General features: G+C 38.9%; 1 protein-coding gene across 2 annotated transcripts; it reads right to left on the reverse strand.

The window, feature by feature from the left end:
• Positions 1-4,581: 4,581 nt before the first annotated feature.
• Positions 4,582-102,112, reverse strand: EGFLAM (EGF like, fibronectin type III and laminin G domains). 2 transcript variants are annotated; one of them, XM_083351026.1, is made up of 24 exons: positions 101,783-102,112; positions 66,686-66,795; positions 62,356-62,439; positions 57,820-57,846; positions 49,196-49,313; positions 48,468-48,603; positions 44,180-44,346; positions 41,246-41,361; positions 38,049-38,391; positions 37,230-37,330; positions 34,569-34,669; positions 33,525-33,669; positions 31,426-31,615; positions 24,855-24,980; positions 22,947-23,190; positions 19,969-20,080; positions 17,698-17,814; positions 16,327-16,507; positions 12,869-12,892; positions 10,759-10,837; positions 9,789-9,932; positions 8,372-8,455; positions 7,784-7,887; positions 4,582-6,226 (listed from the first exon to the last, which is right to left on the reverse strand). In XM_083351026.1, the coding sequence occupies exons 1-24, from the start codon at positions 101,892-101,894 to the stop codon at positions 6,072-6,074; spliced, it is 3,120 nt and encodes a 1,039-aa protein (XP_083207152.1). In that variant the 5' UTR covers positions 101,895-102,112; the 3' UTR covers positions 4,582-6,071. The 2 variants fall into 2 exon arrangements, with proteins under 2 accessions (XP_083207152.1, XP_083207151.1); XM_083351025.1 differs by lacking the exon at positions 12,869-12,892.
• Between the last annotated feature and the right edge of the window lie 42,067 nt (positions 102,113-144,179).

Here is a 144,179-nt window from a genome sequence, read left to right on the forward strand (position 1 = left end):
TTATTCACAGGTACATGTGACTGCCTACATTTCTAGATACATTTTTGTCTATATGGAAAAAATGAAAATCTCCTTAAGCTATCTCCATAGTCTTGGACCTATGCTTTAAGAGCAGAGTGGATTTGCCCATCTCCTGTTAGAGCTACTACAATCTGAACCCAAAACAGTGACTTTATTTCCTCTGTAGTTCTGATATTCTGCACAGCATGTGACTGGTCTGTCTACCATTAGCTGCAGCCTTGGCCTCGTGCCAGTTCCTGGATTCAAAGCAATCTCTGGAAAACCTCAGCATCCTATACATTTATAAGGTATAAAATGACATTTTGCATCACCTCAAATCAATAAATGAGAGGTTGCTAAAATATTACATATTGCAACTCATGGATACTGAAATTAGAGATAGCAGTCAGTTTTTCTATATAATATATAACACTATTTTCATTAAAATAAATTAGTTGTAAGAACAATACTATAATAAAATATGAACTTTTTCCTGTATTAAATATTAAATTAAATTATGTCGAATGCAATTTTTAGTATGACTAATCTCATGCTCTCGCACTCTCTTAAGTCAGTCATTGAAAATTTCTGGTTTTTTTCCTGCAATTTTCTTCCAGAAGATCAGCAAATATCCCTTTCAGTTTGGGGATTTGGATGAATGGCGAAGCTTCTGTGACAGTTATTCTGATTTCTTGTTATAGGTTTTTTTTTTTGTACCTCAGCTACTGAATGCTATGTTGTTTTTTATTGTTTTTTAACTGTTATTAGCTGCCAACTCCAACATCACAGCGCCAATTCTGGAAATGAGAGGCTGGTTAAATATCTTCTGAATGATTTAAGAGAATAGAAATAAACAGTAATTTTCTTCTGAGGCCCCAGACGGCACTCTCTATCCCAAGATATGATAAAGCAGCGTCGAGAGTAGCGTTTTCTGGAGAAGCCATCTAAAGGAAGCTGCCAATGCATATTCATCATGTGTGCATAGGGATGCTCAAGTGAGAACCTTGCAAATCTCCCCTACAGGAAAACTGCTCAAGTTACAATCTCTCTAGCTGATGATTCTTTTTCCCCTCTAAGCCTCCAAAGGTCTCCATTATATGGTCTTTCAGGCCCCCTAATACCTTCTCTGCTCTGAATTTGAATAAGCCTTCAGACTGCCAAAAATCTGCAAACCTATTAAAGTTAAAACAGCATGCCCTAAAATCATCCAAATGACTTTATGCCAGTTCTCTTTACAAGGAGGGAGATTAAAACAAAATGAGGATAATGACATTTCCAGTGTAAAAGGGAGCTAATGTTAGTAATAAAGGTTAGATCAGGTTGAAGCATGACCTGATCCTTATGGAAAATGCCTAATTTGGTCTCATATGAAACAGCAGTTAGTTCTGAAATACATTTGGCCACCAATACCTTAGCTATGAGCAATTTTAAATTAGATGTAACCCAAAGCTCAACAGACAAACCCACAAATGCAATTAATACTTAATTTAGATTCCAGAACTGAAACTGCAAACCGAAGGAAGGTTAACTGAGCAAATCCTTGTTTAAAAAAAACATTCTTCTTTCACCTGAAGGACAAAAAGCTACTAAAAGCAAAGGTCCGGTGTTTAACTGTATCGAAAATGAAACTTTTATCCAAACGTTTGTGGAGGAATTTCAAAGTAACATGAAGCTTCTCAAAGTTCTTTAAATTGTACTATAGGATGGGCATTTTGGTAGACGAAAGCCGCCTCTTAAAAGACATTACCTGAACATCTCAATTATTTTAAGTATAATTATTCCAACTTTCAATTTGTCTGTTAGAAGATGTTGGGGTGAAGATGGATTTGGGGTTCCTGAAAGACTTCCCTTCTAGGGAGGGTCTTTGGCAAGTCCATCCAATTGGAAAGCAGTTGGACTTCAACAAGAGCCCAACTACTCTGCTTACTACTTGGAGACAATATGGGAACAGCATATGAAGAAGCATCTGCAGGCCTGCTTAAAACTAATGTATTCAGGAAGTGAATGAGAAAAGTCAATAAGCATCAAAGCTTCCCTTAAAAGCCTACAGGAGCAAATATGAAACTTTCAGAGATTTGGATCTCAAGATATATTTCATATGATTTTGGCTCAGCAAATGCACCCATTAAAATTGTGAAAGCATAATTTATGGCTAAAACAACAGGGTGAGATCATCTCTGACTCATGAAGTTATCATGACATGTTCTCAACATACATCAAAACATCTGACTGGAAGAAGCTCATATTTGCAGAATATACTTTCCTCCTCTATAAGGTGTCCAAAGAATCATATGGTGGTGTCAACATTCGATTGAAACCCCACCATCCTTTTAACGTGTGTCACTTGTAAAAGGCAGACTTCCATTCACACATCCTGATTATATTTGATGCACTCTCTCTACCTCTGTTGGTTTCCCTCGTCTTCTGTAGCAAGCTGATGTTTTGAATGTTCAGTTAGAGAACGAAGGAAAATCTTTCTTAGCTTTCTTTAATGCAAACAAAATAAGCAATTCACAAGTTTAATGTGGTCCCTTCCTTATAATATAATTTCATCTAGAAGACAGGAGACACACTTACTGAGGGAGCAGTAATCCCATCTATATAAACTCACTGCATGAAAATGCTTCAGTCCTTTTAATTCAAGAGAAGAATTTATCTAGTTTTGTTTCTACTTTGAAACCACTTCTGGATTATTATTTTTTGCTTGAAACTGGAAGAAAATGAAACTTTGATTTTAGCATTTGTATTATTACAGAAATGGTCTGAAATGTTGCAAAATGTAAAGCAAAAGGTTGAGGTTGCTTTTTTTTGTATTGAACAGAAAAAGGTCAGAATTCACCACTTTTTTCTCTCTCTCTACACTTTTCTTTCCATTAGTTTTCTACTCTTGTCTTCTGTATTTTTACTTTATAATGAAACGTTATTAAAAAAAATTAAAAGGAAAATACTATACTATCCTCATAACTATGGTCTTAGGGCATAGCAAATATTTTGACCTTCAACCACAAGAAAGGTGTTTAGAATGTTCTGAGTCTGAACAAAACAGAAATATTCCTTACAATTTGCCCAACCTACAGAGAAACTGGATAAGGGATCTGATATCAGAATTTTTAAAAAATGATCAACTTTGAAATCCACTGACCTGCTCTAATTATTTTGTTTCAGAGTAGGTCTAATGTTGTTCACAGTGTGAGACAGATTTTTCTATTTTTCAATCTGATATTGAAAAATCTATTTTTCAGCTTCGATCTGAGTATCTTGAGCCTTCTGAAAGGGTTGCTCCTCGTAGCACACAATTTCTCAAACTTTCCTCAAACTTGTCAATACAGAAGCAGTAACAGTCAGGTTCCTGCTGTTATAAATTTAGGAGGAGCGCAGGATTGTTGAAATGACAGTTGAGAAGCAAAAAGTGAACAATTACATGTCCAAACAGGACATTTCCTAGAGTTGTATGTGTGGCAGGTTACCTGGTAAGATACTTCATATTTTTTTTAAGAATGACTGAAGAACTTCATATGAGTAGATAGGTATCATTGCACCTGAATGGGACAATTCGCCATGGCCAACTTGCCATGGCCAATTTGCTGAGGGACAACTCACATGATCAACTTGCCATAGGACAATTCATTGCAGGACAATTCAATAATTCAATTTAATTATTTAAAATAATTTTTAAAAATGTTTTGATTTTTTAAATTTACATTTCACTTTGTCCCTCCTTTGGCATCCTTTCTTTAATGGTTCTATTCCACTATTTTTTCGATATTAGTATAACTCTTGTCCCACAGCAAGTTCTCCCATGGTCAGTTGGTCCATGGCGAGTTTATTTTGCAGACTGGTAATGCAACAGTGTGTGTGTATGCACTGTTGTGCTTCACACAAAAGTTGCTGAGGCTGTGTAAATATAAACTGCTGGCATAACATTGTTGTAGCTGTTCTAATTATGCTGTTGTGTGCATGTGCCCTATGTTTATAATCTTCTGTCCTGTTTAGAATTTAAGAGTGCATTTAAAATTGCAAAGATTCTATGAAGGTTTGGGCTGACAGGTATGTGTGTACCTTGTCAAGGTTGTTTTTTTTTGTAATGTTAATTTTATCCATGCAAATAGGAAGTAGCAGAGCCTCCTCATTTGCAAATAGAAACATTAACACATTTTCTTTTGGTGGCCCAATGATATGAGTGTCACAGAGAGGGATAATAATAATAATAGTGTTGGAAGGATCCTTGGAAGTCTTCTGGTCAAACTACCTGCTCAGTCAGGAAACCCTATACTATTTCAGACAAATGGTTGTGCAATCTCTTCTTGTGCAGTGTTGGAGCACCCACAACTTCTGGAGGCAAGTTGTTCCATTGATTAATTGTTCTGTCAGGAAATTTCTCCTTAGTTCTAGGTTGCTTCTCTCCTTGAGTAGTTTTCACCCATTGTTTCTTGTCCTGCCTTCAGGTATGCTGGAGAATAGGTTGACCTCCTCTTCTTCATGGCAGCACTTTAGATATTGGACACTACTATCATGGCACCCCTAGTCCTTCTTTTCATTAAGCTAGACATACCCGATTCCTGCAGCTGTTCTTCATATGTTTTAGCCTCCAGTCCCCTAATCATCTTTGTTTCTCTTTTCTGCACTCTTTCTAGAGTCTCAACATCTTTTTTACATCATGGTGACCAAAGGCTAGCAAAGGGTAGAAAGGCTAGTCTATGTGTTTGATTTTGTTAAACAAGTAAGAGTGTCTTTGACTGCAAAAAAAAAAAAAGAAAGAAAAAAAGAAAAAGAAAATAAATGCCAAGGATAAAATGTTTCTCCCAAAATAAATCAAACAATTCAGAAAACATTTTCTGAAAATGGGTTCTAAATCCAAACAAATTTTAATACTTTCAAAACTGTTATTAGAAGCAACTCGTCTAAATTTTCTGAAAGTTGTGTGGCAAATAGCACCCACTACGGAGCACAATCTCATCTAGCTTGTGGGCCTGGGCTGCATAATAAGGGAGAAAGCAATTTCTCATGGTTTCTTGTGGTCAATATACATAGACCCAAAGAACATTTTTCCATTCATGCATAGTCCCAGTGGACTTGCTGTTGAACATAAATTCCATCTTCTCTGCTGGTGGACTTCACTGTCACCCCTTTGTAGGTGACAAGCTGATGGTTCTGACTTTAGCACCACACTCAAAGAAGTAGGCATATATTTGGGGACCAGCTCTTTTAGTCCATGCTACCTTACAACTATGGTTGTTGATAGTATTAAGTTTTAATTACCATTGCTCTACATGCTAAAATGGATAAGTCAACCCATATGCTATTTCTAAAGGAGAAGAACTGAGGAGCAAAAAATCCCCAGCTGTGGGAAACATAAATGGAGACCTTAAAATTTGCTCTGTGCTAAAGCATATGGCAGGAGTTGCTCCCACCCTCAGAAGCCCTGGGCTCTATAACTAGGGCCAGTATGGTGTAATGCTGAAAGTATTGGGCTAAGGCCAGGGTGATTCACACCCCTCCATGGCCAGAGACCTACTGGTGCCTTAGGCTTGTCACTCTTATTAAACCCAACCTATCTTATAGAGTAGGGAAAATTGGAAGGAGGACGCCTGGGCTGTGCCTTCTTGAGCTCTTGAGGAAAGGCAAAATAGAAAACTATCAAATAAACAAAATAGTGCAAATTCCTGCACATCCGAGCCATTTCTTAGTCAGGGGGTAAATTGGCCCTGGTAAATGCCACTCATCTATGAACCAGACATGCCTGATAGATAGATCTGCCAGAGCTGTAGGTTTTATATAGTAGGCATGTGAAGGAAAGCACCAGACGTTTGCAGCGGTGCTAGGATTTGGTGAGATTGTCCTGTAATTGAAGTAGCAAAAATTGTGATGGTCCCTATAAAGCATTTGGTATGACTGAAAGAGCACAACATCCAAAGGAAAAGAGAAATGGCAAACGGTCCCTTTTGTTTTGCTTTCACTTCACTTCCGATTCACTCTTCCAGGTGTTTCGTGGGAGAAGTCTTCACTGTGCAAGATCAGTCATTTTGCTGCTACACAATGTTATCATCTGTGTGATGATGGATTTCTCTCTGTTACTTTCTCCCACAAGTGTTAATGTTCTTCCCATCAGCTGCATCTTCAACTAGTGAAATATGAAAATCTGTAGAAAGTGTGAAGTGTGAAATGCAACCTACAAGACCTCTCATATACTGTCTGTTTGTATGCAGCGCTATTTCTTTCATCCCCCCTGCAAGAGAGAAAAAGACAACTTTGATAAAGTTCTGTATGGCTTTTTTCTGGCCCTGAAAACCCCTTCAGAGAGGCACCCAGATTCATTAAATTGCAGCAAGTTCCATTTAATATGATAAGACCAAAAGCCAAGTGAAGCACAATTCATTCTATTACAGAGACACCTTGAAAGTGATTCTTTTCTGACCTAGACATCCTGCCAATTTGCCCCACTTTCTCTAGGCATTTAAAAGTGAGGATGGAGATCAATGAGAACATGAATGGTCTCTGCCCAACTTTTCATCCCTTCAGTGTCCCCCAGATAAATGGGAAGCTCTGAAAAGGATCAGAAGTTGCCTCTGGATAAACAAGCTTCCATTTTTCAGAGGGCTGGAAAGAAAAAACCTAAAGAGCAGATCATAAATCTTTCCCCTAACAGAAGCCAGTCAATATAGGAGCACCCTGTTGCGAATGCTGTAAAAAAACATCATAAAATGTTACAGGGAACATCTTGTCCTCAAGGGCAGTCAGTTCCAAGACAAGTGTTTTCCCTGTATTTGGTTTTATCAAGCATTGTTTCAAACACACACAGGGAAGGAAAAAGACAATGTGGCAAAAATACAATTCAGAGTGAAACTTGGAAACAATTTTGGAAATAGTTTGCCCTTGCTGGCTTCTTCCCAGGGCTGGGAGAAACTAACTGGCCCACAAACATCAGTTAGTTCTGTGCCTAAGGCAGGACTAGAACTCCTTCTCTCTTCTGCTTTAATCCAGTGCCTTTCACTACTGCACCTAACTTTCTTTCAGCTCCAACATCTATCCAAATCCTTTTCCAGAAAATCCTGAATGCTCTAGGGAAAATATGGGAAACAGAAAGGGGGAGTTGTGGGGAGTTGTTCTTGGGTTCCATCCCATATTCACAGCTGTACTGAACATTGCATGTGGTTTCCATTCTTGTCTCAACCATCAAGTCAACACAACATGGAAACAAACGCAAGGATGACCTGTAGCCAGAACACCACTGTTGGACTCCGAAGAGAAGGGACTAATTTTTAACTTCTTGTTGCTGTTGCAGGGCTGGGAGTATAATCAGAAAGTGGTACCTAGGGCACTCTGGGAAATAATAATTTTAAAAAAATAGGGGTGATTCCCCCCCCCCACACACACACACTATACCTTTAAATGAGGCCAAACTGGCTTTTCCATTCTAGTAATATGGAATGTCACAGGGCACTTATTCAAGTGTTTTAAAAAGTACAGGGTACTTGACAATAAGGAAGGTACATAACTCAACAGTAAAGTAATCCTGTCTATGCCCTTTAGGGATTTCTTTTTCAGGACAGATATTAAACCAAGAAAGAAAAAAAAATCAGCCTTCAGATTACACTGTTTCACTATAACACCAAAACTATTTTCTTGGTTATCAGTGAGGGTTAGGGTTATAAAATATTTAAAAATTATAAGTCATATTAAATACATGATTAAAATATTAAAATATAAAATATGCAATATTAAATAAACTTCTCCATAATTTTTAAATAAAATAAAATAAAAAAAAGAATTTAGCAGGACTTACCAACATATAAATCCCCATTGATATTCAACTGTCTCATCATTCCTGGTGATTTTCCAGTTCTGGCACCATAATCATCAACTGTGATCTTCCCAGATTGTCCATCCCTTACATTGATAAAAAATATATGTTCCCAAATTCAAAGTCTATCATGAAGTATCTTATTTTAACATGTATAAGTGGTTGTACATGTTTCAGATGCCTTCTGCTGATGGGCCAACTGTAGGACGACAGCAGAGCTTGAGAAGGGGAAGAAAGCCCTTTGGGTAAGACTACATGCTTACAAAGCGGTAGCTATGTTTTTGTTGTGTGGCCCCATATGCTGGCAATCACACACTGGAGAAATCAGATTCCCAATGTTATCAGGACGCAAAGCAAAGACATCTCATCATGATATAGCATCATGACATCTGTATGAAAAATTTAGATGTCTAGTCTTCAGACCACCTTGCAAAATATGATGGACACCATGCTGGAAATACAGCTTGTATTTTTATTTTTATTTAAAAAAAAAAGAATATTGAAAGTGGATTTACGCAGTGATGTTTATTGAGGAACAGAACTATTCAAGGATCAAGGGTTACAACTTACCGAACTGCCTTAACTTTATGCCACCTGCCATCATTGAAAGAGCCATTCACTATTATATAAGCAACACCACTGCCCAGATTGTAACTGAAAACAAAGGAAAAGAGTCAACAGATTCTAGAGAACATACAGTCATGTTCATTCCTTTTCACTAAACAACAACCATTGGACAACACTTATTTTTCTTAATTCTGTTCTGATAACTGTGAGTCTCTAGGGAGATTACAAGGATATTAAAAGCAGTAAAATATAACAATTACAAAAACAAAAGCAGTGAAATAAATAACAAAGGAAAGAAAAGAAAAGTGACAAAATATGAATTATAACTGGATAAGTATTCTTTTGAGATTAAGGCTGCACTATTAGATAAAATCTATGGCATTTCCTAACACATATTTGTAGGACTGTGTAGAAAAAGATTGGCAGGAAAAGATCTTGTAACCCACTGATGCCTCCTTCCTTTTCATGACTGAAACACTTTTACTTAATTATAGTTCCTTTGGCAGCAATATTAACTACACAACAGAACTACCAAAATCAAGATGGAGGAGACCTGTTACTGTAATACTATGGTCTTGACTTCTAAATATCTGTTGTGCATCTGGAGCCAAGGGAGAGGAACCACCAAACAAGGTGCACTTGGATAGGAAACAACATTATCATTTTCAAAATAATAATGATACTATTACTAACAAGGGGTATCTTGCAATATGATTATCTCTACAATAGTTTTACTCAACCTTATCTGTTTTAAGCTGTGTGAACTTCAACTCCCAGAATTCCCCAGTCAGCTGGCTGGGCAATTCTGGAAGTTAAAGTCTACACAACTAAAAGAGATCACTGTTGACAAATACTGCTCTACAATTAGGATGTCATATTAATTTATGATAATATTTTGGTACATGACTGAGACGTGAAATGAATTAAATAACTTATACAATTAATCAGGGGTATCTCATCTTCATCTACTTCATTAACAACTTATAAATCCTGGACCTTTTTTCTCCTTTTCATATTTTCTGCTATATGAGATTTGCATGAACAGGATTTTATTTTAACATTTATGTCTATTACCCAGAACCCTACATGCATCCATGCCCATATTATTTTTTTCTCTCTAAAGGATTATACCTTCCAATATACTGGGAAAAGATATCTAGGACTTATTATAACTAATACTTCATCTTTCATTAGACTGAGGAATGAGTCACCATCCCCAAATATTTTCATTGAATGCTGGATCCTGTACGATTCTGAGAGACTAACACTTTTTTAAACTAAAAATTACATTAGGAAATTGCAATTCGTTTCAAGAAATGGGCAACTCTGTTACACAGAAAAAATACTTTCATTCACAACTCAGGGCAGTAATTATGTAAATATCACAGCCATGCCTGTTCCAAGTGAAAAGATAATCTACCTGAAGACCAAGGAACCATCCTGAAGACCAAGGGAGATGAAGTCACTGTTGGATCGCATTGGGCTGTCACCTCTCCATAACAATAGACCATCCATCAATGTAGTCTTAAATCTCATAAACACATTTGTTCTTGATCCTGACACTCTGTGTGGTGTATGAAATAGGATTTCAGTGGCATGGGGGGAAATAAGGTAATCTTGATTGCAATAACTTTTTCCCTCCCCCCTCTGATAATATAACATTTGGATGTTTCTCGTAAAGATCTGATAAGTATACCCTCAAAGTGGCTTTGGGAAATAACAAATCACTAGTTGAGTTGTAAAGTGTCAAATAACATTTTTTTAAAAAAAATATAGCTGGCTTCTTAAAAAAAAGCACTAGGTTTTGTTTGCTTTGTACATATGAGTAAACCTTCTGTGATGTGGTTCATATCCATATCAAAAGTAGTTCTTTTGATATGAGCACAAGTAGAGGCAGTGCTTTTTTTGTAAAAGAAAAAGGTGCCGGAATTCACACGTGTCATATAACCCACCTTGTCTACCCTACAAGGTTCCATGCAAAAAAGGTGCCGGAACTCCGTTCTGAGCGTTCTATGAGAAAAAAAGCCCTGACTAGAGGGCATCAGATTAAAGAAATCTAAGTCAGATTTTGGCTCTCACTGAAGCTTTCTATCTCTCCCTTTTTACCATATTTTCCTACTTAGCAAGATAAAACCCTGGTCCTTTACACACACACACCTGTTGTTGCCAGCATGGCCAATGGCAGCTGGGTAAAAATACACAGAAAGCAGTACATAACACTATATGATATACGTTGGCTGTTTTAAAATACAGCAAAACAGATTTTAATCTAAATCTGAAAAGACAATTCTTATGCTTTTAATATTTGCCATGTACCTGCATAAAACCACAACCACTCACATATCCAAGAGCATCCAAGCAAAACTCAGGCTCTGACTGTATGAATTTACCTTTTAAGAATGGCTGGATTGTCATATGTAAGATAGCTGCGACCTATGAACTGTGGAATTTCAATGGCTTCCATCACAACTAAAATGTTAAGAGAAACTTAATATCAAAATTCAAGTTTTATACATTCAGTGATTTGTATCAACAAACATAAGGGGACATTAAAGACATATATTTTTCAGAAGATCCTTAGTCAATAATTTTTGGCTAACTGTGATTCAAAGTTCCACCTTCACAGTGACACAATAAACTTCTTAATCCTACAGGTCAAACTTAAGAGAAGGATCTTATGGTCTTTCATTGCAATAACAGTAAGTGATAAATATGAATTAAGAAGATGCCATCACACCATTATATGGAAAATAAGACATTATCACCTGTGTAAATAAACACAGAACTGTCTGAATTTCAGCTGAAGGAAGGATATAATAGTGAAGGAAGAAGGAGGATCTGCATATGTTTCATATACTGCATATGCTTCAGATTTATTATTGGCTGTTGTGTTGTTACCCCAAATTCAACATTATGTGGTGGACTACTGTGTCTAAGAAAACTGGAAGCAAATGACTTTTGGAGAAGGTGGCACGAGTAATTTTGATGCCATGTATGTTGCTCCTGTGGTGCCAGATCTCACCCTCTATTTTATTTTAAACAATTATTCTGTAATGTTCTATGGAAAACAACATTTCATCCACTTAAAGTGCTTAGTTCTCCCGTTTGTCTATTTCGGACAAAGGCCTATGTAGAACTGCTTCATTTCTTCCCAGGCCAGGGCAAAGCCAAGCCTGTTTTTTTTTCTTTCCCCAGCCTCCCTCACACCTGTACATCCCAGCAGCAGTGAAAGCTCTCTCTTGCCCTTCACAGTGAAGCTCTTCAGAACCTGTCCTTCAAACGTCTGAGCAACAATTCTTAGAGCACTTATTCAAACATTGTGTAGAACATTTCAGTTATTACTGGATCCTCTCAATCACGTGCAGTTGATCCTGCAATTTTAACTTCAGAATCGTGGTGGGTGATCTTCAGCTGGTAGAACAATCCACGATGGAAAGTACACAGGAATGGCAAAAATGAAACAATCTTAAATAATCTCTGGAAAGAGATGGAAACTTTCTGATCTGGAGCTGTGAATTGCCCAGGCTTTGCTGGACTCTGCTCACTATCAAGATTAATTAAATTAACCTTTTCATTTCCATTCCCCTGGGAGCATTCTCTTCCTCTTTACTTCCACAGAATCCATATGATGCCATGATTTGGATTCTGAATACTTTTGTAAGCATAAACATAAGATGAGAGTTGGGAGGATCTAAATAAAGTTTGAAAAGTAGAAATTATCCGATTTCAAAATCTTTCATTGCAATTCCTCAAGTTCTCAATGCAAGCTTGATCTCTTATTTCTATAAGATTCTACATTGCATTTACCATCACTAACAGTTCATATAAGCACGCCGGGTTTGGCCATCTAATCTTGTGCATTTGGCTCTAAATATTCTGGACCTCTCCAAATATTCTGGACAGCAGTTCTTCAAATCTTTGAACATACTGACTACAGCAAATGAAGGCTTAAGTGCAAAATCTGGATCGAATCATTTCTTGATTTATAAAATTTGGGCTTTTTAATATCTTTTTAGTGTTTTTAATCTGCTGTGCAAGCCCACTCACAAATGGCACTACCCCTTACCCTGTTTTATTAAGTTATTTGCCTACATATAGTTATGTTAATATGCAGGTCATAAATAAGAAAACAAGTAGCTGGATATGAGTCAATTGATAATAATAATAATGTACTAGTCATTACACCTATAATTCAGGATATGATTATGAATTATACTATTTAGAGATGCTGTAAAAAGCAGTTTGAATCATATGGCAAAGTTTCCAAAAGAGGCACATAGAGACATAATCATACATCTAATCACAGGCATGTCCAGGAGATAAGGGAGGCTAGATGATGAAATGTGTCTTGTGATGCAAACAACATTACAACAATACAAAAGATACAATGTGGCAAAGCACTGTGGCGTCAAAGTCAATATTTCATCATTTTGGAGCCATCATAGCCAAAAGTGAACATCTATGCACAGTTCTTCAACACATTTCAGAGATGTTACTTACTGTTCAAGCAGTAATTTCCACATTCTTCAGTGGAACAGCATAAAGCAGAAAAACATTCAGATTTTATTTTTTAGCAGCAAAAAGAAAACCCCATCTACATTCTATTGCAGTTTTATGCATGCAACAGTTAATGAAGATTGGTCCACAAATTTACGACTGTAACATTCCAACCCAGAATTTTTTAAGGAAAAAAAAAAGGCAGTCCGGCTCAGATAAATACTAGCCTTCTCCTGAATGTTACTGCAAGTTGTGGCTTTGTACTCATGCACAGATGTCATTGATAAGAAAGCAAAACCCTGATCTGATGGCTGCTGCTGCTGCTGCAATTGGGGTGATCCGATCTGAATGACGGCCCTGCATTCTTGTAAAAAGGTGCCATACCAGAAGACCAGTCTGAATATTTTTTACCCCTAAATCAGGTCAATGGTCTATAGCTAATACTCTTCAAAATTATTTGTTGGATTAAAATCTTCCACTCTGATTAAGTCATCTTAAATCTCACTTTGGTTTCACACGGCTAATGGATTTTGCACTTCCATTAGTCAAGACACATCATTTTCTCTAAGCAAAATAAGTATGGTGAAGAATTTACTTAGAAGGCAAACTAGAATTTCTTCCTGCAACTCCTTCTTCCTCCTTGGAATTACATCCACTGGCATATTTATTCTCTATCTCTCTTTTTTTTCCTGGATAGAAGGATTTGCCTCCAAACAGAGCACCATGCTACAATCACCCATTCATTTTATTTATCTATTGATTGGCAGGTAAATAAAAAAGAAAATCTGATTCTACATGATTCTGGAGTATAGAAAAGTCTAGGTAGGCTCAGAGTTATGATTACACATAAACATGATCTTGCAGGCTGGGACTCTGTTCTACATCTTTGCCACCTTTCCTTTATTTTTAACAAAATTAGAAACGCATTTAAAAACCAGGGAAACATTAAAGCTGGAGAAACTAGCAAGCATCTAGAGCAGCGTTTCTCAACCACAGCAACTTGGAGATGTGTGGGCTTCAACTCCCATGGCTGGCTGGGGAAATTCTGGACGCTGAAATCTATACATTTTAAAGTTGCTGAGGTTGAGAACCGCTGCACACTAACTGCAAGAACGTTGGTTTCCATGAATATTTGCCTATCCCTGCATTACAGGAATATGTCTTGCCTGACACTCTTGAGAACATTTGTCTAGAAATTACAGGATATCCCCAGTAGACAGGTACTATATAGTTGAGGACCTTCATCCACTGAAAATAATGGGAAAGAGAACAGTCACTTAAAAGTCTGCAGAGCTGAACAAATAATTTACAGCACAAAGAAATATACTGCCATCTACTGGAGCACACCTGCCTTGCATTTTAGTTGTTGGAAAAGCTAGACTTGCTTAACAAGCCTTCCAGTTTAAAAAGAAACCTCTCCATTCACCAGAGTCCAAGGGACAGACTCCTTTTCCCCTTCACTTTTGTAAATAATTCTTCGGTGGTCTCTGAGGTGTGACTAAGACAGGATTTGTTCTAGCTGACAAATTACAAGAGATCCAAAGAGCAGCAAAGGATTAGAAGCTGCATTTTCAGCAAAGGCAGTTAACACAAAGGAGGATAAAGTTACGAGGGTATAAATCCCCTTGTTTAAGAGCATGAGCTGACTCCTGCTGAATAAGACAAGAGGAAGATTTTCCTTCTCATATACTGGCAGCACAGAACTTTTTAATGCTAGCTCAGGAAGCTTCAAAGTAACCTGAGCTGTGAAATTCGTCAGAATTTCAATGGTGGTATTAGTTTAGGAAACTAACAATATAACCATGGGAATTTGTAATGAAATAAATTTAGCTTATCTGAAATTGGAGAAAGATTAGTATAAGTTAAACAAATGGGGGGATGGCACGCCACAGTTACCATTGTGTGTGTATGTGTGTGCGCACAACTGTGCATGCGTGTTTGTGTGCAAAATTCAGAAAATAAACAACATTCTGGTCAGCATACCAGCCCTATGAAATGATAAATTTGGGGATGTGCAAAACAAAGTCAGCAGCAAAAAAAGACATAGATCTTTGGGGTTCTGGATTTTTTTTAATTATCAACTGCAATTTCCTGAACAAATGAATGAATCAAATCAATTTAGATATTTGCAGAATCAAATATAGAGAAAATTACTTTTTTTTATTACGGTTCTGTCTGCCTCTGCAGAAGATGACAGAACAGGCATTCAGCTTGGTACAAATCAAAACAATGAGATTTATTTGCAAATATAAAGTTTCTCAAGTGAACCCTGGTAGCTAGTCAAGAACATATTTCCCCTTTTTAATGCACAAATGCTCTTGGTCTAAAAAACTAAAAAACAGTAAAACTGTAAAACAATCTAGAAGTTGATTTAGGTTAGACATAGAAGGAATTTTGATCCTCTAAATCAGGGGTGTCAAACTCAATTTCATTGAGGGCCACATCAGCATTGCAGTTGCCCTCAGGGGGCCGGGTGGGTATGGCCAGGGTGGGCATTGCTTACTGGGTGGGCGTGGCTAGAGTGTGTATGGCCTACTGGGTGGGCATGACCAGCTCTACATCGTTCGCATCAAGGGTGCCTATGGGGGCCTGGGCAGGAGTGGGACAGATCTGAGGGTCTCTGGGAGAAGGAGGGTTCTGGGCCAGGGCCAAGGTAGTGGGGGCCGTTCCCTCAATCTTTCCAGGATGGCTTCGTGGGCCACATGAAACCACTCCGCGGGCCGGATCCAGCCCCCGAGCCTTGTGTTTGACATGTCTTCTCTAAATCCCTAAATGGAATAGAACTGGATTTTTTTGAGGAACCACCTCTCCCCAATTGTATTAGCCTATCCCATTTGATTCATCAAAGAGGGCAGGCTGCAGCTTTCATCATTTAGAGAGCTACATTTGATGGACCCTAAGTAGTATATCGGCTGTGGCACCTGCTTTGGGAATATCCTCATTCCCTAAGGCAACCTGGCAACTTACCCTTGACTTTACAAAGGTCCTTCAAGACCTGGTTGAGCCATGAGGCCTGGAGACTTCAGGAAAATATCAACTAGTGAAGTGGCTCCGTTATTATTAACATCACCTATTACTTCCTTTTCCATTGTGTTTTATCATTAATGCAATATTTATCAATAATAATTATTATTTCTGAATTATTGTTTTCAAGTTTGTTGTATGCTGCCCAGAATCACTTGTTTTGTGAGATCGGTGACTATATAAATTTGAAAAATAAGTAAGTAAATTAAAAAATGAATGAACTTATCACATAATGTGGCAGCTTTCACAGAAATTTATTTGTGAACCTTATGTCTATCACTGGTTATTAATCCTTCTATGCCTCTTCTGTGGTTCTCTGTTTTTCATAACACAAAGCATACTGTATATGATTAAACAACAACAACAACAAAAACAAATAGTATGAGTGAGAATGCATACATATACATGGAATTGCTATGAATACAGCACTATATTACCTTTCTGGCAGTTTTGCCCTTCAAAGCCCAAAGGGCAATCACATTCATACCCATCTTTCTTGGGCACGCAGGAGCCCCCGTTATGACAGGGGGCACTCACACAAGGATGGACCGTGTTCCCTATGTTGATTGCAGCTGTGAAATCTTGCTTCACATCTATTGTCCGGTCATTCAAAACTATCTTTGTTTAAGAGATAAGAAAGAAGCTTTAAAGTTTAAAGTTTCTGTTTTATTACTTTATTTATTAACTATCAAATTAAATCTTTTAAGTTAAGCTCTTTTTCCCCCAACTAAAACTGGAAGAGGAAAAGAGTATTCAGAGAGGACAGTCTAACATCTGTTTACTTTCATCAATATGTTGCTTGAGAACAATCTTCCAGAGGATTCCACTGTTTATCCTCAAGAGTTTGAAGACAAGAATGTACCATGAATGAGCTCTTTTGGGCTAAAAAATTACTTAATTCCAGGTTGTTGTTGTTGTTGTTTAAAAAACAAAACAAAACATTGAATCAGTCTTAGACATTTAGATATTTGATCCCTGAACTGTAGAAAAGTTTAAGCAAGAGTTCTTGCAGGCGAAATTAATTATGTAAAAGGACCTTCTCGACAAAAAAGTAATTTCAAAACAGGATCGTCCTGATCCAAAACTTATTTAATTTCCCATTTCAAGGGAATGGTGCATTTAAAAGGGACTATAGCAGCCACCTACATAGTTTGCCTCTTTTGGACTTTATACTGGCTTTTGGTACTCTGAAATAATGGATTAAGAATTGTTAGGTTGCAATCATATGTTCCTAAAAGTTTTCACAAAGGATCTTGCCCACTAAATAAATATCTATGGTGTTGCTTTTCTGCCATCAAGAAGACCTAGCAAAGCCCTTGCAGACTCTCTCTCTCTCTCTCCCAAACTGATGATCTGGGATAATCTTGGAAAAGGTATCAAAAAATTCCCTTCCTCTGGCTTCAGTAAAACTGTGTATAATAAAACCAAATGATTCAGAGGTTGGGGTACAATTTTTTAAAAAAGCCATGGCCCTCCTTCCAATCTTCTCAGTTGTATGTTTGTCAGTACATTTTGGGTTTATCAGACACTCTGGCTGCGGATTTAGCAGTATCAAAAATGAATTAAAACTGGAAGATGCACAAATCGTGGCCAGATGCCTTCATTCTTTTCACCCTGAAAATGTGTCCATGCCCAATTCTGAATTCCACTTAATTCTATTAAAAAGTGCGGCCTGATTTCTGCTTACTGATTTTGAGATCTGGATCTCTTACAAGACCTGTATAAGGCAACAGAATAGAACAGACTTGGATCAAATTTGAACTCTAAAAATGTAATTAGCCAATAACATTGTTTTGAAAAGCAGATACCTTCTGAATACTTCCGGAGAATGGCTTGAGAACACAGGAGTTCTTTTTCACGTCATCATAATTTGGTACTCCACCTATGAAGATCTCAGGATTACATTTAATCTGTGTGAAAGCTCCCTGCCAATAAATAACAAATATAAAAATACATGCAAGAGAAGTAATCAAAGCATATCCCTCTAGCTGTACAGTGGATAGTGGTTGCTTCTAGACTACTGAAGTATTGAAAATGCAAAATGAAAACCGGACACTGAGGACACATGTCTGGCTTTACTTTATACAAAATAATAAATTTTTGGACTGAAGATGGCTCCATGAAAATCAGATCCAATGGGCCTATTTGAAAGACCATTCGCAACAACGTTATATTATGGAGTGGAAAAAGTGGATTGATTACATCCAGAACAAATATGGGACTAAAAAGTTTCATTTAGCATTTGTATAAGTTTTGATGTGATGTTAGTATTGCTTGTAGTCATTTTATATGAGCTAGAGTGCGATAGACTTAATAGTTTATTGTTGTTAACATATGGTTGTTTATGATTGTTTTTATCTTTATACCTTGTATTTAGCTCTGGGAAGTTGGGGAGGGGGGAGGGGGGAGGGATTGTTAAAGATAAAATGTATTGTAAAACCTTTCAATAAAAAAAAAAGAAAATCAGATCCAATGATAATAATAGAATGAAGAACCTGCAAGTAGACCGCTCTTTGATAAATCCTCTCTGGACAAGGATTTTCTAACAGATTGCCCAGAAGTGCTCCAGACAGGTACCCCTCATAAGGAGACCACAAGATAACAGTCTCTGGCTGGTGTAAAACTCTGGGAGATGAGGAAATAACTAACTGCTCAAACCAAGATGAGCACTTTCAAAGAACATTAAAGTTGCATACTTCCTTTTCTAATCACTTTGGAAATTGCTTGTTAACTGCTTTTTATTTGTTAGGAAGCTTTGAATCGACAGAGGTTTTTTTAGCTTCAGATGAATTCACTTCATAGCAAAAGAAGTTTTAATTACAACTTAAGAACTTTCTCTTTTTATAAACAGCAAAGGGGTGATTAAAACTTTGATTTTAGAAAAGGGACAAAGGATCCAGAGAAATTTGAAACAAGATTTTGTAATTAATTATAATGAATTCTTCCCATAGGAAAATGCTTTTGTTTTTATTTTTAAAATACACAATAAGATTTTAAAAATTGGAGGGAGCTAGAAGGAAATAAATATTATGATTAAAGGAGAAGAACATTTAAACTTGATTTACAATTATAGAATGAAGTAAAATATTTTAACATTGGATATATTGAAAGAAATTTTTGAATAATGGATCCAGCAGATTTTTTGCCTCTATGGAGTGTGTTGAAATGATAGAGAGCGAGTTCTACCTGACAAGATTAAGATTGGCTTGAAAGCAGATTTCTACAAGAATGATATGGAAACAGATGCTACCCTGAACATACAAAAGAAACTGGTTCATGTCTTAATAATTAAAAGGAATATACAAATAACAAACAAGGAAATGACTTGGGTAATTTTTATATATTGGATTTACAAAAGAGGCTTGTTAAAGTTTTGCAGAATTTTGTGAAAATGGATAAAGAAAAGATGAAAAGAAATAAAGTTCTATAACATTGTTTGAATGGACTAAAGATTAAGGTTGTTGGCTTCTAATTAAAAGGAAGGAATATAAAATTCATTTATTTGATCAAGCTCAAAAGAGACATGTTATATTTCTGGTATCCCTTAATGAACTTTCGCTGTTATCAGGACTGAAATGACAATGATGATAAATTTGTTTACAGATAAGAATGGGATATGGGAAAAAGAGATCATTTGTTCTATTTTAACAGATGATAAGTTACTGAAATTGTTTATGCTCATTGGATTAAGGTAGAAAGTCATTTCTTTGTATATTTATTTTTTTCTTTGTTTCTATTTTATTTTGTTTTCTATTTCTCTATTTTCCCATTTTTTTCTTTTCTGTGCCTTCTACTCATTCTTTTCATTCTTCTATTTTTTCAGTTATATTAGTTTTTTATTGCTGTAATTAGAAACTGTAATAAAATTACTATTAAAAAAGCTATTTTAAAAAAAATTACTGACCCTATTTAGCCATAGCAGAGTATCTCATTAAAATTTATTGAAAGGCTTCTTTTATTTTTGGTATCAAATTAGAAAACATACAGAGCAGTTTAAATCCAAAAACAAAAAAACAAAAAACCCCAAACTTCAAAATTAAATAAATCTCTGTACTTGTGAATATAAGATCTTTTCTTACCTCTGTCATTCCTTCTACTGGAGTTTGCTGATCAACCTGCAAAATGCCATTTTTTGCTGTGCGCGACACTTTGAGTTCATGCCACTGATTCAAACTGATGGGGTCTTTGCTCCTATTTCAAAGATAAAACGAAACAGTGATGTTTGATCCAATGAATGGAATCACAGTGAAAGTGAGAAATTGTTTTTCTAAGATTAATCATGTAAAAGACATTACTTGCATGAGGTGATTACATATTTAAGTCTTGGTATCTGAAGTTTAAGAATTTCATACAGTAGAAATGACTGCTGAGAACTTGAGAGTCCTGTAATCATTAAAAAGGAAAGAATTTCCCCAAACTAATATCTTTCAGATCTGTGGGAGTAAAATCTATCAGACTCAAGCTAGGACATAATGTCAGCTGAATTCCACCATATCTGAAAGATTTTGTATTAGAGAAGCCTAAACAACAATATTGTAATAGTCAGTTTAATGCTTTGATGTAAAAGAAGGCAAATGCATGTCTTATGCAAAGTGCCACAAAGATTGTTCTAGTGAGGAATGAAGCATAATATGGCAAGTTTAATCAAACGATGCATAATACTTTGCAAAACTTTCTTTTTTGATTCCTGGTGCTCTCTACATGTACTATTCAGATCAAGGAAAGGACTCTCTAGAATGCATTCTGAATATTCTGCTACCTGGCTTCACAAAGATGATGTTACAAGCCCCACCAAGAACATGATTAGCACTTGATCAATATATTGGAGACCAGAAATATGCATCACTATCCAATGCCTTATACCATTTGCCAATTTCATAGTTACGATGCCCACAGTGCCACTCTTAGATGAGGCCAAGGCTTCATATGCAAAACAAACAAGGGATGTTAATATTAAAACTGGATGTTTTTAATTTTAGAATATTTATTTTATGGTTGTTTTTATAGTGTATGTCACCCAAATTTTGTGAGATGGGCAGCTTTATAAATACAAATGAATAAATTTGTTTAGCTTGAAATAAAAAAAAACTTCTGAAATTATGGGTCAGTTGTGTACTAGAATTGGATTGCAGCTTGGAAGTTCCAACAAAGAGAAGCTGAAATTGCTTCATTGTAGAGTACAGCACAAGAGTTATTACTTAACCATCACAGCTTGAGATTAGTTTTAGGATCGAGAGAACTGCTTGTTTTAAAATAGAAATTTCAGATGCTCAAATAGATCTATATTCGAGCAAAATACTAAAGTAAATTGTTTTAATAAAAGAAGTATAACAAACCAACTATCAATCTCCCAGAAATCAGCCAAAGTTCCAGAGGAAATAGAGTAGCTGGAGAGCTTCATGTAAGTCATGAAATAAACATACACCATGAGACATGAGGATGAAATTGATTTCATCCTAATTTTAATATGAAACCTGATCAAACCTGAAGTTTCCAAGCGAATATATACATCAGAATGCAATTATCCATTCATTTTTTTTCTTTTTTAAACCTTTCAATGCATTATCTAATTATAAATGCATAAGGAGAATAATAAGGGAAAACTGAAAATGTTATTGCTTAGGTAGGAAGAATTAATTGAAAAGATCTATATATGGGGAAGCGATTACAAAAAATACAAACATTAAAAAATAGATTTTTTTATTTAAAGCGGGGTAGAAACAATGGCTCTTTTATGACTTGTGGACTTCAGCTCCCAGAATTCCTGAGCCAGCCATGTTGAAGTTGAAGTCCCAGCCATGGGAGTTGAAGTCCACAAGTCATAAAAGGACCATCATTTCTCCATCCCTGATTTACACAGAATGTTTGCCTATGTGGACACCAGAACACAAAGTAAAATAAACTTGTGCCTGAAAAAAAAATACTAACTTGATGAAAGTAAAATAAATTTCATCCATCCTTAACTAAATTATACACCAGTTAAAAACTAAGGCAAAGAATGTGGAAAGAGTAAAATAGCTCTGCTATGAAGGATCTCTTAAAATGGGTGGATTGTGACAGATATTTTAAATTACTTGCTTTATTTAAATCAGTATCAGGGCTTTTTGTCCATGTGGTATTCTCTAAGGATATCCAATCACTGCACAATTCTAATTTTGAAAAGAGGCATTGAGAAAGGACTGATATTCACAATTGACATGTGAGGCATCCCACAGGAGCAATGTGAAAAGTATGAAGGTAATCCTTATAAACTGTCACTAATCTGTGAAGAGAAAAACAGCCAATATATAATAGATAGATGTAAATTGAATCCCCCCCAGACGTGTTAAATTTAGTAAATTTTTATAGAAGAGGCAGAAATGTCATGTCAATTCTAACAATACATAAATTTAAATTTTAAATACCTTTCATGCTTTCCTTTTTAACACTGATGAGCTCTTAACATTTCTCCAAGTATAAATACCTTTTTATAATGCTGAGAAAACAATAAACCAAACAATTTCTTTGCTGCCTCTTTTCCACATTATCTACCCATGCCCTTTGCCTCATGTTTGTAAGAACAGTTAAGAGTTTAATTATCCTGGGTAAATCAATAAATATTAGGGTAATCATCACATGGGATCAATATGTAATACAGACCTTGACTAGTAATAAAAAATATGCATGTTATATCCTGCTTATAGTGCAAGTCCTAATTGCTGAATGCTTTCTGCTTTCATTAATTAGGTTACTATTCAATGCCATTTTCCTGTGTGTGAATCCCACTGAAATCAGTGATTCTTTTTCTTTTCTGACGAGCCACGTTTAATTTTATGACCGTAGAAAATTATTTAGATTGCAGATCACTCCATAAGGGTGCCACAAAACTATTGATCACTTATGAAACAAATTATGAAAACCTGATTCGTAATATATCAACCTTAGTAATATTTGGTTTTGGTTTTCATCAAATTACAAATTCTTCACTTTAATTACCTACTGTTTTGGATGATCGTTACGGGAAAGAATTGAAATAAAGAATGCCATGGACAAATACTTTTTTAAAAAGTATGTTTACCTGATAATAGCAGTTCCTGAGCCGCAGTCAAACCTGAATTCCACATAGCTGTCCACAATGCAAATGGACAGGAAGTCTTTGCTGCCTGTATCGTAACTATACAACAGGACACCATTTGCCACATCTGGACGAAATGTGATCTCAAATTCCATGAAAGAAAGATAGCTGACTGGTTCTAATGGCCAGGAGGTAACAGCAAAAGATTTCAATGTCTCATTGAACTGAGGTATGGTGAGGGTGAAAACTGAAAGACCCAAGCAAATAAAAGTACATTAATCCTTAAAATGGCCATTTATAACTTCCATCTCTTTATTTATGGTAAAAAAATTAACATTTCATTGCAGAAATTAGTACTAGAGACTATATCATGTAAAATACATTATGGATGTTTATCAACAAACAACAAACTTAGTGACTGCCTTGTTTAGCAACCAATCGCAGTAAAGACTTTTGGGCCAAATTTTTACAAGTAGCTTTACAATTACGGTAATCCTCACATCCCAGGTCAGTAAAGCAAAGGAAAGCTGAAGTAAGATCTTAAGCACAGTGGTTGTTTCACTTACCAGCTTCTTCATTTATTGCCCTAGCTGCCAGCCTCAAATGTGGTTACTAAAAAAAGAACCCTTTGTAGCTTGATGTATTCACAGAAAACTACTAATCAATTGTTAGGACATGGGCACTTGCGGTGGTGGAAGAGAAGTGAAGAAATATTAGGTATGTGCCTCATAGCTTAAGATGCAGATATGTATCAACAAGATTTGCCTTATGATAGCATTGCACTGGTTATCATTTTGATGTAACATTGGTTTGCTGCAAACGTCTATGCTACAGTGATAAAATGTTTAAATATCTATGGCATTTTAACAGGAAAAAGCAGTTGCATAAGTCCATGATCAAGCTAGTCAAATATTTCAGAAGATTATTTTATGTATTCATTGCCTTTACCATAAAGTAATGTACAACAAAAAAGATACTGTGCATGGTTATGAATGAAACCAGGACTTCCCTACCTTGTGATCACTATAATTGATATGGCTTTTGTCACTATCTAACCACAATAGGAGGAGCTGACAGAAACAAGATGGAAGGAAGTTGCAGGATCCATTCTGGGTCGATTACCAGAGGTTTAGTCTTCTGAGCTTTCAGACTCATGCTGGAGCCCATCCTCAGGGAACTTCTCTCTCACCAGAATGTGGGTTCCAGTATGAGTCCAGAAGCTCAGAAGACCAAACCTCTGGTAACCAACCCAGATTGAATCCTGCAACGTTATCCTGGGACACATATATTTGTTTTCATTCATGGAATGAAGTTTACAATAATGGAGAAGGAACAAAGAAACCACTAAAGAACTTCACACGTGTTGCTAAAACATAGTCTTGGGCTCTCTGACAAATCTCAAATAAGCTAGAGCAGAATTTGGCCTTCCATTCCTCCCCACACCCATCTTCTGCTTCTTCAGAGCCAGGAGAAGATTTTGGCAGAAACAGTTGGACTTTTAAATATTATAGCATCTAAGATTTAAAACAAAGAACCTAATTTTAAACACATTATTGAACCTGTAGTTCTCTTCCCTAGCAACATGTTCCTCAAACCAAGATCCTTGGTTCAAATCACAGAGTTCAGACAGTGAACATCAACTTTTTTCCCCCCTCCTAGCTATGGAAACGGAGGAGGAGAAGCGTATGCCTGATGTTTTCTTCACTCTCATATAGAATCATAGGGTTCTAAGGATCCTTTGAACCAGTATCCAATTCAGCAATAGGATATTATTTGTGGAAGCCACAGAATCACTGATATGCAACAGATATTCTGTAAATATGAATTAAAATGGGTGTCTTCCTGAATCAGGTGCCCTGCAGAAATTCTGGAGTACAGCTCTATTTCTAGATGACATAGACATCTGCTCACCTTCTTCACAGTGGTGGCCTTTAAATCCAAGTGGGCAAAGGCAGATGTATTGATCTGCTTTGCTGGCCATGCAGGTACCACCATTAATGCAAGAAGTTTCATCACAAATCCCACTGCTACATTCACCTAAAGCAGGGAAAAAGCATAAAGCAGTGACTTATCATTCAAGTAAGTCAGATTATATTTGATAGGTGCGACTTTCCGTTGATTGAATGGACAAGTGTGCACTGTCTCAAAAGTTCAATAAAGATTTTTGTTTTCCATTATAATTTCTTGCTCCCTATACAAACATCACAGTAGACATATAAATGTGTTGCCTTCTAGGTAACACCTAAACCAATTAAGAGATTGAATTCCAGGCTATAAAAGGTTTCACAAAATGATAGCAATGAAGCAATAATTGCAACATTTTTCTACAAATGACTTTGCCAGATTTTATGCTCTTCATTAACTTCTTTCTTGTTCTTTAGTCAGCCTACTCCAATCTTTAGATTAAATGCCATTTAACTTCAATTGTCTTATTTTTTTTCTCTGTCTGATAGAACCTACACTAAGAGGTGCTAAGCAGCAGGATCTCAACTTATTAGCTGCAATGCAACTTGTTAAATATTCCATCTGCATGGCAGATAATCCATATTGCCAAAGTATAGCATGGTTATCGGTACATTTCAAGTTGTTGTAATCTACAAAGCTCCGACCTCCTGTCTCCAATTATACCTGTGCATACCAAAAGATCATATGGGATTAGCATGATTTTGCTTATTACTTATTGACCAAATTCACATGGCTGCCTATCTTATAGTACTCTGGGTGGTGAACTAAGAATTGTTTAAAAATACAATTATCCAACTAAAAGGAAAATTGTGTCATATCCCCTATAAAAATATCTCTACCAACATATTGCCCATGCTCATGCCAATGCTCTATTAACATCCTGGTCCCAGTGCCTTGGGAAGGAGGAGAAGCCAGGTTTTCATAATCTTCCAGAAGGCTAACAGGGTTACGTCCATCCATATCTGTGAAATGGGCTGTTCCATAATGAAAGTGTCATGAGAGAGAAGAAAATGTTTCCTCAGACACTGCTTCACTCTGGGGACCCTAAACAAGCCCAATCTGTCAGATCTAGTGGGACAAGCAGAAACCATTGGAAATAGATGTTCCTGCAAGTCACATGGCTCCTGCTATAATAAACAGTGCATCTACCTGTGGAACAGCATCCTCTTTCCTGCATGACACTTATTCTGATGGCCTTTAGAAAGCCCTGAAGATCTGCCCTTTCCCTCTAGCAATGGACCAGGGTACTGCATAAGCATCAATATGTATTAATCTATGTGAAGTATATTTTGATTCCTGCAATAAATGTGTTCTTTCTATTTCTATTTTTGTGGTTGTTTTCTTGCTAGTAGTTGCCCAGAGTTACCTACAGGTGGCCAGCTTTACAAATTGAGTAAATTAAGTAAATGTATAGAACATCTTTTATAATCAGCATAGTCATTATCTTGTTATCTAATGGGAAAGTGGCAATTGTCAATGCTGGCAGATTTGACTCTCTCTCAGATCTGAAGTGCATTTAAATGTCACCATTTTAGTCATTAAAGAGTTAGTGTAATGCAGGATAATGTGGCTTAATGTGCACACTCAAGGGACCATGTCTAGCATAGCAAACCTAATCTTTTACTATACTTGGAGGAAGAAGTTGAAGAAATTGATCGTAGAAAAATTCATGCAGACATTTCAAGTTTAGTTTATATTCACTGATGAATTATTAGATTTCCAATGCCCTGAAAAACATTCAGCAGGACACTCCTTTGAAATGCCTGTGGATCTGCATTGAAAATTGTCTTGGACTCTCTGTGAGTGCACATACCAAACACTTCACTGTGCAATTCCTGCAGGCATTTTGCAGGTGTATCTACACAAATAATAACTGGGATTAGCTGCATGTTTTAGAAGCTACTTTAATGCACTGTTTCACTTACATTAGCAGGCTTGTGTCCAATTTGTAATCACATGAACATGGGGATGCTGCAACAGTCACAACCATGAGTTGTAAGTTCCCTCATTCAGTATTGTAACTTTGAGTGGTTGTTGAATGAGTGGTCACTGAACAAGGACTACATGTAATTATATTATACAGGATTCCAGTTTGTCATCCTGGGAATTCTTAGTAACTTTAAATCTAAACAATGACAGAATTCACTGATTCTTTCTTAGGTGGCAGGGACAGCATTACAAGATTACAACAACAGCTTTTATCAAGACACAGAGTAGAATTTGGCACTATTTTCCTCCTAAGGAAGGATAGTCTTAGCAATATGGCCTTCAAACAGTTCCAAAATGAATCAGCTGAAAATAGTGGATGCCACCCTTGCACTGATATCCCATAAGGTCACCATATAGGAAATAATTACAAATATTTTTTTTTCTAATACTACCCCTCATCAGTGGTTTTTGCCAGAAACCTCCAGTTCAGAATATAAATATGAGTGCTATATTCATTTTATGGCTAATGAATATTCAACAAGCATACTATACAATAATACAATATTTGTATGATTCCCAATCTATCAATCAACCAACTGAAGAAAAAACTGCACGCTAAGCTCTTATGTTCTATAAAGAATATTATGTTCCCCTCTTTTAGATCTTCACAAGCAGAAGACATACAGGCGACATATACAGGGAAGATTCATCTGAAAATTTTATTTCATAAACTCCACCCAAAACGTGGACTCTCTTGAACAATGCCCTGATCCTAGAATTTTCTAGTTTCTTAAATTTTTGGTTGGATATGAGGAGATAGTGATTCCCAAATATCTAGAGACATGATGTCTTAAAACACTAGATCTGTTGAAATGATTTAGTGGTCAAATACATCAAATGGAACACTCTTTTTTTTAAAAAAAAGGTGCAAAAAATACAAAATAAGGTGCAAAATGGGCTTGTACAAAATAGAACAGAGTAAAAAAAACCTGTCAGACAGATGGGACAATGAACAAGAAAATAAAGTAGAACTGCCTCCTTTATTACTTCTGTAATCCCAAATCCAAATGAGAAAATCAAACAATGAATTCATCAGAAACCAGGGGAATTTCGTATAATTCACAGATTACACAGAAAACAGCAGGAACTACTGGTACTGTGGATTAACTGAGTCTACCATCCATTCCACGTGCCTCCAAAACACCTTACATTTAATAGGCTTATTTAGAAGTCCAAGTAAATTCAGTATGTCTTACTTCATGTAAGAATGTACAGTATAGCATTGCAGATAAAATACCTTGACTTTTTTTTAACTTATGAAATCCAAGACACCATTCCACAAAAGATTGATGAGCCAACTTGATATAAAAGCCACAAGCAACAAATCCTATAAAATGAAATACAGCCTTGATCATATGCTGAAAGGGAAATATCAAATGGAGTTCTCAAGCTTCAGGAATAAAAACCCATTCGTCTTATCGACTAGATCACTTCTGCTCCCATCTGTTCATTCAAAACAAGGCAACATAAAGCATAGGTTTACTAAAGATATCCTATATACAAGGACAGTTGGGACAGTTACACAGTCCTAAACATTTCATACAAAGTGAGAAATAGTTTCACAGATGGGTAGAAGGAATCGAACCACTGAAAATGCTAAGTTTCCAAAATTTGGGTTGTCCTTGTTATTAATCTGTTTACAGTTCAATGCTTAACATTCAACTCAACATCGCAAATTGGCCCAAACAAACAAACATCTTTTAAATGTTGTATCTTACATGAATATATATGGTGGGTTTTGATAAGCTGTGTGGTAAAGGCAGCCAACAAGCAGTGCAGATCAGAGAGAATTTTTTTAAAGTTTCAAGTCTTGTAGTATTCTATAGCTTCTCACTCTATCGTGAAATTGCACAGTAGGCTTCCCCAAGACCTTATTTTCTTCAGTGCCTGCTTTCTAGGTCAATTTATTAGCTTTTTTAATGTCCCACAGATACCCGGTATTTCTATCCAGGGGAGAGTTCAACAACTCTGAATGTGGTTGATTGCAGTTACTGCCCTCTTTTGATAGATGTTATAAAAAGAAAAAAGGATGACCTCTTATCTAAGTTACTCTAGACCTGAAAATTAACTTTGTATCTATTTCTATCATTGGTACACCACAGGGACATGAACAATCCTTTAGATTGTTCCTAGAATGTCATCTATATTTTCTACACAAATTCAATGGCTTAGATGGATTTGCAAGTAACTGTGATTCAAGGTTGCTTGTTATTTGTAAGGCATTAGATAGCTCTGGACCAGGTTTTCTGAGGGGCCAGCTTCTTCTATATTTATCTGCCTGTCCAGGCTGATTTAATAGGCTTAACTTCCCCTAGAGCCCATGTATAAGGCATTATCATCTGATAGGACCTCCCATTAATTTCACTCCCTCTGCATGGAAATTTGGTACATTCCTTCCCTACCCAGTTTCGAGAGCAGTTACAAGCTGATTGTTCTACATAGCCAATGGAAAGAGGGCACGATGGGAGTGAACAAAAGAACCTGGCTTGCATATGACTTTATACAGACAGTCCCAGCTGAAGGTAATTGGAACTAGGAACTCCTTTACTAAGCGATGCAGTTGTAAAACACAATGTCATGTGACCACATAAACTTATGATGGCAGTTCTGGCAACCCCAGTTGCCCCAGGCAAAATCTTTGTAGTCCCAGCCTTGTGTGATCATGTGATCACCATTTGTGACTTCCTTCCAGCTTCCCCATTCACTTTGCTTTCAGAAGCCAGCAGTGTACTTAGCAAATGGTAATCACATGACTGCAGGATGCTGCAATGTTGTAACTGTGAGCCGGTTGCCAGGTGCCCGAATCACAATCACGTGATCATGGGGATGTACAGCAGCTGCAACTGTGAGGACTTATCCCTCTCATTCAGTGCTGTAACATCAAATAGTTGCTGAATGAGTAGACAGTGCTGTCTTCCTCTTCCCACTGCTTGTGAAGCAAGTCCAGCCTGGGGATGCTTTGTGAAGGCCATGACATGCAGAGCAATGGAGGTGGCAGGGATGGTGGAGGGCGAGGTGGCAGGGGCATCAGAGGGCATCAGAGGGCAGGGATGCTAAAAGGGCAGAGATGGAAGATACAGTAGGTCAGTGGTGGTGAACCTATGGCACATGTGTCAGAGGTGGCACTCAGAGCCCTCTCTGTGGGCACACATGCCATTGCCTCATCCCCACCTCCCCCCGTGGCTCCCTCCTCACCAGATGCCCCCCCCCAGAGGAAAGTCACCCCCGAGCACACCCTGCGCAGGACAGCACAGCCAATGACATGGCAGCCTGGCAGCAGAGACAAGACTCACCCTTGCAGCCTGGCACGTGCAGATGATGCTGTGGGGCATGGACAGAGGGCATGGCTGCCATGGCACTGTTGGGCTGCCTAGGCAATCTGTAGTGGGCTGTGGAGGCAGTGGGTGGCCCTGCGGGTGGGTGGAGCTCAGAGCAGGGGTGGAGTGGGCAGGGCAGGGTTGGAGTGGGCAGGGGTGGGGAGGCAGGGGTGGGCCTGGGTTTTGGGCACTCGGTCTCTAAAAGGTTCACCATCACTGCTGTAGGTGTTCAAGAGACTTGAAGGGCACCCTGCAATCTTAAACGTGGGCAGGTTGCCAAGTGCCTGGATTTTGATGATGTGTCTGCAAGGATGCTGCATCAGCCTTAACTTCAAGGACTATAACCATCATTCATTCGCATTCATGACTGCACTAGTCATGATGTTGAACAGTTGCTGAATGAATGATCATTAAACTTGGACTATTTGTACCTAAACAAATAAACAAACAGAACACAGAATTATATTTCTAAGAAAACTCATTATCTAGATTCAGTCACATTTAGAGTAGATTCACTAAATTATCCTATTAAACTACTTTAAATGTTGTTATATTGGGATCTAACTTTAGAAAGTGTTGAATAAGTACTGGGATATTCAGATTAGTCCAACTACAACTATAGATGTTCAATATGTGATACTGATTGACTGACATATTTATTCATTCTACTTGTAAAACATTGAATCAATACAGACTCACAGTCATTTACAAAATAATCAATAAAATTATCTACGGTAAATATAAGCAAATTAAATTAAAATGACCAATAACCAATCAATTTTTTTTACTAATAAATCAATCTAAGTAATTCAAAGTGAAATAAATTAAGGACAACAATAAAGTCTTCAACTAACTCTGTAGAAATCTCTTGTAGTTTCCAGAATTTTAAATAGGATAGAGCAAGTCTTAATTTCTTTGGGGAGTCCATTCCACAAGTTTAGAACAGCAACTGATCAACAGCTTTTCCTGGCCTCCACCCCTTTTGGGCAAGTCTATGTCACAGGATTGTTGTGGAAAATAGTGAAGAAAGAAATTTTATATATATACTACTTATTACTGCTGGAGGAAAGGTGGAACCTAAATCTAACAAATAAATAAATTAAAACAAACCTATAACATAGAACAAGGTCAATGCAATAACATTATTAGACTGGATAAGTTGGGTTTTATGAATCAGATAAATGAGTTAATGGTATCTATGTTGAACTTACCAACATCTGCCCCACTAAGGCTTCTTCCCAGAGGCCAGGGCCTCATGTCGATGGGCTTTCCATTAATAATGAGTAATTGAACACACCCTTGGAAGCCATGATTGATTCCTACTGACTTTACAAGCCAGTAGGCTGTGGGAGCACCACCAACATAGAAGGGAGTCCGAAAAGTAATTTTACTATATTGACCCTAGAAGCAGAAGGCAGACAGGAAACATGTAATTAATATTGAGAAAATCATAACTGATAAAGATATTTCAAAGACTGATGGCTAATCAAACTTTAACAAGAGCACAAAAACAGGATATTGATTTATGAATTGATATTATTGTTATTTGTATGATATTAGTAAAGTATGACGAAGATGCTTATATCTAACTTTATTTACATAGTAAAACAGTACCAAAAATTGCAATGGTGTAATGAAGGGAAAATGGAAAAAAATATGGAGAAGAAAGGAGGATCAGGGAAAAATACTGTAGTATTGAACAGATTTATACTGAAAGAGTTAATGTTAAATAGCTGAACCCAGATAACATGTTGTTTACTAAGCAATAAAGACTATAATATTTACAAATTAATAAAACTTTAAAAAAGAAAAGAAAACTGACATATTCTAATATAAAGTTACTCTGTCTAATGTTATCACCCTTATCATCCATCATCACCCTTATCCTCCTAAATGCATGATCACAAATGGCCATCTCGGCTCTCTGGGCAGTTGGCTGGTTAAACGTTGGAAACTGATACTGCTGTAAGGTTTTTCTTTGCTCAAAATAATTAACAGATGTACTCCTCCTTAACTGAGTGGGAAGCACTGGCTAATGATTCTGAGATTTTTTAAAGATATATTTTATTCCCAAGTGACAAAGCAAAAGCAAAAGCACTATCTAGAATTTTTGGATAGTGACATCTGGAAAACAAGGGAAGGAAAGGGAGAGATCCCTAGTAAATTATACTAGGGATAGTACAAGCCAGTGATAGTTTAAATTGAGTTCTGGCTTCCTAAATATACAGTTGGCGATGGTTTAATGTGGTTTGTTCCAGGCAATGAGAATACATTTCCTCTGTCTACATAAAGGTAAAGGTAAAGGTTCCCCCGCACATGCGTGCTAGTCGTTTCTGACTCTAGGGGACGGTGTTCATCTCCGTTTCAAAGCCGAAGAGCCAGCGCTTGTCCGAGGACGTCTCTGTGGTCATGTGGCCAGCATGACTAGATCCAAAAGGTGCATGGAACGCTGTTACCTTCCCGCCATAGTGGTCCCTATTTTTCTACTTGCATTTTTTACGTGCTTTAGAACTGCTAGGTTGGCAGAAGCTGGGACGAGTAACAGGCGCTCGCTCTGTTACATGGCACTCGGGATTCGACCCGCCAAACTGCCGACCTTCTGATCGATAAGCTCAGCATCCTAACCCACTGAGCCACCGCATCCCTTCTGTCTACATAGCAGGTCTCTATTTTGCTTTGTTCATAAGGCCAGCAAGATCAACTATCCTAATAGTTTACAGCATGACAAATGAAGATGTTTCCACTGTGGAAACACCCATCACTTTCCACCTTCTCTTTAACATTGGTTGGTGCTGGAAGGGGGATGTGAGTTGTAGCAGATAGCTAGAGTATCAGCTATCTGCTGATTTTTAGTTAGCTTCAGAAATATCTTGTTATTGCTTAACAGAACAGGACACCAAGAGGTGTGTAAATAGTAGACTAGTCTTTCACTATGTGTTGAATCAGGATCTCTCTAAATACTGAAATCATGGTCCAGCAGCTCCAGGGATTGAAGCACCGATATCCTTACTTAGAGAAAGAAGAAGTCATCCAGCACAGTCATAGTTGAAGTACAACAGTGTGTGGATGTATCAAGAGAAGATGGAAAATACCATTTCTACATGACACCCAAGAAAGTCAATATTAGCCAAGGAAAGAAAGGCTGTAACATGGAGATATATCCTTAAATAATGGTTAAAGCATCTCCAAATTGAAGTTAAGGAAATACATAGAGTGTCCAGTAATTCACAACCCCTGATTTTGAGAATTCTGGTGTTTTTTTTTACTTCAGAACAAACTATATTATTGCCCTTTATCACTAGTAACTCACCTGAGATTTACCAGGAACTTGTGGACTGTTATCCAAACTAAGCCATCCATCTATTCCATCTCTAAATACAGTCACACTGTGCCAACTACCCAGTTTAATTTTGTCCTTGCTTATTATTGTTGCAATTCCAGTTCCACAGTTGAACCTGAGACCAATATAGGATAATGTGAGATAATCAAGCCTGGATATGTGGGAACCTAAATTTCAGGGGATTTTTTTTACAGACTATCACAATGACTTTCTCTATGATCAAAGATTGCATAGTCATTTGACATGTATTAATATTTTTCTATTATACAGAAAATCTTTAAATATAATAATTTGAAGAAATCAGAAACACAGTATTTACCACACCAAACCTACCATATACTTAAAGAGAAAAAGAAATTGCCAAATTTTGAGATTTCGTGACCTTACACCGAAAAATCACACAAAAATTCTGAAAACCCTTGGCATTTTTAATTTTTAACCTTGTACTATATCAACAAAATATTAATTAGTCTTTCTTTTAAGTATTTAAAAATTCCATATTTTCATAGCCTTAGCACTGCTACAGAAACCGGCATTTCAAAAATGTTCTAGCAATGCTTATTTTAATCTGTCCTTTTATGTTTCTTTACTGTGGGCAAAAGGAAAGGTCTTTCTTAATTCTTTTCTTTGACAAAAGGACTTCAAGGATTTTGAATCCTCTAATTGTAGACATAAAAAAGAAAATGTCAGTTATAAAAATAAGAAACTATCAACTTCCTGAAATGATTTGAAGATTCAGAGAGTCTGCCTTGCTGATGGCACAATGCAGCAAGGGAATAATCCCAACTCCCTGATAAGAACTAACACTATAATAATAATTCCAGTACTGCATATATGAAAAGAAGTTGTCAATGAGTTGATTGACAAGGAAGAAGATTATGAGTTATGGTCTCCTGATCCCCTGACTTTGTGCAGAGCACATTATTATAATCATGTGCTTATCACCACTTATTTTTAAGTGAACAAAGTGGAAAGGATAATGAGATCCTATAGCTATTTTTGTTTATTGCTTACCTGAATTGAACGCTTCGCCTGATGATTGCCAGTGACATGAAATCACCACGACCATGCTCATTCTCTCCACAATACAGAAGCAAACCATCCTCTGCTTCTGCCTAGGAATGCAAAAGCAAGGAAAATCTAAAAGCCATTGTCTCTCCAGAAGTACAGTGGTACCTTGATACTGAACTGCTTTGAAACACGTCAAATTTGATACTTAACACATTTTGACGTGAACCTTTTGTCTCGATGCTCTTCATTTGTTTGATATTTGATGGGCAAGCTAGAACTTGTTGGTGTTGGTTGCCTTGTGACTAATACATTATTCCTGAAGGAGGAAATTTGTTTGGTACTGGACATTCTTGGTACTCATCATGCCTCCCAGAACCAATTAACAATGAGTACCAAGGTACCATTGTATATTGTAAAGCTGAAAAAGGTGTAGAAAGAGGCATATGAAAAAGGGGACAGTTCTCCTTTAAAGGGATTGTAGCATGGAGTGGGAGTCTTTAGTTCTGAACAAATAAAATAATATGACTAAAGTTATGCATCATGTGAAAAATGTAGACAAAGAAATGTAGACAAAGAACCAGTGGAACAACCTGCCTCCAGAGGTGGTGAATGCTCCAACACTGGAGGTTTTTAAGAAGAGACTGGACAGCCATTTGCCTGAAATGGTATAGGGTTTCCTGCCTGAGCAGGGGGTTGGACTAGATGACCTTCAAGGTCCCTTCCAACTTATAATGATTATGATTATGATTATTAAATGTTCCTCTACTTTTATCATTTAGAACTTAGGGTCATGGACTCAAATTAAATGTAGTGTTTTAAAACCATAAAAAGAATTGGGGCAGAAGTTTCTGCACAAAACATGGAATTAACTGTTATCAGATGGAGTGATGATCACCAATACAGATTGTTTTTAAAAGAAAACCAGACAAACTCATGGACTGGACTGTCAGTCTTGATTACCATAAATACCCCAGGATCAAAGGTGGCAATTTATGTGTGTATACTTTTGAGTCAGTTTTTGACTCCTGGATCAGTCTCTGCCATTGCCTACTTCCTATGAGTGAAAGAGAATCAGAGTAAGCACAGTCACAGTTTCACTTAGGGGCCACTTTATTTAATGACCAAGTTGCTGTTCCCAATTGTGGTCACTAAATGAAGACTACTTGCATGTTCTTCATTTGATACTGTTTGAAGTGAAGCTTTACCTCTACTTTACTACTTTGCTACCCTTTACAAAAGTAGCTGCACAGGATAGGAAGAACTTGTGTCTCTGTGTGCCTGCCTTGAAGTAGCTTTGTGACTCCTGGCAACTGCCTGAACTAGTCACTACAGTTTTCTTGGCAAGATTATTGGAGGTAGTTTTCCATTGCCTTCTTCCTAGGGCTGAGAGAATGACAGGCCCAAAATCACCCATCTGGCTTTGTGCCTGAAGTGGGACTAGAACTCAGGGGCTCCAGGTTTCTAGCCTATTGCCTTAACTACTATACCAAGTTGTCTTCTTATGAAGAACATTATACTGTAGTACCTTTCACTACTTTCTGATTCATCAGACATGGACATTTCTGATAGCTATGATTGATTGATTGATCTCAAGATTCATGTCTTATCTTTCTCTAATTAAAAAAAAACCATAGCCTACATGTTTGTCATTCCCAATGAAAATCAAAACCTAAATAGTTGTCTTATCTATTGTATACATTTTGCTTCAGTTCACTCCGAAACAAACAGAATATGAGGTTATATCATTTTGCATTTGCAACTAAGCACAAGTCACAAAACAGTAGTCTCTAAAAGAAAAATCTAAATCCCAGATTTCTCTATATTAAATCAAATATTCTATTTTCTACAGTGCACCTGTTTCTACACTGCCCCCAAAGTACATAATCTGTGGGTAGGGTTGCTATATTCCTTTGTAATACATTAAGTTCCCATATCATTATGGGAAGATGTCTAACCTGTCATTTACCAACATCTCCAATCAACATGTTTAGTCACTAGGGAGCATGGAAAAGATCAATGATTGTTAATAGCAATTTCAGCCAGGTCTAGCAAACGCCACCAAATTAACATATTTACAGGATGAAATGAATGGCATTTTCTTCCATATAGATCCATACTAGCATAATACATTTGCTTGGGGAAAAAAGTATGGGATTTTGTGAACAATTTGGACAGGGGTGTTCATAGAACACAATAAAAAAAGAAGGGCACATGACATAATTGAAGCTGTACCCATTTTTAATGTGTGACACAAAAACAGATGAAACTTCAATCAATCTTGATTGCTATCTTGATTTTTTTTATTATATTTAATGGGTTTTTTTTTACCAATTTCTATTCCAGTGTTAAAGGGCCAGTGATATATGGTAGCAAATGGGAAACTCAAATGAGCCTTTCAGAACCAGATTCTATCTACTTTTGTGTTGCATAATTTCTCTGTAATAATCATGTTCTGATTTAGCTACATTTTTGTGATTCTGCTAAAAACTTTGGCATATTCTGTATATCACTATTTTAAGTTGCTCTCATACAGAATGGCAAGATACTCACATTTACTTTTGGTATAGATGTATTAACAGATTTTCTTTGACTCATTTAGTTGTTAGTTCAAATGTTGCATAGGTTTTGCAAAAGCTTTTTAAGTTCAAGACTGCATTCACTTACCATAAATTCAACAGTAATTTGGAATGTCTGATAGGAATTCTTAAGAGGCTCAAAGGAGATATAGGAATATCCAAAAAATTGAGGATACTGAATATTAATATCTGAAAATCAATAACAAAAATATTGCTTAGCAGTTAAGCATGAAATAACAATCATTTTTAAAAATTAGATCAATATAATCTTGGCATTACATTTTAACAGTCACTGCCAACTTCTTAAATTTTCCTAACTGGTCCCTTCATTTCAAAAGTTTGAAGAATCACATATTTTCCCTATCTTTCTGTTCTAAGTGTGGTTTTAATAACAACAGCTTCAGTATGTTCCTCATTCTAATGTCAAAGCTTCAGTGCAATGCTTTGCTTTAAGGGAAAAAAGTGCATGGCCAAATTATAATGTATGAAAAAGTTATGGGAATTCAGAAACAAAGCCAAGTCTGGGACACCCCAAAACTGTAATGCTGACTTTGAACATTCTTAAAATAGAGGCCCTTAGGAAACTCACAATCAAAGTACAATTAAAATAAGCCAATTCTTGTTATTCGACCTAAGCAGCTGGTCATTAAAGTTATATTGCTTCTCAAAAGGTATGCTGTTTACTCAACCTAGATGGTAGATATGAATTAAGTTCCCTCTAGATTTTTGTGAAACTCACCATCTGCCCAAAAGCCAGCTGTGTCTTTTCCAGTTATGGTTCTTCTATGCTTGTAAATGCACTAAAGTGTCAAATCAAATATATGAAATGCTGCTCTGCAAATCTGTCCTAAACCAAGAAATCTTTAGAATGTACAGATAGTTACCAAAGCTTTCCAAGTAAACCAACCTTCTGAACAACTCTCTCCTCCTTTGCCAAGGTTGCAATGGCAACGAGAGCCACTCCGCTCATAATCATTGATGCAAAAGCTGTTGGTAGAGCAGATGGTTTCATCACAGGACTGATCAGATTGTCGTACAACTGAAGTCCCGCTGTTCCTCCTGATGGCCTTAGCAGTAATGCTGGAAGGGGTAGTAGCACGTGGTAGGAATGTAGTTGTTGCCATAGAACTGACAGGATATGTAGTAGGTGAGAGCAGCCCAGAAAGGAGTTCTGCATTAGATCCTTGTATTATGTTGGTTTCAACCAAAAAATTTGTATTGCCTCCTTTGATAGCAGGAAGTGGTTTGAGCTAATGAAAAATTTATTTAAGAAATGTGTTTAGTAAGGCCAAAGCTTAATACTACAGTTCTTAGAGCTAAATGTTAATCATGGGTAGGATAATGATATTCAATAATTACTCAATCTGATACGATAGCAGTAGAATGATTTGCTGGCAAACTTCTCGGATAGGAGTGTTCTACTGCGCCATCTCTTAAGGAGAAGAAAGCTTTACTTAATCTGAGCCAGAATACCGATTAAGTGTTTGTCTTCACATCCTCCTAACCATAACTGAAATAGGTCTTGGTAATTATTTTTATATGGCATGGCTCATGACATTGCTTTTATCTCATCTTTACTCTCCTCCAATCACTGGGACGCTGGCTTTCATAGCTATCTTAGCTGGGACAGCAGAAGAGAGAAAACACTTGGCTTTCATAGACATATCTGCCTGATCAGTGTTTTCTCAAAAACTTATGAAGATACACTTTATATACACCAGTTTAGCATTCTTTTGAAATAACATTTTTTAAAAAGTACAGGGCTTTTGAGAGAGCATTAGACCTGTGTTAAACCTGGGAAAGAGATCAAGGTTCTACTAAGTATGCATTGCTGGTTTTGCCCCCAATGAGTATGTTTTCCATTATTTTGCATGGTTTCATGTGGTTGTGGTTTTTACTTTTACTTTTTCCTCTTTTAAATATTTTTAGAAGGTGTTGCAAGAAGAGAACTGAATTCATTACCAGCATGACCGTTCTCATCTGTTGTCCATCCTTTGCCACTTTATTTTCTATGCCTATCAGTTGGCTATTTTGGAGGCATTAAACCCATAGAAGAGCATTAAACCCATATTCAGAATAATCTAAATAGATTGGATCAGATAACTTGACAGGTATATAAATATTTCATTCCTGGCATATATCCACATTTGTCTTCCATTAGGAAGGGTCACTGGTGGGTTTTTTTCTATCTCACTAGTTCCTTGGGTATGAAAATTCAACTGTGAGATCTGCACCTGTTTTCCTGACTTTTTCTGTGTTAAAATTTAAGGACAGTATAACTTACCAGTCTAATTATTGTGACATAATAGATTTCAGCAACTTGGGCTACATATTTCTGTCAGTTAAAGAACTGATGGATAGCACTTCAATGTGGTCTACTGACTGTGACTTAAAAGGCTAGTTATTGCAGTTTTTATTCCCATGGAACATAAGGAATAGCAATAAGGAAAGGTATATCTTTTCTTATAAAGCACAATAACTTTGAATCATCTATTGATCTGACTGAAGAGATATAGCTCAGGAAAACACATGCCTGTAAAAAGCTGTATCTTCAGCCATAATATCTCTATTCAAAGCATCTCATACAGCAAGCAGCATAGGAATTATTTTTGTCCAAGATTGTGAAATGACAGTGCCAACAGAACATTTCTTTTTCACTCAGTGTAAAGCAGCGTCTCGCATCTCTCTTATCCTATCATGAACCACCTCCCATGGCTGCGGAAGTTTGGCCTGTCCTTCAGGATTATTAAGATAAGATAACAGTCTATTCATATTTTCTCTGAATGAATAGGGAGAGCAGAAATCAGGATGCTGTCTGCAGTCCCTAACTTTGGAGAGCAAATTTTTTGGAATGCAAAGCTAACCTGAATTGTTTCAAAAGACGTTTTTTTCTGATAGTCTTCCTTTTTCTTACAAACCCTATCCCCACAAACGAAAGGCACTTGGTAGACTTTTCTTTACATACTTTCCTTTATACAGATAGCCCTCAACCTACAACTACAACTGAGCACAAATTTTCTGTTGCTAAGTAAGACATTGGTTAAGTGCATTTTGTCCCATTTTACGACTTTTCTTGCCACAGTTGTTAAATGAGTCCCTGCGTTTGTTAAGTTAGTCACACAGTTGTCTTTCCCATTGACTTTGCTTGTCAGAAGGTCACCAAAGATGATCACATGACTCTGGGACACTGCAACAGTCATAAATATGAGCCACTTGCCCAGCAAATACGATTTTTGATCACATGACCCTGGGGATGCTACAACAGTGTGAAAGTGTGAAAACCGGTCATTAGCCACTTTTTCAGTGGTGTTGTAACTTTGAACGCTCATTAAATGAAGTATTATACATCAAGGACTAGTTGTATTTAAATGATGGCCACTATCTAATTTCCCAGAAAGATGGCCTTTGATGCAAATAACAAAAGCCTTTGGTGCAAAGGATTAAATCTGCTTCTAGAGTCCAAGTAGGTTAACAATTGAGCTGACTATTCAACAGTGCCAATAGAAAAGCATCCTCTACTACACTTGAAGGTAATATACTAGCTTAAGGTGTCACACATCAGACTGTTCTTGCCTCCAGAGCTTTGCTATTGCTCCTGCCCCACAGCATCCATCACCTGAGTCTACCGCCTCATTCTGTCTAATGACAAAGGTGGCCTGGGTAGCTGCCACATACTGCACTACCGCAATTTAAAAAATATGGAAAAAAAAGAATAATGTATTTCTTCCTCTACTAATGGTGAGCTTCTTCAGCTACTAGAAGGGGGAGGAGAATTTTGAGGTACTTTTGACTGAAATAAAGTTAGTACAGTATAAATGAAACGGAGGTTATGCAAAAGGTAGACTTCAGTGGCTCTGAAGCAATTACTCTCTTCCCCCTCATTCAATTTGTTTCAGTGAAAACAAATACGTCTGGGGGAAAAAAATCAAAGGCTTCAGAGGATCAGAAAAGGAAGAAAATGTTCATACTGAGTCAAATGCAAACGAATACTTAATATAGCACCAGAGTGTATATTTGTCGATAGACTTGTATTTGATCTCTATTTAAATCCTGCACTAAAAATGTTAAGCAAACAAAATGCCAGAGGGACACGTATGGATGTACCTCATCGATATAAATGTCAGAGTCTGAATCATCAATGTCAATTCCATCATCATCACCATTTCCAGATTCAGTCATGTATGGATGTCCGTAGCTTCCACTCCCTAACTCTTCCGGATCTGAGAAGATAAAACTGGCATAGTCACAAATGTATGTTTTTGACATAGTCTCATTTCATATAAGGTAAATGCGCTAAAACTGGCTGGAGTTTGTTTGTTTGTTTTTTGGTTTTTTGGGGGTTTTTTTTGGGGGGGGGAGAAATTTCTTTGGGAAATAAGGCATATTTCTCCCTTTATAATACCAAACATTGGCAAGATTAACCTTAATTTAGTTGTGTGAACAAAGAAGTTCCAGATATGATTCCAGAAAACAATAATTATTCTAGGCTGTAACAAATAAGAGATTTACACAGTGTAAATCAGGGGTGTCAAACTCAATTTCATTAAGGGCCGCATTAGCATTGTGGTTGCCCTCAGGGGGCCGGGTGGGTATGGCCTGGATGGGTGTGGCCTACTGGGTGGGTGTGGCTAGAGTGCGTATGGCCTACTGGGTGGGCGTGGCCAGCTCTACACCGTTCGCATCAAGGGTGCCTATGGGGGCCTGGGCAGGAGTGGGACAGATCTGAGGGTCTCTGGCAGAAGGAGGGTCTCTGGGCCAGGGCCAAGACAATGGGGGCCGTTCCCTCACTTTTTCCAGGATGGCTTCGTGGGCCGCATGAAACCACTTCGGGCCTTGTGTTTGACATGTTTGGTGTAAATGAAAGTCAGTTCAATATATCCTTTGGGGCATTGATGAAACAGTTGTACATTAAAATTCTGATTTATTTTTTTGTTGCTTAATATGAACATAATTTATAAATCATGAAAATCATTTCATAAATCACTTCATTTTACAATAGCTTAGAGCAGGGGTCCCCAACCCCTGGGGGCTCCTGTTAGGAACTGGGCTGCACAGCTGGAGGTGAGCGGTGGATAAGCAAGTGCAACCAAAATCATTCCCCACCCCCACCCCCGTTCACGAAAAAATTGTCTTCCAAGAAACCAGTCCCTGATGTCAAAAAGGTTCAGAGCCGCTGGCTTCGGGTTTATGTACTGATTATTTGTAAAGATTTGGCCCTTTGCCCTTATCCAGATTTTGGATAAAGCCAAAGTTTGTATTAATTTTGTGCAAGTAATATATATAAAATGCAAGTTTTTATCTGTTTTGCTTCCTTTATGTTATTATTACTTTTAAAACGGCTTTTTGATTTTTCCTTTCCTATTTTAGTTCTGCTGCTTTGTGGTTTTCTTTAAAGCTGATTATTTAAAATGGATAATAGATATTGCATTCCCAATAGTAGAAATGCTTTATGAGCCTAACAGAGCAGTGCTAGGGAAGTATATTTCATTCTTGAATTATCCAATGTTTTAAAAGTGCCATGAAGGACATCCCATAGCCCATCAGAACTTATTTTTGTACAGATCTTTAGTGTGCAATGATCATTAGCCCTCTTAAGGCACACTCCCATTTGTGTAGCCATAATTAAAAAAAAGCATCCATTCTAACAACTAATAAGGGTTATGTTAATCAATTCAATTCTAACAAGTAAGAACCTGGTTAAGCCTTTTTCCTGTTGCTAACTTAGGTGGCAATTCAGTTCAAGAACTTCAAAACGTTCTGAAGCCATCTTATTAAGGACCCAGATTGTTGGGGGCAATATGCTGACTCTGTAAACCGCTTAAAGAGGGCTGTAAAGCACTGTGAAGCAGTATATAAGTCTAAGTGTTTTACTTTCATTGCTATTATTATTTGCAAAATGCCATTATGATGGAATGATACAGAGAGACTGAAATGCTCACATTGTAAATATTAAGGACATTTTTATTGAAGACAAATAACTTTATGCACTCAAGTTCTCCTTATGCTAAAGATTAAATGAGACAGTATAACTGGTGAATGGCAGTTTTTTCCTTCTTTGTTAGCCATGTTTCCAAACGTGATTGTTACTATTCTTCCTAGGCATAAATGGGAATTAATAATCTCTTTAAGAAGGATTGCACTAGAGATGTCACTAGTGCAGGTTAAACTTGTTAGTTGCCCAGTGTTGTGCATAATACCAGTGAATCAAATCTGCTTTTTTATCCCTCAAGTGGATTGGTTCAAGCAAAGGGTGATGAAGGTTACACTGGATTTCTCAGTAACACATCAATATTGTGGGAGCCATCAACCATTATTCCCTTGCTTTAGAAAATAGCCTACTCAATTGTAGTAAATCAAATTTCTCATCCTTGGTTGTGAAAGTTCTGAAAATATTTTCATGTACAGATAAACAGGATGTCAGAAAAAATGTGCACCCAGTAACAAGGATTTATGACCTTCTTGGCAAAGATATAAATGATGATTATATCTTCAGGAGGTTTCCATAAACATTCTCTTTGGAAGTTAAATTTAAACACAAGAAATCAAAATAATCAGGACAATTCATATGAAACCTAGTCTAATGAAACCAGAATAAAGAGCTACGAAAATAAATAAAAAAAGGAAAAGATAAAGAATCTAATGCAAAGGTTTGGATTAAAAATAGTATAGGTGATAAGACAGAAAAAAATAACAGATTCTTAATATTACAGATCTAAACATTTTGGATCTTACTTTTATTTTTATCTTTTATTTCTAAAGAATCATTATTCTGATGAATGCTCTGCAGCCTTTAATCTGCCCCAGCAAACTGTTATTCTTCCCCACATGTGCCATGCTTAACTATGAAATATAGTTATGAAAGAAGAAGGGGGGGCTTGGTTTTCTTGAATTATACCTATGTTTGGCATTTTCATAAGTCATATGTTGAGGAAATGAAGGCAGCAGGGAAAGTTGACTATTTTTAAAATAGTCAGTAGCCAGGGAAAGTTACCGGCCACAACATTTTCAATGCTCAGCAATATAACGTTGTCTACTCACGGAACATGCTGATTATATCACTGGCAATGCTTGGCAGGCTGGACCCATATGAATTTGTAGCTCGGATGGCAAACCGATACTTGTCATTTGGAGTTAGCCCCTTCAGGATCATAGAGTCCATCTGGATCTGCTCTCTAATTGCTGTCCAATTGGTATCAAAATCGGGTCTGATTGGTATGAACAAAGAGCCCAAAATGTAATTAAAGTGAGCTTAGTCAATTAGCAAGAGCCAAACATTTGCCAATATTGAACATTTGCTAAATTTGCTGTTCTAACAGGAATAGTGAATGTGAAATTTAATTACATGATTTGAGAGTTTTACACTGGTTGGTGTCTCCTGATTGTTTTGATTTTGGTAAGCATAAACCTCAGATCCCATTCTCATGCTAAACAACAACAACAACCACAACCACAGAAGAGTTATTTATTTAAAACATTGATAACCCATTCACCATCTGAAAAGACTCTCAGAGCAATTTGCATGCAACCAGTACAATAAGGTGGTTCCTGCCCACAGACTTAAAACTTAAATGGGCCAACAGAAAAAGGAAAAGGAACAGGAAGAAGAAAAGAGACGGACCCTGGGCATCAGTGCTTATTATAACACAGACATCAGTCCCAAGGGGTTTTTAAATACATTTCTAAAAACCCTTAAATAAATCATCACATTTTTATGTAACAGAAGAAGAAAAAACAGATGTATGTGGCAAAATCACTTTTAACTCTATTGAATTAATTTGAATTAAATTACATTTGAAAGTTAATTAAATTAAATATTTTTTTTAATGTCCCCAGCCAGTAATCTCTTTTTGCTGGTCCCACCTACTGCTGGGAGCAAAGTACCACTCAAAGGCCAAGTCGAGGTTGGTCAGCTGGAATGGAAACATATCAAGAAAAGGACTCTGCCATTCTCCACCAAGCTGATGGAATGGCCTTGCTTTTCAACTTCTGCTGCTGCAGCCTAATAGAATGATTGTTGGCTAATGAGAGAAAGGTCCAATGAGCTACCAAATATGACAGCTATCATAGACATGTATATGCCAACAAAGTGATACACTGATATTAATATTCTCTGGAATGTTTCAGATCAAAGCAAGTCAATACAATTTGAGACCTACTAAGCTAATCACATATCATGTACTGTAAACTAGATGATTGATAGGATTTGGTTAGGAAACTTAAGCATGTTTATATAGCCATTCAGGAGAAGATTGTGTTTATTTAAATTATAGCCATTATTTTTAAACTTATCATTAAAATAGCTCTGCTTCAATACAGGCAACAATGTAATTACAATAATATGGAAGAGAATAAAAACCCTAAAACTGCATTATCATGGTTATTTTCATATGAGGATTTTTAATTAGTTTTTTTTAGTGTAATATTTTTATTCTCCAGTGATGAATTAGTGGCCATCTTTTCTCCAGTCACTTTTATGTCAGGGCATCTTTCGTTCCCTGGCTATATTCTCACTCCAATAAGAAGCTCTCCTACAGCTTTCCTTGGCTTGCTCAACCCTATATTTTAAATTGTTGGTGTCCAGCAAGGAGGCTAAATCAAAAGCAGGTCCAAAGGATATAAGAGTCAAACTTGCTAGAAGCTTGCAGAGAAAAAACAAAATTATTGACATGTGAACATCATAGCTGTGCTGAGCGCTCAGTATTACAGGGATAAATAGGAGGAAGAGGCTATCCTTTTTCCCATGGGATCATTCCTACCCTGTTCGATATAAATGACAAAACTGCAATTTTTACTCCCATGAGCTTGCTAAAGTTCCTACGGAAATGACTGAACATAACAGACTGAAAGACTTTGACACATAAGACTAAATTGCTGTCCCATTTAGTCTGGCATCCTTGAAATTTTTACTGCAGGAAATAACTTTTCAAGTTTTAAATGTACTACTGTTTACATAAGAAACCAGCTGCAAACATTTTTTGGAAGCATTCTAATAAAAACTGTAGCACAAGAGAGATATTTTGTGTGGGCTTTTTTTTCTTGTTTGTTTTATTTGTAGCCCAGAGATGCTGTCAAAATAGACTCATCTGGCTTTTTCTAATCAGTCAATATAAAAATGATTTAATAATCTGAAGGTCATTTTTATTGAGCAAGAAGGGCGTACTCTGAAATAAAAAAAGAGAGCAATTTGGAACTGTTTGTTTCAGCTTTGTCCAGTTCTATGAACTTGAGAAACCAATTTTTCCAGCTACAGGAGACAACAAAAAAGCTTTTTTTTTAAAAATAAAAATAAAACCTAAATCTCTGTAAAACAGACTAAGAAAAAGTGACTCAACTGTAAAATATTGTCTTCTTTTTCTTAAAGGAATTTCTCCTAACAAATTCCCTTGATCCACTAAGGGCCACTTAGTTATTTGACTACTCCGTTTTTCATGTGGATCCAAACCCCAAGGGACTCCTCTGTTTCTTGTAATTAAGAATGTCTGTTCCCCTTTCTTTAAACTTTCTGAATAGTTCTCTTCATTTTATAATAATTGTGATTCATTTACCCTCATTGCTGAAAACCCTCTACTTCTTAAAATGACATCGGGCATATGAAGAATCCTGCCCAGTTTGAAAAGAATAAGCAAATATTTCCAATTCTAAATCCTTGCTTGACTCCCAAGGAACCAGCAATCCTAGAGGATTCCAGTTTGGACAAGTCACCAAACAAGCTACAGAAATTCCCTACTGGCAAGAGTAACCCACAGTGGCAATTGCACAATACTGCTCATTTACAATACTTTGCCATTCATTTGAATTGCTCTGCTACAGCAAAACATGAAAAAGAGAAGGACAACATATGCAACAATTCTTTACAGGCTTCTTATTTTCCCTCCTCATACTTGATCCTAACAGAGTTACATGGAAAACCTTCCATGGAACTATTGGAAATTCCAGTATGCTCTTGGGCAGGACTGTGCAACTTTCTCTAGTCCAAGGGCCACATGTAGCCTTGAGTGATATGCCAAAGGATAGCAATACACGTATCCCTTGGAGTTCAACTGGTCACTGAGCGACTGTTTGAAATTATGATGGGCCTACCTTGGGGCTACATACAACCTGGATTCGAAGTTCCAATGTTTGGCTCACTTCTGCAGTCACATGATTAAACTTCTGGTGCTTGGCAACATAGCCACATTTATGGCCATTTGACACACCCCATGGTCACATGACCATGATTTACAATGGTTTTGCTAAAAACTGACTCTTCAGGTTTTTAGCAAAACCATCCCCGTAGTGAACCACTGGTTTGCTTAATAATCACAGTGCATAACGATTGCAGTCCAACAAAGGCTCAGAACCATGCATGAAATAAATATATATTTTTAAAAATCAGTCTTTTTGGCTTCCAAATCATACTGTCTTCTTGTGTCATGGGAAAAGGCAAGTTTCAGAATAGATTACATGAACAAAAAACTGAAAACCACTCAGCTAAATTCACCTGCACAATATACAGCCATCTGAAGAGCATAGAACTGAAGAAGACCACATAACCACACCAACTTTCCCCACCAAACAAAATGAAACAACCTCTGAATTAGACTAGGAATGAGTCACTAACATTTTTGTTTAATAAATCTAATAAACACATTTAATAAAAAAAATTGGATGAAACCAGGCATTCTTAATTTTAAAAAATCTGCCTACATTTTAAAAATTTATTTGCCAATAAAGGAATGGGACTGAATGGCTGAGACTGGTATTAAAACAGGACTTCCTACAATGATCAGAAAATTGAAATTTGCTCAAGACAAAAGATCTCATCCACCACTGTTACAGAGAACGCTCCATCAGTGGAACAAGCCAATATAAACATAAAATACAGGTATGAGTTTACATGGGAATTTTCTATATACCTAACTGATATCTCCTTAAGTGGAGTCTACCAGTTGGGATGCCAACAAATTTAAATAAATAAATAAAATGGAAGAGAAAAAAAATGCTATAGTAATAGCCAGGAGATAGTTCAGAGATGAGTTAGGATTAAATAGAATATTACATTAAATTTCCATATTGCATTGTAACATGTGGAGCTTCGGAGACCTCTGCATGAGCTACTGTGGAGATCCAGAATCTGTATGTATGTATCATAAACAACAAAGAAAAAGCAGGACTGACTCGGTCCAAAACCCAAAAGGAACTCTGAAGTTGTGCTGAATCAAAGCCATTTAAACTAATAAATAAATAAGAACCAGTTTCACTTACATTAATGACATCAGACTGAAACAAATATAAACCCACATATATGGAAAAAGTGCTTACATGCTAATACCATAGTCAAGATTACCTGATAAATTCCACTGTGTAGTACTCAATTGGAGAACTTCCTTCACTTGGCCCTGGTTTCCATGATAAAGCAACCTCTGAGTCTGAAACAACAATGACTTGAGGCTGACTAGGTGGAGCTGGAGGCATACATTTATCTAAAAGGGGGAAAAAGCAATTATATACATTGTTGGACACTTTGGAAAACTCAGAAATACTTGTAGGAGCAAAACCTTTCATAAAACTGTAATGTTAAAGAAAATCAAACACTGGACTTTCTTCTCATCCTTGCTTCAATTTCAGGAAAGTTGCTGCTATTCAATATAGAAAATACCACCATTTTTTCCCCTTCATAGGGGGAAATACTTAAAAGATGGAAGTATTGCTCTGAATGAATAAATATAATTATGGCCCAGAAGAAGCCTATGATTTAAAATAAGCTAATTTCCAAATGCCTTTGTGTAGACTTTTGAAAAGAACCACACTGGCAGCTAGAAAGCATACTAAGTCATATCATACTAAATTTATTTGACACCTTAATAATCCTCGTCATTCTTTTCGCAATTACAATTGCATCCTGTCTCCTGATCAGAGGCTCCTTTGAAATTGCCATAACTCTCTCATTCCTGTTTCTGCACTGTACTGAAACCTTCCTGACGTCACATGTACCTTTCTGAAATACCTTTACATTGTCTACAGTGAATTCTGTCTCAATCAGCACACTTAATAGAAAGCTATTCAAATATTTACCTTGTGATAGAGTTGTCACATTTCTAGGCATGCTGGCTTTGCCTCTTCCTGCCCAGCCATAAGCTCCTATGCTGACACTATGGAGAGTCCCTGGCTTCAGATCTCCAATAACAACTTCCTGCTTGGCATAAAAATACAGAAAGGGGATGAAGAGCTTCTTTTTTTAATGAAAAGCTAAAATTAAATTTTAGCTAATCATAACAATTTATAAACAATGTTAGACCACACTAAGATGTTCACTACACTAAACTAGATCTTCACAAGGAATGGAATAAGGAACTGAAGTGTCTATCACACAACTGTCAATGGAATTCCATTTAGTGTCTATAAAATGGTGCAGCATTAGAGTGTATCAGGCAACACCTTACCAGAATTGAATCATTAGGTCTGGATATCTAGAAAAGTTTCTGTTGAGAATCTCTTCTTGTCACAAGACCAATGAGCCAGTAAACAAGCTGTCAAGGTTCTGACTGATTAACCCAACCAAGCAAACTCCATCGAGACAATCCAATCTCTTAATGAAAAACTTTATTGAGTACATCATTTTGGCACAGTTTAAAGCAAAATCAACTCTGGTTATTGTCTGCAGAAACCACTATAATTCAAGTATAGAATTCTCCCTCCCCTTATTACTGCAGGTAACATGGTCCAATCAAGTGTCAAAATATTGTTATGAGAAAGTGTCTCTCTGTGTTTGAAAACATCTGCTGAAACGTCCTTGGTTCACATGAGCTGACTTCTTGTTGTCTGGAGTCTGTATTCTATTTTCCCCTCTCCTTCCCCCTATGCATTGGCAAGCTGAGAAGCAATAGTGGCAGCAACATCATACATATGCTTTGAGCTTGACACAAGCCTTCTCAGTGATGGCTGAGGACACTCTAAGAGTGAGATGGATGGTACCTAAATTTAATGGATGGATGGATGGATCTTCTCATTTAAAAGTATAGAGGGCCACAATCTTGCCTACACTTTGCAATCAAGTTTAATTTATTCAAACATGTCTTCCTCCCTTAATTGCTTTTGGCATCCTGATAGAGGTAATTGAATTTAAGATTTATTTTTCTTCATATTGTTTGTCTTGTCTTGTTGCCTCCACATCCAGAGTTAGTCAAGATTGGAGCAATCCGAAGATTAAAATATGATCATCAGTATAAAGGTAAAGGTTTCCCCTATCCAGTCATATATGATTCTAGGAGTCAGTGCTTAATCTAGGGAGCCAGCATTGTCTGAAGACATTTCCATGGTCATGTGGCCAGCATGACTATACACTGAGGCACATGAAATGCTGTTACCTTCTCACTGAAGTGGTACCTGTTTATCTACTCACATTTGCATGCTTTCGAACTACTAGGTTACTTGCTGGGGCAAGTAACAAGAATTCAACCCATTGTGTAGCATTTGGTTCTCAAACCCCAGCTGTCAGCTTTCCAGCTGATAAGCTCAATGTCTTTAACTACTGAGCCATCACACCTAATTATCAATATAATTAAATAAATAAGTAAAATATATTTCTATAGATCTAAAATTACAACTAGTTGACCAAAATATTATTGCATATCTGTTGAAATGCCTTATAAGGAGGAAATTACCAGGTTGAAATAAACTGCTGAAGGGGGAATGTCCAAAATTCAATTCTGATTCATATGTCTAGAAGTATGATATACTATCTCCCTTCTGAACAGAAGTTATTTTATATATTAATTTTGTTCTAGAAAGGTTCATAGAATTTGTAGTTGATCAGATTCTTTTGAATTATATACTAATTATTTGGAAATTAATTGGAGGACAACAGAATGAGTGACTGTAATGCTTGGCTCATATTCAATCAACCGTCTGAAAGGTCCTCCTTTATGGAAAAAAAACCACATAAAAATTGATTAGAGATTGGGGGGAAAAATCCCTAACCTAATTATTGAGGGATAAATAGGTTCTAAACTAGAAACAATTCCATTGTTAAAATTCTTGTAATTCTATCCTTTCATCTCACTTCTATTTTGCTAACGAAGATTCTGAGAATTTTGCTTGGGAGAATTACTTTCAATGAATTGGTTGCCAAGAGACTAACAGATACTGTGTATGACTGCAAACAAACAACTAGAGCAAACAAAGCAACAATGCAATGGTCTGAGGAGCATCACTTTTTCTATATATGAAAAATATTTTATCACTGAATATCACAGTTGGAAGAACAACTCAGAAGCCTGGGGTGCATATACTGTACTTCTGAGTTCCCTTTTCATCATTATTGTTAAGTAAATACTGTAAACCTAAATATGAATAATTTATGACAAGACATGAATATATCTGAAATTACTTTTAACTAGCATGAGAGGGATATGCTGTGTGGGTTTATTATTTTACTCAACTGGCAAACTGAAGAAAATAGAGAAGAAATATTGTTTTAAGCTTATTAGAAGTACCTGTTTTGCTCTGCTGTGTATTAGTCAGAATGCATCTAAAATATTGTTTTAGTTCTGGCCTCTGCATTTTAAGAAATAAATAAACTTTCACAGAAAGGAAAAAGTAAACAAGTCCTATGAAAAGCAAATGAAAAAGACGGGCATATTTCAGAGAAAAGAAGATATGGATGACAGTAGTTTTCAAAATTCGCTGGTACTTCTGTATAAAATACAGAGCAGACAGTTCCATGTTGCCCAAAAGGTTAAAAAAAAAGTAATGTTATTAATTTAGACTTACAGGCAGTGCTCATTTAATGACCATAGATGGGACTGGCAACTCCATCACTAAGTGATATGGTGATTAAGCAAGAGATCGTATGACTGTGATGGACTTATGACTTCATTTCCACCATGGTTGTTAAGCAAATCATTCACAGGCATTAAGCAAGATATCACATGGCTGCAACTTGCTATTTCACTGTTGACTTCTCCACTGACTCTACTTGGCAGAAGCTGGCTGTGAAGTGCACAAATGGCAATTGTGTGACTGCAGGACAATGTGCTGGTTATAAATACCCACTACATAGTTTGGAAGCCCCCCAAATCTCAGTTATGTGACAATCACTAAATGCAAGGACTGGTTGTGAAGTTATTTTTTTCAGCCTAGGGAATCGACAAATAAGAGATAGCATAACCCACAGCTGAATAGTGAATGGGGCAATCTGCTCAGAATGGATCCTTCCTAGTTTCTCAAGCTGTAATGGAGATGGGGATGGGGGTAGGATTGAAATTTCAGACTTTCAATATTCTATCAATGTATCTCTCTAACAAAGTAGAATTACTGTGTCTTATCTGGTCATGTGTCCTGTCTGGTTTACCTGGTAAAGCTGACATCAACCTTGCAAGTCTGAATGTAGAATTCTCCTGCCATCTCCTTTACAGCTCAAGAAGCTAGACAGGGTTTCTCCTGAGCCTCTTGCTCTGCCTGCTATTCATCTGCAGACTATGCTGTCCCTTCCCCTGATTTTTACCCTTCTACTGATACAACTCAAAATTTGTATCTTTAGGAACCACGTTAACTCCTATAGCTTTTTGCTAGCAAACAACTACCATTCCATGATTTCTTTTTCACAAATACCATGGATTCACTGTCCTACATCTAGGCCTTATACTTCTATGTCCTAAGTTCAAAACTTTACATTTATCTTTATTCAGTTGTCTTCTCAGCCCACTTCTCCCACTATAATATCTCCCACAAAAATTTTTAATTTTATTTCTGCCTTCTAGGTTATTAACTCTCCTATCAAATGTTGTGTCTCTGCCAATCTCATAAAGAAAAATAAACATTCTATCCATGTCCTCCTCCTCCAAGTAATAAATAAAAAAGTTGAAGAACGCAGGGTCAAAGATTGAAAATTGTGGCAAATCATTCTTCTTCTAGTTTAATGAGGACACATCATTTCATTAATCTATCAAGATTATTTTGAATTTTGTTTCTCTTTTCTAGAGCACTAACTAGCCTGTTCTAAAATAATATGTGCGGACATTTCAGTTACGACAGCTCCTTCTACAAACCTTTTTTCCCTTAATCTTCTTCCCCTCCCTTCCCCTTTACAAATATTTATAATCTTAGTCATAGTACATGGAAAATTATACAAAATTTAGAACAACTTGAAATAGAATTTCCAGGTGCAGAAAGCTGGTGAATTGTCTGCCAAATCTCATTGTGCTGGTCTTTTTTTTCCTCCCCATTAACTCCCTTGACAAAATCATATGAATACAGACCTAGCCACTGCTTTTTTATTTATGCTTCCAAGACAAATAATAGCAAAAAAAATAAATAAAAGACAGTTGTCTTTCTTCACTAAGACCAGGATTTGCACTCCCAAGTTCAAGTTTGCTATTCCACATGCTATTGCTGGAGTACCACTCACTTTAAAATAATATGATCTCTCATGAAGGGAAAAACAGAAAAACAACAAACATTTTGTCCTGCTAGGCATTCACCAGAGATAGAGGTAGCTGTGAGACATAAGTGTTGCTCACAGGATTATAAGGGATGAAGAATGAGGGGAAAGCTGCCACATTCTCACACATGACCTCTACTCCCTTATGTATACACCTTTTTATATGAATTATACCCTGCCAGACTCTTAGGTCTTGCAACAAGTTAAACTAAAACTTTATGTTTTTTGGCCATACAGCCCCACACAGACAAAACTGGAAAAGAATGTTTCTTAATGGCTTTGAATGCAATAAAATAAAATAAAATCTACCAGTGTTGCTTTCCCTGTAGATGTTATTGAATAACGAATGCAATATTAATATCTTGGTTAGAGTTCAGATTAGTTTTTCTCAGCAACGGTGCATTTCGTATCAAAGGCTCATATGACATAAATGGTTTAGTCTAATCATTTCTCTTCACAGGTTCTTTGGTTCAAAAATTAAATGTTTACAAGGAAACCGGGAAAGCTCTGTATGAAAGACATGACAAACTCTGAAGTTTCAATCAGTCATAAAATATACTTTTCCTTACTGAATAAAGAATCACTGATATGTTTTTCCCCATAATTTTGCTTATGAATTTTTATTTAGACTGTTTTCAGATTTATTTTTTTGAACGGTTTTCTAGGCTGGTTTTAAAAAAATATATATTAAACTGCATATATTATTATGATCCCCTTCATGGATTACTGCCTTGTCATGGTGAACGGGGCTTGTGTAATTCAATGAAGCTATGAGCTATGCCGTGCAGGGCCACCCAAGACGGAAAGGTCATAGCAGAGAGTTCTGACAAAACGTGATCCACTGGAGAAGAAAATGGCAAACCACTCCAGTATCTTTGCCATGAAAACCCTATGGACAGTACCAAAAGGCAAAACGATATGACGCTGGAAGATGAGCCCCTCAGGTCGGAAGGCATCCAATATGCTACTGGGGAAGAGAACAGGGCTAGTACTAGTAGCGCCAGAAAGAATGAAGCGACTGGGCCAAAAGGACGCTCAGCTGTGGATGTGTCTGGTGGTGAAAGGAAAGTCTGATGCTGTAAAGATTCTTTCTCCATAGGAACCTGGAATGTAAGATCCATGAATCAAGGAAAGCCAGACGTGGTCAAACAAGAGATGACAAGACTGAACATCGACATCTTAGGTATCAGCAAACTAAAATGGACATGAATGGGTGAATTTAATTCAGATGACCATCATGTATACTATTGCGGGCAAGAATCCCTCAGAAGAAATGGAGTAGCCTTCAAGTCAATAAAAGAGTAGGAAAAGCAATACTGGGATACAATCCTCAAAATGATAGAATGATCTCAGTTCGAATCCAAGGCAAACCATTCAATATCACAGTAGTCCAAGTCTATGCCCCAAACCACCGGTGCTGAAGAGGATGAAATTAACCGGTTCTATGAAGCCCTACAGCACCTTATAGAACTAACACCAAAAATGATGTCCTTATCATCATGGGGGATTGGAATGCTAAAGTAGGAAGCCAAAAGATAACCAGAATAACAGGCAAATTTGGCCTTGGAGTACAAAATGAAGCAGGGCACAGGCTGATAGAATTTTGTCAAGAGAATACAATGGTCATAGCAAACATTCTTTTCCAACAACCCAAGAGACGGCTCTACACATGGACATCACCAGACGGTCAACACAGAAATCAGATTGACTATATGCTCTGCAGCCAAAGATGGAGAAGCTCTATACAGTCAGTAAAAACAAGACCAGGAGCTGACTGTGGCTCAGACCATGAGCTTCTCGTTGCAAAGTTTAGGCTTAAACTGAAGAAAATAGGGAAAAGCACTAGGCCAGTCAGGTATGAATTAAATCATATCCCTGTTGAATATACAGTAGAGGTGACAAATAGATTTAAGGAATTAGATCTGATAGACAGAGTGCCTGAAGAACTATGGACAGAGGTTTGCAACACTGTACAACAGGTAGCAACCAAAACCATCCCAAAGAAAAAGAAATGCAAGAAAGCAAAATGGCTGTCTGAGGAAGCTTTGCAAATAGCTGAGGAAAGGCGCGAAGCAAAAGGCAAAGGAGAAAAAGAAAGATATGCCCAATTGAATGCAGAATTCCAGAGAATAGCTAGAAGAGATAAGAATGCCTTCTTAAATGAACAGTGCAAAGAAATAGAAGAAAACAATAGAATAGGGAGGACCAGAGATCTTTTCAAAAAAATTAGAGAGATGAAGGGAACGTTTCATGCAAAAATGGGCATGATAAAAGACCAAAATGGCAGGGACCTAACAGAGGCAGAAGAGATTAAGAAGAGGTGGCAAAATTACACAGAAGAACTATAAAAGAATGAGCTTCATGTCCCTGATAATCACAATGAGGTGGTCACTGACCTCGAGCCAGACATCCTAGAATGAAGTGAAGTGGGCCTTAGAAAAGCTGAGCAACAACAAAGCTAGTGGAGGTGACAGTATTCCAGATGAGTTATTCAAAATCTTAAAAGACGATGCAGTAAAACTGCTACACTCAATTTGCCAGCAAATTTGGAAAACTCAACAGTGTCCACAGGATTGGAAAAGATCAGTTTACATTCCAATTCCAAAGAAAGGCAGTGCCAAAGAATGTTCAAACTATCGCACCATTGCACTCATTTCTCATGCTAGTAAAGTTATGCTTAAAATCCTACAAGGTAGACTCCAGCAGTATGTGGATCGAGAACTACCAGAAGTACAGGCAGGATTTCGAAGAGGCAGAGGAACTAGAGATCAAATTGCCAACATACGCTGGATCATGGAGAAAGCTAGAGAGTTCCAGAAAAACATCGACTTCTGCTTCATTTACTATGCTAAAGCCTTTAATTGTGTGGATCATAACAAACTCTGTCAAGTTCTTAAAGAGATGGGCATACCAGACCATCTTATTTGTCTCTTGAGATATCTGGGCCAAGAAGCAACAGTGAGAACTGGACACGGAACCACTGATTGGTTCAAAATTGGGAAAGGAGTCCGGCAAGGCTGTATACTGTCGCCCTGCCTATTTTTTCCCCATCCCATTTATATCCCGCCCTTCTCTGACGACTCAGGGCGGCTTACAAATCAATGTGCTTAGCAATAGCTTTCATATTTAACTTATATGCAGAGCGCAACATGAGATTAGGATTAACAGACAGAAGTCAGACATAGTTTCTTTGCCCCATCACTACATATGCAGTTCCTGTATGGATGAAATAGTTGTGTGTCTTCATTATAATTCATTCATAGTTCTCTTCATTGGAAGAGGAGAACAATGAGTCAAAAAAAAAAAAACCTGAAGGAGATGGTATCACCTTTTCACACTAGCTAATTTTATTGAAAGATATCAACTTATTTAAGCTTAGTGCATCTGATGAAGGAAGCTACAGCTCACAAAAGCTGCTGCATTTTAAAAATGTTGTTAGTCAGGAAATTTGCTACTCCTTCTTGCTGTTGCTTTATCTCTAAATGGCTGAAAATTGTTGTTTTGCTGCTAAATTCTGGTGTGTCAGCTTGGGGATATATTCTGTAAATGATCTCTTCCAACTGACAATTTCTTTTGCAGTTTTGGGTAAATATCTTTTCTAACCTTCAAATCATAAGGGCATGAACAAAAAATAAAAAATGTTGAGAGATACCAGATATTGAATCTGAAGCCTTCAATGCATACATGTAACACTTTCTTCCTGATCTATTAAAAACTGTACGAATTGATAACCTGTTTTGTAAAAATAAAAATCTGGGAACATCACAAGTCTGTTTTAAATGAACTGGACTGTGACTGGATGTGTCACAAGTGAAGCTAAATATAGCAATAAAAGAAGATTGAAAATCTCTGCAATGAACAACAAATTCAGTACAATTTGATCATCAGTTATTGATTTTATCACTAATATTTTAATACTGACTATCCGTGCCCATACAAGTTTCACTTTTAATGAAATACTGAACATAATTGTTTAAGTTGTGTTTCTCTACGATCTCCCAATCAGTATACCATAGAAACCTTTATTTTGTTGTGATTTTATCTCAAGTTAAGTTACTTTTCATCTCTGCATCATCATCTAGTTTTGTGACTAAAACCAAGCATATCCATTCCTTGTTACCCATCCAAAGTTTGGTATTTGGCAACCAAATCCTCACAAAAATTAATTTACATTTAAATAAACAAACTTTGTTTACATTTAAATAAACATTGTTTACATTTATACAAACAAAACACATACATGAACTGTAGTACTTACAAAAATTGCTTGCCCATCCATCTGACCCTAGTGGGGAAAAAAGATTCTTGAGAAACAGGATGATGAAAAACATGCTGATTTAATAATGAAGTTAAGAGCTACTTTGTTTATTCAAATTATAAGCCATCTTAGTGCCAACATTCCCTTTATGATGCACTCAAATGAATGAAACCAAAATATATTAGGCAGATGACTTAAACATCCACTAGATTTTACACTAGGATGTACACCATTAATTTTCATTAGACAATCGTAAATATATCCTTTCAAAAGAAAACACACAAGCCCATTTATGCCATTTAAAGCCCTATAAAATCCACACAGAACAATTATGTGAAGATCAAATGGAAGAAACAACTATGAGGCAGTTTAGTGATAAGATTCAAACCCTTCTGTTTATCTAATCATAATTGATTAGTTTATTAGCAGGCACTCAACATGATGTCTGTCAAGATTTAAGGAGATGAAAAAAATAAGCTTTTCTTCAAGCCAAGCTTGATTCCAGGTGACTTCACAAATACATCCATTAGTTTGCAATAGTGGTGAATATCTGTAGCTCTGGTGTAGGATGACGGTGATGGTTTGTTCTCCGAGTTTGTGGGTTGGTTTCTGAACATTTCGTTATCAGGCTAAGTAACATCTTCCGCAGAATTTAGGGGATAACAGTGTGTTTTTTCTGTTTATAAGGGCTTTGGGTGTGGGTGTGTCAAGTGAGGCTCTTGTGATGGGTCAGGTATGAGTCATCAGTGAGTCTTATGATAGGTCTTGTCATTGGGATGTCACAAGACCCATCACAACACCTTCACTCAACACACCCACACCTGAAGCCCTTATAAACAGAAAAACACTGATGCTAACATCCCCTAAACGCCACTGAAGATGTTACCTAGCCTGGTAATGAAAACTTTTGGAAACCAACCCACAAGCTCAGAAAACGAACCTTTATACATACATACACACACACACACACACACACACACACACACACACACACCAAATCTATTAGTTTTCTTGCAACCATGAAAGATGCTTTTTCATGTCTCACCTATAGGTCTGGTGGATCTCCCATCCAAATGTTAAGACGCTTCTTAGATCCACCAAGATCAACTATAGACAAACAGCAGTAGAAACCTCATCACAATCCCAGTTGTCCTATTTAAAACTGCTCCCCATAAAAAATGGAGTAGCAGCCACTTGATCATTAAGATCAAAGGGGCTAAGGCCTATATCCCAGCTGCATGTCAGTCTCCTGGAGACTACTGTTTTTCCACAGATATAAGTAGAACAACTAATTATTGATAATACTTCATCCAATACTTTGGAGCAGCAACCAACCATTGAATAGAGGGTGCCATTCTTCTATAAAAGCAGCTTATACCATAACAAATTTTACATTTAACTCTATCCTATTAAAGTTTCATATTCAGATTTTTACATAGTAACCCTCTTTGATGCACCTATGCAGCTGCTAACTAGAAAGGAATCATTAACATATCACTGGTAGCACAGTGGTTAGAAGGCAGTACTGCAGGCTACTTCTGCTGACTGCCAGCTGATAGCAGTTTGGCAGTTCGAGTCTCACCGGGCTCAAGGTTGACACAGCCTTCCATCCTTCTGAGGTCAGTAAAATGAGGACCCAGATTGTAACTTCAAAAACAGGTCATAAATAGCTCTGAGAAGGTCTGCTGTAACTTCAAATGGTTGTTAAGTGATTGATCCTTAAGTGAAGATTACCTATAACCCCCTTTTCTGTTTTCACAGAGCATGTGGTATTATTCCATCTTTCTCAATCTTTTCCTTTCCTTTCCTTTCCTTTCCTTTCCTTTCCTTTCCTTTCCTTTCCTTTTTTTTTTTTTTTTTGCAAACCTAAATCTGAGCCGGAGAACATTGAAGATGAGAATGAAGCAAATACCTTTTCCTTCTGGTTTGAGGAGAACAGAACAGAGCACCCACACAAAGTAGAAAAAACAGAACAAAAGAGAGCCCAGAGAGAGAAACTAAAAATTGTGGCTAATACAAACCTAACTGCAAATTCACTTGCAGCCCTTTTCTGAGATTTAAAAACATATCAACCCAAACTATTCTGTTGGAAAAGGAACTCAGAGCCTGCTTTTTAGCACACAGGCCCTCTTCTCTTGTATAAAAATTGCATGTTTGCACTTTAAATAAGATCTTGCACACAGAAGGCCTCTGATGGGTTCCACATGTCACAGCTCACTCTGAATGAAAGATGTCACTGTTAGACGTTTCCCCGCCTGTATCCAAATTTCTCCTTAATTGAAACATCATGCTCAGAGTCAGTATGAAAACAGGCACATGTGTTTTTTGGGCAGACAGCAACATTTCCTGAATTTCCATTTCTCAAATCCAAAAGGGAAGAAACATTTTCTGCCATGATTTCAAAAGTTTGCTGTTTGTTGTGTCAGGTTGGCTTAACAGCTGGATGATACCTAGGGTTGCAACAGGTGCAATCCCAATATAGAAAGAAAGGCCATGATTGGAAATATTCCACCTGCTGAACTTCTCCCTAGGCAGCATTACAGGCACACTGCCAGGAGAAAAAAATAGCAACTCCAACCTTGCATCTGCTGACAACGAGATAGATAAGATTTAGAGAAATACAGAGATTAAATATATTGCTACATTTTAGTTCCAAAGTGATTGAGATAAAATATTCAAGTTTAAGTCCTATTTCTACTTGATATTGCAACTTCCATTTGATATTTCAATGTCAAATCAATTGCAGGCTGACTCTGTTCACTGCCCAGAGTTCGATCCTGACTGGCTCAAGTTTGACTCAGCCTTTTGAGCTCAGTAAAATGAGAACCCAGATTGTTGGGGGCAATTTGCTGACTCTGTGAACCTTAGAATTGGCTGTAAAGTGCTGTGGAGCAGTATATAAGCCTAAGTGCTATTGTTACTGTTATTAACTCAATTCCTCGTAATTTCATGAGCAGGCCCTTGAAGTTTTCTTGGCAACAATATGCTATCAAATCTGGGCTGTAAAAGCATGGGCAAAACTGGACAACAAGCTATGTCTGTCACTTTGTTGTCATCCTGTGGTCACCTAGAGTTGTAGTTTAACTCAGGTAGCCTTTTGGTGGAGGGAGGAGATGTTTGAGTCTGCATTGACTCCGCAGCTATCTGGACTGCAGTTTTCTCACAATATTTTCAGAAATGTTTCCCTTTGCCTTCTTTCTACGTCTGAGAAAGGTCCAAGATCACCTAGCTGGCTTCATGCCTAAAATAGAAGTCACTTTCTCCTTGTTTTTCTAGCCTGTGCCTTAACCGTTAATTAAACTAGTTAGTTCAAGTAGCCATAGCACTAGAGAAATTTGTAATAGCAATAGCACTTAGATTTATATACTGCTTCACAGTGCTTTACAGCCTTTTCTAAGCAGTTTACAGAGTCAGCATATTGCCCCCAACAATCTGGGTCTTTGTTGTCATCTTCTGGGTTTTTCTTGCAATCTCCACGTCATAATCAGAACTGGTGTCCTTGGTTAACTTTGTGAAATCAACCATGGAGCTAGATTCTCTAAAAGGTTTAGGACCGGGCTATATGAAGGACACTTTCCTCTATATCAGCTTGCTAAGAATTGTGTCATTCTATGCCAGGCTTCCTAAACATACGCCACCAGACATAAGTCCCATTATTGCCAAAGCTGATATGAAATCTGGGAGTTGCAGTCTTAACGATAGGATAGCACTTTAAGAAAGAATGGAATAGATTCTGGTACACTTTGGGTGAAAATCCTATATGTTTCAAGGTGACTATGCTGACATAGCACATTGCACCATATTTGTTTGTTTGCTTTCAATAGCCTGGTGTGGTATATAAATATAGTCTGTGCAATTTGTACATCATTCAAAATTTCAGGCAAACCTATCAGAGTTAATTCAGTAAATTATGTGGTTCATAATGGGTAAGCTTATTGTGTAATTTTTGATAGATAGGGCAGAAAATCATATTAGCTTTTAATGAGAAGTTCTTATAAGAATTATGATATATCTGACTGGACTACCAAATCAGGGCTGCAAAATTCCACTTAATCAATAAGTGGAACAAAGATGCCTGAGGTTGTGCTTTGATCATATGGATTTTTGTAGCCCTGATCTGGTGGCCCTAATATATAAGCTGATCCTTATTTTTTATCTCTGCATGTGCTGGATCATGTCAAATGAGAGGTCATTTGTTGGTCTTCTTAGTTATATAAAAAAGAGGTTTCAACACTTCACATGCATAACTGAGAGCTGGTAGGGTAGGGCTTGGAAATGGCCTTCTCAGTAGTAGCCTGCCCAGGATGGACCCCACTCTATTAATGTTTAGGAAAGTAAGGTATTTCCACCAGCTTTTTGCTGAGGAGAACAGCAATGAGATGGAAAATCACAGGGCAGCACATTGAAATTCTGTGCCTTTTTAATCAATTTATATCTTTATTTACATGATTATGGTTGCTGTCTAAAATCCAGAGAATAGACAGTATATGAATGTTTGCATAATAAACATAAAAATAATGCCAGGCTGATACTCACCATACCAAGCATATCCATGATGAGAGGTACATCATGAGACTGTTGTCTAATGGGTTCATCAGCCTTGACCTCAGTATAGAACACCTTGAGCAGAAGTTAAAGCAATAAAAATGCAAATAATTCAATACAATAAGTGTATAAGCATATTATATTTGTTAATAGTACTAATACCCCACCCAAAAAAACCCCACATCCTGCTATGCTGCCCCACTGTGGTCAGGGGATATGGTGGGTGTATGTATGTATCAACCTACTTTTGATAGTTACTGAAATATTTTCAAGAAGTCAATAGGTTTTTATAAAGTTAAAGCCAATATTAAATTTATCACATCACTTAGAATGGCAACCAAAGCCCACAATGATACATTCTGTGTTTGACTCCATCAAAATGGCTGAATGGTAAAGATACAAAACGAATAAAAATAATTAAAATATAACATAACAAGAAAGTTTCGACATCTTTTATTAAGTTGTGAATAACTATCCTTCAAACGCAACAAGTACGGTAAGTTTCTACCCTCAAATAAGTAAATAGTTGTTTCTTTCACTGATATGTACACAAAAGGTTCTGTTAACTGTACAGTTAGCTGCTGTCAAATCATGTCTGACTCCAAGTGACTGCATGGAATAATAGTCCTCACTCATCCTGTCTCATCTCTTGTGATCACCCAAGGATAGCCCTATATCACTTTGTTACTATCCACCAACTTATTGTGCTTCTACCTCCCACACAAGTGGCATGCAGTCAGTTTTTTCTAGTCCATCATCTACTCATGCCACATGCTCAAAGTATGCAAGCTTCTATTTGTTGATCTTTGTTCAAGGAAAGAATAAGTTTTTATTTGTTCCAAGATCAATTGAAAGGATTTTTAAAAACTTTCTAGTTTTATTTTAATAATTAGCTAAATCTTTTTTACTTTTGGCTAATAAAGGGACATCATCTGCATATCTCAAAGGATTAGCACTTCAGTCTCTAAATTTGAGTCCAGCTGTAATTTTGTCTACTCCTACCCTTCTTATAATATATTCACTATATAAATTAAACATATGGGGACTGTATGTATTCTTATCTCACTCCCTTTCTTATTCTGAACCACTTCATTATTTCCAAATTCATTTGTTACAGCAGCTCATTGTAAAGTCCCTCTGAAGAATAATCTGATGCTCTGGCATGCCAATTACCCTTAATGTATTCCATCCTCTGGCATGATCTACAATCAAAGGCCCAGTTGTGGTTAATAAAGAAAAAGGTATATCTCCTTCTTATATTCTCTTGCTCTTTCCATTATTCTTTACGCGACAGGTATAAGATCCTGTGTACTTCGGCCTTTTGTGAATCCTACTAGTTAATTTACCATTTATTTTTCCATGCATCGGACTTTTTTCTTTTTTTAACAACCTTAAAAATGTTACTTGCAAGAAGAATTTTTTCATACCTCGCTTCTTCAGTTTCAGATATTCGCAAATATAATTGAGAAGAGCTAGACGATACAGCCTTGTTCCATATTTGTTAATCAAGAGCTGTTGGCACTTTATCTGCAATTTTAAATAATCCACACCTGGTGCTTCTCTATCAGTGAAATAAATAAATTCCTCTATGAAATAAATTCTGGGGAAAAAATTTCTGCTTTGGATTTATACTATCCAATATATTGTCTCAATGTCTTTGTATACTCTTTCCATGTAAGTTAAGCAAATACCTTTCATAGATGTTTTTAGATCCTTCAAGTCAAATTTTGATGACACTGGTAGTCTTTTTAATGTTACAATTCTAACTGATATATTTGATACCAATAATTCATGGCCTATTCTGATTCTATGTGGTTTACAACAATCCACAAAAACATGTCTAAAGACAAAAGTACCCTTTCTCTCACCAACAGACCAAACCTCCTCCCAGTCCACCCCATCCTAGCCAAGCCAGTGCTTGGGAAAAGAGTCAGGTCTTCACAGCCCTCCTGTCAGGTGCAAAATATGAGGTCCACATGTGAAGATCCAATTAAGCTGATTTGTTGCTAGTCATGCCTATGCACAGGAATATTCACAACTGATGATTAGCAACTGCTAGGAGTTAGCAACAGAATTTAAGGTGACTTGGATTTGATATGCTTCTGGTTATGTAGAAACTCTAGGCTTATCTCTCTTTTATCTCCACCTCCAGGTTCTGCCACTCCTTCCCTTACATCTGTAGAGAGCTAAAAGTGTAGGGATATCACTGATTTCAGGTGGAAGCTATTGCAAGGTGCTTCTCAGCTACTGAGAAGGCATGCCTCTGAGATCTCATCAGGTGGCTTTTAAAGGTGATAACCAGTATCTTGAATTGCACCCTGAAAGCAAGTGGAAGCCAATGCAGCTCACCAGCTCATGCAGCAGTGGAGTTACTCAGGTGAACCATGAGGCATCCAAAACTGTACATGCCACTGCATTCTGAATCAGTTTCAGCTTTCAAGTGCATACATGTCATCTTGCTATTACATTTAGCACCTATTGCAATTTACTATAAATTACCTTGTTGACTTTTACTGTCATATTTGTAGTGGTTGCAGCCCTAGATTAACCATTCAGCAAAATATTATTAAGGCACCAGGGGAAGGGGGGCATTGGATTGTTTTCCCTCCCAGCTATCACACCCTTAACTCTTTTATTGTCACATTGGTCTGTTGTTGGTTGTTGTTTTTTGCAATTGTCCTCATCTGCTGTGTTTCACTTTAATCTGCATTGTTTTAAAAAACTTTATCTTTGTCAAGGTGAATGACTAAAGTTAAAAGTTTGGTTTGAAGATGCTATCAGATACCACATTTGTTTTGCTTCCATGGTATGAGAATTTCATTGTCACTGAGGGGGCACCATTGTTGAGTTGTGCTTAGGGCACCAGTTGGTCTTATCTAGTCTGAGCAGTTACATACTTGTTTGAAGCTGATATCCACTGAAAGCCACCTATTACACTATATACCATCTTCTAATTTATACAATAGAGCAGTCTCCCAAAATTTGCACAAATTCATGTTCATTGCATCAATGACACTGTCTAAACAACTCATCCTTTGCTGTCACTTTCTCCTTTTGCCTTCAGTCTTTCCCAACATCAGTGTCTTTTCCAGTGAGTCCTCTCTTCTGATTAGGTGGCCAAAGTATTTGAGTTTCAGCTTCAGTATCTGTCTTTCCAAAGAACAGTCAGAATTGATTTCCTTTAGGATTGACAGATTTGATCTCCTTGAAGTCTAAGAGACTCTCCAGAGCAGGGGTCTTCAAACTTGGCCCTTTTATGACTTGTGGACTTCTAGAATTTCTCAGCCAGCATGCCTGGCTAAGGAATTCAGGGAGTTGAAGTCCACAAGTCATAAAAGGGCCAAGTTTGAAGACCCCTGCTCCAGAATCTTCTCCAACAGCAATATCTTTTCTGAAGGTGTTTTACACTAAATTGTATACCATTTTTTTCTGAGACCTTCTAAAGCTAAAACAAATGAAAAATAAAGCTTTCTTCAAGTCAATTTCAATACCTGAAGCTTCCATGGACCTGCATATTGTTGTCTTGGCAACAGTATAGAAATGGGTTGTTACTGCTTTCTTTCCAGATATTTTTTCAACTTCCTGTCATCCTTATGGGCTTGGGATTCTTTAATGAATCCCAAGTATTAACTAGGCCGCATCCACTTAATTTCAAAGTTCAGGCAAGGTTATCTAGGGGTTGCCAGCAATCCTCAAAACTGAGTATATTTCCTTCTCTAGTACCAATACAGCAACTCTGATACTAATAGTCACCTTTCTCATATGCCTTTCTTTTAAAATATTCATTTAAACATTTATTCTATGATTTAAAATAACTAGTATGAATCTCAGGTGACAGCACTGAGTAACTTGTTAACTGGTTTTGTACAGATATATATTCTTAAAGAGGGAACACTTTGGGTGAGTGAACCAATGAGCCCTGTGAACAGGTAGACTAGGAAGCAGAATTTGGTTTCATAATTTATCACAAAATCCAGAGGAAAGTATTCATTTTCTTCACAAGGGAAGCACAGCCAGCTTCTTCTGGAAAGAAGAAAAGTTGTTCACCTCTCTTGAGCAAAATTCAACTTAGAACTTTAGATGTCTGGTCTAAAGCAATCTAAGGCATGTACTACTAGGGGTATCTAAGGGGTGGTCAAAAAAATGAAGAAGGTGACCAAAACCATTGGGATTTCAATTGCATGGGTCAAAGCACCATCTTGACTTGTTGAGACACTCCGTCTCTTCCCAGTGGATGCTCCTGACTTTGCCCATCTGATTAAAAGTGCTTTTTAATTACCTACTTATGTCTGGCAAAAAAATAAAATCAACAGATACTTACAGTATACCCTGTGATGGTATCTGCATGCTGCTGAGGCATTCTCCATTGAATACTAAGTGCAGTGCAGTTCAAAGAATCCAGTGTTATGTCCACAGGAGGCCCCAACCTATCTGTTTCAAAAAATGACAAAGTATTAAGACGTTGCAAGAAACAAAAACATTTTCAGTAATAGAAAGTGACTAGAGATGCACACATAGCTTTTGTTTTTTCCTATGAATAACTTCAAAGGATCAAGCATTATAGTGTATTAAAACCACACTATGCTGTTCTATTTTCTTCTTTCTTTTATTTAAAAATAAAGGCATATCCCACCTGGATTGGGACTGCAGTGTATAGGGAAGGAAGCTTAATTGCTCCTCCCCATGTCCTCCTTACCCAAAGATGACCTAACTACAACCTATAAAATGGGAAAAATCGTGAGAACCAGTGAGAAGTGGGATAGGTGTTGACGATAGACAAATGTATATGGTGTCATGGGAAGAAGGTTATGATTTTGAAAAGATTCATGACCAGAGAGAGAAAAATTAAATCTTTCTTTTTCATGCATTGTCATATTAACCCAATTAGAATTGCCATTCTTTTAAGAAAAAGCAATAAAAACTTGAAATATACTTTATTTATTATATTTTTATGTCACCCAGTTCAACTGTTCAAACAACAAAAAGCACAAGAGAAGCAGAATAAAAATTGGGCAACCTACTAAATCCCAGATGTCTGTTTAAACAAGACCGTTTTCACCAGCTTGCAGAAAGCTAGGAGGGAGGGTACCAAACAATCTTCTGGGGGCATGGTCTGTAAAGCATGGAGCCACTACCTTTGAGCTCATGTCCCCTCAATTCTTGTAAAGTATCACTTCCATGAACAGAACAGAAAGACTCCCCCAGGAGAAGACGCTCAGAATGGAGTTCTGGCACCTTTTTTGGATGGAACCTTGTAGGGTAGGCAAGGCGGGTTGTATGACATGTGTGAGTTCCGGCACCTTTTTCTTTTACAAAAAAAGCACTGCCTAGAACCAATCTATGCAATGTCAAATCAGCACTTTGAATGGGGCCCAAAAATTTAATGACCTCATTTGCAGTGACTGGAAAATAGATCAGATCATGTATATAACAAACTTACTTGACCATTAGTTGAAACTCTACTCCCCATTGAAGAAATCAGTGGGACCCAGTGGAAACTAAAAATGGTCTGCTTTCTAAGAAGCTAATTCTTTGGTTGGGATTTATTCTCAAACGAGTCTTCCCTCTCCATGAACATTACAGTATAAGACCACAATGCAAAGCTAAGAGAAACCTGGTTCATTCTGTCAAAACGCTCTTTGGACTGATTTTTAAAGTTCCTCAAAAGGTACATTTATAAAGAAATGGGGAAGTGACAGATGGGTAAGGAATGAGTACAACAATGTTCTACCACTTTATCATTCATCTGTCTCTGTATGTGCACAGAAATGAAATGAGTTGTTCATCCTTGCCATGCCCAAAGTATCAGTATGATAAGGACTATCCCACCGTCCTTGTTTAGGCCTTCTCAACATGTCTTATGAGACAACATAATTGTTCCACGCCATTTCCCTGAAATGTTATCGATTCCACAGAGTTTCCAAGAATTTGCAGCTAGACAGGCCAGCTTTTTCAATAACTGTCAGTGACTGATTTTTTTTAAAGCCCCCAATGTCTACTGACTTACTCCATGCAAAAAACACCAGCACAAATGGCTTTTTAATTCAGAGAGAGAACCTGTTATATGTGAACAGTAACAGAGGTTTGAATTAACATCTTTCACTAAAACTGCCTGGGTTCATTCACTGTACAAAGTTATAATGTGGAGTATTTGGTTCTGGTTCAGTATATGTTGTGAATCTAGCGAATTCTGATTTATTCAGCAGAACATGGATAATCAAGCCCTGGCTTAATGTAATCTATGCATTGCTATTTAGGCAACCATTGGAAGTGTCTTCCAGATAACAATAAAACATAAAGCCACCGTTAAAACCAAATATATTAAAAGCAACATTAAAAAAGCAACTATTAAAATCTTTAACAACAGGAAAAGGACTGTTTTTCAAAAATTGTGTTTTCATAGTTAAGAAAGAGATGAATTCCTCAAATCAATAGGGAGTACATTCCAGAGACCTGGGCCAGCTATCTAGAGGCTGAACTACGAGTGACCACAAGATGGGCTTGCAATAACAATAGGCAAATGATTACTGATGAACTCAGGGATGAGGGTAATTATACAGGTAGAAACATTCTCTCAAATACCCAGAGCATAAACCATGTAAGACATTAAAAGTTAATAACTAATCCTTTGCATTTCTCCCAAAATCAATTGGCAGCCAATAAAGTGCAGTTAGCTTACTGCACATATAATAGGATCAGTCTGAGTTTTTCCCAAACCCAACTTGTCTGATGTGTTTTGCTTCAACTGAAATTTTGGGATGATACAGAAAGTCCCATGCAATAGCCAAGTCTCAAGGTTACAAGTACAGGAACTATGATTAAGACTAATATATTATCTTCTTGGGAGGGACAAACTTGGCTTATCAACTAAAAATAATACGATCCTTCATCCAATCAGTTATCAGTTGCAGAGATATATTTTAGAGGAGCCATGCCATTACTACAAAATCCTACAAAAATAGATTTGGCTGTTTTTGCATACTCCTTGCATTTAGCTCCAGGATCTCCCAAAATTTCACACCATTATTAAAATGCATTGGAGACAAGATGGATCCAAAAGGGATATCACATCATAGCTTCAAAAGACACCAACTGAAATCTACCTGAGCTATAGGAATGGACTACTGCAAAACAATGTCACCTATTCCCAGATTGCTAGTCCCAGAAACCCTCTGAGAGATAGAAACAACAAAGTTACCAAACAAAGACTGGGAAATCTTCATCTTGCATTTTAAACAGTATCATTGCAATTCTATATATGACAACTATAGAGAGATCATGCCTACGGAGGGGAAGCCAGTGTTATGAACTATAGTGAAGGGACAGTTTACCAGGAAGGAAGGAGCCCATTCCAGAAAGAGGGTCAAGACAAGAGGTAGCACAGCCAGAGGCAGATGATGGATAGGAAATGGGGAAGAGAATTAAGAGTAGTAACAGTTTAATCTGACAAGATTCTGTCTATTGTGTGTCAGCAATTAGAGAACTAAACTGCCTGAATTTTTCTATGTCATTTTTGGCCTTAGCCTCACACATCTTACAAATAAACCCCACTGATTTCCATTATGCTGAAAAACATGTGTGCATATATAATATCGAAACCTAATGCTGGATTACAAATTGCTTTAACTATGACTTTTTTTGAATAAATAGCAGTGGCTGTGATTACACATCACATAAATCATAGGTTTTCAAAAGCAGTGGCTGGATTCATACAACATATTAAAACCAAAACCAAACAAATATGCTGGGGGTTTAATACAAAGTGAGAACCCAACTACAAGCTTTTTCATTTAAGGAGATCTTGAACCTTACAAAAGCCTGTTGAGGACATGAGCTACCCTAAGGTACACTATCTCCCCTTCAGGCTTCTCTAACCCACAGTGAACTGAAAATTATCTCTCTGACTCTGACTGTTTTCTGGAAAACATAAGGGGAATGGGAGGCAGCTGGCAGGAAGCTGTTCCTCCAACTGACAGACAAAGGTCAAAAGAAACACACAAACAGATGGGGCTTCCAACTGTGAGGCAGCGGGACTGAAGAAAAACTTGACTACAATGGCCCATGACCTGTTGCCCAATTTCACTACTGCTCCTGTCAAGGGAGCTACCAATACAATGTTTTGACATGTTTAGCAGTAAACATTTATCATAAACATTCAATTAGCTAACACAAAAAACTTTATATATATATATATATATATATATATATATATATATATATATATATATATATATATATATATATATATATATATATATCAAATACTTGTTAACTATAACTATTTAGATTACCTTGCTAGGCCCCAAACATGGGGCAAATCTTTATTTCCTGTTTCAGCCTATCTTGAAGGCCATCGAACAGGCAGTAGTCACACCGGTGACAGCTCATATATTTATGTAAATTACTAACAAAGAATTAAGGGAGACTGATATGCATTTCAAACTTATTAGTTTTCATCAGTCAGCCATACCCTTCTGAGATTCGAACCTGGGCTGATTGCACATTAGGCAGTTGTTTTTACCTCTTGAGCCACAGGATCTCTCTCGCTTTGTTAGCTTTAGAAGCAAGGGGAGATATGTGTCAAATACTTGTTAACATTGGCTAGTTACTCTTGATAACTGCAATGACTCCAATTTCTTGAGACCTCCATAACACAATTGTTTTAGCTAGGGCCCTAAGAGCTGCTGAGATCAAAGGATATATAGAGGAGAGCTCATCAGGGCTAGCTAAAACCTCAATCTATTCATGCTTACTGTTCTGATGGACTCTTAAGGATTTGAAAATCTTTTGTACATCTTTTTTTGGATTTGGGTTAATCCTTACCATCTCACAGGCATGCGATCAGCCAATTAATCCTATACATCAATTACACTTGCAAGAGTAGCTTCTCCAGATGGAGGTTGCCCTTCAGTTTGATTCAGTTGCCCAATGGTAATTATTTAATTATTGCCATGGATGTTCACCTGTTATGTTATAATATTTCATCTTAGGGCACCTGTGTTGCTGAAGCTAATTTATTTTCTTGGTTAATTGCTAGCTATCCTTGCCAAGATCCTCAAAGAAATAATATGGAAAGGAGAAAAAAAACTGGGCAGTATCTGAAAGTTTTTTATACGCTCCACTAGCACAGAATCAATGGAGCTTGTCCTATATTTTCCACCTAGGAGGAAGACTAAAGCTGTTCACATCACCGGTTCAAGGGATTGATTGCTACATTCAGTATTTTATACCTAGTTCAGAGATAGTTTGGTGATCAACAAAACTATTATTTTGTTTTGTAAAACTATTGCTTTACAAAACTAGTTGTTTTTAATCAACTATGACAAATTCATAGGCAAAAAGAAAACAGTTCCTTTTTAAAACAAATTAAGAAAAAGTTAAAACTACAAAAAGAATATATTTTCTTTATATAACCTTAGTGAAGTGGATTCAGAATACAGAATAACAGAGCTGGAAGTGACCTTGGAGGTCTTCTAGTCCAACCCTTACTCAAGCAAGAGACGCTGTACCATTTCAGACAAATGGCTATCCAATCTCTTCTTAAAAACCTCCTGGGATGGAGCACCCACAATTTCTTTTTTTTTAATTGAAAAGTTTTTCAATACATTTTATCTTTAACAAAACAAAACCCCTCCCAACCCACCCACCCCCTTCCCACCCCAGCCCAACCCTCCCTCCCTCCCCTTCCCCCCTCCCCGACTTCCCAGAGCTAAATACAAGGTATAAAAGTAGAAACAATCATAATCTACCATATGCTAACAACAATGAGTTATTAAGTCTATCGCACTTTAACTCCTGTAAGCACCCACAATTTCTTGATTATCATTCCAGATTGTTCTCACTGGCAGGATATTTCTCCTTAATTCTAGGTTGGCTCTTTCTTTGTTAAACTTCCATCCATTTTTTCTTGTGTTGCCTTCAGGTGCTTTGGAGAATAGGTTGACACCACCACCCTCTCTGTGACAGCCCCTCAGTTATCAGACTATCATATCAACCCTAGTCATTCTCTTCATTAAACTAGACATTTCCAGTTCCCCAATTGTTCATCACACCGTTTAGCCTTTAGTCCCCTAATCATCTTTGTTGCTCTTCTTTGTTGCTCTTCTCAGTGATGTCTGAGCAGGGGGTTGGACTAGATGACCTCCAAGGTCCCTTCCATCATCATCATCATCATCATTATATTATTATTATTATTATTATTATTATTATTATTATTATTATTATTATTATTATTAAATGGAAATATTCATAAACATAGAGATTCAATTACATCTCTCAGCAAATCCACCAATCCTGCAGAATGAAAGAAATATATGCTTGTTTGTCTCCTGCCATCATCACAGTGAACAGAAGAGTACAAACAAATAAAAATGTTGCATTCATACTACATTTCCTCCTGAAATTAAGATGACATAGTATTTCCTCAAATTTATACTTTATATCCTGTATGGTAGACTGAGTAAAGCAATTGCAAGTTACTCAGGGAGCTTTGTCTCGACTCTAAATCTAATAAGCTTACTACAAAATTATGTTATTCATTACCAGTGGAATCAGCTGCACAGTATTGGCCTACATGGACTGAATTTTGCATGGATAAGTGCTATTTAGGTAGCCTATTCAAGTGAAGACTGTGAGTGTGAACTTATTTCCCTCTTCAAATTAAGGAACATACATTTTCCCTCAAAGTGTTTTTCCCAGTATAAAATTAAAGGGTCCAGTTCTCCTCCAAATTCAGCATAAAGATTTCTCTAGAAAATCTTCTTACAAAATTTGACCTTTGGGACTATCTCTAACATTTTTATTAGCTATTCCAGCACATTCTTGTTCCCTGGTATATCTTGGAATTAAAGAATCAAGAGCAGAACTTACTGTTAGATTGGAAGAATTTCTATCATTTCTTCCCAGACAAAAAAAGACAAGTGAAAGTGTGACTATCTCTAACATTTTTATTAGCTATTCCAGCACATTCTTGTTCCCTGGTATATCTTGGAATTAAAGAATCAAGAGCAGAACTTACTGTTAGATTGTAAGAATTTCTATCATTTCTTCCCAGACAAAAAAAGACAAGTGAAAGATGTGTATTTTCAATAAAGGAACTTAAACCAAAGTTATATAATATGTAATCGGGGTGCAATAACAATTTCCAAAGTAAACAGATTTGTGCATACATTGATGTTTATATATGTGCACATTCACTTTTATTTTGTGCAAGCAAATGATGGTGCTGACCTTAGTTGTTGTGATGGAGGTTGAAAGCTATATTAAAAAAAGAGGGCTTTTCAGCCAATTCTGACAAAAATGCCAGGTGAGAGGAAGTTATCTTAAAGGTCATTTCAGAAAATGCAAGACAAGCTTCCATCAAGTTTGCTCTTGTCATTTTCACAAATATTTGATCTGCAGCTAAACACAACTTAACAGCATAAAATACTTGCCAGTATTGATCAGCAACAAGATGTTAGGAGGTTAGAAAAAAGCAAACAGGGAAATGTCATTCAGGATTTCCAAACAATTCATTTGACTGTTTTCTGCTACGGAAAAAATGGGAGAGAGGTACTAATAGACATGAAAGTATTATTTGGGAGAAGGACAACAAAAATGCAATTGCTTGGTTGGATTCAAACTTCACAAAATTGTATGCAAATATTACGAAATCAATTCACACTGGGGGGGGGAAGTATCCATATAAAACAGTGCAGGCAACCCCACAACCCACAATGGCCTTCTGCACAATCCATTATGTGAACTGCAACCCAATATGCACACACACATCCCGCAATCTGCCAATCATCTGAATAACAAACTGCCATCATTGCTTTCAATACTGAGGAATGAAGCACAGCAGCCCCATGAAAAAGCAGTGATTTGAAGCAGGATGGTTGCTATAGAAAATGAGAGTTTCCCTGTTCCAATAAGCCTGTAGTGAATAAGGATATGAATGATTCATGTGTAATAAAGTGTACATAAATGCATATATCCCAGTTCCCCAGCATGGATCTGGCATGACTAAGAAACAGCATTGAGGGCCAAAACAACTGACTGACTCTCTGTAGAGACACAATAAAAGATCCTTCATATAGAAAGATTTACACATTCCTTTGGTCTGCTAAAGAGGACAACGAGGCATCTTGCTTTTCCAGACAATGGTCTTCTATTCCCTAATAATTTGCCTAACTCTAGAGCAGCCTACTTCAGTGAGTGTCTCTCCAGATGTCTTGGAGAAAAATAAATGGATCATAGAATCAGACAAACCTTGACTTACAACCATTCATTTAGTGACTGTTCAAAGTTACCACAGCACTGAAAAAGGTATTTTATAAGCAGTTTTCACACTCATGACCACTGCAGCATCCCCATGGTCGCGTGATCAAAATTTGGGCGTTTGGCAACTTGCATATAGTTGCACTGTCCCCTATCTTTATCTAGTCATCAGTCATAGACAATGTTTCTGAAAGCATCTTATTGGGGTAGGCTAAATTTATCCCAGGTATCAACATCAACAAAAAAATAAAAATAAAAACAGTCTTTTTCTCTAAATTTGATTTAATAACAGAAACAGGTTTTAAAAGAAGCAACTGAAAAATTAAAATCTTACTTAAGGGTGGGTTTTTTTCCAATTAGAGCTATCTTGAAAACTCAGATTGCTCAATACCTAAAAGTGTAGCTGCCTAATTGGAAGATCAAAGGATCCTATTCACAGAAATAATTATAAAATTGCCATTTTTATTAATGACAGATTTCCAAATTATTCAGTTAAGAAATATGGGGATCAACACACATGATTTACTTTTAAAGAATGCCTCATCTTAGATCCTAAAATTCAAGCAAGTTAGAGCAGAATACCTATGTTTCAAATGCATTCCTAAAAGTAAAAGAAAAAAGCAAACATGGAAGTTTTCATTCTTAAATCTGAAGAAAAATCTGTTAATTCATGGGAAAGCCTTGGAAATATGAAAGAACAAACAGCATGCAGGCAGACTTGTTGACTGACATATTTCACTTATGCAACACTTGATATACAAAAAGCAAAATACAGTATTGTTGCAAGTATGCATTGTAGTTCACAAACCATGATTTATAGCCGTTAACCTTGACAACTTTAAGATGTTGGACTTCAACTTCCAGAATTCAGCTGGCCAAAACACTAGCTGGGAAATTCTAGGAGTTGAAGTCCACACTTCTTAAAATTGTCAAGGTTGAGAAACACTGGCTTATAAAGTAGTATGCTTTCTGAATATAGCCTACCATGATTTATTAAACCATGATTGTGCTTAGTACCATACATGGATCCAGCCACCAATTCCCCTAGGCTCTAAAGTGCTTTTCACATTTCCAACCCCAAATGCTAATATGATATTTTCATCGAGAGATGGATGAAAGGAACAGTCAGCTGAGACAAAGATGACAATGAGAACAGAGGGATTAAAAAAGAAGAGAGACCAAAATGAGGGGAAAGGATGATATCTTTATCCTATTTGTGAAATCTATACTGTCTCAATCCAGTAAGTCAATCTCCTTTCCCTGCCAACCAAAGTATCTCAGAGCCAGTTATTGCAGAAATGATGGTGACCAGCCAGGGTGAAATTGTTGACTTGAAAAGCTGATTGGATAATTTTATTCTGTGTTCAGCTAGAAAGTGCGCAACACAAAATAAACAATATAAGCTTTAACCTTTCACACAACTTGAAGCTCTTTAATTATATTGCTATCCTTGAAAAGGTGCTGTAGCAAATGTCAAATGTCATAAGCTTTGAGCAGAACAATCCAACCTCCATATTAAATCCAGAAAGTATCTCTATGTAACAGTCTCTGAGAACCTGAATACAATGACATCAAACATACAAAACAGAGTATCCTACTCAAATATCTAAATTCTAGGATTTGCCATTGCTGTATTTTCTGTTTCATTACTAAATTCCAAGAGTTTTCTCCATCACCTTTTTGTGTTTATAAATGCATATTTATCCAACAATATTTCTGATAAGTTTTGGATAAAAAAGATAACTGGATGTTTTACTATTAAGAGTCTTGGCTATCTGTCTTTGGTGGATCATTGTTTTTATTGAATATGAAAAGAAGCCACTGAACATTCAGTGTGTTTTTCTTGCCTAAAAGTAGAACCTTACTTTTTTCACCAATGAATTTCATTTTGTTAGATAGCGCCCAATGTTCAAGTCTGTCAAGATCCTTCTGTATCTTAAGCCTATCTTCTGGAGTGTTGGCTATTCCTGCCAGCTAGGTGTCATCTGCAAATTTGATGAGTTCCCCATCTATCTCCTCATCCAAATCATTGATGAAGATGTTGAAGAGCACTGGGTCCAGACCAGAGCCCTGGGGCACCCCACTATACACTTCCCTCCATTGAGGACCACATGCCAAGTACGGCTGGTCAGCCAGCTATGAATTCATCTGGTGGTGATGCTGTCTAACCCACATTTTTTTATCTTATCAAATAGTAGGTTTTGGTTTATCAAATGCCTTATTGAAGTCCAAGTAAATTATATCCACAGCATTCCTCTGGTCCACTAATTTTGTCACCTGGTCAAAGAATGCAATATTTGTCTGACATGATCTGTTTTTGACAAACCCATGTTGGCCTTTGGTAATGGCGTTGTTTGCCTCTAGGTGTTCACTGATTCGTTCCTTGATTATCTTTTCCAGAATCTTCCCAGATATTGAGGTCAGGCTGATAGGTCTGTAGTTTCCTGGATCCATTTTCCCCCTTTTTTTAAAGATGGGAACTACATCAGCTCTTTTCCAGTCCTCTGATAGTTCCCTGGTGCTCTGGGATCTTTGAAAGATATAGTTCAGTGGTTCTGAGATCACATCTGCCAGTTCCTTCAGAACCTTGGGGTGGAATCCATCTGGTCATGGTGACTTGAACTCATCTAGGGTGGACAGGTGCTCACTTACCATTTTCTTGCCTATCTTAACTTTTGTTTCTAATCTGTTTTTATGGTACTGTTTTTGATAGGTTGGACTGTTTCCCTTTGTGTGAAGGCAGATTCAAAAAATGAGTTAAATAATTCTGCTTTCTTCCTGTTGCTTGTTACCTTCTTGACACTTTCTCCCACTAACGGACCAATCATTCCTTAACTTTTTTCTTGTTTTTTACATGTTTAAAGAAGCTTTTTTTTGTTATTTTGGACTTTTGTCGCAAGTCTTAGTTCATTTTGAGCCTTAGCTTTCCTCATTTCATCTTTGCAGGATCGGGCTATTTGCTGCCTTCCTTATGTGCCCCTCTTTCCACTTTTTATACTTGTCCTTTTTGTTTTTCAATTTATCAGAGAGCTCTTTATGCCATTTTCTTTTGAGAGCTGTTATTTTTATTCTTCGTCAGTATTGTGCTAGACTGGGCTTTCATAATCTCATTTTTCAAAATTTCCCAAGCTTCTTGAGTTACTTTCCCCTTGAGGATTCTCATCCAAGCTCTCTCTAAGTTTATTGAAATTAGGTTTTTTAAAGTCCAAGACTCTAGTTTGACAGTATTCTATTGCTTGTGCTTGCATAATGTTGAATTCCAATATTGCTTGATCACTCCCAACTAAGGTTCCTGTGGCTTCAAAGCCTTCTATCATTTTATCTCTGTTAGTGAGAATTAGGTCCAATATGGCTGGTACCCTAGTTCCCTTCTCTACTTTTTGGTAGACAAAGTTGTCTGCTAGGTTTGTCAGGAATCTGTTTGATCTTTCACTTTGTGTAGTGTTTGTCTCCCACTTGATGTCAGGGTAATTAAAGTCCCTCATTACTATTGTAATGTGCTTTCTACATACCTTAGTTAGCTGACTAGCAAAAAGTTTATTTCCCGTTTGGTTGGGTGACCTATAGTATACACCTATGGCAATGTCATTTTTCCCCTTTTATATTGACCCAAATGCATTCAAGTTTACAGTTTTCATCACTGTTGTGCTCTATTTCTGTAGAGATGTAGTTATTTCTTATATAGAGAGCAACTCCACCTCCTCTTTTATTTGATCTGTTTCTTTTAAATAATTTAAATCCCTCCAGCTGTGTGTTACATTTGTGGGTTTCATCCTACCAAGTTTCTGTAATGGCAACAATATCATATCTGCCCTGATAACTAAAATTATCAGATAATGAACTGGATAAAATTAAAGACTTGGGCCATGTTTTTTTTCTTTTCTTCCTTTCACAGTGGAAATGTTCAAACCCCTACTTACGAAGCAATTTTACCTAGCCCCAGCAGCTTGAGTAAACTCTAATTAAGTCATCATAAAAGAATGTTGTCTATGGATTTACTGTAGGGGGAAAAAACCCTACCTTTTAAACTGTTGAAAAACATGGAGAGCCTACATTATGAATGTGACATCTCTCTTTCGGGATTTTGTATAAAAAGCTACAGCTCCACCACAGCAAAGCCCTTTTTTGCCAGAGATAAAGAATTTATTACAAAACTTTCCAGGAGGGAGTGCATTGTGAAAGTTAAGCGTCCTTATGACTTCCAATATGCCATCTAAAGTTCAGAACATGTCCTAATAATTTAGACATGGGCTCTCCTAGTGTGCTGTCCCACTCACACATACAGGCATAACAATGGTTTAGTGGGTTCATTAATATTTGCCAGCAATTCCTTTCACCAAAACCCCAAAACTGTCCAATTAAGTCCAGCAAAAGCAGACCAATGTTAGTCTATAGAGCAATGGCCAATCAGTGCACTAGGCACTTGAAAGTTTTTTAAATAATATAAATCCACTACCCAAAAGGATTTATGAGGCAGGATCCAAAGTCAAGGCACAGTGTCAATACAAAGCAAGGCAGGAAGCAAAACAACCAAGAAATATGCAGCTAGGAAAATGAACACGTTCCCAGCATCACCTCAGTCTGACTGCTGTGCTAAACAGCCAGCTTCTGATGCAGCCTATCAAGACAGACAAGGCTGCTTCCCCTGAGTAGTTGGGCTGACTTTGCTGCTTTTACTTTTTCTTTCCCCTGCATTTCTTGGATTGGGTGCAGGCTGTTCCTCATCAATGACTGACCAGATACAGCTGTGTGCTTTCCCACCTGAAGCCTCAGGGCTGACATGCTGTGACTGTACTTCAGCCAAATTACTCTCAGCTAGTTGCTCATCTACTTTCTCTCCCATCAACCACTCCCTCTCACTTGGACTTGCAGCCTCTGTCTCAGAGCCATTGACCAACTCCCCTCCTGATGTGCCTGGTTCATCCTCCTCTGAACTGACATCCAGAGAGACATTTGGGTAAGCTTCTGGGTGAGTCATCCCATCTAGTTCAGGACTGAATCCACTGACATTACCTACTTCAGGGGTAGGCAACCTCGGCTCTTTTATGACTCATGGACTTCAACTCCCAGAATTCCTGAGCCAGCTTGTCTGGCTCAGGAATTCTGGGAGTTGAAGTCCATGAGTCATAAAAGAGCCGAGGTTGCCTACCCCTGACCTACTTGTTTAGGGAGTTTTCCCCCTCCCCCTTCAGCCTCTTCTAGAGCAGGAATAGGCAGCCTTATATCCTCTAGATGTTTTCAACTACAGTCCCAATAAGCCCCAACTACTGGTCATGGGAACTATGATTTTAGGATGTTGTACTCTGAAAGAACTGAGAGACTAATAAAGCTGTGACATTCAGAGGTGGTTTTGTGGCATGCTTTAGTGTGGTTTTCCATACTAAATCATAGCATAATCACTGTCAGGCCAAGGATTATATCCCAAAGGCTGGAAAGGGTATATGGTGAAATTAAACAGACAAATAGGGCAAGGGAAAATGAAGAGGAAGCTATGGAGTCAGGTAATGCACAAGAATCTGCAAACAGAACATGAGGTAGAACAAGCATGCAGTTGTGTCATTTTGGCATAATCATGGTTAGCTACAGATACGGCTGAGTTGCTGAGAGAAACAAAACTTGGAACAATAGTAATAGAGCCAGGCAAACCCCCATTGGCTTCCTGAGTCATCTATTCCAGCTGTAGGTCAACCAAATTTGCAGTTGAACTTCAATGTTGTCAAAGGTGGAATTCTCCAGGTACTTTCCTGCATGCAGGCTAGATCAAGGGGCACCCATGATTGCAACTTCCAAGAAGGCATCTCAGTAGCTTCCTTTTCCACCCAGATGCTGGAATGCAGCACCAATCACAACACCAGGTGAAAACATGAGCAGGAGCATATACTCTAAAGTAGTATTAATTCATCTAAATGGATGAGTAAAATAATCCAGACATAAATCCCCCATACCAACAGAGACAACAAGGACAGACTGAAAACTAAGGAGCAGGTAGCAAGATGCCCAAACTTTGCTAAGGAGCAAAAATATTCAAATTATCCATGGAGGGGCACATTCAAGCAAAATTGGATTGAAGTGGTTTTGAATCTAGGTCTACTTTCCAATGTGTAGACTTCAACAGTCATAATCCTCAGAGACAGATACAAGAGATTTGACTCGCCCTACCAGTTGGACTATGACGTGAATAAACATTTGTTTGAATATGGCTAAAAGAACAGAGAATTTTGAACAAAAAGGGGCCTTATAACAAGAAGGATAATGAGATTTAAGTAATATAGTATGTTTTATAATATATTAAATGTTAAAATAGGTTGGTGTAACTTTTATTAATATAGCTCAAAAAATAAAGGGAACACAAAATAAGACATCCTACTATTAAATACAGTACATTGTGTTGTTTAAGTGTTCCCTTTATTTTTTTGAGCAATATATATATATATATATATATATATATATATATATATATATATATATATATATATATATATATATATATATATTATAAACTGATTAAAAAGGATGTTATATCTAGATACTATAAGACAGATAAAAAGTATAGTATTTTTATGATGCATGACATAAAATATTGGGATGATATACCTAAATGGGAAAATTTAGATAATGAGATGACTAATATGAAGAAATTATGACTGATAAGAATTGGATTGAATATAAGGGAATCTAAGCAAACAAAAATTATAAAAATAGGATGAGATGATGGTTATGAGAATAATATAAGCTGAACAAAATGTTATATAGATTATTATTTATATAAATATTTGTATAAATTTGTATAAAATACAAATGGGAGGAGGAAAGATTGAAAAAATGCATTATTAATATATTATGAAATTATCAAAGGTAATCATTATTGACTGTTAATTATTACAGTCCTTTTTTCTTGTTAAAATATAAACCAAGATAACACGCTGTACACCAGGCACTGGAGATTGTTATAGTTAAAAACCAATAAAATATCTATTAAAAAAAGAAAAAGAAATTTCCTATGTTGGGAAAAATGGGATAATGAGTTTCAGGAACTAATATGCAAACCTTTGAGTTTCCTGGTAAGATAGTTAATATACACACCAATGGGTGAGGGATAGCTATCAGGTCACAGTACTAGGTGGAGTATAGGGTAGACTATAGACTTCCACCTTAATTCGTGAGGAACAAAAATGACATTAGATTGCACTGAGGGACAAAGAAACTTAGGGGAAAACACCCAGAAAAGGGAGAGATAGAAACTGTCCTTGTGAATCTAAAAGCTTCACAGTTTTCTCCTCAATTCCAATAATTCCCATTTATGCTATTGTTAGGAGATACCTTTGGTGTGGTTTCCATTATAATTAGCAGTAGTAATATATTAGCATCATATTCTAAATGATCCTTGGGGCAGCCAAATAACATACATATTAAAACAAACTCCCCAAATAAACCACAGAATAGTTAAACTGATTGGGTAGCAGCTACAATTAGAAATCTTAATGAAGAAAGCAATTTGAAGACAAGAAAAATTAGAAGGCATGAACAATGCTGGAGAATGTGTGCTCTTTAACTTTTAACTTACTGCCTTAATGGGGAAGCTTAGAATCTTTTTCCAGCAGACTGTTTTCCATCTTGGATTTTCTGCCATGCAGCTCTATCACCTTTGCCTATTGTTTTGAATGGTCCTACATTTAAAAATAAGTAAAGCACCAGAGGAACAAGTAAATTCTTCTTCAATTTTACAGGTACAATTTAGACAAAGACAGACTGTGGGCCTTTTGAATTTTACAATTCTTTCTCACATAGCCTATTGGAAGACCATATTCCAGAGATGTCTGAACTTTTATTTCTGACGTACTTTAAGATAGATTGTATTTATTCTACCCTGATATGTTTTTCTAAATACAGCATTTTATTAGGGAAGAAATGGCAATGAGCTGCTAGGTAAAACTAGCATTCAGGTAAAGTTATCCAAAGGGAACTCTGCTCTCTCGGCTGCCTGCTTTCAGTTATGGCACAATTAAGCCTCATTATTAGGATTATTATGATTATTTTTGCACGTGGTGTATGCTGTGTTGCTGAGCCATTTCAGCAACCAACCCAACCTGTCTTGGAATGAAAGTGAATAATGGTACTGTGGTACAAAGCTAGGGTGAAGAAGAAGCATGAATGTTAAGCAAAGAGTCCTCCCAGCAATTACAGAAAGAAATGGCAGAAATAAGATAGAAATAGTCAAGTCTCTGGGGAGCCATTTATTGATACAGCTAGATTCTTGACAGCTACCGTTTAATTCTGCCCTTTTCAAAATTGGGCTTGACTTTCCTTTTTCTCATCCATAATGCATTTCAAAGGCAACTATAAATAAATGTTCTAAATGAGCCCAACGGTCATCAAGAGGTTTCGAAACGGACCCACAAGGGGCTTTGATCATAGTGTTTAATTATAGCAATGCGTTTTGTAGCATTTCGTTTTACAGTTGATTCCACCACCAGACCAGCTTCAGAAATAGATTTCTCCCTCAGTTATTTCTTTCATAGGAGAAGCAGGATTGATCCGTTTAGGCCCATGGTGGTGAACCTATGGCACGTGTGCCACAGGTGGTATGCAGAGCCCTCTCTGTGGGCACGCGTGCCCTCACCCCAGTCCTAGGCCTTCAGCTGGGTTTTATAAAACCTTTTCACTTTAGGCCTCCACTGCCATGTGCAAAAAAAAAAGGTTCAATCAATCAATCAATTTCAACTTCTCGTGGGGAAAAAAAAAGATCTCGCAAAGTTGGAATTGATTGAACTTTTTAGTCCCACCCAGTCTGCCATTACCACCGCAGCCACACCCACCCAATGGGCCACGCCCACCCGGCACCTGACGATACATAAGTGGGTTTGGGGTTGCAGTTTGAGCACTCGGTCTCTAAAAGGTTCGCCATCACTGGTTTAGGCTGAGAAGATTCTCAGCAAAAGGAATGGATTTGAGAGAGAGAAACAAGGTGAGTTTGGCCACCATTTCATTCTTAATTCCTTCAAGATTCTTCTAGTTCTCTTCTCATCATTGAAAAGGGATAAGATGGACCATTGTTCTCTCATGATGACCAGCTGCAATTCTTGAATTATGCTCAGGAATAGAGCCTTGTTTATTGTCTTATGTTCTCTACCACTCTCTTTGCATTGACTGAAGAAATGATAAAAAAGGTGGAGAATGGGGCTAGCAGGCAACAGCTTCTGCTCAAAAGCAATTCACAATATTTATTTTATTTTATTTTTATTTATTCATATCCCATATTTATTATCCCTACAGTACACAAGAACAAAATCAAATTAAAAGATGGAGGAAGGAGACCATCAAGCAAGGACTAGCATTAAAGGAGGATATGGCTGAAGGATCTGACTTGGAGGACCCTGAATAGGTTGAGACTTGGAGTGCCTAATGTATGCTCAAGTGGAGGTTCTTAGCAGAAAACAACACGCTTTGTGAATGTGGAGAGACACAGAACCCTGCCCTTCTGCTGATATATCGGCTACTACCAGAAATATGTACCGATAATGACTTATTTTTAGACAACGACAAAGCCAAGAAGGTGGCTTCATTTTAGCAGTTTAAAGTTTGATCTAAACATGGAAGAAAAAGAAGTATTTTTATAAATAACTTTTTTTTTTTCCTGCCCAAGATGGCGACGGCCGCAACTTAGGCTTCGGGCGCTCTTTGAGGGCTTCAAAGGATTTAGCTCGGGGAAGCCCACGGTATGTCGAGGCGATTCTGGGGGTGGGGGGTCTAAAAACAGTTGCTGGGCGCTGTTTCTCTACGGCGCTGATCCCCCCCCTTCGAGCTAGCAGCTTTTGATATCTGCCGCCTGTCAACCTGCCGGCCCATGATGGCGCCGAACGCTGCTACGCTGTGAAACCCGAGATGTCAGCCCTGCTTTTTCATCTGCTGCTGGCCGAGGCGACTTCGTGCTGCTGTTGGTTGTGGCTACTCCGGGACTCGGGGGTTTTTAAAACAGCTGCTAAGCGCTGCTCCCTGTGGCGCTGAGCCCCCCCCTCCGAAATAGCGGCTTGTGGATTCTAGCGAGCGGTGCCGAGAACTGTCTGTCGACTGTTTGTCGACTTGCTGAGCCTCATCATGGTGCTGAGCGCTGCCATGTCGTGAAGCTCGGGACGTCTGCTTTGTTTCCATCTGCTCGCGGGCTGAGGCAGCTTTGGGGATTGGGGATTGTTGGAACAGCTGCTGGGCGCTGCTTTTCGTGACGCCGAGCCCCCCCCAACCAGCGGCCTGCTGATTTGAACGAGCAGCGCTGAGAATTTCCTGCCGACCTGCTGAGCTCCGTTATGGCGCCGAGCACTATTACAGCGCCGAGAAGCCCGGGACGCCTTGCCTGTCTTCCTTCCTCTGCTTGTTCGCCGTGGATACCCTCTGTTGTTGGAGGGGCAGCGGCGATGATCCCACCGGACGGAGATTCTTCCACTACCATCGGCTGGCTGGCACCGTTTTCTGCGGTGCGGAGCCTCCTCCTCCTCCCGGATGGTGGTTGCAGACTGTGGGCCTGGTCATCGGCCTCGGCGGACATGCTAGCGATCTTTCTGATTCAATATAGCTGCTGGGACTATCTCTTTCCTCCGTTGGAGATGGTTTGGACTGGCGGACGGGCATTGACTGACGGCGCTGATTGGCGGTGTGAGGATCAACAGAGGCCTGGCCTCCCTGTCCTTTACTTTTTGTTGCCAGGCAGGCGTTATGACTGGCTCCGTACCTGATGGGAATTAAGATCTCCCTATTGATAGTCCAGTGTGGACGGGACCGAACCGTGGTGGGAGGACAGTTTTGGACCGGTCAGCGTCCACCTCACTGGTGTGAGAGACCAGTTGGGGTGGGCCTGGCTTAGGATCCCCTTTTTCTCTCTCTGCTCCAGTCAGATGCCTCAGCCGGAGTGAGAGGACGGCTGAGGTTGTCTTTTGGATTTCCATCTCAGGTGAGAGCTGAGATGGCTTTGGCTTTGCAGATTGAGAGATACGCCCACTGGACTTTTTCTTTCTCCATCTATGTACCATCAACGAGCGATCCTCTGGATATATTTGCAACATCGGCCCTGAGAGACTATTCGAGCGCAATATGATCTATCGTTATTCCGAAGCGGACTTGTATGCCCTTAGGGCGGTTCCTGCCTCATGGGCGCGACCTGTCGCCTGTTTCCATACTCCCCTTAATGACGGGTCCAAGCTTTGGGACTCCGAGAGGTGGTTGGGCTTGGACAGGGGCCTCGAGTTAAGACGCGCTAAGAGGCCCCTGATAAGATTCTTAGCCGGTTATTTTAAGAGGTTAGGGAGGGGGAGGAAGGGGAGGGTGGGGAAGGAATTTGTAACCGGCACTCAGTCTGGACCTGTTAGAGGTCCCGACGGGACGGGGTCGGGGGAGGTGGCTGCTGGCGCTGGGAATGTGGTGGTGGGGCATCGAATCCCCACGGCGATAGGGTATGGCAGCAGGTGTTTGCGCGGAGGGCCATATCAACATCTGGGATCGCGCCCCCGCTATCTCCGAGCGGTGGCGCGCTCCGACCCTCCGGTTAGCACCCTCCTACCCGGGGATGAGGGTGATCAGGCCCCTGAGCTCAGGTTGGTCTATTTTAACGCTAGATCCGTAGTTAACAAAGCTCCCCTCATCCGTGATCTGATCGAGGAGGAATGTGCGGATCTAGCGTGCATCACGGAAACTTGGTTGGGTTCGGAGGGAGGGGTGCCTCTCACCGAGTTATGCCCGCCAGGTTTCCGGGTGCTGCACCAGCCACGGGCTCAGGGCAGGGGTGGTGGGGTGGCAGTGGTTATTCGGGAGACTTTGTGTCCCCGGGAGGCCACCATTGTCCAGATGGCCGGGAGTGAATCCCTCCTCTTGAGATGTGGTCCTCGGGTTCAGTTGGGCTTGTTGCTCACATACCTGGCGCCCAGCTGTGTGGCAACAGCCCTGCCTGAGCTGCTCGACACCCTCTCAGGGTTGGCGGTGGAGTTCCCCAGGCTTATTGTCCTGGGTGACTTCAACCTGCCATCACTGGGGGGGTCGTCGGAGTTAGCTCGGGAGTTCATGGCTTCCATGACAGCCATGGGCCTGACCCAGGTTATTGAGGGCCCTACTCACGAGGGGGATCATACTCTCGACCTGGTGTTCCTGTCTGGACAGTGGTTGGATGATCTGGGAGGGGGTTCTCCGTCCATCACCCCTCTGTCGTGGTCAGATCATCACCTCCTGAGGCTGGTTTTCCGTCATGCCATCCCCCGCCGCTGGGCGGCGGAACCGACCAGGTGGTTCCGCCCCAGGCGCCTAATGGACCCGGACCGGTTCCAGAGGGCGCTTGGGCCGATACCTATCACCCTTACCCACAGCCCAGTCGATGCTCTGGTGGAGGCCTGGGAAACGGCTGCCACCAGGGCACTCGACTGTGTTGTACCCATGCGACCTCTGACTCGGCGCAGATCCCGTTGGGCTCCATGGTTCTCTGTGGAGCTCCGGGAGATGAAGCGTCGGAGACGAGGTCTAGAGAGCGGTTGGAGATCCAGCCGATCCGAATCCGACCGATTGCAGTTAAGAACCTTCATAAGGTCTTATCTTGCGGCGATAAGGACGGCGAAGTCTAACTACTTTGCCGCCCTTATCGCGTCCGCAGATAATCGCCCGGCCGCCCTGTTTAGGGTGACTCGCTCCCTCCTTAACCAGGAGGTGAGGGAGGATCCCTTGCAGGGACGAGCCGAGGAGTTTAGTCATCATCTGACGGACAAAATCGCTCGGATCCGGACCGGCTTGGACTCTGACTGGGCAGAGTCTGATGTGGAGGAATCAGGCGGTCTTGAGCACGTTATCTGGACTGAGTTCGACCCTGTTTCCCCTGATGATGTGGACAGGATCATGGGGAGACTGAGCTCCACCACCTGTTTGTTGGATCCGTGCCCCTCCTGGCTAGCTTATGCGGCTCGGGAGGGAACACGAGGCTGGTTCCATGCAGTAATAACTGCTTCTTTGAAGGAGGGTGTCTTCCCTGCCGCCTTGAAGGAGGCGGTGGTGAGACCCCTCCTCAAGAAGCCTGCTTTGGACCCGGCTGTTTTAAACAACTATCGTCCAGTCTCCAACCTTCGCTTCCTGGCGAAGGTTGTTGAGAGTGTGGTGGCGCATCAGCTCCCTCTGTTCCTGGAGGAAACTGATTATCTGGACCCGTACCAATCGGGCTTCAGGCCCGGACACAGCACGGAGACGGCATTGGTCGCGCTGGTGAATGATCTCTGGAGGGCTAGGGACAGGGGTTGCTCCTCTGTCCTGGTCCTATTAGATCTCTCAGCGGCCTTCGATACCATCGACCATGGTATCCTGCTGCGGCGTCTCAGGGGGTTGGGAGTGGGAGGCACCGTCCTACGGTGGTTCTCCTCCTACCTCCAGGGCCGCTCGCAGTCGGTGTTGACAGGAGGGCAGAGATCCGCCCCGAGGTCTCTCATTTGTGGAGTCCCTCAGGGGTCGGTTCTCTCGCCCCTCCTGTTCAACATCTACATGAAGCCGCTGGGCGAGATCATTCGTGGTTTTGGGGTGGGGTATCACCAGTACGCTGATGATACCCAACTTTTTCTTTCCACCCCGAACCAACCCAGTGATGCCCTCTCCGTGATGTCCCGGTGCCTGGAGGCGGTTCAGGTCTGGATGGGGAGAAACAGGCTTCGTCTCAATCCCGCCAAGACTGAGTGGCTGTGCATATCGGCATCTCGGGTTAACCAAGTTATTCCACCTTTAACGATGGGGGGTGAGGTGTTACCCCCCGTTGATAGAGCTCGCAACTTGGGCGTCCTCCTGGATTCACGGCTCAATTTTGAAGATCACATAGGAGCCGTGACCAGGGGGGCTTTTGCACAGGTTCGCCTGGTGCGCCAGTTGCGTCCCTATCTGGACCGAGACGCCCTACGCACAGTCACTCATGCGCTTGTGACCTCCCGTTTGGACTACTGTAACGCTCTCTACATGGGGCTGCCCTTGAAGACCACTCGGAGGCTTCAACTGGTGCAGAATGCGGCCGCGCGAGTTGTAATGGGGGTCTCCCGATACTCCCATGTAACACCTCTACTCCGCGAGCTGCATTGGCTTCCGGTTGCCCTCCGGGTGAAATTCAAGGTGCTGGTTATCACCTATAAAGCCCTACATGGCCTGGGTCCGGGTTATTTGAGGGAACACCTGCTGCCGGCATCAAACGCCCTTCGCCCAGTGCGCTCTCACAGGGAGGGTCTGCTCAGGGTTCCGCCGGTGAGAGATTGCCGGCGGGTGACACCCAGGGATAGGGCCTTCTCAGTGGGAGCGCCTGCCCTCTGGAACCAGCTGCCGGTAGAGCTGAGGACTGCTCCCGACCTCCGATCATTCCGCCGGGGCCTGAAGACCTGGCTCTTTGAGCTCTCGGGCCCAGGCTGAGGAGAAAATTTTAACTGGGGTTTTAATGTACAGGGTGATTTAATGCTTTTTAATTGGTTTTAACTTTTGTATGTTTTGATTTTTAATTCCCTGTAAACCGCCCTGAGTCCTCAGGGAAAGGGCGGTATACAAATGCAAATATTAAATTAAATTAAATTAAGGTGGCAAACATATCCAACATGCCTTTCTCCACCTATTTTTCCCACGACAACAACCCTGTGAGGTAAGTTGGAATGTGAGAGAGTGACCGGCACAAAGTCATCTAGCCAGCTTTCATGGCTAAGGTAGAACTAGAACTCTCAGTCTCCTATGTTTCTAGCCTGGTGCCTTAAGCACTAGACCAGGAATGGGGAACCATGGCCCTTTATGACTTGCTGGCTCAGGAATTCATAAAAGGGTCATGGTTCCCGCCCTTGCACTAGACCAAACTTGTTTTCAATAGATTTAAGAGGAATGTAAAGGGTTTTTTTAAAAAAAAAAACAATCAGTGTCTAATTTTACCCCTTTTCAAATGCAATGTTTATTTACAGGGCCTGTGAGAAAACGTCTCTTCACTCATTTTCAGCTTTCAAGCATTGCCTTTCCTGTTCTTTTGTCAGAGAAGATCATAGCGGCCTTTCATCTTTAACTGTTCAAGCTCTAATGAACAGCTGGACCAAAACAGAGATATATGCTACCTACAATAATACCACAGGGTACTGGGGTTTAAATTGCAAATGACTACAAACTGACTCCCGGGCCCCATTTGCCTTCTCTGAATCTTGCTGCAACTGGGAGCTGCACAGAAGCTTCTAAATATTTCCTTCCCACTAGCTGTCTCTTGAATGGGCTTCAGCCAAGATACAGCCCAGCTGCAAAAAAGCAACCATATCAAATGCTGATTCTGGAAAAACAGTGTGCTATAAACATTAATCAATATACACAGGGTGCTTCAGAGTTAAATGCAGAGTACAAAAGGAAATACCTCTGGAAGAAATTGACATATTCTTCCTATTTTGAAATTTGGAAGTTGATTTGGCAGACTTCAGTACTATCATGGATTTGGGACGCCAACATTTGAAATGTGCCTAGTTGCCTCTTTCAGATGTTTATTGTTAGGAACAGAACTGGGCACAAGCTGGAGACAAACAATTTGCTAAGGAGATTGACAATATTTCTATACTCCATAAAATAAGAGAGAAGCCCATCCCAAAAGTTAAGGAGGAGATTACTGCAGAATTTTTTTTTTGGGGGGGGGGGTTCTCAGATACAATAAGAAACAGGTGACCCCTCAAATAACCAACCCTATGCCATGTTTTTATCTTTGGATAATGTATAAAACCCAGTATTAAGGTTGCAAACCATGGTTTGTTCCTTAGAAGTACCACAGTTGAAGGAAACATTAGTTCAGTGTGATGGGTAAACTCAGTTACTAAGAAAGAGATCAGCTTTTATTTGAAAATTTCAATTGTTTAATTCATCTAAGATGTATCAGGAAATGAAATATGGCCTATTGTTTATATGGAGATATTATGCAAAACATGCTACATGCAGTGTGCTGTCTGAGATTTATGGAGGACCAGAATTGGGAAATACTGTGCTGTTTTAATCCAATTCAAGGGGAAAAAAACTCTTATCCATAAACAATTAGAAAATGCTGAAGGAATCATATGTGGTAAGTTGATCTAGTATGTATAAGGATCTTGCATACCATTTTCCCAGAATTAGCCATGTTCAGGATGAGCTGAGATTGACCAATGATGGTACGAATAGTAGAAAGGTCTTTTTCAGATTAGTTCAAATGAACAGAAAGAGGACAATTAATAAAGATGTCATAAGTATGCAAAGCAATTTTGCTTCAGTGTTCTCCATCATGAAGTAAAGGCTCTACTGGGAAATTGTGAACCCTGAGACTGATAGAAACCTAGTCAGGGAAAACCTATCCCTCTGAATTAAGTCTCTCTAAATTTCTAGGGCCAGAAAAATTGCATCTTTGGCAATGGAAGGAATTAGCAGAACTTTTACGTATTATGTAGAGAATGGATAAAGTGTTAGAAGACTGGAGTATCTGAAACTCCAAGAGTGAAGGTAGGTTGCTCTAAAAATTGAAAGATTTTTCAGCAAAGCAGAAAAGGATTTATCTTGAGTGCCAGAAAACTAATTGCCAGAAGTTACCATGGAATTATAAAAAAATAGGTTTGATCATAATAATCTCTAAAATCAGATTACTTCTTTAGATTATGCAAATGCTGTTGATGTAGACGTAGTTCAGTTCCAAACAAAGCATTTGACAAAGTATCCCATCCCATAACATTCTGATTAACAAGCTGGTTAAGTACCTGCTGGATGGCATGACAGTAAGATCAATATAGAGCAGGGGTGTCAAACTCGCAACGTCACCTGACATGTCATGACGTATCGTGACTTTTTTTCCATTGCCAGCAATGGGGTGGGCAGGGTTTCGCTATGATGCATCTGGCCCGCAGGCTGACAGTTTGACACCTTTAATATAGAGCTACCACCAAACTCATATTTAAAGTGATTATCAGTAGTTCTTCATCAGGTTGACCCTGAATTGGGGTGCCGCAAGGTTTGATCCTGGACTGTGTATTCTGCAACTGCTTTATTACCAGGAGATGGAGGAGGAGATGAAGGGAATGCTTCTCAGTGTTCATCAAGCTGACAGAACACACAACATTGAGTGGAAGAGCTACTACCCTAGAAGATACAATAACATCAAAATTATATGAATGATTCAGTGAGATGCTCTGGAAAATATCAGAAATGAACATTTAATAGAGGCAAATGGAAAGTTCTTGACTTGGAAAACAGAAATTAAAGATGCAGGTATAGAATGAGGGATATTTGGCTTGGCAATAATACTGGTGAATAGCTGTTGATTGCAGATTGTCTATCAGCCACCTCTGCACAAACAAAAAGTAAGTGTAATTTTAGGCTACATCAAGAGAAGAGTTAATTTCTAAATCGTAGGAAATAGAGATTCCTTGTTATTCTGCATTGGCCAGACCTAACCTAGGGCTTGGTTAACTACTTGCAGGCACCACATTTTGAAGATTCAGATCAACAGAAACAAGTATATAGAAGGGCAACAAGGATGATCAGAGAAATAGAAGCTAAGTATGTATTTGCAGGGCTCTGTAGTCCTTTGATTTCAAAGGGGAAAAGGTGTTTGGGAACATTCAGGGGCTTTCTTACACTGCCTAGCCTGCAGCAGCTCTTTAAAGGAGCTGCTACTTTATTTTTTGCCAACATTGTGCCGTTGCCCTCTGCATTTGTATCACGATGCCAGAAAATAGGGGTTTGTTTAATGAGTTGCTGACACCCATAGGCACTCTGAAATACCCTTTTCCTTTCATATCCATAGTGTCACATAGCCCGTTCATTTTAATGAGTGGCTTACTTAAAGAACACCTAGCAGTCTGGAAAATGCTGGGATACTTTAATGAATAGCAGACTGGTGTTGAGTTCATGCAAGGTCCTTTTTTTTTTCTTTTGCAAATCAGTTTCGAATTGTACGCAGCCCTACTAACGTAAATGGCCCCTTTCAGCAATATGATTATGCAGTAAAGCTAAACTCATCTATCTGGCCATAAAATGTAGATGGTAGAAGTTTTTTCCCCTAGGGGCCACCAATAAGTTTCTACTATACATATTTGTTCCTAAACTCTTTAGTAGGATACAGTAACGTTCCATAAAAATTTGCATGTTTTACTCATTTTTAAATGTTACACACTATCTTTCAGAACTGTATAAGATTCTGTAAGATTGTCATAGTAATTACATGTTAAACCAATTGTAAAATAACATATGCATGAATAAAAAACAAAAGTCATGTTCACAGCTACTATTTTTATGATGTATTTGGAATAATAAGTATTTGAAGATCTAGGTCTCCTTACAGTTAATCAGGAAAATAAGTGATAGCATGGAAGTCTGGAGAATCCATTTCAAATTTCACCAGAAGAAAGCTAACACTAAGTAGATTTCCTATGAGATAAAATTTTAAAGAGAGGGGAACACCTATGAAAAGTCACTGCTTTTTACAATTGCCAGCTCAATAAACCTTACTAGTGGTTGAGAATCTAGCAGGAACACAGACATAGATGACTAGAAGGTGGCCCCTAAACTTCAGGTGCTTCACACAACCTTTTGAATTAGCTTCAGAAGCAACAAGGCAGCCAATTTGAATGATACGGAATCAGTAGTCTATGTTCTAATTTCTCTGTACATACAAATCATTCCGCCCCAGTGGAAAATTCCAAATCAATTTCAGGCATTCCACCCTAGTGGGAAATTCCAAATCAATTTCAAATGTAACCTTACATAGTATCTTCCAATCTATAACTAGGGTCATCAGACCCTGCTGCAAAAATCAGAATGACCACTAGAAGGCAGACAAAAACTTTTAACTTTTTGTTGTTAGTCCTTTGGAAGATGGCCAGTTATGGTAAGATATGTCTCTCAAGATAGAAACTGAGCCACAGAATCAGCCACAGCTGATAAAAAACACATTTTGTCATTTATTCATTTGCCTTCCTGACCAGAAACAGCTGGTGGTCATTTAATTCAAATACATATGTCCATCATAATTATCTTAGAATTTATTGGCAGCTACTGAGCTAAACTGGGATCACTTAGATAGATCCTTGAGGTCAGGCCAACAAAATTAGCCATCTGTCTAATAAAAGCTTTAATCTCTGTCCATTCTTAAGCATTATATCCCCAACTGTGCTGTCTGTAGCAACAGTAACTTATCAAAAATAAAATCCAGGTGTTACTCTGAAAACTGTATTCTGACCAAATGAAATAATCTGACATTTGCAAGGGACAAGTTTTAATACACTGGATCATCTAAATTATGACGAGTTCAATTAATAAACTCTCCAAATGAACAAAGCATCTAACCCTGTTCCTCTGTAAAATATTTCCTCTGGAATAATTCCATAGCCTTTAACTGGAACCACAATTTTCTTACTTCATATATAATTATTATTATTATTATTATTATTATTATTATTATTATTATTATTATTATTATTTAATTTGTATACCGCCCTTCTCCCGAAGGACTCAGGGCGGTGAACAGGGCAATACATAATAAAAACCAGGATACAAAAATTAAAAAGTAATTAACTACAATGCCCGTAATAAATTAATATATATTAAAAGTTAAAACTGATTATAAAACCCAGCCCCAACCCATCAGACCAGGCCAGCTTATTCAAAAAGAAAAGTTTTGAGATCACGCCGAAAGGAGCGAAGGTCGGGGGCCGTTCGGAGCTCAACCGGCAAGCGGTTCCAAAGGTCTGGCGCACCCACAGAGAACACCCTCCCCCTGGGGGCCACCAATCGACATTCCTTGATCGGAGGCACCCTGAGGAGGCCCTCTCTGTGGGAGCGCACTGGACGGAGGGAAGTTGACGCCAGCCGCAGGTGTTGCCGTAGGTAATCCGGACCCATGCCATGTAGGGCTTTGTAAGTCATCACTAACACCTTGAACCTCACCCGGAGAGCAACCGGCAGCCAATGCAGCTCGCGGAGCAAAGGTGCAGCATGGGAGTATCGGGAAGCTCCCAGCACAACTCGCGCGGCTGCATTCTGCACCAGTTGGAGTCTCCGAGTGGACTTCAAGGGCAACCCCATGTAGAGAGCATTACAGTAGTCTAGACGAGAAGTCACGAGCGCATGAGTGACTGTACACAAGGCATCCTGGTCTAGATAGGGTCGCAACTGGTGCACCAGGCGAACCTGGGCAAAGGCCCCCCTAGTCACAGCTCCAATATGCTCTTCTAAAGAGAGTTGTGAATCTAGAAGGACCCCCAAGTTGCGCACCCTATCTACGGGGGGTAATAGCTCACCCCCCATGGCCAGAGATGGAATAATCGGAATTTCCCGGGATGCCGGCACGAACAGCCACTCAGTCTTGTCAGGGTTGAGTCGAAGCCTGTTCTTCCCCATCCAGACCCGGACCGCCTCCAGGCAACGGGACATCACATCGAGGGCATCACTGGGGTGGTTTGGGGTCGAAATAAAAAGCTGGGTATCATCAGCGTAATCTGGTGGTGATGCTGTCTATCCCTCATTTTTCTAGCTTACAAAAAAGTAGGTTGTGGTCTGCTTTATCAAATGCTTTAAAGGTAAAGGTAAAGGTTCCCCCGCACATGCATGCTAGTCGTTTCTGACTCTAGGGGCCGGTGCTCATCTCCGTTTCAAACCCACTGAACTCTAAGTATACTACGTCTACAGCATTTCAGCTTGCAATTGCTTTATTGTCCAGTGTTATGCAAACATAGGAAATTGAATTTACTCTATAAACCACTCTTCTGTTAAACCTGGGTTTGCATGTTGAACTGGCACCACCCACATTAGTTTTCAATCTCCTATTTGGATACATAAAAGCCAAGAAGACAAGGGAGAGACCAGCACTCATCCTGATTTCTTTTCTCAATAGGAATATTTCAGCTTAGTTCTTAGGAAAAGCGTTTGCTACAACCAGGAATTTTTAAAAGGTGCATGTCTAGGTATTACACTGACATTTCATCTTGCCTACCACCATTCCTTATGTAGTCACTGAAGAGAGAACAATGTGCCCCATATCTAAAAAATGCTATTCACCCAAATTAGAGAATGATTCATTCTTCTTCACTATCGTGAAACATTAATGCACAATCATCGGGTTTGCACATTTGACTATAGCTTGTTGAACATGCCACAATAGCCTTGTTCATATCTTAATTTTGTAAACCACAGTAGCTGAATGAAGTGCATCAGAAACTTTTAATGTATTCTCTGCTGGTAGAGAACAGTTTGAGAACAGATACAAAAAGAAACGTTGATGACCTCTCATTTGGTATATAAATCTAAACTCATAATCAATGTGCATTTTAGAACTCCTTAGCCCCCATACATTTAAGTTTAGTTTGCAAAAGTATGCCAGTAATTTTGCCCCTTGCATTATGACTTAAAATAGTGAGTGTTCCCACTGCCATTTTGGACTCTGCATTTTCTATACAGATTTATTCTGGAAAAGCAGCCAGTGGGGAGGGGGGCAGGAGGAGAACTATACAAAATACAAAGATCATTTTAATCACTTCCTCAAACATTTCAGTATCAAGACTCTAATGTTGCCCTTGATACTTATGCAAAAACCTCAGTGACGTAAGGGGGATTCAGCTTCAGATCAAATATAGCAAAAGACTCTGAGGGGCTTTTATGCACTTTTAAGTGCCCTCTTTCAGAACCTTGGTCTTCACAAAACCACCATTTCATGAAAGGCCCATCATTACTTTTCAATAGAATTGCTGCCTGACTCCTTCCGTCTGCTACCATTCATGAGCATGAAAAATCTCCATTGTTTAAAATCCCAGCTGCTCCCAATCCTGCACTCATCAAGACATGTGCCACTGGGCACTTAGACCAAAGTGCCTGCATGCCTTCCAAACTGAAGGTTCATAATGATCACACTGGCTTATATACAAGTGATTGATTGATTATTGCGGCATCAAGTCATTTTTTACTCCTAGTGACCACATGGATAGATTTTTGACCATCATAAAAAAATGTGTTGAGCTTTCCTGTGTTCATGTGACTTACATTCTATGCTCCTATTGTAATTCTATCTTTGCATCTTCTGATGTTTTCCTGGTACGGCAACATCAGCAAATAGATATCCTGAAGGGTTTAATCTAGCCGCATCATAAACAACATTAGTATTCCAAAAGATCCTCAGCTCTTCCCCAGTAGCATGTTGAATGGCCTCCAGCCTAAGGGGCCCATTCTTGAGCATTTCTATCCATGTGGATAAATATACAGAAGTGGTTTATCATTGCTTTCTTCTGAGTAGTATAAATTGATGCCTTTGCCACTGTCACTAAAGTCATCACCTTACTATATTTCTGTTTCCCAATATAGGTGCCTATTTGCTTTACATGGGCATCTGGGATGACTGCCACACGTATATGTCTGGGAATATATACTTTTGGCATACTGTATACTCTCAACATTCTTCACTCATCCCTCCCAGGAGTAGCCACCATCATAAGGCAGCATAGCAGGACTTGTGGAGATAGATACAAGTACTGAGACTTGTTTAAGACCTGCCTATGTAAATACACTTTTCTTGTTACAATTGTACAGCTATTATGATGTACAGAAGAATTCTTTGAGAAGATGCCCAGATCTATTTTTCTGGCATGGAGGTTAGGGTCCTCTCCTCAAGTGGAAAGGAATTCAGTGTTTGGTCTCCCATCTCTCAGGATTTTTTTTAATACAAAGCTACATTCCTTTCACTGTGCTTTTAATTGTTAATTTGTTTTAATATTAATTTAAGTGTTCATAATTTATGTTAACTTTTCATACCAATTCTATTTTTTCAGTGTGGAAAAGTATCTTCAGAGAAAAGTATCTTAAAGAGAACTCGGGACACATATCACCTTTTTTAAAAAAATGTTATAAGGCCTTTTCCAATTCAATGCATTGAAATAGTAGTACTCAGAATTCCCATATTCAGTCTTCCAATTTCTAAAAGATGGATTGAATCTGACTCACCCTGCCTCAGCCCACAAGAAGATGCATGTGAAATAATATGGGAAGCTATGCTTCTGGATAACAAAAATGCATGTTTGCTTGCTTCCCTAACTGCTAACTAGACTCATCCCAGATTAAGGTCCAGGCTTCAAGACAAAACAGCAGTCCTTAAAAATAAGCAAATAACAAACACATTAAACCTATCCAAAGGATTGCAATCATTACTCCAAATGGAGTCCCCATCCATCTACAAGCTGTATGTGTTATTTATTGATTCCTTCAATTGTGTTTTGATTCTTGGCAATTACAAAGACAAGTCCACACGGTTTTCTTGGTGACCTTTTTCAAAACAGATCTGCCATTATCTTCTAGGACTGAAATGGAATAGCTGGCCCAAAGTCATCCAGCTGTTTTTGTGTTTAAAGCAGGACTAGAACTCATAATCTCCTGGGTTCTACTCCCACATCTTTTACCGCTGTAACAAACCCCAGACTTATTTTCCTATGGAAAACAGGATGCATGAGTGTTCTTGTCATGATCAGGTAATTGAATGCTTTATTCCTATAGAGCAACATTCCACCCAATTCTTTCCATATAGGGAGAATGCATGTACTCAGTGACCACACAAAGAGAGCTATGAAGCCATGTGTGTTTGGTGTGCCTTAGAATGGAATGCAAATGATATTTTAAAAAATAATAATGATTGCAGAATTTTTCTGCACAATAATGTCCATGGATGGACATATAGATCCTTCCAACACATTCTGGATGTTATATGTAGTTGCCCAATACTGTGGGCAACCCCACCCATTGGTTGACACTGTCCTCCAGCATCCATATTATAAGTACCTTCTTTCAGCACAGGGTTCATTTAAAACTCCCTTCTGTTTTCTTAATCTGAGCCTGCAGTCCCAGTTTTACCGTAAGGTGCTTAAAGATTCCCTCACTTTGTGGGATTTCAGGAGATTGAATCAATGAATGAAGGGTAGAATAGGATTGCATCTAACAAATGTACATGCTGAAATTCAAAAGCCACCCCACCCCACCCCCTTGTCAGTCACTTGTTTGATAGAAGCAACAAGACTGCAAAACTTTGTAGTAGTGGAAAAAAATAGCTCTTCCGCATTTAGAGCATGGTCATAACCAGACTAAGATCCCATCTCTTCCTCACTCAAATCACATGAACTTTCCTTTTAGGAACTATAAAGAAATATCATTGCTTGCGACTACTTTTAAGAAAACTCAGGTACTCTCTTGGGCTTCACAAATATTACTTCTTCACTCTCCTCTCATACCTATTTCCATGTCAAACAACAAATCCACTTTACTTTGCGGAAAATAAACAAACCAAAGCTTGCCATATTGAACAACACTAAAAGATAAAGTCAAGTGCATGTTGAGTCACCGGAGAACATTAACCATCAATTAGCACCTCCAAGTATTGTCCAAAAGCTTGAATGCCACTGCAGGGTTTAAACATAAATGAAAATTATTGGTCAGTGGTTTAACATTTCCAAACATGACTTACAGTAGTTTGCATTTCACAAGGAATAGTACAATTAAATTATGGGGGAAATATTTTTATGTTTAGCAGTTTCTAAAAAGTATAACACAAATTTTAAAAGAATGTATTGTGATCTGGGAAATTATATCATACCTATTCTGGGTAAATTGATGGAAGACATTGTTAAATATTTTAAAAATCTAGAATATTGAAAGCCAAATATCACTGAGGAAGGGTCAACACAGGTCTTACAAAGGTACATCCGGTTTTATTAACAGCTTTCTTGAAGGAAGAGTCTGCTGTTTGGCCTTCCTTCCTTTTGGAAGTCCTTCATTAGCTTTCACAGATCCCTCCCTTAAGAATTGCTTATGGGTATTTAAAGTATTTTTCATATGCAAGACTGACCTAAAGAAAAGGAAGAAAAGTGAATGAAAGACATGTTATTGGGGAGGGGGGACTATTTTGAGCCAGTATTGACTCTTGTCAACTACCTGGACAAATCTCTGGTTTTTTTGGCAAGATTTTTCTGAAGTTTTTGCCATTGTCTCCTTCCTAGGAGTGAGAAAAAGTGACTTTACTACTACACCAAACTGGTTCCCATGATAACCAAGCACAATTACTGTTTATATATAATGGTGTTATATATTCATTCACTCTGAATGAAGCTAATTCCAAAACAGAGATGCAGAACCTGTAGCCTTCCAAATATTACTGTCATGGTTCCAACAGATGAAACTGTTCAAAAGAACTTCGAGGCATTGTTTACCTTAAAGAATCCATTATTCAAAAAACAAAGTATTGGCACTACATAGTTGAAACCAAAAACTAAATTCTCCTCCCCTGGATACAAAGTAACAAAGCACAATTCCCTCCTCCAATAAACAGTCATAAATCACATTCCTCAATTAGCTTGAAGCAAGGGCTTTCTCCCCAGCTCTCCAGCCAGCCAAAACTCTATCAACACTGGGCCCAATGACCTTGGGTTCCCAAGGCTGAGTTATTATTGTTATGACTAGCTGGACTCTCATCCACATTCCCCCTCCCAGCATCAACCAACTCTAAAAACAATAGAGGAAAATGGCTGCATTTCCATCTGTTGTCAAAGCAAGAATATCCGATGTTAGCAGCATTGACAATTACTGAACACAACTTCCATAACTCTTGACTAGTGATCATGGTGGCTGATATGCACTGGTTCCCAACTCCTGCCTTGCATGGAATGAATGAGGGGCAATGCAGATTTGAGCTGGATGATCTGGTTTTCCAGCATCAACCTGTCTGGTCACTAGGTACGGTGCAGGGGAAAATAGAGTTTGTTTGGGAGCAGTGAGACAGTATACAAACAGATCCCTTTCTCACTCATGCTAGATGCACATTGGGAGATTTTGCACATTTCTTTCAATATATGCAGGTTGTCTAGAACCTAACTTGGCTGAGTGAATAAGGCAGATTTGCACAACTCTCTCTTTTGGGAAGGTGTCTTTCCCACTTGATCCAAAGATACTGGTTTTGAAGTGTAGGCCTGCATACACTATTTTGTTCACACTGCACTGCTTGAATGTAAAGATCAGCTTCTGTCAAGAAAGTCTTTTGCTGGAATTAATGGGGTTACAGGGGTGAATGATTCTAGTTTACTATTTTAGAATTCAGATTGCAATAACATCCCTGCAAACAGTCTTTTCCAATCTTGGTTTTTACAAATAGATATTTTGCAGTAATTCAGAAAGACTGACCTTTTTTCCAGCATGAGGAGACACTGATGGGTAAATTAACACTTGTTGAATTTCTGCTTTCAAAGCCCAGGGAGAGAAACACATGTCTTTTTAACTCTTCCCACCCCCTAAAAAACAGTCAAATTACTTTGGAGGCAGTCTGATTTTTCCCCCTTTTCTCTCAAAGAATCGAGGATCAATTTACCCCAGTGCTTGGATCAATCCTAAACACCACAAAACATATATGTTCACGGAAGCCCTTTGGGTTGTTAAAAAAAAAAGTCATCAGAGTTAAAACTAGAGATGTAGTCTTGAGGCAAATGTCAGAAGCTTCCCTAGAAGTGGCATCTCTAAGCAATGTGTCTGGACTCTTTAATTGGCTTTGTACATAATGAACCCTGGCTGGTGTCCACCACAGGGGCGGGGAGGTGGGAGAAGAAAGCAAAGCAAAACAAAACTCCTCCAATTGTGCCTGGCGTAACAGGAAACTAGCAGCCATTCTGTCAATATGGATTAAATAAATCTTGTTTTCAAAAAGCTTCTCCCCTTTTTAAGCATTCTCTCCTTCTCCTCCTCCGCCCCCGTGTCTTTTTTCCCCCCTCTTTCCTAGCGTCCAGTAATTGAGATCACATGGAATCGGCTCCAGCGGATTTCAGTAGCCGCTGAGATTTTACCCAGCAGGAAATATATAGTAGCGGAGGTGTGCAAGGATAACGGATGGAAGAAGCGAGGCTCGGGTAAACGCCAGGGCGTCCTTCCACGCGCGTGTGAGAGTGTGTGTGTGTGTGTGTGTGTGTTTGCACACACACACACACGCAAACGCTGCTTGAAGGAAAGCTTTTATTTTGCCCTTCCTTTTTTCCCAACCACTTGCGGCTCCTTTGCTCTTCCACCGGCCCGAGGAAGGCCAGCTGCTATACACACAAACACACACACACACACACACACTTTCCATCGGGCACTTTCAGGGGACACGCAGCCCGAGTTTTGTTAAGGCATCCCATCTTCCGTCTCTTACCTTGTCGCCGCGGGATATTTCTCCGGTTGGCAGCGAGAGGTCCGACGCAACAAACCAAGACAAGGAGCACCAGGCGGGGGCAGCTGCGACCACCTCGGTTGTTTAAACCCATTTTCTTTTCTTTTCTTTTTTTTTCTTTCTTTTTTGGCTCAGGTCGGACGGCCCTCTCGAGCCTTCCCCCAAATATTGTTTGAATCAAAGTTTGGGCAAGTTGACTTGAAAGCGTGTTAAAGGTTGGATCTGCAATCCGAGGCGACGCCACTAAATATTTTTTTTAAAAAAAAATATATATATAGATATATATAGATATATATAAGGATGATCTGGGAGGAGTTTCCAAGTGGGGAAAAGGGGGAAACGAGAAGAGAGCCCGCCGCGCGCAAGTCCCGAGTCCGCAGAAGCCAGACGGCGCTAAGGGAAGCCGACGCGGGCTAAGCAGAAGGTTTCCACACACGCAAACGGGGCGGAGACTGCCTTTGGATGGGATTTAGGCGAAGCTCCCGTAATGAAATGGCGCGCGCGGCGATTAGGAGAAAAAACCGGCGCCCTTCTAATCGAGAAGGAAAGAGCCGGCAGGACGCCCCGTCTCCCCTGCGGCGCGATCGACGGACGCCCTCCTGAGGAAATGCTGGGACTGCGCGTCGTTGGCAAGGCGGCGAGCAGGTCTCCGCGCGCCGGAGCGCAAAGCGCAAAAGCGCGGGCTGAGCGCGCGAACCCCAGGGTGGGACGAAGCTCCTTTGAGTAACGCGCTCTTCCGATCCCGAGGGCTTTTCTGCCCCTTCCCTCCGCTCTCGGCCGCTCGTCCGGTTTTCTCTCCTTCGCCTAAATGGCAAGTGGCCCGGTTTGAACGCTTCAGACGTGCAATCGCCTCTTTAGAAGCCCTCTGGATTTTTCCCTTGAAACTTTCCCGTTACGGATTGCCATTTTCAAATGCCTTTCGCGCTAGCCTTTCCTAATCCTTGTTTAGCAACTTTTTTTTTTCTTCTTCTTCTAAGGCAGCGTTTCCCAACCTTAGGAACTTGAAGATGCGTGGACTTCAACTCCCAGAGTTCCCCAGCCAGCATAGCTATGCTGGCTGGGGAATTCTGGGAGTTGAAGTCCACGCATCTTCAAGTTCCTAAGGTTGGGAAACGCTGTTCTAAGGGACCTGGGGAAGGTTTATCTTCGGAAGGAATAACCCTCTACCTGGAATCGGTGGCAAATAGATTTTGATCAGTATCCTATCTTGATTGTTATCACGTTCTGTTTTAGTTTCCCCTAGCAAAGTAGTGATTTTTTTTTCAGGTGACACATACTTTATCTAAAAAATATGCTTATTATATGCGAGGGCTTACATTATTTCTATAACAAGCAGAAAAAACAAACACTAGTTCAAATGTGGTTTATGCATTCAGAAATTCCAAAGACCGATATTTTTTTTTGTTCTTGAGTGAAAAAACAAAAATCCTTAATTTTAGCTTACTCTGACCAATGAATCAGACTACATAATATAGATGCCTTATGGAGGAGACCTATCTTCCAACTAGATAGGTTTATTTAAACTAAGGGGCATCAAACAACCTTGCTTGAAAGTAGCTTATTGCTCTGTGTATGGAACGGAAGTTGTGTAATTTTTATTAAGAACTTCCAAACTCATGCAACAAAACCAGTTCACTTCCCAGAGGACACTATTAGAAACATGAGTTTGCAACTAGTCTACATTTGTATCTCTACAGAAGATCTGATATATTTCCAGTAAAAAAAAAATGCACCATCAGTCCCCATCTCCCCTGGGTTTAATTTGAGGCCTGATCTGTCAAAGCAGCAGAAAGGTCCTTGTAGACCCCATGAGACATAAGCACATTTTACTTTCCTGAAAAGGATCTGCAGGTAGATGCCTAACGTGACAAAATGTAAACAAGGCAAACAAATTTCTGACTAATGGAAAGGATTTTATTCTTTTATTTATTCTTCTCTAGGACAGAATTTTTAAAAGTTGTAGCTCATGACAAATAATAATAATAATAATAATAATAATAATAATAATAATAATAATAATAATAATAATAATAATAATAAAGGTTATCTAGCCCAACCCCCTGCTCAGACAGGAAACTCTATACCATTTCGGACAAATGGCTGTCCAGTCTTTTCTTAAAAACTTCCAGTGTTGGAGCATTCACTGCTTCTGGAGGCAGGTTGTTCCACTAGTTAATTGTTCTAACTGTCAGGAAGTTTCTCCTTAGTTCTAGGTTGCTTCTCTCCTTGACTAGTTTCCATCCGTTGCTTCTTGTCGTGCCCTCAGGTGCTTTGGAAAATAGCTTGACTCCCTCTTCTTTGTGGCAGCCCCTGAGATCACGAACACTGCTATTATGTCCCCTCTCATCCTTCTCTTCATTAAACTGTTGTTGTTGTTAGTTGCGAAGTCGTGTCCGACCCATCGCGACCCTATGGACAATGTTCCTCCAGGCCTTCCTGTCCTCTACCATCTTCTGGAGTCCATTTAAGCTCACACCTACTGCTTCAGTGACTCCATCCAGCCACCTCATTCTCTGCCGTCCCCTTCTTCTCTTGCCCTCAATCTTTCCCAGCATTAGGCTCTTCTCCAGTGAATCCTTCCTTCTCATTAGGTGGCCAAAGTATTTGAGTTTTAGCTTCAGGATCTGGCCTTCTAAAGAGCAGTCAGGATTGATCTCCTCTAGGACTGACCGGTTTCATCGCCTTGCAGTCCAAGGGACTCGCAGGAGTCTTCTCCAGCACCATAGTTCAAATGCTTCAATTCTTTGGCGCTCAGCCTTTCTTATGGTCCAGCTTTCACTGCCATACACTGCAACTGGAAAGACCATCGCCTTGACTATACGCACTTTTGTTGACAGGGTGATGTCTCTGCTTTTTATTGAAAAGTTTTAAAATACAATTTTCCTTTAAAAAACCCCCTTCCCCCTCCCTCCTCCCCCCCCTACCTCCCCCCCTCCCCCCCTCCCCCCCCCGACTTCCCAGAGCTGAATACAAGGTATATATATAAAAAGAAAAAAAAGAAAGGCAAACATAAGCAACCATGTACTAACAACTATAAATTCTAAAATCCATCACTCTCTAGCTTATATAGGATAAAACAAACCTTGGCAATATTAAATATATATAAAAAACTAAAATAAAAAAGAAACACTATCTAGCTTATATAGAATAAAACAAACCTTAATAATATTAAATATACATTAAAAACAAGAAAAAAACCCCAAAATAGAAAGAGAAAAAAAAACAGAAAAAAAGGAAAAAAGAATTATTCAAATACTATATAATACTTCTCAACCTATACTTGTCCTAAATAGACTCCATCCATTTTGTCCATTCCATGATATAACGTTCTTACAAATAATCTTCTCCAGCACCATAGCTCAAAGGCCTCAATTCTTTGGCGCTCGGCCTTTCTTATGGTCCACCTTTCACTGCCATACATTGCAACTGGGAAGACCATAGCCTTGACTATATGCACTTTTGTTGACAGGGTGATATCTCTGCTTTTTAGTGTGCTGTCTAGATTTGCCATGGCTTTCCTCCCAAGGAGCAAGCGTCTTTTAATTTCTTGGCTACAGTCCCCATCTGCAGTGATCTTGGAGCCGAGGAAAATGAAATCTGTCACTACCTCCATTTCTTCCCCATCTATTTGCCAAGAATTGAGAGGGCTGGATGCCATGATCTTGGTTTTCTTAATGTTTAGTTTCAACCCAAGTTTTGCACTCTCCTTCTTCACTCGCAACAAGAGGCTCTTTAGTTCCTCTTCACTTTCTGCCATTAAAGTGGTATCATCTGCATATCTTAGGTTGTTGATGTTTCTTCCGGCAATCTTAATTCCAACTTTTGATTCATCTAGCCCTGCCTTTCTCATGATGTGCTCTGCATATAAGTTAAAAAGGCAAGGCGACAGTATACAGCCTTGTCGGACTCCTTTCCCAACTTTGAACTAATCAGTGGTTCCATGTCCAGTTCTCACTGTTGCTTCTTGGCCCGCATATAGGTTTCTCAAGAGACAAATAAGATGGTCTGGTATGCCCATCTCTTTAAGGACTTGCCACAGTTTGTTATGATCCACACAATCAAAGGCTTTAGCATAGTCAATGAAGCAGAAGTAGATGTTTTTCTGGAACTCTCTAGCTTTCTCCATGATCCAGCGTATGTTAGCAATTTGATCTCTTGTTCCTCTGCCTCTTCGAAATCCTGCCTGTACTTCTGGTAGTTCTCGATCCACATACTGCTGGAGTCTAGCTTGTAGAATTTTAAGCATAACTTTACTAGCATGAGAAATGAGTGCAATGGTGCGATAGTTTGAACATTCTTTGGCACTGCCTTTCTTTGGAATTGGAATGTAAACTGATCTTTTCCAATCCTGTGGCCACTCTTGAGTTTTCCAAATTTGCTGGCAAATTGAGTGTAGCACTTTTGCTGCATCGTCTTTTAAGATTTTGAATAGCTCATCTGGAATACTGTCACCTCCACTAGCTTTGTTGTTGCTCAGCTTTTCTAAGGCCCACTTCACTTCACATTCTAGGATGTCTGGCTCGAGGTCAGTAACCACCTCATTGTGATTATCAGGGGTGTTAAGCTCATTCTTGTATAGTTCTTCTGTGTAATTTTGCCACCTCTTCTTAATCTCTTCTGCCTCTGTTAGGTCCCTGCCATTTTGGTCCTTTATCATGCCCATTTTTGCATGAAACGTTCCTTTCATCTCTCCAATTTTCTTGAAAAGATCTCTGGTCCTCCCTATTCTATTGTTTTCTTCTATTTCTTTGCACTGTTCATTTAAGAAGGCATTCTTATCTCTTCTAGCTATTCTTTGGAATTCTGCATTTAATTGGGCATATCTTTCTTTTTCTCCCTTGCCTTTCGCTTCCCTCCTTTCCTCAGCTATTTGCAAAGCTTCCTCAGACAGCCATTTTGCTTTCTTGCATTTCTTTTTCTTTGGGATGGTTTTAGTTGCTACCTCTTGTACAATGTTGCGAACCTCTGTCCATAGTTCTTCAGGCACTCTGTCTGTCAGATCTAATTCCTTAAATCTATTTGTCACCTCTACTGTATATTCAACAGGGATATGATTTAATTCATACCTGAGTGGCTTAGTGCTTTTCCCTACTTTCTTCAGTTTAAGCCTAAACTTTGCAATGAGAAGCTCATGGTCTGAGCCACAGTCAGCTCCTGGTCTTGTTTTTACTGACTGTATAGAGCTTCTCCATCTTTGGCTGCAGAGCATATAGTCAATCTGATTTCTGTGTTGACCGTCTGGTGATGTCCATGTGTAAAGCCGTCTCTTGGGTTGTTGGAAAAGAGTGTTTGCTATGACCATCGTATTCTCTTGACAAAATTCTATCAGCCTGTGCCCTGCTTCATTTTGTACTCCAAGGCCAAACTTGCCTGTTATTCCAGTTATCTTTTGGCTTCCTACTTTAGCATTCCAATCCCCCATGATGATAAGGACATCATTTTTTGGTGTTACTTCTATAAGGTGCTGTAGGGCTTCATAGAACCGGTCAATTTCATCCTCTTCAGCACTGGTGGTTGCACTGGTGGCATAGACTTGGACTACTGTGATATTGAATGGTTTGCCTTGGATTCGAACTGAGATCATTCTGTCATTTTGAGGATTGTATCCTAGTATTGCTTTTCCTACTTTTTTATTGACTATGAAGGCTACTCCATTTCTTCTGAGGGATTCTTGCCCGCAGTAGTATACCTGATGGTCATCTGAATTAAATTCACCCATTCCTGTCCATTTTAGTTCGCTGATACCTAAGATGTCGATGTTTAGTCTTGTCATCTCTTGTTTGACCACGTCCAGCTTTCCTTGATTCATGGATCTTACATTCCAGGTTCCTATGGAGAAAAAATCTTTACAGCATCGGACTTTCCTTTCACCACCAGACATATCCACAACTGAGCGTCCTTTCTGCTTTGGCCCAGTCGCTTCATTCTTTCTGGCGCTACTAGTACTAGCCCTCTGCTCTTCCCCAGTAGCATATTGGACGCCTTCCGACCTGAGGGGCTCATCTTCCAGCGTCATATCATTTTGCCTTTTGGTACTGTCCATAGGGTTTTCATGGCAAAGATACTGGAGTGGTTTGCCATTTCCTTCTCCAGTGGATCACGTTTTGTCAGAACTCTCTGCTATGACCTTTCCGTCTTGGGTGGCCCTGCACGGTATAGCTCATAGCTTCATTGAATTATGCAAGCCCCTTCGCCACGACAAGGCAGTAATCCATGAAGGGGCCATTAAACTAAACATACCCAATTCCAGCAGCCTACAATTCCCTGATCATCTTTGTTTCTCTTCTCTGTACCCTTTCTAGAGTCTCAACATCTTTTTTACATCGTGGTGACCAAAACTGGATGCAGTATTCCAAGTGTGGCCTTATCATGTCATGAAATGACATGATTCCATCCCACGTTTTTGGTGGAGGTTTAGCTGAGGCCAGAGTTTATATCCTAGAATTAGTGCATGAATTTCATTCCCAGTCAACCAGGGAACATTATAAGTAAAGGTAAAGGTTCCCCCACACATGTGTGCTACTTGTTTACAACTCTAGGGGCCGGTGCTCTTCTCCGTTTCAAAGCCGAAGAGCCAGCACTTGTCCAAGAACGTCTCCATGGTCATGTGGCTGGCATGACTATACGCCAAAGGTGCACGGAACGCTGTTACCTTCCCACTGCAGTGGTCCCTATTTTTCTACTTGCATTTTTACGTACTTCCAAACTGCTAGGTTGGCAGAAGCTGGGACGAGTAACAGGCGCTCACTCTGCTACGCGGCACTTGGGATTCGACCCACCAAACTGCCGACCTTCTGATCGACAAGCTCAGCGTCCTAACCTACCGCGTCCCTTAGGGAACATTATAGCCTGATGCTAAATTGTTCTTGCTTGAAAACAACTCCTAAGCAGCTAAAAAGGACTGAAGGAAATATACTTAGCCATGAAATAACAATAAATGAAAAGTGTTTAGTTATTCCAGTCTGTAGTAAATGTCTACAGGTGGTCTTTGACTTACAATAGTTCATTTAGTGACCGTTTGAAGTTACATCACTGAAAAAAGTGACTTATGACTGCTTTTCACACTTTTATTTGTCGCAGCATCGACATGTTTATATGATCAAAATTCAGATGATTGGCAACTGGTTCGTATTTATGATGGTTGCAGTGCCCCAGGATGATGTGATCACCTTTTGCGACCTTCTAACAAGCAAAGTCAGTGGGGAAGCCAAATTCACTTAACAACCATGCTACTAACGTAATAGCTGCAGCAATTCACTTTACAGCTGGGGCAAGGTCATAAAATGGAGCAAATTCACTTAGCAACATAAATTTTGGGTTCAATTGTGGTTGTAAGTTGAGAACTATCTGTATTTTACTTTTATTTATCATTTGTCTTACCCTTCACATAAGAAAACTTTTCACAGACTCACGAACCTACTGTGTTTCCCTGAAAACAAGACCTATCCTGAAAATAAGACCTGGCTTTATTTTTATGCATGTGTCTAATATAAGCCCTGCTCCCCCCCAAAAAATAAGCGCTAATTTGGGGGCAAGGCGCATGTATAAAAATCAAGCTATGGCAGAGGTGGAGAGATGGAGCTGCCCCATGTGCCCTGCACCTGCTTACCTTAGAACCGCTGCAGCTAGGCCTCCCACACCCCGACACCTGTCATGCCACTGCCCGAGTTCTTCTGTGGCTGCTTGCATCGGCACACCACGTGGCGCATCATGGTGTTGCCGCCACTTACACCAGCTCAATTTGTGCTACGAGCCACAGAGTCTCCTGCTGTGAGCGGCACCAGTGGTGCAATGCACCACGTGGCATGTGGCCGCAAGTGGCCACAGGACAGCTCAAGCAGCATCACAACAGGTGTTGAGGTGTGGGAGGCCTGGCTGTGGCGGTCCTAAGGTAAGCAGGTAAAACATCCCCCCAAAATAAGACCTTGTGCCTTTTTTGGAGGCATATATATATATATAAGACCGGGTCTTATTTTTGGGGAAACATGGTTTATGTCATGAAAGCACTACTTTGCATTTTTATAGATTCTGGTTTGGTTTGGTTTTTAAAGCTACCTTGTCTTCTTTACCAGTAAATTCATTCATTCTCTTGCTGGCGACTAAGTGTCTCTCTATAGTCCTGTAAACAACTTCCTCTTATATCTGAACTGTCTTACTGGTAGGTATTGGATGGACCAAGAGGCAGAGGGCCAAATCCCCCATGGACTTCATGAATGGATCACACAAAAAAAAGTTTAAGAAGCAAAAACCGGTTAGGAAACAGCAGGCTGACCAGCTACCAGTTTCTTATTTAATTGGATAAAAGAAAATGTGTTTTGGATTTCTCCTTTTCCAGAAAAGAATTTTGGAGAGATCCTCTCATGTTGGTTTGTGGTGTTCTTTCACTAATTTAACTCCCAGATGGCTGCAAGTGAGTGCATAAATGTCCTTATTTAATTGGATAAAAGAAAATGTGTTTTGGATTTCTCTTTTTCCAGAAAAGAATTTTGGAGAGATCCTCACATGCTGGTTTGTGGTGTTCTTTCACTAGTTTAACTCCCAGATGGCTGCAAGTGAGCGCATAAATGTCCTGATTGCCATCATCTACTTTTCTCATCAGTGGCAGTACCTGGGGATTAGGTTCAAATATGGTAGACACTGTTGTGATGGAAGGCCATCCCCTTGGGAATGCAGGTATGATGTTAATGCAATACAAAAGTGGCAGGGCTTGTATTGTGACACTGTTTCCCCATCTTGCTGATTTTAATTCTCCTCTCCCCCAAGTGCAGCTGTCCAGTGGCCTGCATGCTCCCTGACTTCCCGTGCTTCAATTATATCTAAAGGGAAAACTTGCCACATAGGGATTTCTGCTGGGGGGGGGACATTATTCCTATCATGTAATGGAATGTGGAAGTGATCTTGGGAGACAGGAGGAATTGCCACAGACTGGACAACCAGCATGTAAAAGATTTAACAGAATAGCAGAGTTGGAAGGGACCTTGGAGATCTTCTGGTTCAACCCTCAGCTCAGGCAGGAAACCCTTTATCATTTCAGAAAAAATGGTTGTCCAATCTCTTCTTTAAAACCTCTGGTGTTGGAGCACCCACAATTTCTGGAGGCAGGTTATTCCACTGATTAGTTGTTCTCACTGTCAGGAAATTTCTCCTTAGTTCTAGGTTGCTTCTCTCCTTGATTAGTTTCCATCTGTTGCTTCTTATTCTGCCTTCAGGTGCTTTGGAGAATAGGTTACTCAGCCCACAGGAGACAGGGCACAGGAAGTGTAATGTATTGGCCTTTTGTATATGTTGTAAGTGTTTGCTCTTGTTGCACTGCTTGCTAATTGCTTGCATTCAATTGCTAGTTCACCTGTATGTTGTAACAGTTGCTAGCTGGCCCAGACTGGTTGTCTCCAGGTGGCTAAGTAGGTCTTTGGGCGGGAAACCAATGCTTCAAACCTATTGGTCGCCGCCTATCGGCCAACCATATAAATAGCTGCACAGCAGCTCTCTTGTTGCTTCTGTTCTCTTTGATCTTCAATAAAGCATGTTGCTGTTTTGAGCTTTCCATCTCGCTCAATGCCTGCAAAGAACCGGCTACACAACAGGAAGCATTTTAGAAGGGACCCTCCCTAGTTTTCTAGAAAGAAAAGGGGAGAGAGAGGTAAATACTTCAGGCTTTCTGTTATAATGTATTTCAAAAGATACATTTTGTGTACATTGTTGTACCCTTTCCCTATACAACCTTGAAGGACTACCATACCACTGAGGAAAAGTCCTACCTTTCCATCTTCTACTCAAGGAATTTGAAGAAATCATCCAGCTTAGTTCTCTGGCCAAAATTTGATAAATGATAGTTAGATAAATAAATTTGTAGGTTTATATTCTTTTGAAAAGCCATTTCTCCTTAGCTATAAAATAAATTCAAAGAAACCTGAGTACAGCTACGTTTGGAATGCAAATACTTGTAACTGATGAAACCAATGACTCCGTTATGTTTCTTTTCCATATAAAACCTTTTTACATCTAGAAGACAGAAGACAGAAGCATGTGCTTTGCCAGTGGGTGACAACCCAGATCACAGTGTTGGTATTTAAAATAGCCTGGTTTTGTGTAGGAGTATTGGTCTTTCCAATTTTTTGTTTTCCTTTTGAATTTTTGACTTTCTGTGTTTTGGCAAGCATGTACAATTTTTACAAAAGAACTGGTATATAAATTAAATACACACTTACTGTTATACAAATCACAGACCCATCCACAAAAAAGAAACCCTCTGCAAGTATTGATTTTCCTAAGTCAATACTTTTAGGATTGAAGAGAGTAAGAAGCTTAAATTAATAGATATTCTGTCTTTAAAATCCTATAATGGGATAGTGTGCTTTTGACTGGACTGAACAGCCTCTTCCCTCCCCTTGTAAAATATACAAAAGCACAGCATAAAAATGATTGAAGGGGAGAATAGATATCAACACATTTATCCATCTGGATTCATTATGGTTTGGAAATTCTGGCAACTAATCTAGCAGTCTCTTTCTGAGAAAGACCAAGAGCAGAAGAAGACCACACTTGCCACCCTAAACACATTCTCTTGAAATATAAGTCTTGTTGAAAATGGATGTGTATGTATCTTTATGTCCAAGTAAACATGGTTAGAGAACAGAATGCAAGTGTCCTAGAGGATACTAAGTTAAGCAGATAAATGTGGTCTAATCTTCCCAGATGGTTGACGTTTATAGCAATCTTTCTAAGGATTAGTGGTGAAGAGGACAGGATGATCTGGAAAATGGGGGAAGGGAATGGCTGTCCATTGAGAAGGAAGAAGAGAGTGCTTGTCTTACCCATAAGTATAAGCAATGCCATTGAAATAAAGGAGGGAAGCAGCAAAAGTTAATTCATACAGTATAAACGCTTGAATAAAGTCCATTCCATCCTCTCACATTCAATTTCTCAAGCTTGACTTTGATTTTGTAAAGTTTGCATTAAGATTTATATGCACTTGGGTGCCCATTTATCAATGCAGGTTTGTGTGTGTGTGTGTGTGTGTGTGTGTGTGTGATTCTGCCCAGCTTTTGCAAAGAATTTAATTATAAGTGACAAAGGCCTGATGATTGCCTACTACCAAATTCCAGATTCCTAAATAATCTAATTAAAGTTATATACATATTATTTCTATATTCCCCTGTATTGTTAACTGTTAGTACGTTTAAATAAAAGGAGAAACAAGAATTTCTCAAATGCAATTCATTTTGTACATTTGCACAATTTAAATTGAATTTTAGTTAAAGTAAACATCAATGAATTTATGTAAACAGGTGAATTGTAATTTTAGAGAAATGAATTTTGAATTATATGTTTCAGTTTGTATATTGATTCAAAAATGTAAAATGGTTCATGTTTGCATTCACTTTCCTATCATACATTTATTAAAAATCCCTGAGAAATCTTAGTAATTGATATTATAAGTTTAATAAATACAAATAATGCTTTAATTAAAATTAAGCTAATTTGTCTGCCATTTCTATTCCACCATTGACCAGATATACAGAATGCAATTATCTTATAGATACAAATGTAAAATGAATCAGATTAATTAGGACCAGATTTATAGATTCCTCCAAAACAGAGTCAATTATAAAAAAAATTGTCATAATAATGCTAAACAATATCATTAAATAAAGTCTATGATTTTCTGATTAAAAAAATTAAAATAAAATGCCTTTTATGCCTTTGTGAATGAGGTGTTTAAAAAGAACATTTTCTGGAAAAGGTTTCTGGAAAATATAGCTATATTAAGGAAAATACCTTGAAATCTGGAAAATCTATCAGCAGAAGATTGCTATTAGGCAAATTTTGATATAGAACAAAAAGTTCATCAGAGAATTTATATTAAACTTGATATGATTGCAAAGTTGCATACAAAAGCCTTGTGATAGAAAGTTGCAAACCAAAACAGGGATAATACAGCTGATTTCCTAGAAATGGATCAACTGGACTGCCATACTAATACAGAATAAAAACAAGAGATTTATACATATACAGCACGCACATCCATGGGTATATACTGTAGACCAAAACATTTTGGGGATGGGAGAAAAATCTACACAAATTATTACCCCAGGAAGAACTCTTGTTAACATTTACTTTTCCTCCTGACATTTAATTTTTTACATGCCACGAGTTTTGTATATAGAGATAATTCAATCACATCGCTCCCTCCTGCCTTATTTGGAGCAGTCTGCCACTTTGAAAGAAGTAAAAAGGAAGGTGGCCCTTTAACGAGAGAATGATATTATGGCAAGTAGATCTCAGCTGGACCACCACCATAGTTTACCGAAGTTAAAATTTAATCTATAAATCTTTCAATATGTGGTTCAGGTTGAGAGTGGCAAGGCAAGAAGAAACAGTTCCCAGACTAGCTTTGGCAGTCATTGTAATTATGTCTCTACTCTCAACCTGCCCCCGCCCCCCCAAAAACCTATGTTGTGTATGCGTAGACCTTCCTGTCTACAACAAAGATTCTAATCTAGTGGAGTTGTGCCTAAATCTTATATCAAATCAAGATGAGAAGTTGAACCAAGGATTAAGTGTCTGCAGATTGGTGATTTACTGCCAAGACTTGGTATGAAGCTTGACAGACATGGCAGCACTGTAAACATCTCCATACAATATCTGGTGTATTAAACACCCTTTCTTGTGATCCATTATTCAAGACCTATCAAGCCACAACTGAGTGATAAAAGTGAAGAAAATGGAAAAATCTTGGGGGATCGGTACATTCTCTTGTTGAAAAACATGGCACCATTATTGCTGAATGAATGAATATTGATCATTCTAGCTAGGTACAAAATCTGACAATTAAAGGACATCTCAAAATGTTTCCAGTTCATCAGGGTACTTTCTAGCTGAAATCACTAGACCAGGGGTCTTCAAACTTGGCCCTTTTATGACTTGTGGACTTCAACTCCCAGAATTCCTCAGCCAGGCATGCTGGCTGAGGAATTCTGGGAGTTGAAGTCCACAAGTCATAAAAGGGCCAAGTTTGAAGACTACCTGCACTAGACTGACATGGACTGAAGGGGATTCAGTGCAGTCCAGAGGGGGAACTAAATTTTCCAGCATTTTTTTACAATTTCTTAATTGTTTTCAAGAAATTTCCATTCTTTAATCACTGAATTTCATACACTCCTAATTCCTTCCTTCCCATGAATGAAAAAAATCAATGGATTAAAAGGGTAGGACTGGAATCAAAGCAAGCAAGCACAAGGGCTTATCGCATGATCACTAAAGCAATATTAAATAGCTGATCATAACTTGATCCTAATATAGAAATTCTCCATTTTAAGTGGATAAACCAGAGAAATCTTTCATTACAATTTACCTGGATGAGTTGAAATGCTTAAACAATTTCAGAACAGAGATATCTCTGAAAACAATTTGGCTACAGGGGACTTTTTCCGGCCTGAAATCTTTCCTTGAGCGATAAAAGCTATCTGGATAATGAAGTTCTATATTGCTCATTTCAACATGATTTAGGTGTACTGTTGAAAGGGTTAGCAAAAAGCCAGCTGGGTGACCTTGAGCCAGTCACTTTCTCTCAGCTCTGGGAAGGAAGCAATGGCAAACTACTTCTGAAAAACCTTGTCAAGCAAAGTGCAGGGATTTGTTCAGGCAATCTCCAAGAATCAAATATGATTGAAAGGGGGGGGGAACCCCTCTGACTTATGTATTTCCATGAATGAACTGATGAACCAAGTATCCTTTTCAGGAGCTAAATTTGTTTCCCATATATTTTTATTTAACAAGAAAGAACAGAAAGATAGGGTAGATTTCTTCTCAGCAGATATTGCTACATGCTGACAATAACAGCAGTTCTTTTAACCCCCAAGTAAATGGCCATTTGTAAACAGAAAAGAAGCAGAGTATTTCAGCCCCGAAGATAACATGGGAATAAACTCCTGGAGCTTGAAAAGTACTGTTTCCTGTGGAGAACTGCAGAGCAACATCCTAAGGAATCAATGTACACAGCATTACCGAGCAAGAGATCCAGCTGGTGGCCAGATGTAAACTTTGTAATAATTATTCTACACAGAAAGCTGAATGTCGTTGTAATGAAGGCTTCCTCTGTCTCATTTTCTTTCCAGTGTGAGCATCTAAAGGCTCTTCTTCTTACTTTAGTAAAGACAGATGTAAAACAGTGACGGAGGACATTTTACTGTCATGGAAATGGGTTTCCATTTTCTTCTTCCAGAACGTATCTTTTAAATAGTATCAGGGAATTCTTTAAACATATCTTCTGTTTGTTTGGTAACAACACCTACCCTCACCACAGCCCCTTGATCTCCTATAATAATTTCTTTTTTTTTTAAAAAAAAGAAAAGGTCCCCAAAGTCCTGCCATTTTTGGGGGGGGGAGGGAGGCTGAAAACTACATGTGTTCATCCATTGCAAATCCATTATGATTCATTACCTTTGTATCAAAATTAGATTGTTACATTTGTCATATTGGCTGGAATTCTGAAAGTTTTACACAGCAACATTTGGAACACCATACATTTCCCATGAATGGAAGATGCTGTCAAATAGCAACAGCAATAGCACTTAGACTTATATACTGCTTCACAGTGCTCTACAACCCTCTCTAACCAGTTTACAGAGTCAGCATATGCTGGCTTGCTTGAATTCAATCATTGTGTCTAACCAATATTGCAAGAGGTACAGTCAAGCTGTTAACTATGTGAGAGAGGACATCTGTTTCACTTTCAACATTTATTTCTAAATGTTCAGTGAAATATATAGACAGGGAGGCTGGGTGGGTGATTTCCATAGGGATCTGAAGGTGAGTAGAAAAATGGTAAAATGGTGCAGGGTATTTGGGGGGAAAAACAGGTGGAAAAATATCTAATCTGGGCAAAGAGCAGCACTAACAAACTAGTGGTATTCAATCACAGTCTTGTATAAAGTTATGCAAGGTTCACAAACACTATGCTATTTCTGCATTAATGGGAAGAAAGGGAGAAATGATTAGAAAGCACGTTAAGTATTGGTGATTGAAGAGGTGCTTCTTCCTCTGCAAAATAGCCAATGTATAGCTATGGTTAAGAGGGTCCTTGATGCTCTCTGAGCTTGCTTGTTTTCTTGCAGATGTTTCATTACCCAAACTAGGTAACATCATCACTGCTAGTAAGGAGTGCTGTTTACTGTCAGTTTATATTCTGGTGGCTTGTCTGTCAGTGTGGGTGTGGGTGATTTTAGAGATTCTTTGGTTGGGCTGTTTACTGTCCGCTTCTTTGGCAGTTTCTTGATTCGGGTATTGTTTACTTGATTGTTGGTCTGATGTTAATCCTGGAGTTAATTTATGTTGATCTGGGTGCTGGGTCTTTTTGTTCCCTTGTGGGCTGGTTGATTGTTTCTTTTGCAAAGTCTATAGATGTTGTTAATGTCTATGTGTCTATTGATGGCTAATTTGTCAGAGTGCCAGGCTTCTAGAAATTCCCTGACATTTTTGGATTTGGCTTGGTCTAGGAAGGTCACATTTTGCCAATTGAAACTATGGTTAATCTGTCTAGAGCTATGGCTAACTTGCAACAAACAGAAGTGCATTATCTGATATTATAGCCTTGGCATAATGTAACACAAAAACTACTTTGGATATGGAGAAGAAAAATACCCCGAGATCATTTAGATAGTGAGGGGTGGATTAATAGAGGGTGATGGACATCCATTTCTGCCCTCCAGAAAAAAGTTGCTTGCTTATGCTGATGATGGGGCAGTTGGGTAGTATAGATAAGCAATCCTTTGAAAACCAAAATCTAATAGTCTTTTTCACTAATTGAATAAGAACTAGTAGGGGGAAAAATGCAGGAGCATTCAGTATTGCTAAGCACATTGGTTTGTGCTTAAATTGTAAGCCGCCCTGAGTCTTCGGAGAAGGGCGGGATATAAATGGAATAAAAATAAAAATAAAATAAAATAAAATAAAATAAAATAAATATGCTGGTAGATTTCTGAGTACTCCTGCTCTAGGCTCAACGTCCAATTGCATTAGGAGCATAATACTTTATCTATTGTGCAAGAATAGAATTGAATAGAATAGAAGTTGGAAGGGACCTTGGAAGTCTTCTACTCCAACCCCCTGCTCAGGCAGGAAACCTTATACCACTTCAGACAAACGGTTGTCCAATAAAAACTTCCAGTGTTGGAGCATTCACAACTTCTGAAGGCAGGCTGTTCCACTGATTAATTGTTCTGTTAGGAAATTTCTTCTTAGTTCGAGGTTGCTTCTGTCCTTGATTAGTTTCTATCCATTGCTTCTTGTCCTGCCTTCAGGTACTTTGGAGAATAGACTGACTTTCTTTTCTTTGTGGCAACCCCTGAGATATTGGAACACTACTATCATGCCACCCCTAGTCCTTCTCTTTATTAAACTAAACTAGAAGAAGATGTTGCACCATTCAAAAACATCAATGCAGAGTTGTTTCCACAGTGCCATTGAAAAAAAGAATAAAAATAAAAACCCTTGCAAAAATGTGTATGTTTCCAGACCTATGTTCTTCAAAAGAAGCCAAGTGCCAAGTACCCACAATTTCTTCTTCAGATCTATGTATAAACATAGTGCCTTCCATAAAGTCAGGGTGGTTGAACTATAATCTGTTTGCCACTTGGTTGTTTTATTTAAATTTCTTTACACCTGGTCTTATTCCCCACCATTCCAAAAACTATTATGTGTTAATCCCACACAATAGGATATTTAGTTGAAATTTGTCTGTTGAAATCAGGAAGTATTTTTCTGTGGGTGGATAAGTAAAGCAGCCTGTGGCTTAAAAAGAACAGCAATTGGTCCTGTGGGCTTAGCAGAATTTTTCTTTATGATGGATGAACAGCTCTGTCTTGAGAATGGACTTGAGGAAAGAGATATTTGACAAGATTTAATTCCTTTTATGTTATTCATAAAGTATGGGGAGTAAGGAAACTAGTCTAAGGGATATTGTGTTGCAACAATCAAACTAAAAAGCAAAATGAGCAATGGTCTTTAGATTTACTAGGTTCAGGACATATAGAAAAGATCCCTTAATTTTGCAAATAATTGGGTATAATATTGTAGAATAAGGTTCACAAAAATTGAACAGGCCTCCTGAGCTTCATAATGAGTCTATCATTGGTGGGTAACCTGTGGGTCATATCCAATCTATGGGCAAGTCTAGTAAAACCACTGAAGCTTTCCAAAGAACGCTGATCTATTTTGATCCCCATTCCTTATAATTCCTTCTTTTCTGAAGTATAAAACCGAGTGTTATAGTCTATGTAGCCAAACCCAGAGAGGCCTCCAAATTCAACATTGCCCCAAGCAAGACCATGGGTTAATCCAGGCTGCCACAGTAATGTACTTTTCTGTCATCCTTGAGTGAACAAAAAATAAGTCAGTATAAATTGTGCTGCCCCACTAGCTAAGCTCTACTGTGTCTCAGGAACAAAGCCATGCAGGGTTTGCTCTTTTTCCAGTGTTTAATGTAAAACAGATTTGGGGCAGCAGCTGGTGAATCCTCTGCCATTCTTTGGTCAGGCCTCCCAGGTAACACAACTAGATGAGCTAAATCTACTTTATTGTAAGGCTAGAGTAACGGAATCTTGCAAGTCTGAAATACAAACTTCCTGCCGCCACTTTTAACCATCTGATCAATCAGGGCAGGTTCTTCCTAAGTTTCTTTTCCTGACCATTAAGTGACTCCTTCCTCTCTTGTCTGATCATTTCCTAGGCAGCATCTCTTTCTTTTGTCCCCCAAGGTCAGCCACACATTCCATTACATCGTCCTCCCACACAATACCTCCTCCCACCAGGAAAAATAACTATCTGTTCTGTTCTAGCCTACAACCGGCCCTGTTTGAATGTCAGGGACAACCCCTTTTTATAGTCAACAGGCTGGAAAAACCCAACCAAATTTATTTACAAAGAAATCAAAAGTTCAAACAAGAGTTAAACCAAAAGTTCAAACAAGAGTTAAACAGGAATAACAGACCAGGACTCTAGCAGAAGATCTTCAAATGGTTGCCTTCAGCAACCAGCACCTCCCACACCTTCCCCTTTTATCAGCAGTCCCAAGTCGTGGCTTCTCATTGCCTTCTTCTCCTCTCACCGAGTTGCCTCATTGCCTTTCTTTGTTCTACTCTGCAGGATTGCCTCCTGCTCCTAGCGTTCCTGAATAGATCCAGCTGTTAATCATCTACGTCCAATACCTTGTGCTCACACGGCTGAGTCTGATGAGGAACATGACAGGAGGGGCCAGGCTGAGAGTCCTGCAGTGCATCAGAGCCTCCCTCTCACACCAAAGGCTCTCCAAACCCCTCCTCCTCCTCCTCTTCAGAATCATCAGACTCAGTTCCCAGTACCACAGGCTGACGCTGAATCACAACACTATCAACAGCTTTATAGAATCCTTTGTGTGAAAGAGTTTGGTGGAGCCTGGATGCTCCTTCTAAGAATGTTTCTTTTTTAACCATTTGGGTTTTTTTTACATCAATATTGTGTGGGGGGGGGCAAAATACAAGTGCAACCCAAAACATCATCTGATGAGGTAGTGCCATTTTGATGGTGGCAAACTGCTGGCTGTGTTCTACATGGGAAGCTGGAACTGGTCCTAGATCTGCCCAGATGTGATGAGTGAAGAAGCGGTGGAGGAAAATCTCTGATTTCCTCTGAGGACATTGCAGGCCAGCTAGTGTGAAGCTAGATCTCCCTCTAGTGGTGCACTAGAGACTGTCAGCTGCCAAGACTTCTACTGTGGGCATTACTTTGTAGCCTCCCTAGCGGCATATGTCATACACTAAATAAACAAACGCACCAGGAAGAAAATGTCTATGGGATTCTCAGTCATCCGGGTCATGGTTGTCTCAAAGGTACTTTTTCAAAAGGAAATTGGATTTTGCTTGAAGACATTTTGCTTCTTATCCAAGAAGATTTTTCAGTTCTGAATGATGGTGGAGAATGGAAGGATTTATATTCCTTAATAAAAAGAATAATAAAAGACTGCTAATGACCAGATGACTGCAAGGAATATAAATCCTTCCATTCTCCACTACCATTCAGAACTTAAGAAGATTCTTGGATGAGAAACGAAATTTCTTCAAGCAAAAAAACAAAGTCCAGTTGCCTTTTGAAAAAAGCACTTTTGGCTCCGGAAGGAAAAAAAGGGTTTTTCCCCCCACAGAATTATCAATCTCCTTTGGGATCAGTAGTTCTTTGGGGACAAGAATATTTTTGACAAGGATTATTTTTGACATTCCATTCCTTCCATAAGCTGCCTTTCTCCACTTTCTCTATACATCTTACTGCAATAGAGAGCAAAGATTTCTCTGGCTGTTAATTTTTCAATGTGTAGCAGTGTAATACCACTCCCTTCCCATCTCTGAGAGCCTCAGAGATTACCTTGGAGGAAAAAATGCAAAACCAGTTTCAAAACAAATGTGCCCTTCTTGAACCCGGACCGTGTGATTTAGTTGTATTGGGACTATGCTCAAAATGGCAGCATTCATTAGAAATTTGCAAAGCCTTAATGTTTGGAAAAGAACTAAAGAGCCTCTTGTTGCGGGTGAAGAAGGAGAGAGCAAAAGTTGGGTTGAAACTGAACATTAAGAAAACCAAGATCATGGCATCCGGCCCTCTCAATTCCTGGCAAATAGATGGGGAAGAAATAGAGGTAGTGACAGATTTTATTTTCCTGGGCTCCAAGATCACCGCAGATGGGGACTGTAGTCAAGAAATTAAAAGACGCTTGCTCCTCGGGAGGAAAGCCAAGGCAAATCTAGACAGCACACTAAAAAGCAGAGATATCACCCTGTCAACAAAAGTGCATATAATCAAGGCTATGGTCTTCCCAGTTGCAATGTATGGCAGTGAAAGGTGGACCATAAGAAAGGCCAAGCGCCAAAGAATTGAGGCCTTTGAGCTATGGTGCTGGAGAAGACTCCTGCGAGTCCCTTGGACTGCAAGGCGATCAAACCAGTCAGTCCTAGAGGAGATCAACCCTGATTGCTCTTTAGAAGGCCAGATCCTGAAGCTGAAACTCAAATACTTTGGCCACCTAATGAGAAGGAAGGACTCACTGGAGAAGAGCCTAATGCTGGGAAAGATTGAGGGCAATAGAAGAAGGGGACGACAGAGAATGAGGTGGCTGGATGGAGTCACTGAAGCAGTAAGCGTGAGCTTAAATGGACTCCAGAAGATGGTAGAGGACAGGAAGGCCTGGAGGAACATTGTCCATAGGGTCGCGATGGGTCAGACACGACTTCGCAGCTAACAACAACAACGTTTGGAAGTAAAATACCACAGATATAAAAATAGGGAGAAAATCTAAGGGGAACAAAACAATTGAATGGGTGAACTCAGTAGCTATGGAATTGTTGGAAGAAAAATCAGGTTGAGTTCCAAGCCGGGAATAAAATAGAGGTTGCTTAAGAAAGAAGGTCTGTTTATCGATGAGCAGAACTAGCAACAGCATGCAGTTCTGGGTCAGCTGACAAATTGATTTGATGAGTACAAGGATTTTTATACAGTGTTACAGCATTTCATAATTTGGAGGCCTCCTTTGTGTGCTTTTGTTATTAGATTTGTTTACCTTGTTTTGAAAGGCTAGCAATGGGTCAAAAATACTGACTTCCTTGGGTTTTAATCCTGTCAAACAAATGTAATTAATTTTACCCCTTTATCTTTAGTCTGTCTATTATCGCTATTGAGCTCTCTTCGTAAATCAACAGGCCTTATTCAATGTTTCTGCTTTTTGCCATAGCCAGGGGTTTCATGAGTGAAACATTGTTTCTGTATTTCTTTTCCTGAGTTTTATTTTTGCGATTTGGGTGGCATAGTAACAAGGATTTGGGGGGGGTGCATTCTTACCACAGAATGATGTCTGTAGGGATTGGAAAACTCAAGTCAGGTAGGTACATGAGATGGAGTATACTGGAAATGGCCTGATTGAACCAATCATTTCTTACTATCCTTTTGCTCCAGGTCTCACCTTTCTCTGTTCCCACTCCCTATTTTCTATAAAGGCTAACTCGCACAATATATGGGTTCTTCCAAGCCCTGTAAGCACCCTGAAATATCTTTAAAATAAAATTTGACTTATGAAGGGACAGCGTATTTTTTCCTATCAATTTCAATAAAATCAGAAGCGCAGTTTAAAACTACCTGGATTACTGCTGAAAAATAGGCATGTAAAATGAGAGATTTCCTTTTATACTTCAAATTCAGATAAAGTCTGTATTGATGCCAGTAGCAGTTAAAACGATCTCCCTTGACATCACATCCATTCTCCTGTAAATCATTTGTTTTGATTCTGTTTGCTTAAAAGTCAAGCCACACAGAGCACAAAATAACAGCAGACTGGAGAATTTTATAAATTTAAGATAATGTTAATATGTGCATTCATGCTGGGCAGAAGTATTCTGCTAATGTATTTTTTTTTCCTCCTAGCTGTTCTCCCTCCTTCTGATGAGAAGAATTGGCTTTAGAAAGTGGTTTGAAGGAGAAGAGAACTTTGGGGAAAAGCTCAGGAGTCGAATATGATGTTCTAGCACTTACTTAATAACCAGCTGGCTGAGGAGTGTTTGTGAATCTTCCATCTTAAACTCCACACCCTCCCTGGTTTTTTCCTGCATCAATTACATCTCAAGAGACAATATCAGGAGGATACTGCTCCTATGGATTTTTTTCAGGAAGGCAGGTAAGCGCAGTCCAGAGGTTGCAGAATGATGCAGATATGCAGAGCAGTACACAATAACACCAGAAATACCTGTGCCACTTGTGCCCTGTGCCACCTAAAAAAATAAAATCCATTGAAGGATGCCGCCAAAATCAGTTATAAATAACTTGTTAAGCATTCTGTGCAGAAGATCAAAGAGCAAGGAAAGAAAAGATCTGAGAAACTGCAAGGCAGATCCCAGCACAAAATTAATCTAATTACAGTTATCAAAATGAGTTTGTTTAATTATTCAAATTCATGTGGCCACGCATCTTATGTATACGACTCTGGGCAGCATACAAATTCCTGGCTCATTTCCAAAATTAGTATATTCACTATTAAAACATTAAATGCACCATCATTTAACTGAACAAAGTACTCTTTAGGAGACAAATGCTCGCTCAAAATGGCTATTGACATCATTTTCCCCATTCCCAAATGGAAAAATTTGTATCTTAAGCATTCTTGGCTTCCTCGCATTATCCAAGTAACAGAGGGAAAAAACAGCCTTGCAGAAATTCCCAAATATCCAGATGAATGTGAGAAGAGAGACTGAGAATAAAAAAAATGCATTTGAAAGTCCTGATATTTGTAAATGTCTTCAGATGCTGTAAAATTCAATTGTCATTTATAACAAAAGTACAAAACTGGTTGGATTAAAAGGAGCTGTCAGTTGGGACTGCATGAGGAGAAGTAAGAACAAAGAAGGACGATTCCTTGGAAGAGATAGACTATTGGGTCTATAGGGCCTGTGCTTAGATGTACCAACAGAAATGAAAATAAAACTTTCAATAAGTTTCATATTATTTCATCCAAAGCACAGCGTGACATCTCAGCAATGTAAGACTCAAAAAAACTTCTGTGTTATTTCTTTTCAACATGGATTTGAAAGCAGCTAAGGATCTTGTTTTCTATTGGTGCTATTGTCTATTGTTGGTGCTCCATCTTTATTTTTTCTTCCTTAGATCTATATAACATACTGGTGTTGTACAAGAAATTTCCTGGAAGACAATCAATATGGTGTTTTGAATGTACGATGATTATGGAGATAATGTATGCTGCATGTAATGAGTTAGCAAAAATTTAACTTCTCTCCCTTCCTCCCTCCCTTCCTCCCTCCCTCCCTCCCTCCCTCCCTTCCTTCCTTCCTTCCTTCCGTCCTTGGATGACTGAAGAAAAGACTGCTGAGAAAATTTCAAGATTTTCTCATGAAAAAATAACAGGTTTATTACAGCCACTTTATCCTCTCCTTCCCTATTTTCTTAAAACAATGGCGGTTTAGGCATTTCCACATTTACCTCTACTTTCTAGGTTTACATCTGGAGTTGAAGTTGAAAGTTTATTTATAGCATTTGAAGATTAGCCTCTGGTTAATTTCCTTTGAATAAAGTCAGTGAAGAAACCTATTTGCAATTTTTGCATCTATCTGCAAATAAAAAATCACATGCTTAACATACAAAAGTTCACTGTTTCCCATTAGATTTCTATAACACCTGCTCTAAATCTTTGATGCTGCAAACCAAGAAACTATTATTATTACAATGTCCCACTTTAAAAAAATGCAAAGAAGGGAAACCCTTGTTATATGTACATGGGCCATGCACAGTGACTTGATGGACAATAATCTTATACAGTATATAGAGATTCTTTTCCCCCTAACATTTTTTCCACAAGTACAGGGCCCACTTTTTTGGATCAACTGAGTATTGATACATTAATTGTGACAGGAATTGATGTCCACCTTGTTCTCCAAATCTGATGTCAAGGCCTGAGGGAGACTGATTAGCCCAAAGTCAGCCAGCTGTCTTTCATGCCTAAGCCAGAACTAGAATTCACAGTCTACTGGTTTCTACCACTAGACCAGAGGTCTCCAGACTTGGCAACTTTAAGACTTGTGCTAGCTGAGGAATTCTGGGAGTTAAAGTCCTCAAGACTTAAAGTTGCCAAGTTTGGAAGCCCCCATACTAGACCAAACTGGTTCTCTGGTTCTTTCCAAACCACTAGGACCATTAACCCAAAGCTGATTGTGATAACTTGCTTTATATCAAGAATCAACATACACTGGAAAGGGTCTAAAATCATCCATCTCAAGCTATAGTATAATACCCTTCTCTGTTAAAACCTTTGAATTAATTTATGTTTATTCAAGAAGGATAAATTGAAGTAAGTTTGGTTCCTGGTACCTTTTATTTATTTAACTTACCAACTGCAAACAATTTTGAGCATCTTTATACAGTTTTAAAAAGCCACACAGAAATTCCATTTTAAAAAACTAAACAGCCAACTGAATAATTCTTTTTTCCTAAACATCAAAAAACCATATCTCTTTCTATGACTCTGTATAACAATCCATGCTATTTTGCAAAATGGAAGGACAGATTTCAGCTAGGTGCTTTTAAGAACTTAGATTACTTTGAGTGGTAGATATAAAGTTGAAGAATATACACAACTAAAACTTTTCAAAATTATTTTTTCTTGCCGAAAACAGGAAAAGTAAGTGGTTTCATAATTTCTTACCTACATGATCTTATCTAAGTAATCTCTCGGTAACTTAATGGTGTATTGATTAGAACTTGCAACCAACTTTTTCTTGCACTATTACTCTTTCCAAGCAAACATGAAAAACAATGTTTTTCCTAAAAGCCGTTTCTTGGTCTCATGATATTTCAAAAGCTTCTTGGAGACTTTATTGAATTCTAGAGATGTTCAGAATTAACTCTACTGCATTCATTTTCTGTTTTGAAATAACAGAATAATAGAGTTGGAAGGTACCTTAGAGGTCTACTAGTCCAACCCACTGCTCAAGCAGGAGACCATATACCATTTCAGACAAATGGCTGTCCAATTTCTGCTTAAAAACCTTCAGTGATGGAACACCCATAACTTCTGAAGCCAAGCTATTCCCCTGGTTAATTGTTCTCACTGCCGGGAAATTTATTCTTAGTTCTAGATTGGATCTCTTTGACAAATTTCCATCTGCTACTTCTTCTCTTGCCTTCAAGTGCTTTGGGCAATAGATTGTCCCCCTCTTCTTTGTGACAGCCCCTCAAATATTGGAACCCTGCTATCATATCACCCCTACTCCTTCTCTTGGTTATTCTAGACATACTCAGTTCCTGCAATGTTCATCATATGTCTTAGCCACCAGGACATCTTTGTTGCTCTTCTCTGCACTCTTTCTAGAGGCTCAATATCTTTTGTATAGCCCAGTGACCAAAATTGGATGCAGTATTTTAAAAAATGGAAATTAATTTTGCATGGGAGGAATGAAAAGATAATGTGGATGTGGGTATAGTGGATATATTATTCCCAATGGTTACTTCAAGGTGACTATAATTAAACATAAAGAAATGGTGACATGAATATCTTTGTTTAGTCCATGGTGGACAGGATACAGCAGAATGTACTATCTCTTGGAGCAGTTTTGAAACGGTTAATTTTATTGGGAGGAACGAAAACTTCTACTCTCTTCCCTTTTTGAAGATCCATGGCTTCACTTACAGCATTTTGCACTGACAAATGTTTTAGCGTTTCCAGTCAGCGGGTACTCAGAGCAAGGTAATAGATGTTATCAGAAGATGCAGTTGAGATATAAGAATGGTAGCCAAGGCAATGAAACTGCAGCACTTTGATTTTCAAAGAATATGGGCAGAGTCCTGAAGCTCATTATCCAGGATGAAGTGCTGCCTCTTCATAGGAACAATGCATTGGCAAATGGCATTCAATTACCCTATATTTGTCCATCTAATAGTTTTTCATTTCTGGTAAGCATTGCTCTCCAAAGTTTGAGAAAGATGTCTTTCTGTGATAAACTAAGCTGCCGTCCTTGAGAACAAGGTTCTTTTTTGAAGCATTGTAGATGGGATGGTTTGATAGCTCAGTGGTTGGACACTCAGATTGTCAGCTGGAAAGTTGACAGCCTGGGTTCAAGACTCAAGAGCTGTACAATGTGTACATGCCCCAACTCCTGCCCGCCTAGAAGTTTGAAAACAAGCAAATGCAAATAGATAAATAGGTACCACTTTGGTGAGAAGGTAATCATGTTCTGTGTGCCTTAACGTACAGTCATGCTGGCCACATGACCATGAAAATGTCTTCGGACAATGCTGGCTCCCTCAGATAAGAAATGGAGATGAGCACCACCTCCTAGAGTTAGATGTGACTGGACAAGGGAAACCTTTACTTTTTATCTTTATAGATGGGATAAAGGATAACCGTTCTTTCTTCATTTGGATGATATACCACTAATAACTTGATTATCCCCGACTTGGAGGGCAAGAAAGCACTTTGCTCCACTGCAATCAGCAAAAAGCTTCTAACATATGTAAAGAGTGGAGAATTGGATCTCTCTCACAGCTTGGGTCCAATTCTCGTCCCCAGAGCAGGAGGGGGCTTTAGGTCAGGAAGGCCCATTCCCTGTTTCTCCATGACATGACAGTTTTTCCTCCATACCAATGGAATAGTCACTCCTTGCTTCTCAGTGAAACCAAGTCTTCTTTTAAAGAGTGGGGAGGTTGAAGAGGTGGTGCTATGACCCTTGAAAGAGATGATTGTTCACTCCTTCTGCTATCGAGAGTCTCCAACCTTTTAGGAAAGGTTGTTGAGAAGGTTGTAGGGTGAGAGTAACTAAGATCCCTGGCTAAAGCAGATTATCTGGACCCCTTGAAGCATGGGCCTGGGTAAAAAAAAACACATTAAACGGTGGGAGTGACTGAAATGCCCTCCTCCTCCTCCTCTTCCTCCTTCTTCTTCCTTCATCTCTTGGTAGTATAATTTAATTTAATTTAATTTAATTATGGGACTTATATGCCGCCCTATCTCCCGAAGGACTCAGGGCGGCTAACAACAATAAAACAATAAATACAAGTATTAAAAGAAATTAAATTTACAAAGCCCCACTAAAAACCAATAAAAGTTAAAACAAAATTAAAACCCCTGTCTTCAGTCCAGGTCAGCCAGTTGGAAAAGGTATGTCTTTAGGTCGCGATGAAAGGACCGGAGATCTGGGGCCATCCGAAGTTCTCGGGGGAGCTGATTCCAGAGGGCAGGTGCCCCAACAGAGAAGGCCCTCCCCCTGGGGGTCGCCAGCCGACATTGTCTGGCCGACGGCACCTTGAGGAGACCCTCTCTGTGTGAGCGCACAGGGCGATGGGAAGTCGTTCCTGGCAGCAGATGGTCCTGTAAATATCCCGGGCCTAAGCCATGTAGGGCTTTATAGGTAAGAACCAGCACCTGACTTACATTGACTTACAACCCTTCATTTAGTGATCATTTGAAATTACAATGGCACTGAAAAGTTACAACAGCAGTGACTAATGACCGTTTTTCAGACTTATGACCATTGCAGCATCCCTACTTGAATTTGTCACAGAAACAACATTACCTTATAAGAGTTGAGTTATTCATGCACTACTAAGAGTTATTCATGCACTACTAAAGCAGGACAGGCGAAAATTAGAATGTCCAAATAGGGTTAGTAGTAGCAATAAAAATTATTTCACCAACTACTCCATATCATACGCAAAATAAAACAGAGTTACAATGAAATTGTTCCTCAACACAATAATATAGCAACATGCCTAGTTCTTTAGCTGAAATGTAATTGGTGCAATAAATTTAGCTAGATACCATATCATATATATGCTAGTAAAAATTAACAAGTAACATAATGTACACAACCAATTTCAAACTTTTCCAAACTTACTAGCTTCCATAAAATAGTAAAAATACATTTTAATGGTATAACATCTTCACTGGATAATGACAGTCATTTCATGAGAGTAAGGCTATAAGTAACATACTTTTATCTCCCTTTAAAATGTATTAACTGAGGATTTGATTGAAAAGTCAAAGGCAGTTGATTCTATGGAATCAGAATCAGATGTATAATGCCTGATACGAGTTGCCACCATCCTAGTGAATGGAGCTAATAGCCAACCCTGGATTATAGACCTGGTTATTCACCCAGGTATATGCTGTGGTAACAATATCCCTCACAGCTTTTGAAGACTACCAAACTCATTAATTGAGCTCTATTTCTCTAATATGTGAATGATTTTCCAAATGATTTACTATGACCTACTCCCAGGAACTTTTTTCCCCTTTCCCAGTCAATAGCCTTGAGAATCATGGTTGTCATAGTTGTCTCCCATCCAAGAACTAAACAAGTCTGGTCTTAACTTTGCAAGATCAGTGAAGATTGACTAGATGTTGCCATCTAATACTTCAAAGTAAAGTCACTTTTGAATCATGGTGACTGCAAAGACAGCAATATATCCAGGCTGTGGCAACAAAATGGAAATAGTTTATCATAGACATTTTCTGGTTTCTTCAACTTTTCAGTCTAGACTACAACCTTGGAGTTTCCTAGAAAGCAAAGTATGAAGATACACACAGTGGAAGATTGGATTATAAAACTGACAGAGCTTGTGGAAGAGCCAAAGGGACCAGTATGACCAGGGGGGAAAAGTGCTTGAAACCTTCTTGAAAGTCTGGAAATTTTGTTTGGAGTTTGTGATGAAGGAAGAAAAGACTGAAATGAAGATTTATGGATTGGGGGCTAAAAATGTTTAGAGGAAGGAAAGTAGAAATTAAGAGGAAAAAGAGAGGAGGAATAAGATGGTAACTACAGGTAGTTTTCAGGTTCTCAGTTAAGGACAGGAATTGAGACTGAAAATTCTATCACCCAGTGACATAGTAAAGCACAACATCGCATGACTGTGCCTCTTAGCAACAGTACTTCTGGCATTTACAGGTGCCATCATTAAGTAAATTCCACACAATCATTAGGTGTGGCATTAACTTCAGAACCCTGTTTTGTAATAATGTTAAAGGAAGATATGTTAAAAAACCCAAAACACTCTTTTAGATGCTACACCCACCCCAGTAACATAAACATTTTAGAATTTAATTTCTTCTTCCTGTTCCCAGCACAATAAAGCATGAATTGAACACACATATTGCAAAAGTCCCTTGTGCTTACAATGCATGTTGCAAATATCCCTCAGGAATACAAGGGACAGATGTTCCAGATATTATTGTCATATAAAGCAGAGAAACCTCTACTCATTTTCTTTTATTGCATTTGGTGGGTTTCGTGGGTAATAGCAATCATTTATTTAATATGTATGGATTTATATGCTGCCTTTTGTAAACTAAAGTTTTTTCCATCATAGGGCTTGAAAATAAAGACAGAGAGACAGAAAATAATAAACAATAAAGCATTGCTGTAAGCTTTAAACTGTGATTAAACTTTGAAATAAAATATCTGCCAAGAACAAGCTATAGGTAACTGGAGTCATATATGCAGGAATTAAATCAACTAAATCAGGAACAAGCATTTACAAACTGCAATGTTCTCTCATTCAGAGCTGATACATAGTGATAGACAAAGCCAAGCCAGAGGTGTAGTCATATTTTGTATTCAAATATCATATTCCATCTCCAAGAACCTTCAGCATAGTCCTTAAAACCTTCCAAACATGGTTACAAAATTGTCATTTATTATGTGACAGGATATTAAATAATATTCATTATATTAAAGTTTAATTCGATGAAAGTTTTGTCCTGGCTCACTTAATACTATTTGGAGTGTGTTCCTCAATATGACATTCAAATGCTAAGTATGGTTGTCAGGCTAGAATTTTAAAAAAAAATCAAGATAACTATAATCATGTGATCAAAGACTTGTAGTTGTGGCCATCTTACAGTTTTCACCAAAGTTCTCTACTTCATCTTGTGTATACTTTGGCAATGATCATTTATAAATCCCTCCTTATGAACATAATGCAGAGAAGTTTGTTCACTATCCAGATTATGATGGTGATTAGTTATCTGAATCAACTGTTCATAAGGATAGAAGTTGTTCTGGTAAAGATACTGTTGAAATGGAGAGCAAATCCAAAAGATCCACTCTTGGTTGGTCACCAGGACCAGAGGTTTAGTCTTCTGAGCTTTTGGACTCATGTTGAAGCCCATCCTCAGGGAATTTCTCTCTCAGAATGTGAGAGAAATTCCCTGAGGATGGGCTCAAGCATGAGTCCAAAAGCTTGGAAGACTAAGCTTACCAAGATTGGATTCTGCAACATTATCCTGAGACACATTGTGTTTGCCTTCATTCGTGAAATCCAGAAGAAGTTGGTGTAGCAAAAAGAAAGAGGATTTTAGCTTGGACAGCTGTTAGCTAACAATATTGACTTGAGTGAACTTCATAAACAGGCTACAGAGGGCAGAGTTGACTCTACCATGACCTGGACAGACAATACATTCTTCTGTTTCCCAATAATAGTGGCATCTGGTAGAAACCACAATCATGCCATTCACATCATGACTTTGCTGTGCACGTAATTCAAATTATATAATTGATGTGACTGCTGTACATAACCAGGTCATTTACCTCTTCTTGCCTAGTAATTTACCATGGCCAGGATCTGAAAAAGGGTGTTAGGAGTTACCAGACAACCAGCAGTAAAGTGGTTCTAATGTAGTTACTACAAAAGCTGACTCAGGCAATATGATTAGTGGATAAAATGCACAGAAGCATTGCAGCATTTTACATTTTAGCTGTGTTGTGTGATATAATTTCTATTGAAAATTAAAAGTACAGGACATGGACTCCACAGCCTTACCCAGCTGGTATTGCTGAATTTCCATTTCCATTGATAGGGAATATTAGTCCAGTGCATCTGGAAAACATCAAAGCTGGTTTATCCAGTTTCAGTGCAAGCCTGAGTAACATACTGATGACAGCCATCCTACCTTGTCAGCCAAGATATCTTCTCAAACTGAAGTCTACAATTTTTTTTTGTTAAAGTTGAAGTGTTCAAATCTGGAAGATGATAAGACCACCAGCCAAAAATTGAAATGGGATAGAGCTAAGAAGAAATTGAGCCCAGTACTAAAGTGAGTTTTATTTAAATGTAAACTCAGTTCAAATTAGATGAATTAAAGGATTGATAATATCAAGCGCCTGGGAAATCAGGAGATTCAGGCAGTTCAAATGAGTACAAAGATTTATTGCAAGCTTAAGCTCTCTACAACAGACATGTTAAACTTGCAACGTCACGTGATGTCGCGTGACGTATCGGAACTTTTTCCCCATTGCCGCCAATGGAGTGGGTGCGGTTTCCTCATGACGCGTCCGGCCCACAGACCGGCAGTTTGACACCCCTGCTCTACAAGAATCTGTCCAAGTGACGGTTAAGGGAAATGTACGAGAGTTAAGAAGAGAAAGGAATTCAAGGTCGGCTGAACTTAGATCTCCTGCGGGTGTGAAGGGACTTATGACATGATGCGTTTGATCCCTCCCGCAGGCTCAGTCTGGTCATTTTCTACAGACAAGTGGGCCAAGCATGTTACTGAAAGGCAAAGGTTATTATGGTGGACAGGCCTAGAGAAACCTCTTCCCAGATGAAAGTTTAAGGATTTGGGTAGCAGGTGTTCATCCTGATCTGCTTGTTATATAACACAACACTGTTTGTTATATTACACAATACCATTTTATGTAACTATTTTAAAGAGCATATTTCTTCAGCTTTGTACAAAATATGTTTTTGTTCCCTGTTCTTTCTTTAATAATAATTTTTTGTTTCATAATCTAAAAAGCATATCTTGTTCGTTGCAGCCTGTTTCCCTCCTCCATTTTCTCCTTTAGCTGGTAAGATACATAGAACAATAGTATTCATATCCCAGGACAGTCCCATATTTGTGCGCGGTGTATCTATAAGCTTGCCATGAGAGGGGACTTTGTTTGACAAAAGCTTCTTTGGGTAATTTAATGTATAGCCTGAATGATGCAATCTGAGGCTGCCCAAAGCATCATCACTGTTTCGAATGTCTCATTTGTTCATCTAAGTACACTACGCAGTAAGTTAACAAGTGATAACAGTGTTAACAAAGATAATGGGATTTAATATTCAAACAGTGATGAATTTAGTAAAAATACTCCTGGCACTGAAAAGAGGGAATGTATTGATGCATACCACAATCTTCACAACCAGCCTTACACAGAATGATTTAAAATCCAAACAACATTAATTTTTTAAAGGAAAAAAAGAAGGAAATTGTAAAAAGAAAAATAGCTAAAAGAAATCATAAAATGAACATAAAAATGAGATATAAATATGTATGACCTATGAAGAGGATGTCATTACAAAAGAGGACATTTGTAAATAAACATAAAGAAAGGGGATGCCAGTTTGGTCTAACAGGGTAGGAAGTCCAAAAGTTTAGAGAAGACTCATTCCCTTGTTTCAGCCCCATCAGTTTTTGCCACAGCTGGCCATCTTTTCATCACTTCAATGTCATAAAAAATAGGTTTTGGTGGGACTTTCTGTGGGTGTCAAACCTGATCACATCGTGGACTGTATCATGATGTATTGGGACTTTTTTTGCCTCTGCGGGGCCAGAGTGGATATGTTTGACAAATCGTCTGCCCTATATCCTTCTAGACAAAAGGCTGCCTGTCTCTTCTTGACAACCTCCAGTGAGGGAGCACCCACAACTTCTGGAGGCGAGCCATTCCACTGGTTAATTGTTCTCACTGCCAGGAAATTTCTCTTTAATTCTCACTGTCAGGAAATCTCTTTTTAATGATCTTCTATCCATTACTTCTTGTCATGCCCTAAGGTGCTTTGAAGAGTAAGTCCACTCCTTCTTCTCTGTGACTATTCCTCAAGTCCTGGAAGACTGTTCTCATATCACCTCTAGTAATTTGATTCTCTATTACAGTCATAAGTCAATGACTACTTATATGTATGTTGACTGTGTATCCTAGACTGTACATTAATGGCACAGGATGTATTATGAAACAATAGAATTTTGGGAAATTTTCTGTGAAATCACTGACTTTTATTATTTTTGTTACAATCTCATCAAAATACCTTGGCTATTTAAAAGATTTTCAGCAAGGACAGGAAAATAAATCTGAGACTCTTACTCCACCAGGGGGTTATCAGCTTCAGCATAGATCAGGGGTCTTCACACTTGGCCTTTTTATGATTTGCGGACTTCAACTCCCAGAATTCCTCAGCCAGCATGAGAGATTGTTCTCAGGGTCATAAGCAAGATAGTCATCCAGAGAGCAATAACTTGATAAAATATACTTGGTACAATTGAGTTTATACTTTAGGTTTAATTTGGATTCTGTATCAATGAACTCACTATATACATAGCAGTAAGCACATTTGAAACTCTATTTCTATCATTTTTGTATTTTCATCAAACACATGTGTGAAAATTACTTGGAAGATGTTATTTGAATGCAACCTGCACTAGTGAGCCAGCAGTGTGCTGCAGTTGCCAAAAAAGCTAACACAGTGCTAGGCTGCATTAACAGAGGGATAGAATCAAGATCACGTGAAGTACTAATACCACTTTACAATGCAGGACAAAAAGCAACAGATGGAAACTAAACAAGGAGAGAAGCAACCTAGAACTAGGAGAAATTTCCTGACAGTGAGAACAATTAACCAGTGGAACTACCTGCCTCCAGAGGCTGTGAATGCTCCAACACTGGAAGTTTTTAAAAAGAGACTGGACAGCCATTTGTCCGAAATCATATAGGGTTTCCTGCCTGAGCAGGGGGTTGGACTAGATGACCTCCAAGGTCTCTTCCAACTTTATTATTATTATTATTATTATTATTATTATTATTATTATTATTATTATTATTATTATTATTATTATACTGAGCAGTTTCTACTCAAGACTAAAAATGCAAGAAACTTGGGGAATATCTACACATATAACAGGGAGATCTATTATCTCATTATCTTTCTAGTTCAGTTTTATTTATTTATCTAATTCAGGGATAACCCATCTCACTAATGGAGTGATTTAATTTTAAGTCTGTTAATATGGTTTTGGGAAATGTGACATGGCATAAAGATATGAATGTGATTCTGAACTATACACCAAAAATTATTATTATTATTATTATTATTAATTTTATTTGTATACCGCCCTTCTCCCGAAGGACTCAGGGCGGTGAACAGGGCAATACATATTAAAAACAAGATACAGAAATTAAAAACGATTAAACAAAATGCCCACGAATAAATTAAAACACATTAAAAAGTAGGTTAAAACACATTAATAAAACCCAACCCCATCCCATCCAGCCAGGCCAGCTTGTTCGAAAAGGTAGGACCTCTGCCGGAAGGAGCAGAGGTCAGGCGCCATCCGGAGCTCGACCGGAAGATGGTTCCATAAATCCGGCGCACCCACAGAGAACGCCCTCCCCCTGGGGGCCACCAGTCGGCATTCTTTGACCAGTGGCACCCTGAGGAGGCCCTCTCTGTGGGAGCGTACTGGGCGGAGGGAAGTTGATGCCGGCCGCAGGTGCTCCCCAAGGTATTCCGGACCCATGCCATGTAGGGCTTTGTAGGTCATTACCAACACCTTGAATCTCACCCGGAAGACAACTGGAAGCCAATGCAGTTCGCGGAGCAGAGGTGTAACATGGGAGTGTCGGGAAACTCCCAACACAACTCTCGCAGCTGCATTCTGCACCAGCTGGAGCCTCCGAGTGGTCTTCAAAGGTAGCCCCATGTAGAGAGCATTGCAGAAGTCCAGACGAGCAGTCACGAGCGCGTGAGTGACCGTACATAAGGCATCCCGGTCTAGATAGGGCCGTAACTGGCGCACCAGGCGAACCTGGGCGAAAGCCCCCTAGTCACAGCTACTATATGATCTTCTAGAGAAAGCTGTGAATCTAGGAGGACTCCCAAGTTGCGAGCCCTATCTAATGTAGAATTTATGAAAAATTGGGGATTTATCCATCATGTGGTTTAGCAAAAAAAAATTATTCTTTTATGATTGAAAGATTTACAATCTTGGGCTGGTAATGTATATTCACTCTGTGCTTATAAATTGTCTGTTGCCTTAACAGAAAAACGACTTAGTATTATTTTCTTCAGTCAAGGTTTACTGCTGCATTTAAAAGCAGACATTTTCTGGATAGAATTCAATGTTGTTGTTTTTCTTTTTTCCTGTATTTTATTTTATTTTTTTTAATTTCTACACATAGTCCTTGACTTACAACAGTTCATTTAGTGACCATTCAAAGCTATAGTGTCACTGAAAAAAGTGAGTTATGTCCGTTTTTCACAGTTACAACCACTGCAGCATCCCCATGGTCACGTATTCAAAATCAAGATGCTTGGAAACTGGTTCATATTTATGACATTTGCAGTGTCCCTGGGTCATGTGACCACCTTTTGTGACCTTCTGATAAGCAAAGTCAATGGGGAAGACAGATTCACTTAACAACTGTGTTTACTCTGTGTTACAGAGAAGAGCAACAAAGATGATTAGGGGACTGGAGGCTAAAACATAGAGGGAACGGTTGCTGGAATTGGGTATGTGTAGTTTAATGAAGAGAAGGGTGAGGGGTGACATGATAGCAGTGTTCCAATATCTCAGGGGCCGCCACAAAGAAGAGGGAGCCAGGCTATTCTCCAAAGCACCTGAAGGCAGGACAAGAAGCAACAGATGGAAACTGATCAAGAAGCAACCTAGAACTAAGGAGAAACTTCCTGACAGTTAGAACAATTAACCAGTGGAACAACCTGCCTCCAGAAGTGGTGAATGCTCCAACACTGGAAGTTTTTAAGAAGAGACTGGACAGCCATTTGCCTGAAATTGTATAGGGTTTCCTGCCTTAGCAGGGGGTTGGACTAGATGACCTCCAAGGTCCCTTCCAACTTCTTCTTCTTCTTCTTCTTCTTCTTCTTCTTCTTCTTCTTCTTCTTCTTCTTCTTCTTATTATTATTATTATTATTATTATTATTATTATTATTATTACTAACTTAATAACTGCTGTGATTCACTTAAACTCTATCAAGAAAGGTCATAAAATGGGGGGAAATTCACTTAACAAATGTCTCACCTAGCAACAAAGATTTCGGACTCAATTGTGGTCTTAAGTTGAGGACTACTTGTACTTTTGTTCTTTATTTCTGAATATCAAAGCACACACATACAAAGCAAATCTAAACAACCAAGTAAAACCAACTATCTCTTCATATAGGAGTATGAGAGTTCTCAATATATATAGTCAATATGATCTTTGAACAACTCGAATTAGTAATCAAGTAGAGGAATCTGTAGGTCCAGCATTCTGAAGGACACCAGTTTGGGGCCACAATATGTGACTATCAGAAAAGGAAGAAAAAAAATAGTTGTATTAATTGTGGAAGTTCATCTGTTAACTTCACTTAAAAGATGGTACTGTTAGTCAATTAAATTTCATCCAGGTGAAATGCAAATGAATTACCTATTGTCTAGACTCTAGTGCAATCAATCTTGGCAACTTAAAAACATTTAGACTTCAACACTCAGAATTCCTCAACCAGTGTGAGTTGAAGTAAATATATCTTAAAGTTCCTGAATTTGAGAAACATTGGTGTAAAGAACTAATTGCTTAAACAACAGAATCAAATGAAGAGCTTGGTTTTATAGATTTAGTTTTAAACTAAATATGAAAGAAATTATAGCATATAAACATAAAACTGCCTTATAGATGAGTAAAATCCCTGCCTTATAGATGAGTAAGAATTTTGACAATTTCTCATTTTGATCAACCAGCTTTTTACGTCATCAACATATCTTACATTCAAGCTGCACTATCACTGTTTGAAAAGTAATTGGTTGTCTTCTCACAGTTTTCTCTTGCCTCACCAAAGTCACCAGTAATAACACTTACACTGACTAGTAATGTTCATCTCAACCTGAGTTAACAGTGGCAACAAAAAAAAAAGCGAAGCAGCTTTGCAACTACTCACAGTAAAATATTGTTATTCTGTTCACTGAATGGTTTTGTCAAAGAGAAAAAGCATCTATAACTGTTAAGTCTACCATGTTTGCATATAGAAATTAAGTCTATAAATCAGTTTGGGTTTATTGTCCACAGAATGCATTTGATCACAAACACAGGAAGGAAAATATATACTCTAGAGGAAATTCTTGAAAATGTGCAGGTGCAGTTATATATTTACATAAGTACATAGGCCAGTATAGAATGTGAAGTCAAAGTATAAGTATTTACATTGCACATTTATAAATGTATAAATGGTATGTGATTAGCTGCTAATGTTCAAATCCAACAAGACACTTCTTAAATATTTTTACACTTTTTCTTTTTTGAATACTCACAAATTATTATAGATCCAGTCAATAGTCCTTAACCCCCTGTAAAGGCTTTCCCATAAAATATTAAAATATTTTAGTGCCTAATTGACAATATTACTGTGTTGAATTTATAATAAGGAGGTCATTTATTATATTAAGTTCAGCATCTATAAAACTGATAGAACAATAGGAAAAATTCACTTTCAGTACAAATATCTTATTTAATGTGTAGGAGATTATGGCTATATAACTGCTAGCAACACACACTGCAATAAAAATGAAATCAGTATCTGTGGAGCTTAGATTGAACTTGTGGAAAGCACCATAAATAAAATATATTATTCATTCCTTTTTTGTTTACTTGGTGTTAAAGGCATCAGAATTTGCTTGTGAGTTTGCAGAGCAATAAAAATCAAATCAGTAAACAATATGACTAACATTTAGAAACAGCACTTATTATTTGATAAAAAAACATGTATTTCTTAAAGCATTTCTCACGTGAACTGAATCTCAATGATCATTGAATAAAGTACATAGAAGCATACTTTGCCAAAAATTTAAGTACTGATAAATAAAGGGAAAGAGAAATTAAGACAGAAAAAAAGTTCAGGAAAAAATAGCAAAAACACTGGCTAGCAGTCCTGTTTCAAATGATTGCATCAAAACTGGTTTGATTATAGGTTGGCGGACTCCTCCAGCAATTAATAAACATAACATATAGTAAACATTTCACATCTTTCTACTGACAGTACAGCCATTGCAGTTTAATAATTCCACTGCTATAGGCTCCCTGTATATATATATATATATATATATATATATATATATATATATATATATATATATATATATATATATACACACACAAAATTTTTAATATTTTTTCCAGTGTGTTCCAAATTGTTCATGAACTGCCTAGACAGTGCACACATGTATTAAACACACCAACGTAACAGAAACAAAAACTAACACTAGTCATTTTTGTCACGTTCATTCGGTAAATCAAGTCACAATAGAACTACTAGCAGAAGTAATATTCATATACTTTAAAACAGTTTTTAAAAATAAAAGTGTTATGTATGCAGGCACCTGCATAGCAACAGCTACCAGGGGGTGTTGGCCTGAACGGTTTTGGTGGGAAACCCAGTTTCAGCAGGAAACCTAGGGCCAACCCCATTGGCTGTCCGCTTACCTGGCTAGGTATTTAAGGAGGCCAGGTAACCCTCATTCCCCAGTTCGCTACCCCCCTCCAATAAAGAGCTGAACTCACACACCGGCTGGCGTCTCTTCCTTGCGTCGGACCCACTGCACAATAGTGGCAACGAAGGTGGGATTGCTGCCGACCAAGAGCTGAAGTCACTGGGGAAACGCTCCGCGAGCTGAAGGGAAAGGCATTTTCCTTCCTTCTCCCCAACAACCGCCAGCCGACCAGCCGACCGGACCACGCCAGTCACCGCATCCGAACCCGAGACTGCACACTGCACCGCGACCTAGACTGCAACCGCACCGCCATGGCAAGAGCCGGACAACCCCGCGAGTTCGACACCCGCCACCCCGAGACCTGGGCCCGTTACCTGGCTCACGTTGAACTGTACATGCGGTTCAACCAGATATCAGAGGACGGTCCGAAGGCGGCAGCACTGCTTTGCCTCGGGGGGGCAGCGCTGTTGGAGATCGCTGCAAACCTGTTCCCCCAGGAGGCCATCAACACCGTCGCATACTGGGACCTCGTGGCCAGACTCAATGCCCATTTCAAGCCCCGGCGCTCCAAGGTGGCCACGCGGTCACAATTTGAAAAAAGGGACCCCTCCCCCCTTTAGCCACTCTAAGTGGTTGGAGGTAGTCCCAGTGCCCAACATGACCTCGGGGAGGACAATCCAGGTGCTCAGAGCTCTCTTTGCCACACACGGCCTCCCCGACGTAATTGTGTCTGACAATGGGCCTCAGTTTACCACTACTGATTTCCAGGCGTTCTTGAAGGCGAACTGGATTAGGCACGCCACCTCCGTGCCTTTCCATCCATCGACCAACGGGCAAGCCGAACGAATGGTAAGGACGACCAAAGACGCACTCCGGCGCATCATTAGCGGGGACTGGCACCACAGACTGGCCAAATTCCTACTCGCCCAGCACCCTACACCATGCGTTGCTACCGGGAAGAGCCCAGCAGAGCTGCGATGGGGACAGCACCTCATCACCAAGCTGGACCGTTTACACCCAGACCGGGTAGCAGCGAGATGGTTAGGTCACCACCACCATCAGCATCGTCATCATCACCTGCACACAGAGTTCTCAACATGGAGGACCTGGTCTGGGCAAGGAACTACGGGGTAGGGCACCCATGGGTTCCAGGAACAGTGGTTGAAATAACTGGACCCCTCTCCTACATTGTGGGGGTGGAGGGGGACAGACACATAAGGCGACACATCGACCAGCTCAGAGGAAAAGTCCCTGAGCACCACACACGCCCCACCGGAGAGCCACACACCAGGAGAGGCCAGCCCAACCAGAAACAACACAGGGCAGGAGCCAGAGGAGGAGGGCCTCCTGAACCCAGTTCTGCTCAACCCAGCACAGAGGCCCCAGGAACCAGCCGTCCAAGCCAGGCCACACCCAGACGGTCCACCCGGCCCCACAGGACACCTGCCTACCTGTCAGACTATGTGTGCAAATGACCCTTACACAGTTGCATTGTTTTTTTTATCATTGACACACAGTGTATATAGTTATAGTTAGTTGCAAGTTGTTCATTGTTATGTGGTTCTTCTCTAAGGGGGGGAGGGGTGTTATGTATGCAGGCACCTGCATAGCAACAGCCACCAGGGGGTGTTGGCCTGAACGGTTTTGGCGGGAAACCCAGTTTCAGCGGGAAACCTAGGGCCAACCCCATTGGCTGTCCGCTTACCTGGCTAGGTATTTAAGGAGGCCAGGTAACCCTCATTCCCCAGTTCGCTACCCCCCTCCAATAAAGAGCTGAACTCACACACCGTCTGGCGTCTCTTCCTTGCGTCAGACCCACTACACAATAAAAAGGGCCTTGTTTGGCACTGAAAAGGACAATTATATATATATTCATTTCTTGCTGTTGGTTTTTGTAGAATCCAGAGTAAGTGTACTTACCCTTTCACCCTTAAACATCTACAACATTTTGCTGTTTCTGAAGTTGAAGAATATACAAATGGTACATCTTTCACACTGGGTTTTGCAAGGAAGATCTCACAGGAAACTAATGGTCCTGAATGCGATCTGTATAAGAAGATTTCAGCTCATCCATCATCTAAGCAGGGACTCTTGGTTTCAGAGCTCCAACCAACCAAACAACCTTTTTAATGTTAGCTTAAGGCAGGGTAGGCAACCTTGGCTCTTTTATGACTTGCGGACTTCAACTCCCAGAATTCCTGAGCTGGCTGACTCAGGAATCCTGGGAGTTGATGTCCACACGTCATAAAAGAGCCAAGGTTGCCTATCCCTGGCTTAGGGGATCCTGTAATAAAAGAGGTGGAACTTCGATCGTGCAGCTGTCACCCCAATAGGATATTTTTTGACATCCACCCCAGACATCTTCAGTCTCCAGCTTTACTTTCCCCTCTCCAACACCCATTGACTGCAAAATGCATGCACCCATTGGAATATTCAAAGGACAAGTAGCTATATGGTACAGGTAGTCCTTGAATTATGACCATTTGAAATTACAAAGGCACTAAAGAAAAGTGATTTATGGACATTACTCACACTTACAGCTTTACAGCATCCCCATGGACATTATTTTTTTTTATTTATTTTAATTCCATTTATATCCCGCCCTTCTCCGAAGACTCAGGGCGGCTTACAAGCTTAGCAGTAGCCTTCATTCTATGTATATGCCTGCTTATTAGGGCTTTCACACACACCCCAAGTGGCATTATTACAAAGTCAGCTTAATTGCCCCCAACAATCTGGATCCTCATTTTACCTACCTCGGAAGGATGGAAGGCTGAGTCAACCTTGAGCCTGGTGGGATGCGAACCTGCACTAATTGCAGGCAGCTGGTGTTACTTAAGGAGGCATTAGCCCACTGCTCCACCAAGGCTCCTTGGTGATTAAAATTCAGATGCTTGGCAACTGGCATATATTTATAAAGGTTGTAGCATCCCAAGTTCACATGATTGCCATTTGTGACTTTCCCAGCTGGTTTTCGACAGGTAAAGCTAGCTTTGCTTAAAGACTGCATGATTCACTTAACAATTGCAATGATACAGTTGACAACTGTAGCAAACAAGGTTGTAAAATTGGGTACAACTCATTTAACAACTGCCTTGCTTAATAAGAGAAAGTCTGATCACAACTGTATTCATAAATCAAGGTGTCAACATGAGGATCCAAATAAATAACCAGGTTCATTGTATTTCCAAAAAAATTACTGTTTATTGAATACACAGCATGGTACTGTTGAAGCAAAATTCACTCTAAGGTTCCAGGACACCAGATCATAGAATTAAACAATAGTCTATTTGCCCAAACCCCTGCCTTCTCACATAGTTCCTGTAAACAATTTCACTTTGTTATGGGAACCGTCTGCTTCTTTCCCACACCTGTTGCAGTGTCCTTGGAAATGGCTCCAGCTCTCACAGTCTTCAGCAGAATCAAAAGGGTTTCATTTCTCCATCGAAACATTTCTAAAGCAAAACCTCCCCAACTCTAATGGCAAGTCGAAACGGAGAGGCATGTAGGCAAAGTAGAAACTCATGGGTTTTCTTCCTTTGCTTCTGCATGATTATTTTTTTATATAAAATTATTTTAAATTTTTATTTTGCCATTGTGTCTTAGTAGACCAAGACTTTGAGAATCTTAACGAGCAATGAAAAAGATGCTCCCTAGCAAACTCCCAAAGAGGAAGCATCAAGAATAGCTTGTTTGTCTCATTGTTTCTTTGGTATCCCATACAGCTCGTTGCTTCTCCTACAAAAAAAATATATTTTTTTCAGTTAGTAGCCAATGACTGAACAGTAGTCTGGCAATATCACAGATGAAGCGATACTATATAGTGCATCCAGTCAAAATAATTTCAAATAAAATGCACAAATATGCATGTTATTATATCTAGGATTGTAGCAGCTGCTCTTCATTTTCTCGCTTCGGTGTTGGCAATTTTCATTAGACAGTTTTTGAAATCCACCCATTGCACAAGTGGCTATTAAAGGAAAGGACTTTGTGAGCCAAACAAGACCAAATTCTTGGCCTTGGACCTTATTTCGATGAGCTGGGAGAAAATGTGTTTCAGACTAATTTCACTGCTGTCTAGCAAATGATCTGAGGGAGCCAATTGACTAGGCAATTGGATCATGACTTTGGCAAGCACACTGAATGTATTGCATGCCCAAATACCAATCTCTGATCGTGTTTGTTCACTTCAAAATGTTGGTGCGTGTCCAACACATCCTAAAAACAATCCAACTATTTTATGGAGGGAAGTATGTGGTGGAGTATCTCAAGGTTCTGTCTTAGGCCCAGTACTCTTTGATGTTGTAATAAATTATTTAAATAAGGAGATTGAAGGGGAAC

This window comes from Vipera ursinii (genome assembly GCF_947247035.1).
Source record: "Vipera ursinii genome assembly, chromosome: 2".
Lineage (NCBI taxonomy): Eukaryota > Metazoa > Chordata > Lepidosauria > Squamata > Viperidae > Vipera > Vipera ursinii.

Coding starts and splice junctions, on each gene's coding strand:
- EGFLAM (XM_083351026.1), bottom strand. CDS start 101,894: ATGGGTTTAAACAACCGAGGTGGTCGCAGCTGCCCCCGCCTGGTGCTC. Junction 38,392..41,245: donor CTGACATTTATATCGATGAG/GTACATCCATAC, acceptor ATTTTTCATTAG/CTCAAACCACTTCCTGCTAT. Junction 20,081..22,946: donor TCAGGAACTGCTATTATCAG/GTAAACATACTT, acceptor TCTTTGAAATAG/GAGCAAAGACCCCATCAGTT.